Source organism: Doryrhamphus excisus, linkage group LG1 (genome assembly GCF_037039965.1).
Source record: "Doryrhamphus excisus strain RoL-2023G ecotype Guam linkage group LG1, RoL_Dexc_Guam_v1.1, whole genome shotgun sequence".
Taxonomy (NCBI): Eukaryota; Metazoa; Chordata; class Actinopteri; order Syngnathiformes; family Syngnathidae; genus Doryrhamphus; species Doryrhamphus excisus.
In genome coordinates, this window is record NC_136357.1 from 28,914,521 (window position 1) to 29,022,500 (window position 107,980).

The following is a 107,980-nucleotide window of genomic DNA, read 5'->3' on the forward strand; positions in this document are numbered from 1 at the left end:
AAACTCATAACAAATAATGCACAAAACATACATATTGATATATACAATGCAGCTTACAATCTAATAGCATAAAATTTTGATTTATACAAAAAGATAACTATTTCAGATAAAACATCAAGAGTGATATACTGTTCAGTAATTGCATGAAAAATTGCAATTTCCTCCCAATCTAAAATCAATACTTGAACATTTTCACAACTATGGTGATTATTAGGTGTTACTTGATGTAGAAATATTTTTTTTTTACCTGCAGGAGTCTCCTACTTTAGAAGGATTGAGCAGAAATCCCACAGGTGTTAGGCATGTTTTAATTCCTGGCAGCCATCTTCAATGTTGACATAATTATTCTGCAGTTACAATGGTTGACCACACAAAGCAGTGTTGGGTGGATTATAAGCAACACTGCCATCAAAACCTATTTTTATCATTGAAAATGACCTTTTAATTGCTGTCCACTGCAGTGACCGTCATGCGTGAAAGGGTTAAATGAGGGTGGGGTCAAGCACGTGTCTGTTTGTCTTTAGCTCCACCCACAGGCTATTCTGTTTTATTGCGATTGGCCGTCCTCGCTGTCACTCGCTGTCATTTGATACAAGTGTATATTACAGAGTGTCGTGCAATGGAGCCGGAAGTTGTCCATGATGGTAAAGCTAGCTAGCTAGCTAGCTAGGCACGTTTAGGCCACTGTCCTGTTTATTTACCACGACCGGTGTTATAAATCTACAGCGTTTTTTACTTTGTTTTTGGAAAACTTGAAACAATTGGCTATTAGAGCAATTAAAGGCTGAGCAATGTGCTGACGACATCTTTACAGTGGACTGGTCATGGATTCTGCTTACCATCATGGCGGCCAAATTCGCCATGATGGTAAGTAATGTGTGTTTTAACAGTAAAGTAATGCATGGAAATATCCGTTTTGAAGGTTATGGTCATCTATTGTCACTGACAATACAATTATTTGTGTTTCAATTGGCCTGGGAACGCAGGCTCCTCCTCGGCATTGGATAAGGTAAAGAAGATGGACAGCCTGAGTCTTAGTTGGAACGTCTGAGTCAGGAAAAAGCCGAGCTAAATAAAATAAGATTCTGCAGCATTTTATTGTTGTTTTGGAAAACGGGTATCGGCAATAAAACAATAAATATGGATGTGATGGAAACACATTTTCTAATAATGAAGCATTTTACAAAATGTACACAATACATGTTTTACCCCAAACGTCTTTCTTGAACATTCTATACACAATCCCAAACAATAAACTCCATGCAGAACACCCAAAGCGGGTTGTGGAGTAACGGGGGGGGGGGACAAACTAAAACCACACACGCTAAATGCACTTGTGAAGATTTTTGTGTCATTAAAAATAGTTTCCAAGCCACAATGAGAAAAATGTGCTGTTTGAAAATTGAAAATAAATGAAATTAAAATGTGACCCCGCTGCGGAGTTTCCTCCTGCAAGGGATGAATGTGCATTTTCTGGGTTGGTGAGGCGTTCAGGTAAAATCTGTGCATGCCTGCTCCTCCCAGGTGCGCATCAGTAGTCCGTGTCAGAGCCCTCGGCGTTGTCCACGTTGCGAGAGAGCATGTAGTTGTCCATGTCAATGGAGCGGCAGTTGTTGATGGCGTAGCGCAGCCGCTCAGCCATGACGGCCTGGCTGGAGTACGGCGGCAGACGCAGCTGGAAGAAGCACGTCTGGGAAGTGGGCAGGCTGTCGTATGGCTGCGGAGTAGGAAGACGGTTGGGTAAAACGTTCCCATCCCGATACTGTAAGGAATGCTCACGGGTGCTTACCCTGTCCACCTTCATGATCTGAAACCTCTGCGAGATGTCGGCGGTGTTGGCGGGCAGCCTGGAGCGTCCCGACACAAAGCGCATGAAGAGGACCCGCTCCTCGTTGGAGAACTCGTCCAGAGTCTGCCAGAACCACTGCACCAGCGAGTGCTGCTCGTCCACCTCCCGGTAGCGCACCACCTTCTTCAGCACGTCGCAGCAGATCTCCGGCATTCCGCACACCATCTGCTCCAGCTGCTTGGCCGTCAGCAGGGACAGCAGCGGCACCGGCACGATCCACGACATGCCCTCGCGCACGGCCGCCACCTGACCGGAAAGGGGCGGGGACTTTGTCAAGGCGTGGAGAGCTGCTACAAAAGCCTTTTTTTTCTCCCGTACCTTCTTTTCGAGTTTGCATCCATAAAAAGTGAAGGACCGGCCTTACCTGTCGATCGATTTCATGAAGCCGGTACTCGATGGCTCTTTCCACATATTCCTTCCTGTTGGAGAACGTCAGAGGGATGCTGTTTCCTCCTGGGATGATGGGCACCATCTTTCCATCTGCACTCTGCCCGACAAAAGAGTCCAGAGGAATCATCTGAAAGGAAAACAAAATGGATTTTTTATGCATGTAAAGCGTTGGGAGAGGTGGGAGAGTAAGGCGTCTTCCTTGCAGTGGACCCTTGGTTAGTGTAGGCTGCACCTCAGTTAGTGTATGTTTCAGTTTATGTTGAAAATGTACGCAAAAATGTGGGATTGCTCACATCATTGCCATTGTTGTCCGACATGGCCTGCATGGTGTTATTAACTAATTGTGGAACCTTGGTTAGTGTAGGCTACACCTCAGTTAGTGTATGTTTCAGTTGATGTTGAAAATGTACGCAAAAATGTGGGATTGCTCACATCATTGCCATTGTTGTCCGACATGTTGTGCATGGTGTTATTAACTAATTGCGGAACCTTGGTTAGTGTAGGCTACACCTCAGTTAGTGTATGTTTCAGTTTATGTTGAAAATGTATGCAAAAATGTGCGTCTTGTGTTATTAGCTAATTGTGGAACCTTGGTTAGTGTAGGCTACACCTCAGAGTAAATGTACGCAAAAATGTGGGTTTGTTCACATTATTTAAATTTTCGTCTGACATAATTGTGGAACCTTGGTTAGTGTAGGCTGCACCTCAGTTAGTGTATGTTTCAGTTTATGTTGAAAATGTACGCAAAAATGTGGGATTGCTCACACCATTGCCATTGTTGTCCGACATGTTGTGCATGGTGTTATTAACTAATTGTGGAACCTTGGTTAGTGTAGGCTACACCTCAGTTAGTGTATGTTTCAGTTTATGTTGAAAATGTACGCAAAAATGTGCGTCCTGTGTTATTAGCTAATTGTGGAACCTTGGTTAGTGTAGGCTGCACCTCAGTTAGTGTATGTTTCAGTTTATGTACGCATAAATGTGAGTGTGCTCACATTATTTCAGTGTCCAACATGGCGTGTGTCTTGTGTTATTAACTAATTGTGGAACCTTGGTTAGTGTAGGCTACACCTCGGTTAGTGTATGTTTCAGTTTATGTACGCAAAGATGTGGGTTTGCTCACATCATTTCAGTTGTCATCCGACATGGCGTGCGTCTCGTGTTATTAACTAATTGTGGAACCTTGGTTAGTGAAGGCTGCACCTCGGTTAGTGTGTGTTTCAGTTTATGTACGCAAAAATGTGGGTTTGCTCACATCATTTCAGTTGTCATCCGACATGGCGTGCGTCTCGTGTTATTAACTAATTGTGGAACCTTGGTTAGTGAAGGCTGCACCTCGGTTAGTGTGTGTTTCAGTTTATGTACGCAAAAATGTGGGTTTGCTCACATCATTTCAGTTGTCATCCGACATGGCGTGCGTCTCGTGTTATTAACTAATTGTGGAACCTTGGTTAGTGTAGGCTGCACCTCAGTTAGTGTAAATGTACGCAAAAATGTGGGTTTGCTCACATTATTTCAATTGTTGTCCGACATGGCCTGCGTCTTGTGTTATTAACTGATTGTGGAACCTTGGTTAGTGTAGGCTGCACCTCAGTTAGCGTATGTTTCATTTTATGTACGCAAAAATGTGGGTTTGCTCACATTATTTCAGTTGTCGTCCGAAATGCCGTGCGTCTTGTGTTATTAACTAATTGTGGAACCTTGGTTAGTGTAGGCTGTACCTCGGTTAGTGTATGTTTCAGTTTATTTACGCAAAAATGTGTTTGCTCACATTATTTCAGTTGTCGTCCGACATGGCGTGCGTCTTGCGTTATTAACTAATTGTGGAACCTTGGTTAGTGTAGGCTGCACCTCGGTTAGTGTATGTCTCAGTTTATGTACGCAAAAATGTGTTTGCTCACATTATTTCAGTTGTCGTCCGACATGGCGCGCGTCAAAACGGGTTGAATTTAAGAGGTGTTGTCTATTGAACAGGTTTTGGTTTCGCGTGGTCCCACCTCGTGGAAGTTCTCCTCGGTGATGCCGCTGTCTTCAATGTGAAGAATGCTTTTCAGCGTCTGCACGTAAAGGAGGTCCACTTCCTCCAGGTCTTCACGGAGCAGGGGGATGCAGCACAGCTGTTTCCACACCAAGGGTGCCAGGTGAAGGTCCAGCGGTTTCTTGGTGCGGATGGCCACGCCCATCAGGATGCCCAGAAACTTGAACTGCAGCATGTGCTCATCCAGGCAGGCGGACGGGTTGAGGATGAACCTTCACACCAGTATAATGTTGTGTTTACGTGCCGTCAGAAACGCGACGTCAGGTCAACTCCCCTCACCTGTCTCGGTTGTAGCCAACTTCTGCGGTGGCATTGGGGGAGGGGATGAGCAGGTCCACCACACCGGTCTCCAACTCCTACCAGGACATACGCGGACCAGTAATGAGTTTCTTAGCGTTTTTAAAAGCCTGCAAACGTGACGTGAACGGTAGCCGATTCATACCTGACACATCTCTGTGATGGTATCATCAAAGACGCCGCCCGCGTCATCGGCTCCCTCGCCCACCAGCTTGACCTTCCAGGCTCTCGAGGGAAGCCGAAGGTCTGAAGCGTTCAGCTTCACAACCTGGCGAGCGATCTGCACGAAAATGGGTTTACACTTCCTTCCCCTGCAAAGCGACAAACGGGGAGGAAAGATGTAACGCTGCAAGCGTCGGACGATATTTCACTCAAAGTGAAAGGTGCCGACCTCGTGGAGATCCGCTTGACTGTGATCTGGGGGCCGTAGTTCTTGCCCTGCACCATGGTTTTGCCGATGGAGCGCACCATGGGTAAAGTGTAGACCCTCGGGGCTAACAGGGGTCTTAACTGACCCTGGACAATACCCCATGTACCCGCATTGTAGTGGGAGGTGCAGCTCTGCCAAGAAAGTAGGAGAAAAGAAAAAAGATTTAATCCCAGACGTGTTTCAAAAACATTTTAGAGGACTTTGACTCATAGAATATTGTGCTCTGAGGCTAAATAAACATAGTACGTACATAAGAAAACAAAAATTAGACTTTCGTCTTCTACCTTGTTCTACTCTTTAGTAATCAGCAGTAGAACATAGGTAAGTTTTTAAAAAAAAAAAAGAAAATATCAGCTCCCAACTAAAACACACATGGATTTTGACACAAATTTAGCCATATATACAAGGTCAGGCTAAAGGATGTGACACATTTGTGGGTTAAATAAAAGGCAAATAAAGTAAAGTAAACACAAAAGTGTTTACTTTACATACACGCCATGTCGGATGACAACTGAAATGATGTGAGCAAACCCACATCTTTGCGTACATAAACTGAAACATACACTAACTGAGGTGTAGCCTACACTAACCAAGGTTCCACAATTAGTTAATAACACGAGACGCACGCCATGTTGGACGACACTGAAATAATGTGAGCAAACCCACATTTTTGCGTACATTTTCAACATAAACTGAAACATACACTAACTGAGGTGTCGCCTACACTAACCAAGGTTCCACAATTGGTTAATAACACAAGACGCACACCATGTCAGAAGACAACTGAAATAACGTGAGCAAACCCACAGTTTTGCGTACTTTTTCAACATTAGCTAACCGAACACTACACGAACCGAAGTGCAGCCTACACTAACCAAGGTTCCACAATCAGTTAATAACACAAGACACACGCCATGAAAATTGAAATAATGTGAGCAAACCCACATTTTTGCGTACATTTACTCTAACTGAGGTGTCGCCTACACTAACCAAGGTTCCACAATTAGTTAATAACACAAGACGCACATTTTTGCGCACATTTTCAACATAAACTGAAACATACACTAACTGAGGTGTAGCCTACACTAACCAAGGTTCCACAATTAGTTAATAACACCATGTAGGTTAAATAAAAGGCAAATAAAGTAAACACTTTTGTGTTTACTTTACTTTATTTGCCTTTTATTTATTTATTTATTGCCTGACCCTGTATATTTAGCCAAAATATCTTGTCACAACATAAACAGCACAAAAAAATGGTTGTTTTAAATCAAAATAACAAATTATTTACACACATTTTTTTTTAAGTGAGCAGGAGTGTATTTTTATTTATTTCCTGTCTTCTTTTCATACCTGATTGTTGGGACTGAGGTTGAGCAGCCTCCAAGATGAGTACATGAGATCAGAGAAGTGGTAAAGGAGACGCAGACGAGCCCTCACCGCCTCCATGCTCACCTCCTTGAGCACGGCGTACTGAGGGGGCACGGCCCCGGGGAGGCCCAGCTGGAGAGGGACTGAAGAGCCTGCAGGGACGGCAAGTGTCAGCCGAGAGAGTAAACTGTTTTGTACAGGTCGGTTTTCTACAGAAATAAAATTCTGCTTTACGGTCGAGTGTTTGGTGACCTGGTGCTCTGGGCGGCACTGATGGAGCTGTCCATGCTGCACTGTGGCAGCGCCCGGCCGTTATCTGGTTAATGTTCTTGCCCTGCAGCGCTGTCACCAGGGTAGGTTCTCTCACGTGGTTGGTGTGGCCCAGGCCCAGCTAAGGAGACAAGGCAACAATTTTGGTAAGTTGGGTCAAATTTCAGTTTTTCATTAACAATCTTTTAGTAGCACAAAGCAAGGGTTCTCATATGGTGTCAAACTGGGACCCCCAGTTTCCTACGGTAATTAACCAGTGACCTACTTTTATTTAAAGTCATTTCTCATTTTGGTTTATTTTCACTATTTTTATCTATTTTTTTTATCTAGGTCATTTTTTGGGGGGGGGGGGGGGTTTATTTATTTATTTTTTTACACTTTCAGGTTGTTTAGATTTTAGTTATTTTTTACACTTCTGTCATTTTGATTTTCATTTATTTTTATAATTTGTAGTTTTTAAGAATCTATAATTTTATAAAACTTTTGTGCAATTTAGCAATTTTGCTAAATATTTTTATTTTGTCACTTTTATTTAACAATTTTGTATTTAAAATATATTTATTCATTCATTTATTAGTATTTTTAATACTTTAATTATTTGTGTTACTTTTAATTCATTTTAATTAAAGTATTCCTTCATTTCTTTTATTTATTTTTATACTTTAATTTCACTCAAAACAAGCAAATGTATTTCTTTTTCCAAATGACCCATCATCTTTTGAAAAATTAATACACATAATTACATGTCCAAATTACATTTTAGAGGAAATTATTAAGATAGTTGCTAATGATAATTAATGATAATGCATTAATTAAAATTAAATATCAAAATGATGCCCAAAATCAGATATTTCAATTATAACCAAGAAGGTATATTGAAAGTATTGCTACATTTATTTAAAAATAAGTCAGACATCATGTGTATATTACACATTTTCATGTAATTTTTGACCTGCTGTCTGCGCATATATAACATATAAATGTTATATCTATCCCAAAACAACATATGCAATATAAAAATGAGCCCTCCTTATGTAGAAGTACTATACAAGTAATACTGACACCGTGGTTGGTTACCTGGCCCTCCAAATTGCTGCCCCACGTGTAAACGTCACCAGTGGACGACAGAACCAAAGTGTGCTCAGCTCCTGCAGCGACATCCTGGATGTGGACGCCCGACAGAGCCGGCACCTGCTGGGGACGGTTGTGGTTCCTTGCCCGAGCTTCTGGCAAACCGATGAGGCGGTCTGAAACCGGAGAGCCACAATAAAATTAAAACCTGCTAAAAACATTTGAAAAACAATAGTGTATATTATATTATCAGAAAAACTGTTTTTGTATTTAAAATATTGATCTATATAGAGAAATGACATGGATTGAAACATACCTTTGCCAAATGTAAACACTTTGCCGTCTTTGGTTAAGGCCACAGAAAACTGTGTTCCGCAAGCCACCTTTTTGATGCCAAGTCCACATAACATTTCCACTTTCTAGGGATTTAAAAAAAATTAAAATTGACTCCATCGCACTAAAATAGATAGAACATTCAGACTATCCATCAAACCAAACAATCCCTACCTGAGGTGAAGACTTTGCCGTCGAATTGCCAAGTCCCAGTTTGCCATAGTCCCCATCACCAAAAGCCCACACCATCATTCCATCAGCGGAAATGACCAGGGTATGGTTCAGACCGCATGCGACCTAAAGCGGAAACAAAAGAAAACTGTAAGCAGCCATTCCTCCCGACTACACTCCTGATGAAAATTTTACATCGGTTGAAAAAGCCATGAAAACGAATGAAAACGGCTTCACTCATAATTTTGTCCGACAACTCATCTAGTAGAGATCTTTTAAGGTCGCTTTTTCCTGCAGGAAGTTTTTCCTACCTGACCAACTTGGTATCCTTCCAGCGCGGTGACTTTCTCTGGCAGCTTTTTGTTGGACGTGTTCCCCAAGCCAAGTCTGCCGTAATCGCCATTGCCGAAAGTGAAAAGCTTCCCATCGGCTGTTACCACAGCTGAGTGTTTGAAACCGCAGGACATCTGGAAAGACAAAATGAAAATCTAAGCAAAACATTAAAAAACAAACAAACTTGGATGGTAGACTCATGAGCTATGAGTTACACAGCGGATCCCTGCACATTCGCAATTCGGCATTCATGGCCGTGGCAAATCTAGCAAATATTTGGTTTAAAAAAAAAAAAAAACAAGATTCCCCTTAAAATAGGCAATTTTTCCACAACAAACACATAAGGTGTGTTTAAGGTACGTCTTTATGCTTCAATGATAATGATTTTTTTTGTCAAGTCATTGAGATTTCGCACCTCAATGCACCATGCGCACCAAGCCGTGTGTCAAAAGTAGACATTTTTATATGAAGTTATATCAAGTACTCGCATAACCCCCACGGAAAATAGGGATCTACTGTATACTTCCTTGTATGAGTAAATGTTAATGTATGCTATGTTCAGGAAACCTTGTTATTTTAGGACTTTTAATATTGACCTCTATTCTCGGCCATCTTTGTGTGGAGTTTGCATGTTCTCCCCGTGCATGTGTGGGTTTTTGTCCGGGTACTGCGGTTTTCCTCCCACATTCCAAAAACATGCTAGGTTAATTAGCCACTCCAAATTGTCCATAGGTATGAATGTGAGTGTGAATGGTTGTTTGTCTATATGTGCCCTGTGATTGGCTGGCGGTAGAAAATGAATGAATGAATGAATAATACTGACCTGTACTACTTCTTCTCCTTGCAAAGCTTCAATCTGTCTGGGTCGGCGTTGACGGTCACTGTTCCCGTGGCCCAGCTTGCCGTAGTCGCCATCGCCCCAACTAAACACCTCGCCGCTCTCCGTCAGAGCCATGGAGTGGCCATCACTGCCACACGACGTCACCAGCTGAGTCACGACAAAGCCTGACCAACACCAAAACAATTTTTAAAAAGTCAGGGTGGAAGTTCATTACTTGAAAAGAGAGCTTTTTTTTGTGTATTTTGTGCTTTTATTGTTTTATTTTTAATTATTCATTTATTGTTTTACTGTTTTTCTTAGTGTCATTATTCTGTGCACTTTTATTTTTAGCTGTATGACTTATTATTATGCATGTGTGTTTTGTGTTATATTGGCTGCTGTACAGCACTGTGCAATACTTTTTTTTTATATTCAGTATAGTTATTCCAGACTCCATTCACTGTGCAATATCAAGCTTGAAGTGCAATATATTAAGTTCTAAGTGCAGTATTTATATAATGCCTCATATTTAATTCACTAGCAAGATCTCGTAATGTATATACTGGTCATATATTTCGTTTCATATTTCATGTTATCTTGCATATTTGTATATAACCCTGGGTAAAATTGTTAATACTTGGGTTGTTTATATTGTTTATTTTTATATTGTGTATTTTGTACTGCTTAACTGATTCTTGCTGCTGTGCAATGCAAATTAATGCAGTTAACTGTTGGAAATGTGCTGTATAAATAAATTTGACCTTGACCTTGAAAAAAAAAAAATTCAAAGAGCAGAGAGCAACATTTTGAACAGACGATGTCGACGCCACCTTGAAGAGCTGAGATGACAGTTAGGACATGGAGGTCGTCCGAATTGCCCTGCCCCAGACGACCGTAGCTGCCCTCTCCACATGCCAACACAGTCCCGTTAGGCTGAATGACGAAGGTGCAGTTCTGACCACACACCACCTGGGGGGGGGGGGGTAAAGCAATGGTGAAAAATGGATGACTTGTACGAATATGCTCAAATAACAAATTTTTATGCTTGAAAATGCTTATTTTGGGCAAAGAATACATACAATTTGCTTAAATATGCATTTTTTTGATTCATAACAGGCCGTAACAAAGACACGACGATGTTTAGCATGTTCATACGTGTACCTGTTGCGCCTGTGAAAAGGAGGGTGCGATGGTTGGTACCAAGATGTTTCTCCCTGCCTCCGCCAACTGGCCGTGTCGTCCTGCACCCCACAAATACACGTCACACTTCCCTCCCAGGTGCCAGTCCTGGAAAGACCCAACAACATGATGTACACAAAATGTACTTAGAATGTTGTATTCTTGTGTTAAATGATGCCAAAAGTTTCACATAATGAGGTTTTTGCGCATTTGGAAGTGAACCCTAAAAGAAGTTTGGCATGGCTATGAACGCTCGGTTACAGAGTTTTTTTCCCAACATTCCGTATAAGGAAGACTAACTGTGATGTCACGCTTCCTTATATGGGTAGTCCCGCTACAAACATGTAATGACTACATTTGTATGACTGATGTTGCAGACAACTGCCATTATCACTCTTTTGGGTCCATACACAGCAAGTCAGGATATCCAACCAGTACTTCATGAGCTACCAGTAGCTCCTAACCAGTGGAGGGCCCGGAGGCGGGCTGTGGGTGGAATAAATTAAAACAGAACGTTTTGAAAATCTAAGAAAATACAGCTGGGAGCCAGAATGTTTTCTATAGGGGTTATTGCGTGTAGCTGCTCTATCAGAGTCCACAACTCAATACAAAGGGACAAAAATTAGCATAAGAGGTCCCCTTTAATAGAGAAGTGCACTTTTTGGGGAATTTTGCCAATCATTCACAATAATTCACATATTTCTTTCCCTTTTCTGTGCCTGAAAACACAAGAAAACAAGTTAATTTGAGCTAGCTTACAATGCTGTCATTGGGATACACAAACTTTAAACTATAAAACCCTCTAAAAACATTGCATGGTTTGATATATATATGCTTTAAACACGTACGCTGATGATGACATGTAAGAGTTGCAGTATCTTGCCATATTTTGATGACTCAAAACACTACCGGTACTTTTTTTTGAGGCGCGTTAACACACATAGTTACGCTCGTTCCTTCAATAACAACAGTAGCGACAACTTATTATGTCCGCTCCCCTTGGGATGGCGTGTGTGTTCCAGTCCTCAGGTAAAAAATGCTTAAAAAAACTTAGAATCGTGAATGATGGGCAAAATTCCATTAAAAATGCAGTTCCCCTTTAAGGTCTTTTATGTAACCATTCTCACTCATTGGTTTAATTACCTCAGGTCTAGAGATGGCCCAGGACATGATTTGTTCATCCATGCCAGAGATCCATTTACTGTTGTCCTGCAGGAAACAAGAAAATATTGAAGCGGTTCAATATAGTATCCGACATATAAATTCAATTTTAAAATGCAGAACAAGCCTCCCTCACCATGAGCAAAGCCATTTCATCTTTGGGAACAGGCTCCAGGTCCGGGACGGTAAACGAGTCAGGGAAGGTAGCACCCCGAGCCAGGGCCTCTGCTGCCTTCACTGTTGTTGAGAAGCAGTCCAGCCACGCCCATTCGCTGGCGCTCCAAACGGCAGAGCCGGACTCAGGCGGGCAGTGTCGCAGTGAAGGCGGAACTGGTGGGCAGCACAGGAGCTGGTCCAGATGGAGTCCCACTGCCAGAGAGGCGAGGCATTGCATGTAGGGGCTGTGGATAAGCTGCTCCCCGCACACAACGTGAGGCTAGAAGGTCAGAAAACAATTGAGAATTAAGAAAAGAAAAAATATCCAGGTCATTGGATGAAAATGCAGACACTAAAAAATATATAATTGATAAAGAAAACAGATGACAGATTTTCTCATTAACATCATATTAAATGTGCCATACCTTCTCATATGCATACTGCTCCTGCAGCATAACAGGTAGTCTTTCCAGGAAGGCCCTCATGCAAGGCGCCATGTTGAGGCCAACCACACCCTGTTTTTTAAGAGCCGTGCGGCAAGTGGCGAGCACATGATTGGATGACATGAAGTCTTTGGAGCAGTTCACCACCAACACGTCCTAGGATACAAAAAAATATATATTTCGCTTTGTTAACTTGGCAACGTGTGATAAATGAGAAGACGGCTTTTACCTTTGACCTGTTGGAGCAGACAGCCACACCCACATCGGGAATCCACACAATATTCTGGATGGCACCTGAACCAGCAACCACCGTTTGAACTACCGACCCATCCTGTACACATGGACGCACAAAATGAGTATTTTCATCTGTATATAAAAATATATATATATATATCATTCATTCATTCATTTTCTACCGCTTTTCCTCACGAGGGTCGCGGGGGTGCTGGAGCCTATCCCAGCTATCTTAGGGCGAGAGGCGGGGTGCACCCTGGACTGGTTGTCGATCCATTTCTTTTTTTGTTCATTCGCCGGCCAATCACAGGGCACATATAGACAAACAACCATTCACACTCACATTCATACCTATGGACAATTTGGAGTCGCTAATTAACCTAGCATGTTTTTTGGAATGTGGGAGGAAACCGGAGTACCCGGAGAAAACCCACGCATGCACGGGGGGAGAACATGCAAACTCCACACAGAGATGGCCCAGGGTGGAATTGAACCCTGGTCTCCTAAGCTGTGAGGTCTGCGTGCTAACCACTCAACCGCCGTGCCGCCGTTATCTTTGATTATTATACAAAAATTAAATGAAGTTGCGGGTTGCACGGTGGATGAGTGGTTAGCGCGCAGGCCACACAGCTAGACGACCCGAGTTTGATTCCACCCTCGGGCATCTCTGTGTAGAGTTTGCATGTTCTGAGTGTGAGTGTGAATGGTTGTTTGTCTATATGTGCCCTGTGATTGGCTGGCGACTCGTCCAGGGTGTACCCCGCCTTTTGCCCGAAGACAGCTGGGATAGGCTCCAGCACACCCTGCCTGAGATGGGACAGTACACATTTTTAGTATTAATTAGAATTAGTTAGAAAAAGACATAAATGGTTTTATCTCAGTGGAATAACTTCCACAAATCAGTATGAACAAAATTGCATTTGTATTTTGCCACTTCCTTTTTTCAGCAACATCCCGCCTGATGTACTGTATAAGCTGTGCATCTTCATGACCGTATCATCCACACAGTATTTGATAAACCCAAGACGCGTGTATTCCTTACTCTCAGGGACCAGATGTTCATGAGGCCCCCAACTCCTCCCGAGGCCAAAGAAAGACCGTCAGGACTGAAGGCCACCATCTTAACTGGCGTGATGTGGCCCTTCAGCTGGAAAACGCACGTCGCTCCGTCTTGCGACCATTGCGAAGACTACAACACAAACACAGTAGGACAATGTAAGCGTAATGACCGTTAAGGTGCAGCATCTCAAAAAAAGGCGAGAACAACACGCAACTATTTTAACAGCTATTTAGACAATAATTACTGTGTGCATAAATTTGGTTGATTAAATAAATTATGAGTGTAATCACTATTTACCAAGTGCTATTTGTGTTACTTACGGGGGCATATCAATAAGACAATATTACATTAAATATAATCAAATACCATAAGTTTCGGATTTGCTTCTTTCTCCCACCACCCTTCTGAGTCGGAGGAAGAGGATTCTGGGAAATCTGAAACAGCCTGCGGGACAGTCCAGACTGACACCAGACCATTTTGGCAGCATCTGAAAAGCATGAAAATCATAAAAGTCCAACCTGTCAAAATGACGCAATAGTATTTCTGGTCAGAGGTTCACATGCATTTACCCCGACAATGACAGAAATGCTATGGCACTATGAGACTTATGAGCGATTTATTCGGATTGTTAGTCATAGGTAGAGAATTATTGGACAACCTAAAGGTGAAAAAGTGAAAAATTTCATTTAACGATTATTCTGGGTTCTGAAAGTGTCAATGTACACATTCCCATTTATCATACACGTTGATTTTATAGCTGAATGAACGCTGTGAGTGAACCCTATGGTCAGTCATTCAGTCTCTTTGTCCCCGACTTTATATGCAAATGATATGACGTTGATACAATACAAATGTAAAGGTGATTATATGGGTCATATTCCATGTCTAGAGGGCTTTAATGGTGTTAAAAATATATATTTAGATGATCGTAAACAGGTTTTCTATGCCATAACAGTGAAAATGTATGCATTTATTAATATTGAATATCCTACTATGAGGAACTTCTCTTACAAATTAACCGCAACATACAACTTTTATTAACATGCTAACATTTTTTACATTTAATGCTTTTAGGATTTTTTTTGTCAATTTTTCCTGATTGACTTGCAAATTATTTTTTCATTCATTCACTACCGCTTATCCTCACGAGGGTCACGGCCGTGCTGGAGCCTATCCCAGCTGTTTTTGGGGCGAGAGGCGAGGTGCAACCCGGACTGGTGGCCAGCCAATCACAGGGCACATATAGACAAACAACCATTCACACTCACATTCATACCTATGGACAAATTGGGGTCGCCAATTAACCTAGAATGCACGGGGAGAACATGCAAACTCCGCACAGAGATGTCCGAGGGTGGAATCGAACTCAGGTCTCCTAGCTGTGTGGCCTGCGCACTAACCACTCATCTGAAATTATTTCTCGTACAGTAAAAAAAAAAAAAAAAAAGAAAGAAAATAAAAAGACCTACATGGCAAGCATGCTGAGGGGCTTCGGGCCACGTCCGGGTAAGCTACACCAGGCAACGCTGTTCACCAGGGAGGGTTGTCTCAGACTCATTAAACACCGCCAGTCTGTCCCCAAATCAGAGTGTGTGTCTGGACTGGCCCAGAGCTTCACCGTTTCTTCTTTGGCGCAAGTCATCAAGATTTGACCAGTAGGACTCCACTTCATATTGGTAACTGACTCCTGAAAAAAAAATGCAAGAAGGAGATTCAGTTTCTTTCATTCTTTTTTGTAGAAAAATCCAATTCTATTCGAGGCTCGTCAAGCATTTTATACCTTGTGAGCATCAATGACCACAATGGCTCGTTGTTCTAAGGGCTCTTTGGAGCCAATCAGCAGCTTGCCGTCTGCGTAGCCCACGGCAAAAGGTTTGTCTTCACTGTACCAGGCGATGTTCATCACTGCCACTGAGAAATAAGAAATACACTTTGTCAGAAATGTATTTGTAAACCAAAGACAAAACACTTAATATAAATGATTCCGAACAACGTCCATACCATCTTTCCTGTAGCAGTGCTCCAGCTCTGTGCGGTGCAAACTGGAGCAATCCAGGACCTCGATGAGGCCCAGGGATCCATCCATTCGACCCACCAGCAGCATATCCGTGGGTTCTCCGGACCACAAAGATTGCGGTTCCTCTTCCGGCCAAGCCAGGGCTGAAACCCAGTGAGGCTGCACATCCAAAAGGCCTTTACCTCCTTTAAAGAGGACATTTGTTTCAGCTCAAACAACTACATCTCATTGTAAATAACAAATTGTGATGCAGGTGCCTTCTGTTTAAGATATTAAGATATTAATCCTCCAACTGAAGCATAACTTTGGCTTGTAAACACGAGACATGATTGACAACCGATTACAGCGTGCAGGGTGGAATAATACGGCAAGAATGCGCTCTTTGGTTCCAGCATGCGGCAAAAGGAAGAATAATATCACTATATATCACTATTAGTTTCGTTTTTACACTTCATTACATCTACCAAGCGGCAGTGCAGCAAAGAAAAGGAAAGTCATCACCATGAAGATAAAAGACTCGCCCACCAATATCAGCCTCTTTTCGTCCCAACCATCAGAGGTTATCCTTCATGACTATACCAGGACAGTATTTTTATGAATATTTTTCCATTTATTCATATTTTTTATAATTACAGCCTAGTCTAAAGAGGGTTACGTATTACTGTAAGTTCTGACTTCCTAGTTCTAGGACGTCTGTATGTACTGCATCACTATAAAAACAAAGGTTAGAAAAGGTAAGACTAGCGTCAGTGTTCACCATTGACTTGCCAGATGTTGACCATTTTCTCCATGGCAGAGGCGAGATATTTTCCAGTGACACTCCAAGCAAGAGGAGATAGGCAAAAATCACTCGGAGATCCAAAACCTGAACGGCCCTCCTCCAAAGAGCCATCACTGATAAAAGAACAAAGGAGAAAAAAACAGTCATTAGTCACATTATCATTATGTTTTATTACATTTCAACCCTTTTTTTTTTTAATTTGTCAGGAAATAAGAGAAAAAAAAAAAACAGTATGGTGAGGCCACGGACGGCTTTGAAGAGGTTCTGACGCCTAATAAGGGTGCAAGGAATACTTGGAGGTCTTTCTCAATCCCCCAGACATCCCTTCCGCAAACGCAAACGGAGTCTGGGGAAGTTAAACCGCTCATCAGCGGCAAAGCTCCAAGGTGGGGGGACGAGTTTCACCCTGAATTCCTCAAAGCTCGGGAAGTTGAGGGACTGTCTTGGCTGACACGAAGTCAGGAAGAGTACCTCTGGATTGGCAAAACTCTCATCTGTGCTATTTGCGGGTGTGGTCCTCATGGCCCGTGTGACCTTCAACGTGGTTTGCAGCCGAGTGTGAAGCTTCTGGGGTGAGACTCAGCACCTCCAAATCTGAGGCCATGGTCCTCAGTCGTGTTGCAAATGAGGCCCCGCCCCAGGTGGAGGAGTTCAAATACCTTGTCCGCCATGGTGCGGAGAGAGCTGAGGCAGAAGGAGGGGTCTCAAATTGGAGGGGCCATGTGTCAAAAATAGACAATTCTATGGGCATCTCAATTACTTTTGCTGGTTGTCCCGTATTGCAACCCCGACGACGATTTGGGGATCTACTGACATTTGTTGCTGAGCCACATTAAGATTATTATGCAGCCTAATGAGTAACATGCCCCACAAGAACCTGCTGAGTGATCACTTAAACCTTTCCAAAACCTTGTTTTCCTTACTCCTTGTTGAAGATACAGGTCTGCTGGAGGGTGTACTGGCTCTTGGTTACATTCCATACCCTGACTGTGCCATCATTGCCACTTGTCGCCAACAGACCTTTCTTTTTGCACCAGCCGCACGTGAGGACCTAAGAAAAGACAAACAACAGTCAGCGATGAAAACAAACAACAATCAACAGCAAACATGACGACTCACCCTGCTCTGATGAGCCTCCAACTTGATCAAAGAGCACTTCCGCAGGTCCCCCGCCATGTCGGCGAAGGTCTGCGGCCGGCTCTGATTGTCACGGTCATGGGCGGCGAGTGTGCGCACGAGCTGCTGTGCGGCCCACTGCCGATGTTGAGAGGAAAGCCTGGAGGACAGGCAGCAGGCGGCCAGAGCATTGGCCAGCTCCAGAGGGCCTACAGCGGAGGGATTATGGGAAGGATGGGCATACAAATGGGCAATTAAACCTGCTTGACATGGAACAAAAAAACGACAAGGTTTGCCAGTGAGTGAGAGAATGTAAAAAAATAAATCAAAAAGACAAAAGACACTGTAAATTCCGGACTACAAGCCCCCCCACACTTTCAATGCTTTTGGACGCTAAGTCTTACAGTGATTGTGTTTGATCTGACAAATCTTAAGTAAGTTTGATCAAGTGTAGAATTACTCTTGAACTCAAACAAACAAATGCGGTCTATATATTTTTTCCTCTTTAAATATGGTGGGTGAGGCTTATATTCAGGTGTCCGGAATTCACTGTACATGTAACAAAATCTCAAAAGGTGACCCAATATGGTGAAAGAAAATGTGGCAAGCTCACACAAATTAGCAATGTGAGCTATATAAAATGAACAAATGAAAATCATGAACACCTACAAATGCATTACAACTCATCCACCTCAAAACCTCACGTCATTTAGTACACGTTTACAAATGAGGCACCGCGTCCATTCACTTCATCTCATCAACCTTCTCCTTGCATCGACAAGGCAACACACCTCTTTTCTCCATATCAGCCTTATCATAAGAAGGTCTGAGTTTGGCCCCTTTATCTGCCAGCAGAGCCACCAGGGCCTGTGTCACTACAAAGTTGGGAGAAGTAATAAGCTTGTTCTCTTCCGCCATGCCCCGCAGGAAGCTGGGTAGGAATTTTCTCTGGACGGGGTCGTCCACGGTTGTCAGGTTCATTCCGGTTGCAGCCGAGATGAGATTCTGGAAATTGAATAAAAGAAATGATAGGTAATCTGTCAACAACAGGAATTAATTATAACACAAGTAAGGCACAACAGTGGGAACGCTACTAAAGTCACACAATCTAGATAAGACTGGAAAAACGTGCCACCAAATGTGCTATGATGACCGCGGAACCGGAAATTACAATACAATATGGAAAATAAAATGTTTAAATGTCACAAAGCTTTATTAATTACAGTATTATTTACAACACAACGAGGTGACCCTGCAGTTGCCAGGTGTCAACTGCACTACACTTGTCTTCCTGCACAGTTGTGCAGCGTTTTTCTGTCCTCGTTAGACCCAGTTTGTGCTGCTCTCTGAAGGGAGTAGTTAACAGCATGGTAAGAGATTTTAGTTTTAGTTTAGATTTTTAGATGGGTTTTCTAATCATCTATTAGCCTTATAAAATGATGAACTTGGATTAGCAGCCATACCAAGAGACTGATAGTCGGCCTCTATGCAAAAATGTTGATCGTTCTTTGAAAAATCATCTGGTTAATTTTCATTGTTTGTGAAATGGAAAAAAATGTTTGTGAAATGCATGAAAATGAGTTTTTCTTTGGAAAACAAAGAAATTTGCAAGTGATCCCAAACCTTTGAGCGGTAGTGCATATCATACCTGAGTGCAGAGCTGCACCAGCAATTTGGCAGCATTGGGGCTATTGGAGGCCAAGCAGCCCACTGCTGTGCTGAGATACGCAAGGCAGGAGATGGGTTTGCTGGCCTTGGCAGCTCCACGTGGCCTTTCAGCATGGCCGGAGCCTACTGTTGGACTGGTTGAAAGCCCGGCTCGGCCTGCTGCCGCCAGGCACATCAGCCTGACGAGAGTCCTGATGTCTGTTAAGCCGAGCGACTCCAGGCCAGCTGCGAGGCTGCAGCTTGAACCACTGGGCGGGACGGAAAGGACGAGGCAAAAGCATGTTATTAAAATAAATAAAAATGTTACATATACATGTTTATCATAGAGGGAACGGTTCCGGTGCATGCGAATGGCACCGCCACAGACGAACACGCTAGAATTGTGTGAATGACGGCTACCTCACAGACAGCAGAGACAGGGCTCTCATCACCATGGTCCTGGCAAGCAGCACCTGGGCGGCAGCAGTCACCCTTCTCAGTGCCATCACTCGGTCGTGGGGGTTCTGCAGGGCGGCTGCCTGCTCTCCGAGAGTTACCCTGCCCGAGGAGCTTTTATCCACCGATGTCTGACAACCTGAACATGAGCACATAGTCAATTAACTGGATTCGCTCCCAAGAAGCCAAAATGTTTGTTTCACTCAAACTATTGAACACTGTATCAAAACAGCTCAGTTGTGATGTCAAAAATATGTCGGCCGATTTGTGACTATGTCCTCTAAACATTTATATAACCGGTCAGGGCTGCACTGGAGGCAAGGTGGCTAAAGTGCCTTGCCCAAAGACACAAAAGCAGTAGTTCAGAAAGCGGGGCACAAAGTTAGGTAGTGCAAAGTAATATTTTTTATTATTTTTTAATATATTTTTATTATTTTTTAAATATTATATATTTATTTATTATATATTTTTTTATATATTTTCATATTTATATATTATATATTTTTTATAATTTTTAAAGACACACACACCACAAACCACCAACTCATGGTTTGTGGACCAAGGCAGTGCGAGGCAATATTTTTTATATTATATTTTTTTAATTATTTATTATTATTATTTTATTATATATTTATTTATGATATATTTTTATATTTCTATATTATATTTTTTATATTTTTATAATTTTTAAAGACACACCTAAATAGTTATATATGAGAGGACGGGCTCACCAATCTGCAGCAACGTCTCCTCCATACTGTTGGTGGCAGTTACCATAGCAACAGAGGCCCCCAGTGGGTCACTATCAGGGAACTGCACAGCCTCTGGGACAGTTCTGCGTTCATTCAGACCCAACGGACCAGCCAAAAGCTCAAATTCCTCCTCCCCTGTGAGCTTCTCGTCTTCATCAACGTCCATCATGTCCCAGTCTTCTGTGGTGTGATGGACAAAAACATAAATGGGAAATTAAAATCAAAGCAAAACATAAACCGCATATCGTTTTTTTATATTCTCATGCATTAAACGCTGTACCTTCATAAACGCTGTCCTGCTTTCCCAGAAGGTCAGGAGCCTGGCCCTTATATCTGAATACACAGCAGAGTGATAAAAGTAATATATCAGTTATATTTAGAGAAAATGATCATTCTCTACCAAAATGTTTATTATGAACAATAACCAGCAGGGTGTATGTACCTCTCCACAACCGGGACTTTGGCCTTGCTTTTGATGGCCAAATACTTCTCCCTGCAGGCACCACAAAGCAGGTAGTAGGGGTTCCCGCTGCCACATTCCCCTCCAAACCAGCCGTCTACGTAGGACCCGTTGCTGCGGTAGCCCTGCCGGTTGGCACTGCGTCCGCAACCAGGGTGGCTTTTCTTCATGTGCTGATTGAAGTTGGCGACGTTGGCTTCGCAGAGCTCGCACACCACCACTTCATCCCGATCGTCGCTCTCGCATACGTGCTGGGGTGTGGCAATACGGCAAGACAAAAAGACACATTCGCCAGTGTTAAAACAAGTCTTGCATAAAGCATACGTTTGACCAGCATTCGTGAAATGTTAGAAGTATTAATCAATGGCAGCTCTGTGTTAGTACATTAGCTGACAATATGTCAAAAGTTTAGTACAGTAGAACCCGTTTATGACATAACTGAAATAGAGGGCGAGAGGCGGGGTGCACCCTGGACTGGTTGTCGATCCATTTCTTTTTTTGTTCATTCATTCATTTTTTAACGCTTTTCCTCACAAGGGTCGCGGGGGTGCTGGAGCCTATCCCAGCTGACTCTGGGCGAGAGGCAGGGTGCACCCTGGACTGGTTGTCGATCCATTTCCTTTTTTGTTCATTCATTCATTTTTTACCGCTTTTCCTCACGAGGGTCGCGGGGGTGCTGGAGCCTATCCCAGCTGACTCTGGCCGACAGGCGGGGTGCACCCTGGACTGGTTGTCGATCCATTTCTTTTTTGTTCATTCATTCATTTTTACCACTTTTCCTCACGAGGGTCGTGGAGGTGCTGGAGCCTATGCGAGCTGACTCTGGCCAAGAGGCGGGGTGCACCCTGGACTGGTTGTCGATCCATTTCCTTTTTTGTTCATTCATTCATTTTTTACCGCTTTTCCTCACAAGGGTCGCGGGGGTGCTGGAGCCTATCCCAGCTGACTCTGGGCGAGAGGCAGGGTGCACCCGGGACTGGTTGTCGATCCATTTCTTTTTTGTTCATTCATTCATTTTTACCACTTTTCCTCACGAGGGTCGCGGGGGTGCTGGAGCCTATCCCAGCTGACTCTGGCCGACAGGCGGGGTGCACCCTGGACTGGTTGTCGATCCATTTCTTTTTTGTTCATTCATTCATTTTTACCACTTTTCCTCACGAGGGTCGTGGAGGTGCTGGAGCCTATGCGAGCTGACTCTGGCCAAGAGGCGGGGTGCACCCTGGACTGGTTGTCGATCCATTTCCTTTTTTGTTCATTCATTCATTTTTTACCGCTTTTCCTCACGAGGGTCGCGGAGGTGCTGGAGCCTATGCCAGTTGACTCTGGGCGAGAGGCGGGGTGCACCCTGGACTGGTTGTCAATCCATTTCTTTTTTGTTCATTCATTCATTATCTATCACTTTTCCTCATTAGGGTCGCGGAGGTGCTGGAGCCTATCCCGGCTGACTCTGGCCGAGAGGCGGGGTGCACCCTGGACTGGTTGTCGATCCATTTCCTTTTTTGTTCATTCATTCATTTTTTACCGCTTTTCCTCACAAGGGTCGCGAAGGTGCTGGAGCCTATCCCAGCTGACTCTGGCTGAGAGGCGGGGTGCACCCTGGACTGGTTGTCGATCCATTTCTTTTTTTGTTCATTCATTCATTTTTTAACGCTTTTCCTCACGAGGGTCGCGGGGGTGCTGGAGCCTATCCCAGCTGACTCTGGGCGAGAGGCGGGGTGCACCCTGGACTGGTTGTCGATCCATTTCTTTTTTTGTTCATTCATTCATTTTTTACCGCTTTTCCTCACGAGGGTCGCGGGGGTGCTGGAGCCTATCCCAGCTGACTCTGGGCGAGAGGCAGGGTGCACCCTGGACTGGTTGTCGATCCATTTCTTTTTGTTCATTCATTCATTTTTTACCGCTTTTCCTCACGAGGGTCGCGGGGGTGCTGGAGCCTATCCCAGCTGACTCTGGCCGACAGGCGGGGTGCACCCTGGACTGGTTGTCGATCCATTTCTTTTTGTTCATTCATTCATTTTTTACCGCTTTTCCTCACGAGGGTGGCGGGGATGCTGGAGCCTATCCCAGCTGACTCTGGGCGAGAGGCGGGGTGCACCCTGGACTGGTTGTCGATCCATTTCCTTTTTTGTTCATTCATTCATTTTTTACCGCTTTTCCTCACAAGGGTCGCGGGGGTGCTGGAGCCTATCCCAGCTGACTCTGGGCGAGAGGCGGGGTGCACCCGGGACTGGTTGTCAATCCATTTCTTTTTTGTTCATTCATTCATTTTTACCACTTTTCCTCACGAGGGTCGCGGGGGTGCTGGAGCCTATCCCAGCTGACTCTGGACGAGAGGCGGGGTGCACCCGGGACTGGTTGTCGATCTATTTCTTTTTTTGTTCATTCATTTTTTAACGCTTTTCCTCACGAGGGTCGCACAGGTGCTGGAGCCTAACCCAGCTGACTCTGGCCGACAGGCGGGGTGCACCCTGGACTGGTTGTCGATCCATTTCTTTTTTTGTTCATTCATTCATTTTTTACCGGTTTTCCTCACGAGGGTCGCGGAGGTGCTGGAGCCTATGCCAGTTGACTCTGGGCGAGAGGCGGGTGCACCCTGGACTGGTTGTCGATCCATTTCTTTTTTGTTCATTCATTCATTTTTACCACTTTTCCTCACGAGGGTCGCGGGGGTGCTGGAGCCTATCCCAGCTGACTCTGGGCGAGAGGCGGGGTGCACCCGGGACTGGTTGTCGATCTATTTCTTTTTTTGTTCATTCATTCATTTTTACCACTTTTCCTCACGAGGGTTGCGGAGGTGCTGGAGCCTATGCGAGCTGACTCTGGCCAAGAGGCGGGGTGCACCCTGGACTGGTTGTCGATCCATTTCCTTTTTTGTTCATTCATTCATTTTTTACCGCTTTTCCTCACGAGGGTCGCGGAGGTGCTGGAGCCTATGCCAGTTGACTCTGGGCGAGAGGCGGGGTGCACCCTGGACTGGTTGTCGATCCATTTCCTTTTTTGTTCATTCATTTTTTACCGCTTTTCCTCACGAGGGTGGCGGGGGTGCTGGAGCCTATCCCAGCTGACTCTGGCCGACAGGCGGGGTGCACCCTGGACTGGTTGTCGATCCATTTCTTTTTTGTTCATTCATTCATTTTTACCACTTTTCCTCACGAGGGTCGTGGAGGTGCTGGAGCCTATGCGAGCTGACTCTGGCCAAGAGGCGGGGTGCACCCTGGACTGGTTGTCGATCCATTTCCTTTTTTGTTCATTCATTCATTTTTTACCGCTTTTCCTCACAAGGGTCGCGGGGGTGCTGGAGCCTATCCCAGCTGACTCTGGGCGAGAGGCGGGTGCACCCGGGACTGGTTATCGATCTATTTCTTTTTTTGTTCATTCATTTTTTACCGCTTTTCCTCACGAGGGTCGCACAGGTGCTGGAGCCTAACCCAGCTGACTCTGGCCGACAGGCGGGGTGCACCCTGGACTGGTTGTCGATCCATTTCTTTTTTGTTCATTCATTCATTTTTACCACTTTTCCTCACGAGGGTTGCGGAGGTGCTGGAGCCTATGCGAGCTGACTCTGGCCAAGAGGCGGGGTGCACCCTGGACTGGTTGTCGATCCATTTCCTTTTTTGTTCATTCATTCATTTTTTACCGCTTTTCCTCACGAGGGTCGCGGAGGTGCTGGAGCCTATGCCAGTTGACTCTGGGCGAGAGGCGGGGTGCACCCTGGACTGGTTGTCGATCCATTTCCTTTTTTGTTCATTCATTTTTTACCGCTTTTCCTCACGAGGGTCGCGGGGGTGCTGGAGCCTATCCCAGCTGACTCTGGCCGACAGGCGGGGTGCACCCTGGACTGGTTGTCGATCCATTTCTTTTTTTGTTCATTCATTTTTTACCGCTTTTCCTCACGAGGGTCGCGGGGGTGCTGGAGCCTATCCCAGCTGACTCTGGGCGAGAGGCAGGGTGCACCCTGGACTGGTTGTCGATCCATTTCTTTTTTTGTTCATTCATTCATTTTTTAACGCTTTTCCTCACGAGGGTGGCGGGGATGCTGGAGCCTATCCCAGCTGACTCTGGGCGAGAGGCGGGGTGCACCCTGGACTGGTTGTCGATCCATTTCTTTTTTTGTTCATTCATTCATTTTTTACCGCTTTTCCTCACGAGGGTCGCGGGGGTGCTGGAGCCTATCCCAGCTGACTCTGGCCGACAGGCGGGGTGCACCCTGGACTGGTTGTCGATCCATTTCCTTTTTTGTTCATTCATTCATTTTTTACCACTTTTCCTCACGAGGGTCGCGGGGGTGCTGGAGCCTATCCCAGCTGACTCTGGCCGACAGGCGGGGTGCACCCTGGACTGGTTGTCGATCCATTTCTTTTTTTGTTCATTCATTCATTTTTTAACGCTTTTCCTCACGAGGGTCGCGGAGGTGCTGGAGCCTATGCCAGTTGACTCTGGGCGAGAGGCGGGTGCACCCTGGACTGGTTGTCGATCCATTTCTTTTTTGTTCATTCATTCATTTTTTACCGCTTTTCCTCACGAGGGTCGCGGGGGTGCTGGAGCCTATGCCAGCTGACTCTGGGCGAGAGGCGGGGTGCACCCTGGACTGGTTTTCGATCCATTTCTTTTTTTGTTCATTCATTCATTTTTTAACGCTTTTCCTCACGAGGGTCGCGGAGGTGCTGGAGCCTATGCCAGTTGACTCTGGGCGAGAGGCGGGTGCACCCTGGACTGGTTGTCGATCCATTTCCTTTTTTGTTCATTCATTCATTTTTTACCGCTTTTCCTCACGAGGGTCGCGGAGGTGCTGGAGCCTATGCCAGTTGACTCTGGGCGAGAGGCGGGGTGCACCCTGGACTGGTTGTCGATCCATTTCCTTTTTTGTTCATTCATTCATTTTTTACCGCTTTTCCTCACGAGGGTCGTGGGGGTGCTGGAGCCTATGCGAGCTGACTCTGGGCGAGAGGCGTGTGCACCCGGGACTGGTTATCGATCTATTTCTTTTTTTGTTCATTCATTTTTTACCGCTTTTCCTCACGAGGGTCGCACAGGTGCTGGAGCCTAACCCAGCTGACTCTGGCCGACAGGCGGGGTGCACCCTGGACTGGTTGTCGATCCATTTCTTTTTTGTTCATTCATTCATTTTTACCACTTTTCCTCACGAGGGTTGCGGAGGTGCTGGAGCCTATGCGAGCTGACTCTGGCCAAGAGGCGGGGTGCACCCTGGACTGGTTGTCGATCCATTTCCTTTTTTGTTCATTCATTCATTTTTTACCGCTTTTCCTCACGAGGGTCGCGGAGGTGCTGGAGCCTATGCCAGTTGACTCTGGGCGAGAGGCGGGGTGCACCCTGGACTGGTTGTCGATCCATTTCCTTTTTTGTTCATTCATTCATTTTTTACCGCTTTTCCTCACGAGGGTCGCGAGGGTGCTGGAGCCTATCCCAGCTGACTCTGGCTGAGAGGCGGGGTGCACCCTGGACTGGTTGTCGATCCATTTCTTTTTTGTTCATTATCTATAATTTTATCTTTTAGAAAACAGAACAGTGATGACTTTTTTCCATACTTGCGTTTCCAATTTCCATATTTTTCCAGACTTTCCAAAGTTGCGTAAAAACCCTTCAATATGAGGAAGTTTGTCAATACTACATAAGGTTAAAATATTAAAAATCGAATTTCATGACGACAAAAGCGTTCAACCGTTTATGTTAACATCAACTACAGCGCAGATTTTTTAGTCGTAAAAAGAACACGGTGGATCAGGACTTGATGGGTTTGTCAACACGGACGTGTTGTGGACTCAAGTGTGACCGACTTGAACGGGTTCCACTGCACTACCCAATATTTCATGCCAACTCGGTCGATGCAGTACATAAGTGACGTGAAATGAAAGTGTTCTTGTGAGTGACAAGTAACGCCGTGCTAAGACCCGCTGACGGCAGTCCGTCTGTCCATAGCATTAAGTCACACACACCCATGTTGGCCAATCCAGTACCTCCGGGATCCACATTCCCAGAATGTCAGATTCACTGGCAAGGTCCTGTCCAAACATGACCTCCATCGTCTCCTCATCAAGGTCCATCTCAAGCTCTTCGTCCAGAAGGTTGAAGTCATAAAGGGCACCTGGGTCTTGTTGTTGTTGTTGTTGCTGGTGGGATGGAACCTCCCTGCGAGACTGGCTGTGGTGGGCCTGCACGGAGCGGTACAATCCGGCTGATAGAAAACAGGAGGTGAATTAAGGAAATAGCAAGTAAATATTATATTTGCTCTGACTAATCGCAAAGATGTCAAATGCTCACCAGCACGGGCAAACAATCTGCGGGCAGCCAGGTCAAAGTGATGTTTCCGAGAAACAGCGGCTCGTCCTCTCAGGGCGACGCCACTGGAGGCTGCGCTATCTTGCTCTTGTCCCTCGGGGCTACAAAACGCGGAAGCAGTTCATTATTTCAAAGTGTATGATTGAAGCTTATTACTACATTAAAAGTTATGAAAAATCGTCACGTCACTTAATGGCCGGAGTTACTTTATTCTCTGCAAGCTTTTCATTCATTTTCTACCGCTTATCCTAACGAGGGTTGTGGGGGTGCTGGAGCCTATCCCAGCTGTCTTCGAGCGAGAGGCGGGGTACACCCTGGACTGATCGCCATGCACACTCGCAACGCTTATTATAAGGAAATAACTAAAGTGATTAATTCATTTGAGTGATGAGGATGGGTGCGATTAAAGGGTGCATATTCATCAAGAAACTTCCTAACTCAAGTAAATATGTCAGTGCAATCGTACCTCTCGCTGAAGCCCTCTTCCATTTCCGAAGCGTCTGCACTGACAATGTCTCCAGGTGAACAAACGTAGGAGCTCCTGTCGCGAGATTTGCTTCCGACGAACGCTGTCGCACCCGGGCACGCGGCGTCGGACACTTCGCCGCCGACACCGCTGCCCCTCGGCTCCTCGTGCTCGTCATCTGTGCCAGGATGTTCTATCATCCACATGGCCAGCACCGTGATGTTCTGAGCGTCTGCTTCGCCTCGTGCGCCTGCAAAGAGCAAGTGAGGTCTGACCACGCAAATGTACCACAACATGACAATGCATCTGTCAATATCGTGAGAGGGTCGGAATTATGACTTTGTAATTAATAGCATACATTTCTCCAATGACCCTGGATGGATGGTTGGATCATACACTTCAATGAAGAAGAAAGCATGGTTAATCTGTTGTTTAAAACTCATCATTCTTTACAACAGGAAATGCAAGTGTAACTAATGAAGTAGAACGGGTGGTGTGGGGGGGGCTTGACACACTGACCGGTTGCCTCCAAAGCTTTGGTTATTTGGCGCAAGGAGAAGCCCATCTCCAGCAAGGGTACAGCGATTGCAGGAGGGGGTGGAGATGTTGACAGCCTGCTGCTGGGGTCTGAAAGAGCTGAAGCAAATATGAGTCGCTGTTAGATTAGATTACATTAAATTCAACTTTATTGTTATTGCTCATGTCATGTCATGTGACTATGAACAGGCTGTGACTATGATACATATATAGTGATATAAATGACTATAATATGGCTATTGCAGATTATAAACAGTATGCACAGTATGAATGTGACAAGATATAATAACAGTAATATGTACAGTAGTGCAATGAAGTGATGGGGGGGGCAAAGTTCAACAAAAAAAGCTGGGAAAAAGCTCAACATATTTCTGTATATTACCGTATTTTCTGGACTATAAGTCTCTCCGCAAAAATGCATAATTAGGTAGAAAAAAACATACATAAGTTGCACTGGAGTATAAATTGCATTTTTTGATGCAACTACTTGACCAAAACCGACATTACGTCCTCTTTGAAGGCAAGTTCTACCAATAAAATAATATAGAACACGCTTAATAGCTTAATGCTTATTCAGCTACACAAAAAATAAACATGAACAGAAAAGGTGTCCGGTGTTTATGTAACATAAACAGTTTTTTTTCATTTATAAGTCGCAGGAACAGCCGACCTATGACAAAAAAAGTGCAACTTATAGTCCGGAAAATGAAACAGTCCACGTGAACTACTGCAGGGTCATCTAAAGGATGCGGGGGGGCTACTTTGACATTTTATTTGCATATATAGCCCCATGTAGATTAGCTAAAACTTTCTACTTTACTGTATGTGTTTAAAGAAAACATTGCCTCCATTTGAGCTTTGTGTTACGGCGACCAAGTGATCTCTTGGGCCCGATTAATCAAATGTGTACATTTGAACAAGCGCAACAGTGTCAAGTCATCTCAGTACGGTGTACTTACAGGTACCTGCTCTGTTTTGCGGCCTGGTTGGCTGCGAGTCAGGGGACGTGAGGCTCTGCCTGCGGCCAATGTCGTCAGACGGCGAGGTTGGCAGAGAGGACACCGGGGGTGTTTGGGCTCGGCGAGTTGGTCCCAAGGAAGTGGTTGGATAGCTGGAGAACATTTGCCTGCACCAGGACAGAAGGTCGTGTTTAGTTTAACAAAAACATTGGCTACATTTCCGAAAGAGTGTTTTGTTTGTTTGGCAACAGAAGAAAGGCTAATTTGTAGTTCTAAACATGTTTGGTTTTTTTTCACTCACTTTTTGCAAATGCCACACATAGATTGCAGTCCTTTTCAGCCTAATATCAGATACATGAAATACACTCAGTGATGGTTGAACTGCGGTTGTTGTAGCTTGACTAAATTGTGTTGCAATGTTTTGTAATGCACTCCCATGAATTATTAATACTAATAAAGAAAAGGAGAACTAGTTGCACTAGTTGTAATATACGTATATATAGTCATGCATGTTTGCCTTCATTAAAAAAAGTGAAATTAGACATGTGGAAAAATTGGAGAAATGCAGATTAACATTGGTCTGATTAGTGAAACTTTCTCCTGCCAATAAGCCTCTCTCTCCCTCCCTTGCAACACCCCCTTGCAGTGTGCACGACACAGGAAGTTATTCTCTTTGTATTACTGTTTCATTTTATTATTGCATTTAATCTTTTTAAACTGTATTTAAGTCCTTTGTGTCTTGTCTATTTATACAATGTGAGTGGCAATTCAGGTCAAATTTAAGTATAAGTTCCTACTTATATCAATTAGTCACACTACATAGTCAAACTAAGACCCAATTAGATCAATGAGATATCCCCTACTGGTATGGGACCAGGCTAAATAACTAAGAAGTACAATTTATGACCTGACCTGAGAAGGCTGAGAGGCATGACCCCGGGAGACTCGGATGCAGGGACGGTCTCCGTGTCAGTGACTGGTGTGGTTGCAGTGGTGGTATCCTCCAGAGAGGAGCTCATGAATGAGGTGGTGCTGGAGGCAGATGGGCTTGTGGTGACCGGGGTCTGGACCAGCTGCTCACCCTCTGGACCATCGCCTTCGACCTCTGACTCATTTCTCACACCTAAGAAGAGACCAAGAAAACATTCCTGTCATTAAAACCAAATTCTAAACAAAGATATGTTTGTAGTCAAGTTGGCATTGGTCATTCTCGGGGCACTGAACTGCTCAGGTTGTCTTGGAAGACACTTTGGCTCACATTTGAGCAACCTTCATCTGAAGTGATGTCTGCCGCTTTAAACATAGCAATACTGGAAATTGAGCTAACAATCCGCTAACAAAGTGAGGAAGGACAAAATAAGCCAGCAAAAATGTACCACTTCCACATGGAACAATAGGCACTTAGTCAACCACGAATAGCAATTTTTGAAAAATCGGTTTTATAAATACATTTATAATTTTTTTTTAAATGTATAGAAATAAAGCATAAATGCATAAAATGCTTATAAGCATAAATGGGAGTGAAGATGTGATACAAAATGTGGCAGCAAGATCAACAGACACCACCTTTGGGTGTTTCTCAGCCTAGTCTCCGCTTTTCTTTTGATCACGGCGGCAAAATAATCCAAAATAGAGGCCAGCATTTGGACAAATGAGGTGAGAAACACTGCTGAATTAAAGGAATAACTCATAAAAAAACTAAAAAAAAAAAAAGAATAACTCATAGCAAAACATAAAGATTGAGTCTGTGTCGATCGTGTTGCCACTCCATGTCTTTGTCAACATGTGAAGGTAAAATTAATTAAGGTAAAAGTACACTTCATTCATTCATTTATCGCTCTCATTTATCTGCATTTAGAATATTGTTTTTTTTGCAGTAAAACTATAGAAATGTGTTTCGTGTTCTCGTTTTTGAGACTTCGCTACTTAGCAAGAACCACAGATGAAGTGCGGATTCCTGTTTCCAATGTATTAACACCTAATAGGCTACTTAATGACATTGTATGGTAAAAGTATATTAAAAACACAGTTGGACTCATGCAGTGTATTAATAACACTACAAAACATGCCCTATTGTACACTAACAGCAAAAATCATACTTGAAATTTCGGCATACATTTTTGACATTAAATGAAAAAACACGGTAACCGTGGCATAGGCTGACCCGGGTCCACTGATATAACAACCCAATGCACACTTGCTCTCACCAGGTTTACCCTTTCCTCCACAGGGTTCTTCCAGAAGCCCGTTGACGACGAGCTTGTAGATCATGGCCTGCGCCCTCTCCAGGTCTGCCAACCCTAAAGCCCGCTTGATGGGTGAACGCAAGACCGCCCGCTTCACCATGTGGCGCATGAGGAACTGAAGAGCAGCCCGCATCTCCACCTCTTCTTGGCATATTGGGGAGGTGGCGGCGGTGCTCTGTGCGCTGGCGCTAGCGTTTAGGTCAGCATTGTGTCCACTGGATTCCGGTAACACCTTGACGAGAAGTCACAGGAGAAGAATTGGAAGTTGAAATGGAGGTATATTATGCATGATGTACTATATTACATAAATATAAATCTCGCCCACTGCGGTACCTTTGGTATGAGCAGCAGCTCTGCGTACTTGCTGCAGCTCAGCAGGACACTGAGGGTCTTCATGGCTCCCAGGTAGAGGTAGGAGAGCTGCACCGCGTGGATCTCAGATTGAGTGGCAATTAAAGAAGGGTAGGGCTCATGACTACGGGAAGCGTGCTCGTGGCCTCTCTTCTTGGTGCCTTCAAGTGGAGCGTGGGGCGCTACGGAAAAAAGGGTGTCATTCCCGCCGACTCCGCCGACAACAACCGAGGAGATCCCACCATCTGACTTTGAGTTGGGCGCCACGTGTGCCTTGACTTCGTCGAGACTGTGAGAAACACGCAAGTCGGAGGCGGTGGCGTTTGGGAGAGAACAAGACCCTTTGCCGACGTTGTCCCTCGGTTCTTTGTGGTTGGGCATTTCATTGTCTGCCTTGTCTTCGTTGTTGGTCGGCTCGTGTCCCGTCGAGTGCGCATTCCGATGCCTCTTGTCATGGCGCCGTGCGCTCAGCTTCGCCGCAGTTTCCTCGTGGATGCTTATAAGGTAGGTGAGATCCAACAGTAGCGAGGCCGTGAGGCCACGGAAACGAGCGACGTCAAACGGCAGAGGCTCACAGGGTTCCAGGTTGTACAGTGGAGTGTCACTAGGTGACCAGAAAGTTGGGAAGCTTTAATTGAATTGAGTCGAGAATTAAAGGAGACAAGGGAAAGGAAAAAAACAAAGTGAGGGAAAAGGGCAGGAGAGAAGAAATAGCAGAAGAGGCTTGACATGAGATGGGGGAAAAAATGTACATGTATGGCACAGAATGCCCTACTACATAGATTTGCTCATGCAAAACAAGATTAGTTTTTCTCATGATGCAGAAGGGTGCAAAGCGCATGTCATGTAGAGTGGAGAACATATGAAGCAAGCAGCAACGGAGCATTAAAAAGACAAACATACATTTCATTTGGTTTGTGGTCTAATTTTTTTCATAGCCATATCCTAAACCGAAAACTAAATACAAATTAATTATGAAATGATTGGTTACTTTATATTTCACAACATCTAAAACAATTCTTTAAAAGTAATCATGATCTTTATGGCATTTTGTGCAAGGGGTCGGGGGGTCATTACGCAAAAGGATCTGCAATGCTGCCGTGACCCCTTACTTTAAAAAGTTTTCCCATAATGCATTGTGTCTGAGCAACTGCGTTAATTGGCTGCCGGGGGGCTCTGCAATGACGTCAGCCTCCCTCTGATGGACATAGGCCAGCAATACAGTGGCATCAACTTGTACTCCAATGAAATGCTTTGCTTAAACGAAATGCATTATGGGAAAACTTTCAACTCATTATTACATGTTTGGGTGTTTGTGAGACGCCATGTTTTTTTTGGAAAATGAGGGTTGTTCATGATTGGCTCCTGTCAATCAAGGGGCTGCCTGGTCCTCATGGACTCGTGCACGCCACAATATTGCCATTTTATGACATATGCAAAAATCTTTTTTTTCCTCTAAATTTAGTGGGTGTGGCTTATACACCGGACTTTGCGGTTCTATCCCTGGGAACTAATTGCATTTATGAAGAAGTCATTCCGTTACTTTTTTAGGACTGTAACTCGTAAGTGTAATTAATTTCTTAATCATATGAATGTACCGCAGTTACTGTTATGCATGCCCCGTATCACTCTTTGTTCGCCCGCATGTGACGCAATATATTCAAAGTCAAAACACGGAAATTCATAATAGATGCACACCATGTCAGAGACGTACCTGATGGTGATCTCAGCCTCGTCCCATTGCACCTTGGCCGAGGTGCTGCCTTCTTTCACCACTCCAAGCAAAGTCGCATGTCGCCCTGTCTGCTTGTGAACACACCGCCCACCGACTCGGAGGCCGGCATCCGCCCCTCCGATCACGGCCAAGACAGGCCACACCTCAGTGCAGAGTGTTCTCAGGAGGTGCTCCGACAGCTCGCCTAAGCCGTGCTGTCGTCCGTGCCGGCCCCTTTCTTCCTCGGTTCTCATTGGGGTTTCCTGGCTTTCTCGCTGGGTCTCGTGCTCCTCGCGGCTCTGCACGGAGCGACTCTTTTTCAGCCGCTGACCCACGCCGCTCCCGGAGGCGCTCGCTGACTCTCTGAAGCAAGGCTTGATTTTATAAAGACGTTCGATCATGGTTTTGTTGATACGATGTGTCCAGTCATCGGTGCGGTGTAAGATTCGGATTAGCTGTGTGGTGGCCTCGGCGAGGACGGTGGCCATTGGGCTGCAAACTGGGTCTCCGGGCAGCAGGTCCCGGGGTGTGCCACGCATTTGCATGTCGCAGATCTTAACCTAAAAGGAGGCCATGTACAATTACACAACATATACTGTAGAAAAATCTATAAAGTTGTCCCTTGCTACATCGCGGTTTGAACATCGTGTTTTGTTGTTGAGTACGGCCTATTTTTCTTAACTGCATAACGAAGCAAACTGTACTTAATCTTGGCCTAAATTAAGCATTTTTAAAGCATAAAAATGGCTACACCGACTAAAGGAACGAATACAGAAATGCAAGGCAGAAAAAGCCTTCTAATTGTGAATGCAGCATTGCACTTTGACCACTAGGTGTCAGTAATTATTCAGTGACGATGAATCCTGCCCTGCACACATCTGTCCGCCCGCCACTAAGGTCCCCATTTACTGTGATACACATAATCAGGGCTTTTATTTACACCTCAATGAGTGTAATTACAAGCGGCCAGTACAATACATGAATGAGAGAATAGCCACTACAGGAAGTATGCTGCCCCCCCCCCCATACCAAGCTTTGTGACGTCAAATTAACTTAATGCTGTCGCTTGTACTTATTAGTATTGTTATTAAATTGATTTATTTGGCTATTTTTAATCTTTTTAATTTAATTTAATAAAAATAATTAAATTTTATTTTATTAAATTTAATAAAATTTAATTTAATAAAATTAAAATAAATTGAATTCTGTATTAATAACAATTTAACAATTAATAACAATTTAATAAAAAATAATAAATTTTATTTTATTAAATTTAATAAAATGTAATTTAATAAAATTAAATTAAATTGAATTAAATAAAATTAAAAATATTAAAATACCCAAATAAATCAATTTAATAACAAATTAATTTAATAAAATTAAGAAAATTAAATAAAATTTAATTAAATTTAATATTGCTTTTCCTTGCCTAGTGACATCATAGCTCGTGTGCAAAAAAAAAGTGAAGATGCCAACAGAAGGCATGACTGTAATATTTCTTTTACAGAATGTCATCAAGCACACCCCCCGCCCTTACCTTCTCCCCTGGGTTACTGCTATAGAACATCACACAGGGGTACAGTTCTGTGGCATCCACATCCTCAAAGGCCAACTTGGGTTCCTGTGAAGTCACAAAGAAATGATTCACCGAGTCCTTTGTCCATGTTTGCATTGGCTTTTGTGCTTATATCCTTTACAGCCAACATCTAGACCTCCTCTCACCTCTCCATTCTTTCCAAACGAGATGGTTCTAGCCTCCATGTCCAGCACGCAAGTGATGTAGTCTCCCTGGGTAAAACTGGTCAGTGTCAGAGTTTGTTCCCCATTGTGATAGAGGTTGCCGCTGTATGCTCGGTACAACCACATATCTGACGTGGTGCGGTGGTTGAAGTCATGTACGGGCCATCGTGAAACACCTACGCACGTACCCTCGTTGCCACGGTTCTCCTTTACAATGTAAAACTAAGGGGGGGGGGATTGTTACTGCGGTATTTTTTATGACGCGGGACAAAATTAAGAGATCGACTTTTTACCTTCCATTGATAGCACCCAGAGGAGATACCGGTGGAGGCCAGGCCGTAGCCTTTTCCACCGCTGCCATGCGTCAGACCTTGCCCGTTTTCCACGACACAACACTGAGCCTTCTCGGGGTCAAAGGACACTTCCTGTACGGGAAGGTTCTCCTCCTCCTCCTCAGAATCTCCCTAATAATTGAAAAGATTGTCGTCCAGCAAACGACTGAGATAAATATGCTTGGTTTCTCACCTGGAATTTGAGTTCATGTACTTTTTCTTTCATCTGGACCGAGTGCTTGGCTTGAGCAATGGGAGCTTCCCACATGCAGTCGGACAGCAAAGAGAAGAGCCGCTCAACAACCTGGAAGACAAAGAAATCACATCAAACTCCAGCCTGATTCTTCAGACTACCGGGGATATTTACTAGCAACCTTAGTTGTAAGAGTTGGGATATCATAGTAAGAAAAAAAATAGTATTTTTCGATGCATTTTTGAGTATTCATGCAACCAGGTTATTGCACGTGTTTGATTTCTTGGTTTTCCTATGAAAAGTTTCCATATTTTGACATGACACAAACCCACCATTTGAACAGGGGTGTGTTGACATTTTTTTATATCCACTGTAAATGTCCCAGCAGTTATATGATTAACATAAAAATATATCATAAATTAAAGGCTTACTTGTGTCATTTGGTCATCTTCCATATTGGCCTCGCAGGCGGGTAGGACGGCCTCCAAAACGTGTAGCGCAAGAAGCCGAGTTCTTAGATTCCCCACCAGAGGGACCCCTAGATTTGACAAAAGGAGAGAGACATCAATCATCCGAGTATGCGTCCATCGCTCATCCGAGGTCGGGTAGCCGGGGCAGGAGACTGAGCAGGGAAGCTCAGACACTCGGGTTTCTACCCGAGATCTTGTCCTTTCTGGATCAGCCGTTAAACACCGATCCGCCACGTCGACAACCCCGGTTGTCTTACCTGAGGAGCATTTCTGTGCGGCGATATTGAGTAACACTTCGGTCCATTTGGGGGAGGCCATCTTGGACTGGATGGCTTTGGATGACACCACTCTCCTTAAGAAGACGAGAAAGTCTCCCAGGTGTAGCTCAGCAGTGTGTTGTTTGCGTAGCAAAGCTAAAAAAACAAACAAACAAACAATACAATTACATTATAAAATGACAAGCCGAACCAATCTCAGTTAGCATTATTATGGTAGCATTTTTTGCCTGTGATAATTTAGGGAACGAGACCCAAGTCCCTATTTACCGTATTTTCCGGAACTATAAGTCGCACTTTTTTATAGGTTGGCTATTCCTGCGACTTATACTCCAGAGCGACTAATAAATGAAAAAACTGTTTATACGTGACAAAAAAACTAAAAACTATGTTAGGAAAGCAGGAAGTGAACAAATGTAACAGTTAGTGATTGTAAAAGTACCAGATGGAGGGGTAGGATTTAATAAGCTTTGCTTCTTCCTACTCCTTTTGGACGTGTGGAACTGGGAACTGATTATGTGATGCATTCAATTGTAATCTGATGCATGTTCAAATGAAATTAAACCATTACCATTACCTTTTGTGTTCATGTTTATTTTTTGTGTAGCTAAATAAGGATTGTGTTAGCATATCTTACACCTATTCTGCCTGTTCTCTATTCTTTCATTAGTGTTAGAACTTGCCTTCCAAGAGGACGTGATGTAATAAATCATCGACTTATGTATGTTTTTTTTCTACCAAATTATGCATTTTTGTCCTTGTGCGACTTATAGTCCAGAAAATATAGTCGTTACCTCTGAAATCTTTCTTCTCAGAGTCCGCCGAGTCCTCTTGTTTGCCGTCTTGGTGCTGTTCAGAAGACAGGATGCTAACTCCTGCCTGTGACAGAAGGTTCTTCAGCTGGCTACAGAGGAGGTCCAGCAATGACTGGACAACCTTTGGACTTAATTTGTCCGCATATGTCCTGTAATGACATATGACATTGCAGAGCCAATGTTTTATGATCATGCCTACTGTATTCTTGGTTGATAAGCTACCAGTTACCCAGTACTGATGGCCAGTATCTGCAGCAGCCGGGTGGAGGCCACTTTGAGAGCGGTGCTGAGCTGGGATACTCCCGGTTTGTGTAGAAGCTGAAGCGGCTGTCCCAGCATGGTCTCCGTGCCACACAGCTGGGACAGGACGCTGAGTAACCCACTGGAGATAGCCAGGGAAACGTCCACTGGCTGGTAACGCACACTCAGGGCAAACACGGTCACCAGCAGAAGGCGCTGCTGGGCTTCTGCGTGGAACAAAACACAAAGGAGCAAAATGTTAAGGCCGGACGACTTGCAGTGAAGTTCAAGTCACGAGAGTTTCATCAATTTAGCACGATAATATAAAAACATAACACTGTACAACAGGGGTGTCCAATGTGTGGTCCGGGGGCCCGTTGCAACTTGCGGATGTTTTGTTGTTAGCTCGTGGCTCATTGTAAAAAATTCATTTAAATGAGAAAACAACAACAAAAATGGAAAAATCTAAATACTTTTGCAAGAATAAAGATATAAATAAAAATATTATATATAATTTTTTTTTAAAAAAAGTGTAATCAAACAAAAAGCATTATATATTATATAATATATTACTATATATTATTAGCAGTATTATATTATATTATTAGCATTCTGAGGAAAAAGAACATCAAATGCACTACAAATCAAGTGTATTATTTATTATAATATTATATATTTATTATATTATTATTATATTATTATTATTATATATTATTATTTTATATATTATAATATTATTTAGTATTTAATTTGAGTAGCATGAAGTTAAAATATTAAATATTAAAAAATAGAAATTAAAAAAAATTATATTAAATAATATTATGTTTTTTATGTTGTGGTATTATGAGAAACAAACAAAACAGCAACACTTTATTCTCGTAAAATGACAACTTAAACAATAATGTTTCTTTTAAAATATATTGAAACTTTATGCTCACTCATAAAATTATGACATTATTCTCATAAAATTGCAGCCTTTTCTCATTACATTACAACTAGCGATGTCTGATATTGGCTTTTTTCCTCCCGATATTTCCCCGATATAGTGGCCTCATCTACCATCAGGCCATTTTGAGCTGCGTTTATTTCCAAGATTTGATTACCTATGTGGTGCTTGTTCGCCTGCAACGCTCTCTCCAGTGTGACTGATAGCTGCTGGTAGATTTTATGAACCGCTGTCTGGATTTCCAACTGGAGGCTCCTCTTAGCTGCTTTGACGCCATCCTGGAAAGAGAGAACCGGCATGAACCGTGGGTACACGACAATCAGCTTTCAACTATAAATGGGCCATGCCGTTTGATGGCGGTCATACGTGACGGGATTTCTTGTTTGTCTCGAGATAACAGGGCAGGCAGAGGCAATGTTTGTCATTGACTAATATTTCAACTTGTTTGATGATTTGAAAGATTTAAGTGCAACAAACGTGTAAAAAAAAAAAAAAAAAAAAGAAATCAGAAATGGGCAAACACTTTTTGGCAACTCAGTTTTTATGAGACGTTTGGGGCCCGAGGCAATTGATTGTGTTTGCTTAATGGCGAGTCCACCCCTGACACTAAACACATTACAGTGATTACAGTGAATCAATCTGCGGGACACGTTGCTTGATAAAAGAAATGGTTCAAATCCCGCTGAATAGAGTAGAATAGAATAAGGCGAACTGCAGCAACACTGTTCCATTACTTACCTGATAGTGGTGCAGCTGCACACTCTCCCTCTTTTGCCCACCGTTGCCGACAGTCCCCAGGCCGAAACAACCAGCCAGAAACTGCAGCCTGACCGAGGTGAGTAGGGAAGAGGACTGGAAGGCACTGCAAGGACGATCTGTATTCCCTGGCTGGCAGCCTTTCTCCTCCATGCCAGCGATTAACACCACAATTTGATGGAGAGCTTCTAACCTCAGCTGGAAGACACAAAGCATGACATTACACGTGTGGCAACATTAAGATTATACAGTCATCCCTCGCCATTTTGCAATTCATTTCCATAGGATTAAAAAAAAATACTGAAACACAGTATCCGAGTTTGTCACCTCTGCCCTGCTCTGTTGCTGTTCCATAGCCAGGATTGTGGCCTGTGGACTGGTGGACATGCTTTCCTCTGGTTCTTTGAATGCTGGAGTCAGGCCAACATCACCGCTGATGAAGCTGATCATATTCTCAATCAGAGCATGAATACCAAGAGAGCGGTTCAGGTCCAGGTCTGATTCTTCATAGGAGTATGCTGAGCTGTAGCTGCGCTGGCGGCTCAGCTTCGCACGAAACCAGGACTCTGCCAGGGAGTCTGGAGAGCTATAAAGAAGACCTGAGGAAATAAAGAGCGAGTGAGAACAACATCAAGCCGGAATCAAATTTCTTTGACGGTTGCAACATGTTGTCAGAAGCACATAGCACGCATTCAGTGCAAAGCGTTGCTGTCCCACTGGAAAATGTTTATCACATACCGATTTCGGGTTGTTCATGCCGGCACAAACCTTCATCAGCCAATATGACTTACAGTAAAGTCTCGTTATATCGATATCGGTTAAAACGAATTACTACTTATTACGATACTATTTTCATTTCCCGGCAAATTTCTAGTTTTTTATGATATAATTAGCTCCGTTAGTACGATACCCGGTTATTATGATAATCCGGTTACTACGATGCCCTTTTCATCTCCCGCCAGCCAATTTGGTCTGCTTATATCGATACAAAAGCAGCTTAAATCAATCTTTGCTTAAGGATTTCAATACCAAAAAAGAACACGGCGAACGGCTGCTTCCAGTCAACTTTATTTTTCACACTTCCACCACCAGAGTGCAGCACACACAGCGGAAAACACCCGTCCCTCGCGCCTACCCCTACGGGTGGCAACACCTTCCCTATCGATAGTTCCGGGGTGAATTATGTCCCGGTAACCGGTAATCACTACAGCGTAAGTTTATTTTTATTTACTGTAGTACAAAATGTATTGTAGTACAAAAGCATGCTAGATACGCAATCCATGAACTCAAGGAGAAAATTACATGCCATATCAAAGATACGCCCACTTTTAATGCAGTTCGGCGCAGGATCGGATATATGGATAGTCCGGTTATATCGGTATTTTTTCCGACTCCCGAGAATATCGATATAACGAGACTTTACTGTATTTAGAATGGGCGCAGAGATCCAACTAGGCCATGTTCACACAAATACAAACATTTTAAAAACGCACAATTTCCTATGTATTTTTGGCCTCTTGTCCACATGCCAACATAGGTTTTTGGCTTTTGGAAAACTCCGGCTTGAGCGTGTGTGCAATATTATCTCATGTGCTTCATTATAAATGTAAACACATTTAAAGATACATGAAGGGATATCAAAGCAACACATGCACCAACAGCCTCACACATTTTTTTTTTTTTCAAATGAAGGACTTTAGCATGAAACAAATGAGAAAAAAGCCCTTGTGCCAGTGTCAGTTACTGGTACACAAGTTAGCAGCAAGATGTTTCTGTTGGGCAATAAGTTTATTCAAAGCAAATTATTGGACTTCCTTTTCCTGTAATCCGGTCAAACCCGTTTAAGTCGACACCCCGCAGATTGGTTGTGGACATAACCAAAAACACGCTTGATTATGCTGGCCATGCTTTTCATATGCACTTCATTTTCAAAATGTTAAGACCAGTTGAAAAATTGCAAGAATTATGCGCTATTGGATTGTAAGGTTTTGAAACAAAAATGGCAGTTATGGAACAAAAACGTTAAGTTGGCAGACCGAGAAAAATGTCACTGGTCCTTTTTTCACTTTTGTTTGCAATAAATTGCTGACTCAAATGTGTTTTGTGTCTCCCATTTCTCCTTTATTGAAGCTCTACCGAGACCCGCCTTAAGATCCAACAGTGCATATTGTCAAGTCACATCATTTTTCAGCTAGTCTTAAAATTTTGACCTGGAGTGTATGAACAAATCGTTCTTCTCGTGTTCGACTGTACAACTATTGATCATTTTAAATAAATTCATAAAAAACATAAGTGATAAATACATAGGTATATCGTCTTAGGCATTGTACAAGGTCAGGCAAAAATGATGTGACATGTTTGTAGGTTAAATAAAAGGCAAATAAAGTAAAGAAACAAAAAAGTGTTTTTATTTTCGAAAAGTACATATGCAATTTTTTTTCATATAACGCCATTTTGTTTTCATTGTTGAAAACAATGCTTGATTCAATCTTGGTAGACATGATCCCGTACCAGCTCCAAACACCATCTTGTTATGGGTTACCGACTTTGGAGCAACTGGATCGGCATTGAAACCGAAATCAACCACTGATTTGCTCCGCCAAAACAGAATGGCATTATATGTACTTTTCAAAAATAATTTTTACTTTATTTGCCTTTTATTTAACATACAAATGTGTCGGATCATCTTGGCTAACCCTGTATTAAGCAGGCATTGTCTAATAGTTGTATGACACTGCAAAGTGATTGGTTGCGGGATGAAACTAGCTTTGAGTGCTTACCTTTTACATAATTGCCGTTTATGCGCTCGCAAAGTAAACAGTAACCTACAGTACGTCGGGACTGAAATCGGCATATGTCCCTAATTATGTGAAATGATTGCGAGATGCTTTTGACAGATGAAGAGTCAGGTTAACTGGAGGAGGAAACATGCCATTGTTTACGTGCTTGGAGCTCCTCTTGTGCTTGGGGCACAACTGCCCCAAGAGAAGCAAATAAACTAGCCATACGGAGATCAAAAGACAGAAAGGCAAGAGTAACTTTGATACATAAAGATTTTTAAAAATAGTATCAAACTGTGGGGTTGTAATGACTTGTCAGGGACGCTGACTAGTACACATTAAAGAGCAGCAGCAAACAGTGACAACTGCTGAATCTCAGGCAAAACAGATCATTCTGGATGCTGAGCAAGAAACAATGGTGGCATTATCAATATGACAGAAAAAAGGTTTACCTCTCTTTTTGTGGGAGAATGCCAAGTCCAGGTCAACATTTCTCCTTCCACTCTATAAAAAAAAAAAGACCACGATAAAGACCAGGTATACAGTCACCATCACCACTCTAAGCTTTGAATTTCATGGCTTCACTCTATCATGGTTTTTCAAACATATTAATGAATCAATACGGCCTATAATTAATCAAGACATATGCACACATAGGCAAACTGTACGTATTTTTGCCCAAATTCAGCACTTTCAAGCATAAAAATGGCTAAATGAAGTCAAATTGAGAATGTTACTGTAATGTTAGGTGAGACACACAAGCACCAGACTTGGTCACCAGAACATTGGGCTTTAATTGCAGTTTTTAAATGATCTCACAACAGGCACCATAATCCCCGGCAGGAGCTACCGTTGCGTTCGTAATCCACGCCAGGCTGAAACTCAACTCTGAACCCCCGACGTCACTTCCTGTATGAGCCTATGTCCTAAATGGTTTTATTCATTCATTTCCTACCGCTTGTCCTCACAAGGGTCGTGGGGGAATGCCGGAGCCTATCCCAGCTGGGGTACACACTGACGCTGGTGGCCAGCCGATCACAGGGCACATATAGACAAACAACCATTCACACTCACATTCATACCTATGGACAATTTGGAGTGGCTAATTAACCTAGCATGTTTTTGGAATGTGGGAGGAAAACCGGAGTACCCGGAGAAAACCCACGCATGCACTGGGAGAACATGCAAACTCCACAGAGAGAGGGCCGAGGGTGGAATTGAACTCGGGTCTCCTAGCTGTGAGGCCTGTGTGCTAACCACTCGTCCGCCGTGCAGCCCTCCTAAATGGTTTAATTTCTGTTATTATGTGTACTATATTGGCTAATACGAGTGTAAAGGTATTTAAAGGGGTGTTATCGCACGTCTAATAATCAGGGCTCTAATAATGTTTAAAAACCGCATTTAAAAGGTGGTAATCAGGCAATATAAACAAATAATATGAAACTAAATTAAGAGTGATAATCTACACAGACATATCAGTGTTGTGTACAGGTATGTATGTGTGTATGTAATGTGTGTGTGTGACAGCATATGACCTACCAGATTATATCCCTCTTCGTCAGACTCAGGCTGCGAGATGTCTGACTCGCTCCTGGATTTGATCAGCCTGTAGCTGGGACTGCTTTGCACGGAGCGGCTCTCTGCGCTCAGACTCTCACTCCTGTAAAAACAAAAACAAAAAAAAAAAGTGGCCCGCAGGACACTAGTTTGAGGCCCCCGCCTTGATATGAAAGTTTAATGTTAGTGCGGCCCGCGCAAGTTTGATACGGATGCTGTATGGTATCATGTACCCAGAAAAAATTATTATCATGTTAAAGGTTAAATAACTGTTAATAGTTATCCTCCCTATCCGTGTGGAAGTGGTAAGTTTTTGGCTATTTAAGTTGAAAGGAAATAACTTGAAGGCTACCGTTTAGGTCGCTAGCTCTCTAGTTTGCGATGTTAGCATGTGTCTCAAGACCCTGCAGTTGCGCAATATGTTGTAAATAAAAATAATAAATAAAATTTTTTATTATAATTTTTTTAAATTATTTAGTCCATCCACGCAAACTAACCTGGTCATGAAGCTCAAACAGTCCTGATTTCCAGCAGCGGATTGTCCCTCTTCCTGGTTTTGCTTCGTCAGCTCCCCCAAAACGGGGCTCACCCCCAGAATTAGCAGGGCACAGCGGTGGATCACAGAGTTACAAGCCGCCGTGTACAAGTCCTGGCCTTCCGGGAGAACCGCACTGTCCCTTCTGCCCTCTAGAGATAGAATGGCATCCTCCTCTCCTCCTGGACCGACTCCTGCAACTGCGGTCCTGGAAACCGAGCTCGAGGCGACGCCGGCGCTGGTGGCCCTCTCTCGTTCCCGACTGCGAGCTACCTCCCGTGCTGAGAGGAAACATTGAAAGATTTCTGTGTTGTGCGACACGCACACACATACACACACATACACACACATAATACTAGGTTAGAGGACAAGCAACATGAAGCATCAATCAAGTTTACTCGCAATCGAAATGAAGCATTTTACATATGCATGCACATTTTAGTGTGCTCAACAAGCAATGTGATTACGTAATCCCACGTGATGCTAACAACCACATGGCCACATAACATTGACAAATCCATCCTGTGGCAATTTGGCTTTGCAAGTATCTTTTTCCCTCCTATTGTGTTACTTTGCATCGCAACTCATGAGGCTCGACTATTTTGCCGTGTGTGTATGCTAGCAGCCCAGCCTCCTCCTCACAGAGACAACGCAACTATATGACTGACAAAAGGGCTCACTCTGTTCGTTGTTGTTCTATGACTCATCCATGTGCTGAACTAATGCTCAGGGTCAACCTCTAAAAATCTAACTAAAAATCTGAATGAAAAGCAGGTTTGCCCGCCTCTGCTGGGCCCCTCCAGCCACATCCGCCGCCTTCTGAAGCGCAGCTGACCCCCCCTTTTGTCCACTCTTGCAAGTACAGGGTGTTGGGATGGGAGCTTTATAGCCGCTGCCCGACGGATGATCACAACACGAGCCTCAAACTCACCACAGCCTGCCAAGTGCTCGCTCACCCAATCCTGGTGAGACATCTTTTTTGTGGCGGGTTTTGCAGGGTGCAAAACTTATATCACTCTCACAAAGTGCTTTTTCACTAATAACCGGCAGATACCGATCGGTGGCCGATTGATGGCAGCACAGAAATCTCGTCATATTTTAATATCGCAAAATCTAAAGAGACCCCTACTAATAAAAACATAAAATTTGTATCAAAATATGTTTAATGCTTTTTTTAAGCCTTTATAAAAAAAAATGTACGCTGTAGAATTTTTCCACCCAAATAAACCATTCTGGATATCAAATTAAAGTACATTCTTTTGATGGCAAATGAAAACCCAATGATTCCCACTAAAATATGTGATGCCAATAACTGTAAATCTATGATATTCAATGTAATGTTATGTAATGTCGTCAGTAGAATGTGGTTAACGCTTGCATGCTGAAAGCATGGCGACATTTAACTGCACAGGGCAAAGTGCTTACTTCCAGCCGTCATGACTTCGTGCTCTCGGTCTTCCTCTTCGTCGTCTTGTTCCTGATGACCCTCTTCTCTCTCACGGTCGGCTCTTTCTTCCAATTCTGCCTCCTCGTCAATGGTGCGAGTGAATGAATGCTCCTGGGGATCCATGTCTAGAGAGTCCTGATTGTCTGAAATCTTCCCAGATGAGCACAAATGATATATTACTTTCATTTACATCGTAAAAAAAGAATTAATTCAGATTAATTCAGTTTACCCTATAGAGGAGTGATCACAACAAGTAATAATGTGTACATAATGTGTGCGTATGCAATGGTAACTTACCCTTCTCTCACGGGATGAAGATCGCGTCTGAATGAAATCCATATTCTTACACGCCAGCAGGCGATTTCGTACCATATAAACACTACGATAGACCTCTGCCAGGGACTTGGACGGGTGGTCTCTAAAAGGACAAAATGTTTTGACCAATTAAAGTTAAGTTGGGGTTGGCGTTAAAAAAAAAAAAAACGTACAAAGCTACACATTACCTCCCCTCGCCGTGCGCTTGTTTGAGCAACCCCGTGTGCTTCAATAAAGCGGATAACACAAACCTGGACACAGTATCTAACAGGGACTCGTTGCTTAGCGAAGCGCTGTCCCAGTCTGCAAAATAATACGCAGCATAATGAGCCCATGTAGCAGCGACAGTCACTGTACCCTATAGCTGGTTGAAGGCAGACCTTTGCTGATGGCGTAGTCTTGCATGCTGATCCAGAGGCTGTTGGAAGGTTCTTTGGAGGAGCCTAAAGCCAAATCCACGAGGACACTCAAGTCAGGGCGAACTGTGCAGTCAAAAGGCTTCTGTTCTTCATTGTCCGACAGCGCAGCCTCCAGCAAGGAGCTGATGGATGCATCTTAACCACGAAAAGTCACAAAAAGAAAAAGTCATCATCTCCGACAAAACAAAACTAATATTGAACTCGTAAAGACAGTAAACAATAAGCTTTAAATTTGACATTGCTTCACCGAGCTGTGGGACGTCCATCTCCAAGCCATTGCTGAAAAGCGGGGTTTTGAGCCAGTAAGCGGTGTCGTGCTCCTCCAAAGAGGTAGGGGCGCCCTGCAGCATCCCACCGAGACAACGTCCCACCAGTAAGGCTACCGTCCTCTCCAAGTCAACGAGCCACACCCAGGACAGTGCTGGTTGCGGCAGAGACATTCCAGAACCCGGCTCGGCAAAGTCTGACGTGCCTAGAAGTTAAGACGGTAATGCAAGAAATGATATTCAATGGTTTCGTTACCGTTGATGGGGGTGAAGCGATTGATGGCTTCAAACCCAGCGTTACGTTTCGTACCATGAAGAGGCCACTGCAGCTCCTGGTCCTCCAGAGGGGAGGCGGCAGGCAAGAGCCTATTGAGTCGGTCTAGCGGAGGCAGCAGGTCAAGAAGGTGGCTTAGCAAAGGCCTCGCCACAGACACGGGTAGCAGAAGTAACGAGTTGATGATCTGACACAGCATGCTGCCTGCCGCTGACACAAAGATCACATCTGGGAAGGACAGAAACATTGGGGACATTTTCAGAAAACTTGAAAATCTGAGAGTTACAAAGGAAAACTATTAAGGCATGGAGGAGTTTAGTTGGTGAAGATACCAACGAGGCAGCAGTACTAAGGTATTTTAACAGTAGTAACTCATCCGCACCTTGTAGCTTCTCGCGTACGCTGCCATTCCAGGAACTTTCTTTGATCAAAGTAGCTGAACGGGAGAAGATATCTGTGGCGTGAGGCAGAAGGAGCTGCAAATGTTTATGGAGCAGAGCTACGCTGCTGGAGTTCTGTAAAAAAATAAATAAATAAAAACACAATGCAAACACACAACAAGGATGTACAAAACGCCTTCTTGGAATCAGAGAGGCAGGAAACTCCGTAAATGTGGAGTAATGTGGAACCCGCTTAAGTCAATGCCACTCTGACTCATGTCAACATAAGCGGTTGTCGACATGACCGAAACCAAAAATAGCCACTGCTTGCACATTTACTTCTATTGCTTCCAGAAACATAAAATTAAAATTAAAATTAAAATTAAAATTAAAATTAAAATTAAAATTAAAATTAAAATTAAAATTAAAATTAAAATTAAAATTAAAATTAAAATTAAAATTAAAATTAAAATTAAAATTAAAATTGTAGCATGATAGCAACAATATTGTCTATGTCACACTCAAGTTGACCAACCACTACCTCTGACTGCCAATGACCAGCTGGAAGGATACAAAAGGTTTACCCGTATTTGTGCAGGTGACCATGCAATGGAATTTAAACCACAAATTGAAAAAGAGGCTTCTTGTTTGTGTCGGCATTTATACTCACAACAGCACAAAGTCAGTAGCTTCCATTTAATAAAAATCAAGTGGGTGCTCCATGTATGACACAATCGCTATTGAAAATCGCATGCAACAATATGTCTCTGTGCTTTCTCGCGCCTGATTGGCTGGGTTCACAAAGCAGAAGGGCAGAAACAGTGCAGCAAAAGCCGATGGGTAGAGACAAATAATGCCTCTCTACCGGTCACGACCGCCAATGTGCTGTGGGGAAACTACTCAACTCTCGGCTATTAATAACAAATTTTGAAGCTGGGGTCAGAGAATAATTGTTACGTAACATTTCAAAGGGGCAAGCGAGCCGATTGTGAATCATCCTAATATCATTTTTGATATTGACATTTTCAACCTGGCTTCCTATAAATGAGCTATTGTGTCTGAACAGGCAGCACATCCCCAAAAGCAGTTAGGTGTCCCTACCTCAGTCACGTTGTTAGTGTGGCAGTAGGCTAATAGTTGCTTCTGCAGGGAGCAGAGGAGCTGGTGGAGGTGAGCTGGTTGGCTGCTGTCGGAAGAGGACGTGCCCTGCTGCAACTTGTCGCTGTTTTTCTCCAGCTCACCAAAAGCCTGATCCTGCATGGGAAACAATAACATATCAGAACGCAAGCATTTACGGGGTCGCTCCGGAGTGTAAGTCACACAAGGCCAAAAAAATGCATAATTAGGTAGGAAAAAAAACAAGTCACATTTTTTTTACAGGTAATTTATTTTACAAACTACTTGACCAAAACAGACATTATGTCCTCTTAGAAGGCAAGTTCTATATAGAACAGGCTGAATAGGTGTAAGATATGCTAACACAATGCTTATTCAGCTACACAAAAAATAAACATGAACAGAAAGGTGTCCAGTGTTTATGTAACATGAACACTTTTTTCATTGATAAGTCGCTCTGGACTATAAGTCACAGGAACAGCCAACCTATGAAAAAAAGTGTGGCTTATAGTCCGGAAAATACAGTAAATTGGCCAAATTAAACAGATTCCCATAGTAAAAACCCTTTCACATTTTAATTGTATTCTGTTACAGTCATTCAAAGCCCGTGTCCAGTACTTACAGTGTAAAAACCAAGATTCCTCAGTAGCGTCTTCATGAGGATTTCCGCTAGATGTGTGTCGGGGTGGCCTGCTGGGGCACTGTAATCGGGATCTGGGGAAGCTGTAAACCCCAGGCCGCAGGTAAGCACCTCCGGGCCATCGGCAGGAACGCTGTATCCCAGGAGGGAAGCTACATGGGTGTGGTCCTGGAGACTGGTCAGGATGATGTCCAGCTGCATTCTCTGTGGGGACAAACACACACTTTTAGACTTCTTAGCTTAAGACAGCTAGCTCTGTTCTAGCCCTAGTCAGATATTCTACAGACTACAGCTAGTCAGACTAGGACCAGATAGGACTCGACCAAACTGGAACTACCTAGTCTTTGAGCATGAATTCATGATAGTACTAGACTGGACTAGGACTTGATGAGGTGTCCTGTCTAGTCTTTGAGCATAAATTGATGAAGCCTGCTCAGCTCAGCTCTAGTCTGACTAGACCAGGGGTCTCAAACACGAGGCCCGCGGGCCAAATGTGGCCCGCAGGACACTAGTTTGATGCTCCCGCCTTGATATGGTATGGTATCATGTACCCAGAAAAAATTATTACGCTTGATTAATGTTCATGTTAAAGGTTAAATAACTAACTGTTAATAGTTATCCTCCCTATCCGTGTGGAAGTGGTAGGTTTTTGGCTATTTAAGTTTAAAGGAAATAACTTGAAGGCTACCGTTTAGGTCACTAGCTCTCTAGTTTGCGAGTTAGCATGTGTCTCAAGACCCTGCAGTTGCGCAATATGTTGTAAATAAAAAGAGTATAAATGTGACTATAGTCGTGTTTTGTCATGTCTACAGGGCTCTAATAATGCTTTGTTCATTTTAATATGAAAAAAATCATTTGTCTACCCACCAACTATATGTGGTTTCTTAAGTTTTTATTATTTGCCGTTTTATTATTATTATTAGTATATTTATTTATTTATGACTGATTGATTGATTTTCTTTATTCTTGATTTGTTTATTTATTTTTCATCTTATTTTGTTTAGAAAAATAAAAAGTAAGATATTTTGTTTTTAATAAATAAAAAACATTTTTTTTTTTTTTTTGGAAAACCTGATGCCCAGTCTCACCCAAACCTGAGCTCCAGTGGCCCCCAAGTAAATTGAGTTTGAGACCCCTGGACTAGACAGAACTAGACGAGAGTTGTCTATGGTGGTTGTAGTTTCCATTGGTATTGAAACGTATCATTGGACATGAGTTTTGAATATTTTTCAAATATACTCATTGATAATATAGACACTTTTATGCAACCTCTACACTTGGCATGCATAGGGTACCTGTCCTTTGGACAGACTCTCCCATCTGTCAGGGCCTTGGGGCAGCAAGGAATGAAGAAGCTCCATTCTCTCTCTCAGTGGGGGCAGAAGCATGGTTGCTCCTACGGATAGCGTCTCAATCACTGCCTGAAAAACACACACATACGCATTGTCACCAGATCTGGCAAAAGCTTCCAATTTTCAACCGATTGCTGCATATAATTCATTGCTCAGCTCTTTTTGTAAAATGTGACTCAGTGTGACTCAACAACTGCATTACTATGACAAAAAATCAGACGCTGTCCGCTGGGTGTGGTGTTGTGTTTCATTACCTCCTGAATCTCATCTGGTACGGAAGAGTCCATCAATCTGAAGAGAAGATTCCTCAGAGGCCTGGCTTGCCGACCTAAGATACTTGTGGCCACTCCCCCGGCAAGGGCCAGAGCCAGATGATTGGACAAAAGCCGAAGGCACAGCTTAAGGAAGTTATGATGTTCCCTAAAAATGAAGGCAATGTATGAGCTTTATTTTGGGCTGCACGGCGCTCGAGTTGTTAGCGTGCAGGCCTCACAGCTAGGAGACAATTTGGAGTCGCTAATTAACCTAGCATGTTTTTGGAATGTGGGAGGAAACCGGAGTACCCGGAGAAAATCGGGTATAAACATGCAAACTCCACACCGAGATGCCCGAGTGGGGAATCAAACCCGGGCCACCCAGCTGTGTGGCCTGTGCGCTAACCACGTCACACCATGCGATTTAGTATGATTCCTTATTTATAAATAGAATATTTTCATAGTTAAACCTAAACATTATTAGAGACCTGAAGGCATGAAATAACACCCCTATAGTCACATTGACTCTACAAATTATCCAAAAAAGTGGACATAATAGGAGTGGCCAATTAACCTGGCATGTTCTTGGAATGTGGGAGGAAACCGGAGTACCCGGAGAAAACCCACGCATGCTCGGGGAGAACATGCAAACTCCACCCACACAGTGATGGCCGAGGGTGGAATAGAACTCTCCTAGCTGTGAGGTCTACACGCTAACCACTCGACCGCCGTGTTGCAAGTGTCGCAAAGAGAAACACTCCAGACTTCACACATTTTCTCTTGCAGAAATCTCTAGACCTCGAAAATAACACAACTAGTCTCCGTTGAATTTATGAAATACAGTAGCATAATAATCTCAAATTGACATTCATATCCAAATTTGCATGTACTGATGATGCACCGAGACATGACAGAAACATACATTGGGCAGAATAAAAGACAGGAAAGTGCAGCCATCTTTAAAGAGAATCAAGTTAGGCATATTTACCTGGATGAAGGGAAGGGCAGAGGAGGAACTTCGCTGTTGATGCCATCACAATAGCGGTCGAGAAAAGAGCGTAAGTGGGAGAAAGTACTTTCCTCCAGGTCAACACAGTAAGGTCTGTGCCAGGCAACCACTTGCCTAAAAAGCAAAAAGAATGTTTTTCATATTGTAAACAAACCAATTCGGGATACTGTGGCAAAAGAACGAATCTGACCTGTCTCTGGGGAGGGCTGTCCACGCCAGACTGTGGGACGTCCCGGCTGAGATCTGCTGTACAGTGACTCCATCCAAGCCTACCACCTTTTTGGGCTTTGTGATTGGCCCTGTGGAATTGCCCTGCCCACACTGGCCCATGGAGTTATTCCCCCATGCGTATACTTCATTGTCTGTAGATATTAGTTGGGTTGAGAAAATGCAATTTCATGTACTGCACTGAGCTCATTTGTGCACATTAAACATGTAATATTATCTAATAATGCAGTTTGTGGAATTTTATATGATGACCACGCTAATGTTCATTTGTTTACAGTAACTCGTGCTAATACAAGACAGCCCATTGTGTGTCCTGCGTTGGTGAAATGCAAACATCAACACAGTGACTAACAACATTTAGCACACATCGGGGACCAAATAATGGCACCCTGTTGTCAGTCGGTGCTGTTTATTGTTACCATCAACATGGATTTTTAAAAGAAATCGAATGGAAAAAAAAAAAATACCATGAGACAGAGCCAGGCAGTGACTGTCCCCGATGGAGATGTCCACCACCCTGGTTGTGGCGAGCTCCTCGATGAGTTTAGGTCTGAGTGCTGTTGCTTCCGAAGAACCGCAACCTAGGCAAGCACCGCAACCCCAAGCATAAACCTATAAACGTAAACATGACATGAGAGAACATCACTAAAGCATTCCTGTTTTACATTGTTCAATACAGTTGCACCCGTGTAATTTGACCGGACTTTGTCATGTGCCAGTACCAGTGGCGTAATGGTACAGCTGCTGCCTAAAATAGCTTTTAATTGGTCAGTTTGGTCAAAGACGTAGTGACCACAGAACAGCACATTATTTTCATGGTTCCAAGAATTCCTGCTAGGGTCAAAATTAGTCATTTTGTAACACGTGGCCCGCAGGACACTAGTTTGAGGCCCCCGCCTTGATATGAAAGTTTAATGTTAGTATGGCCCGCGCAAGTTTGATATGGATGCTGTATGGTATCATGTACCCAGGAAAAAATTATTACCTTTGATTAATGTTCATGTTAAAGGTTAAATAACTGTTAATAGTTATCCTCCCTATCCGTGTGGAAGTGGTAAGTTTTTGGCTATTTAAGTTTAAAGGAACTAACTTGGAGGCTACCGTTTAGGTCGCTAGCTCTCTAGTTTGCGAGTATGCATGTGTCTCAAGACCCTGCAGTTGCGCAATATGTTGTAAATAAAAAGAGTATAAATGTGACTATAGTCGTGTTTTGTCATGTCTACAGGGCTCTAATAATGCTTTGTTCATTTTAATATGAAAAAAATCATTTGTCTACCCACCAACTATATGTGGTTTCTTAAGTTTTTATTATTTGCCGTTTTATTATTGTTATTATATTTATTTATTTATTACCGATTGATTGCCTTTCTTTATTTTTGATTGGTTTATTCATTTTTCATCTTATTTTGTGCAGAAAAATAAAAATGAAGATATTTGAGAACAGTGGAATGTTTTATCAGAGCTTTTATTGTAGAAAATCGGAACCAAAGCACTGAAAAAGTTTTTAATAAATGCCCAGCCTCGCCCAGACCCTAGCTCCAGTGGCCCCCAGGTAAATTGAGTTTGTGACCCCTGCTGTAGGCTATTTTTCACTCACATACACTGAGAAGCGAAATGATTGCTTTGTGACTTAGGTGTGACTTAGGTGTGACTTACCTGTCCAGTGGACGTTAAGGCAAGAGAAGACTGGCTTCCGGCACACACTTTTCTGATGAACATCCCTTGTAGGGCTTCCACTACTTTTGGCTTGTAAACACGATTAGTATCACCATGACCAAGTTTGCCTGTAGGACAACAAATTTAATCATACAAATATGACGACGGTGTTTAGTGTCTGTTAGCCAACAATTGTGTGAAGCGGTTACAAACCATTGTCTCCTCCTCCAAAGGACCAGACAGTGCGGCCATCTTTTGACAACGCGATAGAATGAGAGCTTCCACATGACACTTCTCCCACGTTGCTGATGTCTTTGACCAAAGTGGGAATGTTTCGGCTGTTGCTGTCACCATGACCTGCATTTCACAAACACGACTGTTACATGACGGACGGCTTATGCAAGGAAATTATGACTATAATCTATGCGTGGGCTGCATGGCGGTCGAGTGGTTAGTGTGCAGACTTCACAGCTAGGAGACCAGAGTTAAATCCCACCCTCGGGCATCTCTGTGTGGAGTTTGCATGTTCTCCCCGTGCATGCGTGGGTTTGCTCCGGGTACTCCGGTTTTCCTCCCACATTCCAAAAACATGCTAGGTTAATTAGCAACTCCAAATTGTCCATAGGTATGAATGTGAGTGTGAATGGTTGTTTGTCTATATGTGCCCTGGGATTGGCCGGCCAGGGTGTACACCGTCTCTCGCCCGAAGACAGCTGGGATAGGCTCCAGCACCAATCAGAAATCCTACTTTGGGGACATGAACTTATTATAACGGAGTCTGGAACCATATTAACCGCAATGAATGAGAGATTATGAAAAGTGTGAAATGCAGTATATGAAATGAGCGATGTCAATAATCTACCATAAATTAAAAAATCATTTTATTGTCGCCCATTTGTCTTATATCCATGCCGAATGTCACCAGTGAATGTGCAAGCTTTGGTTTGAGTTACAGCGTCGACATTAAACGGGTTCCACTGCACTTAAGGTGGACGACTTACCCAGTCTTCCGAAGTCACCTTCCCCCCATGTGTACAGCTCTCCTTCCTCGCTGACCGCAGCACTGTGTCGGTAGCCGGCTGCTACACACACAACCACCTGGTAGAAAAGGCCAAACAAAACACATGGTATTATACAAATACTGTACATTATCCGTTATGTCGTGGCACCTTTAATTTGCACACCCTACCTTTCCCTGCAACGGCCCTTGGATAAGTTTTGGGTATTTCTGTGTCGAGCTGTTCCCGTGACCGAGCTTGCCGTAGTCGCCATCGCCCCAGCTGAACACCTCACCCTCCGTCGTGAAGGCCAGCGTGTGGCCATCTGACCCCTTTGAGGATGACACCTTTTTGATGGCACGGTGAGGTTCAAAGGTCAGCTTCTTGAGTGTGGACTGATTGTTGGAGTCTCCGAGGCCGAGGCGACCGTAGCTTCCTTTCCCGCAGGCCCGCACGGAGCCGTCGGAAGAGATTACGAAGGTGCAGTACTGGCCTGCCTCAATCTGTTGAAGAGTGAAGAAATGCTAACTAGGTTTGGTTGTCATCATGTAACCATCGCGTCCTCCTATAAAAGGTAACGAGGCTACAACGCAAACAAGAAGGTCGTGGGGGGGGGCGGATATCAACTGTCGAAAATGCTCGTTTGCCTCCACAACGGCAGTTTAATGACTCCGAACCAACCCGCATATCAACCCCTCCCAACCTAACTAACTAACTAAACTTCCCACCCGCCAACATCGTGTCTTACTGTCTGGGCATCGGCAAAGCTGGGGGCCAACTTGGGCTGCAGGATCTTCTCCTGCGTCCCTTCCACGAGTTGGTGGCTGCTGTTACTTCCCCACACGTACACCTCACAGGTCTCAGAGACCACAGGGGTTTCGCCCGTCTGGATGCTGTCGGGACTGACGCAGGTGCGGGAGTAGTCTGACGCCATTCGACACACCTGGGGAAAAAAGGAGACTATTTATGGGCGTGCCCTCTGTATACATTCATTAATTCATTCATCTTCTACCAGGTTGTGGGGAGTGCTGGAGCCTATCCCAGCTGTCTTTGGGCGAGAGGCGGGGTGCACCCTGGACTGGTCGCCATGCAGCCAATCACAAGGCACATATAGACAAACAACCATTCACACTCACATTCATACCTATGGACAATTTGGAGTGGCTAATTAACCTAGCATGTTTTTGGAATGTGGGAGGAAACCGGAGTACCCGGAGAAAACCCACGCATGCACGGTGGAAAACATGCAAACTCCACACAGAGACGGCCGAGGGTGGGATTGAACCCTGGTCTCCGAGCTGTGAGGTCTGTGCGCTAACCACTCCACCTCCGTGCAGCCCCTCTGTACAGTTTTTTTAGGTTAAAAAAATGTATACAAAGAGGGTGCAATGTCAACATAAAACAACTTAAAACAAGTCTTACTTCTTCAAAAAGACAGAGTGCTGCCTCATACAAGGAGCACAGCCCATCGGGGTTCCGTGTAGGTTCCCTCCATTGGCTGCGATCTGCTGAGGAACCCTGAAATAAATCAGATTAATCAATGTTTTTCATTATATGAAGCGTTTTTTTGTTGCATGTTTGCCAAACTTATCACAACAAGTCTTCAAGATCCTGAAGCAGCAAAACAGCCCCAGACCATCACACTACCACCGCTTTATTTTACTGCTGGTATGATGTTCTTTTCACACAGGGCCATGTAGGCTTGGATTTTTTTGTTGTTGTGTTGTCACTTGACTAATATAAAAAAAAATATTATCTTAAATATTTAACATGCAGTAAATATGAAACCAGAAAGGGTGCAGTGCAAACAGTGAAGTTTCATTTTGAGCCGAAAGGGAAAATGCCACAAGTCCCTTGCGTCCGCATTCAAAGTGAAGTTGCAAGCGGCGTGAGAGCGATGGACGGATGACGGCGCCGGGCGAGTTACGCCGCCATATGTGAACGGATTGTGGATGCTCGGGCTAAGGTATGTGCTAGAACCGTTGCCTGAGCTCTGGCGAAAAAGCTGACATCATTGCTGAACAGCCGCCTGACGACGAGACTGAGTCTGACAATGATGAGAGGGAACCCGGCATGTTTGATGTCGGAATTGCCCGGCTGTTAGACTTTGAATCAATAGTGAATCAATTTCAAAATAAATAAAACAATTGACAGGAAGCCCAGTGGCACGTTGAAATGAAATGCCAAAGGAAAATTTGCGAACTGAGCAAAAACAAAGCTTGTTTACTTACCAGCGAGCGTCTCATCTGCATGAGGATGTTCATGAAACAATCATAGCCGATGAGCCCCTCCTGGCTCTGTAGTGCCTTGCTCTGCTCCATGGTGCTGACCACAGCCGATGCCACCAGCGCCATCTCAATCCATTCCAGCAAGTAGCGAAGGGAGCCCCTCTGGGAGGCGAGCCCGAGCAGCAACTCGGAGGCGAGTCTTCGCCCTAAGATATCCGCCCCGGAATTTGGCATGGTGACCCCCTTGAGGAAAGTGGTGACCTGCGCCAGACTGTCCAGGCCCATCGGTGGGATCTTGCTCTCGTTGGCCAGAGAGAGGGGCGGCAGGGAACTAACCACGTCAATGGCCGTGCGAATGACATCATTGCACAAGTTTAGGTTGGCGCCGGCTGACCCGCACGGGCCCGGTGGAGGCGGCATCATCCAGCTTTGCCGCAGCAGAGCAAAAAGAAGGCTGAGGCCTGTGCGGACGCCCATCTCAATGAGCGCGTCAGTGCTGGAGCGGGGTCGCTCGCTAACACAGTGCTGATCCGCCGAGCCCGAGGTGTTCTCTGGAGAGTGCTGCTGCTGCTTCACTTTCCCCTTGTCGTGGTACTTGTTGGAAAGTGCATAAAAGATTCGCTGGAGGACCAGCACCCGTTTGCGCAGGGCGGCGGCAAAGGGCGAGTCGGAGCACACCATCTTGGCCAAAGCTAGCTGGCTGCCAAGAAGAGCATCCAAGTAGTGCTCCTGCTCGTCGCTGGAGAGACACTCGCGCTCAAAGTCTGGCAGCTGGGGGCCCTTGAGACATAGCACCTGCTGGGGGAGCAGCACCACCTCTTTGTTAGCCAGGAGCTTGGAGTACAACACGGAAACACCTTCTCGTGTGGCTATGGACTCGCTGTCCTCTGTGATCCATGAGCTGTTGAGGTGCTCCAGCCATTTGAGCTTCACTGGGGGGATTGTTAGCGCCATGGTACGTCACTCTGGAGCCATCAGTCCTGACAAATGAGTGACAGATGAGTTAGACACGAGATACTCGGAGTTCAACAGCTGCCGCAGTCCAGGCAATCCAAGCAGAAGCTGTAATAATTCTACAATTGATTAAACTTACTTAAGATTTGTCAGATTAAAAACGCCATCGCTGCATTAGACTTCAAAACTTCATTAGACTTCAAAAGTGCAGCTGAGCAGGCACACACTAGCCACGTATACATGGACCCAAATATTCCAATTCCATTCAGGTTATTTGCTGAAAGGGAAAGAATGTAACCTTTGTATACACCTCATTCCCAACCCGAATGAATATATAATAGGATTCCCAGGGGTGGAATATTCCTTTTGCCAATCCGATTGAGGTATCTTGTACCCGCTCAAACGGAAAGTTGTCAGACTGCGTTCTTCTTCCTGGTGTTTTTCTTCTTCTGTTGTTTATTGGCGGTTGGCAAGCAGCTTTGGTGTGCATTAGCGCCATCTGTGGAACAGAATCTAAACCCTTCTATACGCCATTCACAAGTCCACTATTATTCAAAAAGAAAATACATATCTATATAAAACATGTGGCGAGCTTAATTATAAAATATTAGCAAGATTTAAGAACTTTATCTTTTCCTGTTCCCGAGTGCGTTCTTTCAGCCAATGCTGAGATATGACGTAACACGCAGCTCCAGACGTTCTTCCATTTTAAAAAATGGAGGCCAGCAATCGGCACTGGACTGCTAAGGAAAGTTTGTTTTTGATTCAGTCTAAATTTCAAGACTGGACGAAGGAAAATCTGGCAATACGGAGTTATTCCAACTAGAGAAAGATCGGTATCAAGTGATGTTGATGTTTACGTTTTACTGGGCATGCCCCATTGACTATTCTGGTTGATTATAGCGGCGCATGTAGACACGCCATTGGAATATTCCTTTTCCATGTATACCATTGCTTTCGGAAAGGTCATTCGGAAAGATTCCATTTGGAAAGAGGAAAAACTCCTCATGTAAACGTGGCTACTGTGTTCATCCGCCCAGCACGAGGCACACATGGCATTCTTGTGATGCGCGAAGCACGAATTTTACACGCTATGTACCCAGTTATCGAGCGAGTCTCATGTTTAAAGACCAAATTAAGTTTTTATTTCTCTTCTGGGAACGTGTCTGTCATAACACGGAACACCGTGCATCAAGGAGCACCTGTATTTTTAAGAATTATGCCAAAGATCCACAAAATGACAGGAGTACTTAGTCCAAAATTTTTTTTTTTAGCAATCAGCTGCTCAAATGTTATTTGTTGTGAACTGAATTTGTGGGGCGGTTTGATGTCATGCATTGGTCGCCAAAGTATAATTTTATCTCTTTGTAAACTAAGGAAACACGGACAGTGGAAAAACATTGCATTGTATTGTTTTACCTCTTTATAATACCTTTGTTATGTACTCCACATGATCTATAGGTGAGTGATTGGCTGTGTTGACACTCACACAAAAGGTTCCATCCTATGCCAGTTTTCTACAGTTTAGGCATTAGTTCAAAAAGTGTTATTCACGCAGCAAAACAAGTGGTCAGTAAACTCAGCAGCAATGGGACATGCTAGTGCTAACACTAGTTTGGCTTCTAAGGTTGTTAGCTCACGGCTGACGTTATTAAAGTACGTAATAGCTAGCTAAAATACGTAATAGCTAGCAGTGTTGCCGCTGTGCTTGGTTGTATGCTTAACATGTTTTATTACATTACAAACAGCTGTCTAAATCACGACGGGACACGTCAACAGTATTTATGCACTGGTGTCTACTTATTGTGACAAAAGTGACACGTTTTGTGTGAAGAATGCCAGGAAGCCGACTGTCAACTCATGCTACTGTTTACGTTTGCTAGCGTAAGCTAAGTGCCCTTACGTCACTAAGCTAGCAGATCAAAAAACGCCTCATCGAGCTGAGGTAGCCAACACCCTTATGTGCAGGTATGACGCAAAGACAAGTTGTCAGCAAAAAAAATTAAAAAAAAAAAATGCGCCGATAAAGTCCAACCACCATATATGAGTCGTGCTTTCTGCTGTATCATATCATGGTTAGCTGGCATGGCTACGCTTTGCAGACGTTAGCGTGGATAGAAGCTCACTTACCGCCAGCAACTGTCAAAGGCCTCCTCCTCCTCGTTTTTTTTTTTTGTTTTGTTTTGTTTTTTGTTTTTGTTTTTTTACACCAGAAAGTCACACTGCGTCATTGTGTCGATACGAAGAGTTCAGCCGAGATCCACATTTTTTTTTTTTAATAAGGCTTCTGTGAAAGGAGAGAGGGCCGTGCGTGGACGTCCATCCCTCCAACCGCGTCCCTTCCACTGCAGTGAGCGTGTGGAGCAGACCGTTCAGCCCTACTGAGCCCCAGCACTCGGCCCGGCCCTGGGTTGTGACGTAGACACATGCCCCCCCCCTCCCCTTTCACTCTTTATCAGCTTGGCCCATGTGTGTGTGATAACGTGTGTGTGTTACCCTTCTATCATTCATAAAAAGCCATATAAGGGTCTGGCGGAGAGATACAAACATCGATACAGTCGACACCAATTGTAATAAGTATCGGTATCGAATCGATACCATTGTGACGTATTGTGAAGTGGGATTTGAGGGGAAAACGGCCAAAAAATATTTATTGCTTATTACATTTCTATATATTTTTAATCTTTTATTTAACCACTTATAATTGGTGGGTAGACAAATGCTTTTTTTCATATTAAAATGAACAAAGCATTATTAGAGCCCTGTAGACATGACAAAACACGACTATAGTCACATTTATACTCTTTTTATTTACAACATATTGCGCAACTGCAGGGTCTTGAGACACATGCTAACTCGCAAACTAGAGAGCTAGCCACCTAAACGGTAGCCTTCAAGTTATTTCCTTTAAACTTTAAAAAAACCAAAAACTTACCACTTCCACACGGATAGGGAGGATAACTATTAACAGTTATTTAACCTTTAACATGAACATTAATCAAATGTAATATTTTTTTCTGGGTACATGATACCATACAGCATCCATATCAAACTTGCACGGGCCGCACTAACATTAAACTTTCATATCAAGTGTCCTGCGGGCCACATTTGGCCCGCGGGCCGCGTGTTTGAGACGCCTGCACTACAGCGTACTACATGATAACCCGCAATTGCATTGCGCTCCTACCCGAGCTGAAATCGACGGGCTGGAGCTGATTTCACTTTAGCTTTAAACCACGGGTCTCAAACTTGCGGCCCGCGAGCCAAATGCGGCCCACAGGATGCTAGTTTGAGGCCCCCTCCTTGATTTTTTTTAAATTTTAAACTTTAAAAAAAACTAACAAAAATTAAACTTTCATATCAAGGCGGGGGCCTCAAACTAGTGTCCTGCGGGCCACATGTTTGAGACGCCTGCACTACAGCGTACTACATGATAACCCGCAATTGCATTGCGCTCCTACCCGAGCCGAAATCGACGGGCTGGAGCTGATTTCACTTTAGCTTTAAACCACGGGTCTCAAACTTGCGGCCCGCGCGGGCTGCGTGTTTGAGACCCCTGCTTTTCATCCTTGTATTTAGCAAACATCTGCTTGTATTGTTTCTTGAATTGGCTCATTGTTGTGCATTGTTTAAGACTTGAACCTGGATCATGATCGTGAGTAGAGCTGAATCTAATTACTACTCATTTTATTGCAAATGCCGATCCGAAATCAGAGGAGGGATGTCAACATCGAGCCGGGAGAAGGGTTTGCGCAACAAAATACTGACACAACTCGACACAAGCGGACAGTGTAAAGAACAGGGCAAGCGTTAGCCATTTTTACCTGAAATTTGTCCGATCACTGCCGTAAAAAATGAATTATATTGTATGTTAGTTGATGATTCTGATTACAGACCTGATCAAAATTTTAAAACCGAATGAAAAATTGCCTTTTTTTTACCACACCCCCACCCCCCAAAATTCTACAAAAATGTGGAATGACTTATCTTGTCTTACCAAGTTCTACAAGAGAAAGCTTCTTAGCTTTAGCCATCAAGAGGCCAGATTGTTGCAGACTGTGTATGAAAATAATGTGTACCGACATGTGACGCATCTGTGTCGTACACCAAATTGCAAGAAATTCCTCGGAGTTGATCATACTTCCTTTATGATATTAGATAGATGACCGTGACTCGGAGCCATTAGCCATACATCACACTACTTTTCCTTCTTTTCAGTCCTCCATTTTTGCTGCTGTTTGAATTGATTTGTCGTATTTGTTCCATGAAATTGGATGAATGTATGTTCCATTTGCTTTGTCTAATCAGATTTCAGCCTTGATGTGTTGCCATGTTCATCTATTGTAATCTGGCCAGGGCCTGTAGAATCAGGAGTGCTGGTCCATGTCAAATACCAGACTTAAGATTCCAGCCAGACCACATTGCCATCGGAGCCAAACTTCATTCAAAATGGCTGACTGGGAATAAGACACACGCGACCGTGGTTTGAGACCGTTATTACACTTTTTATTATCATTTTCTTTGAAAATCAGTTTGACTATGGCCTACTTTTGGGTTTCTTACTTTGCCCTTCCTCCCCACTCCATTTGAAACACTTTGTTTAGAAGAAGGCTAACTAGTTAGCTTGGTAGCATGCTATGCTTAAAACAGTGGCTTATGTGTGTCTTATGTCCTTGCAGTGAACCTGCAGTTTGTGCTTAAGAGTTGCGCAATGTAGGAGGTAAGAATAGGAGTGTAAAGGTGACTATAGGGGTGTTATTTCATGTCTACAGGACTCTAATAATAGCACCAATACAAGTAAATGTATAACAATATAAAGAAAACATTACAATTGTTTTTATGGAAGTCCGTTTTCGCCACTGAAAAAAAAACTTATCACATTATTTCCACTTTTTATCTCATAATTTGGACTTTTTATCTCATAATTTCAACTTTTATCTTGTTATTTCGACTTTCTATCTCGTTATTTCGACTTTTTATCTCGTAATTTTGACTTATCACATTATTTCCAATTTTATCTCATTATTATAAATTTTTATGTTGTAAATTTGACTATTTATCTCGTTATTTCAACTTTTTAACCTTGTAATTTTGACTTTTTATCTCATAATTTTGACTTTTTATCACATAATTTTGACTTTTTATCTCGTATTTTGACTTTTTATCTTGTTATTTCCACTTTTTATCTCGTTATTTCCACTCATCGCATTATTTCCACTTTTTATCTCATTATTATGACTTTTTATGTCGTAAATGTTACTATTTATCTCATTATTTCGACTTTTTATCTCATAATTTGGACTTTTTATCTCATAATTTCAACTTTTATCTTGTTATTTCGACTTTTTATCTCGTAATTTTGACTTATCACATTATTTCCACTTTTTATCTCATTATTATAACTTTTTATATTGTAAATTTGACTATTTATCTCGTTATTTTGACTTTTTAACCTTGTAATTTTGACTTTTTATCTCATAATTTTGACTTTTTATCTCATATTTTGACTTTTTATCTTATTTCCACTTTTTATCTCATACTTTCGACTTTCTATCTCAGAATTTCAACTTTTTATCTCATTATTTCGACTTACCATTGGGATATTTGTTTTTTCAGTCGCGGAAACGGGCTTCCATTATGTTTTGGCCAAATTACTTTTTAAAAAAAACGACTACTTTCCCCCCAAAAGTAATAATTTGTAATGGAATTACTGCTTGATAAATGTTAACTAGTTCCAAGCTGTTATTTTAAATGCCGTTACTGTTTAGTGCATGCGTTTACTTGAGCAAAATAAAGTCAATAGTGCAAAATAAGTCAAAAAAAGCAAAAACTATTCTTGGCTGTCATTCCAAGAACTTATTCCATAACTTTGTTGACAATGTAACAACATGGGGAACACCGGAAATAAACAATGAAAACTGAAAAATATCCATCTCTCTGTGTTGGTATCGACACTATACCGATTCCAGCATTGATATCGACATTATTATTTGTATGGATCCGCCCACCTCCCGTCTCAACCAAGCTGATCTGGGATCCGATTATGAAGCGTGAAAACCATCTGAATGTTTTAATTGTTTTCATTTAATTATATCGAAGCTGAGCTAATTCTAATTAATATTTAGATCATTTTCTCTGCTTTTCAGTCATCTCCGCGGTCGTCACAACAACGCAGCCTTTTTTTTGGGGGGGGGGGCGTAGTCTCACGTACGGCTTGAAACGAGCGCGGCAACAATACGTCACAAAGACGTATGACGTCACAACACGTGTCCCATGTATACATGCTTCTCGGATGTATACAGAAAACGCCCAATTATAAATATCACATTTGATTATTTTGACTGCAAGATGTCCAAAAACGGAACTTACGTGTTCTCCAGTCGACCCAGACCCGTTGAGAGTCGATCCAAACATGGCGGGTCACCCACAGAGCAACCCCAGTACGGGAACATCATGTACGACCGGCGCGTCATCAGGGGCGGCAGCCGGGGCCAACACGTGCTGCCGCCCAAGGCAGCGGCCCAGGCTGCCGACATCCAGCAACAGCATGGATTCCGCCGGAGATCCATGGACGTCATGAGGTCCAGGGACCGCATGCGGTTCAAGACCGGCGACACCGTGTTTGGTAGGAAACACGTGGACGTGCAAACCGAGTCTTACCTGGAGGAGCTGAGTCTCATTCTGGTGACTAAAGACATCGACTCCCAAACCGACAGTTTTCTGGACAGACCCGCGAGTCCGCTCTTCATCCCGGCCAAATCCGGCGATGATGTCGCTACGCAAATCGAGGAGGGCGATTTGTTTGACTTTGACAGGGAAGTGCAGCCCGTCTTGGAGGTCCTAGTCGGGAAGACCATTGAGCAGTCTCTCCTGGAGGTCTTGGAGGAGGAGGAACTGGCCTGCTTGAGGGCCCAGCAGAGGGCCTTTGAGCAGCTGAGAAATGCCGAGCTGGCAGAGCTGCAGCGCCTCCAGGAGCAGGAACGCCGGCGCACCGAGGAGAAGGAATGCCGGATAGCCCAGCAGAGAGAAACTGTGAGGAAAGAAAAAGAGACGGCAGAGATGATCGCCGCCCGGGCTTGTGCCCAGCAGTTCTTGTCCAAACTTTTCCCTGCGGTTTTTGCCTCGCTGAGGAGACACGGGTACTTCTACGACCCCGTGGAGCGAGACATCGAGACCAACTTCTTCCAGTGGCTGATGGCCGAGGTTAACAACACTCTGGAGAAGAGGAACTCAGCCAGGCTGTTGCTGGACAACATCATCCACGATATCGCCGTGAAGAAGCGAGAGTTCTTTGGCGACCTGCATGGAGAGGCTCAAATTGGACAGATGGACCAGAGCGGACCCTTGAAAACTGCATAGATTCTATGAATCTGTTTTTTTAACACCAAATCTCAAATATAACAATAACATGAAATAATGCCTTGTTTATCAGCCAATCACAGGGCACATATAGACAAACAACCATTCACACTCACATTCATACCTATGGACAATTTGAATAGTCGCTAATTAACCTAGCATGTTTTTGGAATGTGGGAGGAAACCGGAGTACCCGGAGGAAACCGGGTATAAACATGCAAACTCCACACTGAGATGCCCAAGTGGGGAATCAAACCTGAGTCTCTTATCTGTGAAGCCTACATGGTGGAAGTATGGTTAGCGCGCAGACTTCACTGCTTTCCACTTTGTATGAAGTTAATATTTTGAAAATGGTGTATTGTGCGATTAATCAGTTCTCAAATGAATTAATCCTGATTAATCACCATTTGCAACTATGTCCAAAATATGCCCTTTTTAAAACTGTATTTTATTGAAAGAAAAATGGACAATTTAGAGTCGCTAATTAGCCTAGCATGTTTTTGGAATGTGGGAGGAAACCCGAGTACCCGGAGAAAACCCACGCATGCACTGGGAGAACACGCAAACTCCACACAAAGATGGCCGAGGGTGGAATTGAACCCGGGTCTCGTTGCTGTGTGGTCTGTGCATTGCAGCCCGACATGAAGTCTTATTTATAGTCATATTTTGTCTTACTATGTCTACTATATTGGGTAATATAAGCGTAAAGGTGACTATAGGGGTGTTATTTTATGTCAAGAGGGCTCTAATAATGTTTAAAGTAATAGTTTAGAAGGTTGAAAACATGCAAACTCCACACAGAGATGCCCGAGCGGGGAATCAAACCCGGGTCTCCTAGCTATGTGGCCTGCGCGCTAACCACGTTCCACCATTGCGAGTTAGTATGATTCCTTATTTATGAATAGAATATTTTCATAGTTAAACCTGAACATTATTAGAGACCTGAAGGCATGAAATAACACCCCTATAGTCACATTGATGCTACAAATTATCCAAAAAAAGTGGACATAACAGGAGTAGCTAATTAACCTAGCATGTTTTTGGAATGTGGGAGGAAACCATAGTACCCGGAGAAAACCCACGCATGCACGGGGAGAACATGCAAACTCCACACAGAGATGGCCGAGGGTGGAATTGAACTCGGGTCTCCTAGCTGTGAGCCCTGCGCACTAACCACTCGACATCCATGCAGCCCAGTAGTAGAAATATGAAGACGAAGTAAGACATATTTCCAGTGATGGAATCTGGTGCTTGTGTGTCTCTCCAAATAAAACAGTAACATTACTGACACCTTGTGAGCGGTGTGGAATACTACGTATCATCACGTCTTTGAATGCGTCTTCTGAATGCCTTATTTTATGTCATTTAGCCATTTTCATGCTTGCAAAATGCAAACTTTGTTGACAAATAATATGCCGGATTCAAATATGAAACCGCATGACTTATTAAATGTATTTTTTTTTAAACGTGATAGAAGGAAGCTGCAAATTTGAGGTGTGACGCGTAATTGTATTATATAAATACTGTAATTCTATCATCTACATTCTTGTTTATATATTTTTATGTAGAAACACTGCTTTCAGCCTATTTCACTTTTATTTTTACTTCTATTTTGCTCCCATTTCAACCTCACAGTACAACAATGTCAATTCTTGACATTTTTACAAATTCACATTTGTGACAAAATTATTAAATGCATGCCAAACTCTATTCTCCAGTCGTAAATAAACCTAAATGAAGAAAACGTACACACCTACATAACAGTATAAAAAGCACAAAGAAACACAATAAACGTCCCCACCACAAGAGGGCGCCAGTTTGCGACAAATAACTCGAGATTGGGGTGGGCAATACTGCAACCAAAGTGTCGATACGATGCTGATAATGAGTTTGGCTTTAATTAATGATTATACAACAAAATTGAACATGTAATATTACCAGAAATATATAAACAGAATAAAATAAACAGAAAAAGGACGAAAAAAACATCGATATCATCACTATAATATTGACTGATACTATATTTGAATCGATCCGCCCACCTGCCAAAAAAATGACTTATGTAGGAAATAAAGTTGTTATTACACTCTCTACTATACCTGGCAACCCTTCCATATCATATCCATATCGTTTTTTTTGTTTTTAACTTGAATAAATAAAAATATATTCACCGGTTCTGCCTGATCGTCAGAGCTTCCGGTGTGTCCGCCCCGCTCGGAAACACTCGGCCAACATCGGCGTCATAACAAAGACATTAAAGCGCTATACGGATTGGCAACTTCGCCACTGTACTGTTTATTTATAACTTCCGGTGTTATACGTCCAACAACGTATTTATGGCACATGTTTTGTTTTTAGAAAGTTTTAAAAACGAGAAAGTTTTTTTTAATGGTCAATTAGTGCAATTTATAGCTACATCATGTCAACATGTACTACGGAAGTATTACGTGTTTCTCCTTACGCGAACTGTAACGTCTTTGGTAATAACAAAGACATTAAAGTGTTATATGGTGTGTTTGTTCACAATTGGCATATTGCCCAATGTACTGTTTATTTATAACTTCCGTTGTTATACATCTAACAACGTATTTATGACACATATTTGTTTTTGGAAAGCTTTAAAAACGATAAAAGTTTTTTTTTTGAATGGTCAATTAGTACAATTTAGAGCTAAATCGTGTCAACATGTACTACGGAAGTATTATGTGTTTCTCCTTACGCGAACTGTAACGTCTTTGGTAAATAAGCATTGATTCGAACGTTTTGTTTTATTTACAATGCAAATGACGTCGGAAGGCTACAATCAAAAGTAATATTGCCGTTAAAATGCAGATTAAAAGTAGCATCAAAGCGTGTTATACATGTATGTAATGCATGTGATTATACACTCGTGTTGTCGAGACGTGACGCCAACGACAAACAACGGCAACGCATCACGAAGATGAAAGCCTGAACGCATCACACACCTAAAACACACCTGAACAAGGCAGGCATGCTTGTGTTTGAATGTACACCACACTGCACGTCCTCACAATGTCTTTCAGAGATTTGCAAAGTGAGTATAAGACATAAATATACATAAATATAACATAAATATGTTTTGTGTACTATTATGGAAAATTGCTCTTTGACAGATTTCACAGAGATGATGAGAGCTTTGGGATTTCCTCGCTTGATATCAGTGGAAAACTTCAGAACGCCAAACTTTACACTGGTGGCAGAGATCCTGATATGGCTAACTCAATGGTATGCGCAAAACAACTTCAAGCATAGAAAATGTCCAATAATTACTTTTGGAACATTTATTTTCAGAGCATAGCTTATTTCAAAACAAATACTACCAGAACATGAACAACTCATATTTTGTATTTCCTACTATACATATATATTACAAGTTACACGTCAGGGTTGCGCTTGTCGACCCCAGGATGCGGCGAGCAGAACCAAGATGCAAATAAAAAGTAGAGGCGGGGTACACCCTGGACTGGTGGCCAGCCAATCACAGGGCACATATAGACAAACAACCATTCACACTCACATTCATACCTATGCACAATTTGGAGTCGCCAATTAACCTAGCATGTTTTTGGAATGTGGAAGGAAACCGGAGTAAAACCTCGCATGCACGGGGAGAACGTGCAAACTCCACGCAGAGATGGAATTGAACACGGGTCTCCTAGCTGTGAGGCCTGCGTGCTAACCTCTCAGATATTGCCTTGTCACCTATAACGCAAGATGTTTTGTTTAGATAGCTTAAGAGTATATTGACCTAAATAAAATCCTGAAATTCAAGATTGTGTGAAATAATTTCCGCGTACTCTTTGCAGCTACGATCCTCAGATGGAAATTCCAACTGACATGAACACGGAGTCGGACAGAATATTCCTCATCAAGACCGTAGCCCAGTTCATGGTAACATCTCACACGTAAAAGCAAGCTAAATAAACGTCTGTGGGAGAACGGCTATTCATGCGTGTTTTCCCGTTCCACAGGCGACGAAAGCTCACATCAGGATGAACACCAAGCGTCTTTACCAGGCTGATGGCTATGCCGTCAAAGAGATGCTAAAGATTACGTCGGTGCTGTACAACGCCATGAAGACCAAGCAGATGGCGCTGGGGGACAGAGTGGACGAGGATAATAACACGTTCAAGTTTGACCTGGGCTCTCGAGTGAGAACATTTGTTGTTTGTACGAAAATATTGCAGTATCCCGCAACGCATGCATGGTAACTTCCTGTTGGGGATGTGTGCGTGGGCTTCCCAGCGTGCCTTGCAAGTTATTATTTTGCAAGTAGATTATGCAGTTTTTTTCACTTTTCTTACCTTTAAATGTTGTTAGAATGTCGTATTCTATATGGGCGTGCCCGGGTACAAGCTGTTCAAGATGAGTGGGACCAATCACAGTGGAGTGGGCGTGCCCAGAGGCGGGGCGTTGGGTGGAATAAATTAAAACAGACCGTTTTGAAAATCCGAGGAAATACAGCTGGAATAGGTGCAGATTCTGGAAGATCTAGGAAGTTCTCTGTGCGGGTTATTGTGTGTAGCTGCTCTATAGGAGTCCACAATTCAATACAAATGGCTGAAAATGAGCATAATAGGGCCCCTGTAACAAAAAACAGTAAAAATGGGAAATCCAGTAATTTTACAATAAAGTCAAAATAATAGAAAAAAAAGTTGTACTCTAATTCTAATAAATCTAACAAAATTGTAATTGAAAATTTAATTGGGGTAAAAGTAAAAAAAAATTAAGTCAAAATACTTTATTGTGGGAATAAAGTCATATTATTACGAGAAAGTAAATATTTTGAAAATAATAAAAAAAAAACAAAAATGTTTTGAGAATAAAGTCAAGCTATTATGACAAAAAATTGTACTCTAATGAGAACAAAATTGTAATTGAAAATTTAGTTGGGGTAAAAGTAAAAAAAAAATTAAGTCAAAATACTGTATTGTGGGAATAAAGTCATTATTACGAGAAAGTAAATATTTTGAAAATAATATAAAAAAACAGCAAAAATGTTGAGAATAAAGTCAAGCTATTATGACAAAAAAGTTGTATTGTAATAATTCTAACAATAAACTTGTACTATTATGAGGGAAATAAAACAGTATATTTTTTAAAGTTATTATATTAAGTTGGGGGACAAGTTAGAATATGATTTATTATTATGGGAATAAAGTCATAATATTACTACAAGAAAATGATCTAACATTTTAGCATATGTACATGCATTTTAAAAAAAATATCACAGTGGCCCGGGTTTTTGGTTGCACCGTGAGTGAGGTAGGCATTTGAAGTTTTTCACCAATAAACGCTTCAAAAATAAAAAACGTCATAAAAATCTGTCGACTCACACAAATAAGCGAGGATCGTCCGTATTCAGCGAGCCGCTCCAAACATTCCTGTGTCTTCCTTCCAGATTTCCGACCTGAAAGCAGCACGGCAGCTGGCATCAGAGGCCACTTCCAAGGGAGCGTCGCTGTATGATTTACTAGGAAAGGAAGTGGACCTGCGGGTGAGAGGAAACATTCAAACGTCACCCGACACACAGTCCAGTTTCTTTTAACGTGGGTTCTGTGTTTTTATTAATGAAGAAATTAAGAACTGCCGCCATTGCAAGACCTCTTGAGATCACCGAGACTGAAAAGGCCCTCAGACATGCCATCAAGGAAGTTTTGGTTTGTATTTTTATTTTTTTACCGTTTTAAGTCCAGTGGAGCCCGTTTATGTTGATGCAGTTGTCGGCATAAGCATTTCATAAGGAAAATAAGCATCTGTTTTCCCTCCATTGTGTGTATTTTTTATTTAGAGTCATAAGAAAAAAAAACAAAAGCAAAAAAGGAAAAAAAAAAACAGTAATTTTCCAAGAATACACTGAAAATACTAAGAGAAAAAATTGTACTCTAACAAAAAACGGGCAATAGAAGAGTAAACTCTTCATATTATGAGGAAAATGTATCATATTTTATCAATATAGGCTTGAAATATTCAAGAAAAAATATATTATTTAAAAAAAGTCATAAAATTATGAGAAACATACAAAAGAACGAATAGAGTAAGAAAATTAGGTTGCGGATTAAGTTACAATGTTAAAGTTAAAGTCAAAATATTATGCGAATAATGGCAGAAATGTGAAAAAATAGCAAAGCTAACACAAATGATAAGCGTTTTCAATAATATCACAAAGCTAATATGTGTAAAAAAAATACAAATAATTCAAAAATAAATAAATTTTAAAAATGTGACTATAGGGGTGTTATTTCATGCCTTCAGGTCTCTAATAATGTTTAGGTTTAACTATGAAAATATTTTATTTATAAATAAGGAATCATACTGAATCGCATGGTGCAAAGTGGTTAGCGCGCAGGCCACATAGCTAGGAGACCCGGGTTTGATTCCCCGCTCGGGCATCTCTGTGTGGAGTTTGCATGTTTATACCCGGTTTTCTCCTGGTATTCCGGTTTCGTCCCACATTCCAAAAACATGCTAGGTTAATTAGCGACTCCAAATTGTCCATAGGTATGAATGTGAGTGTGAATGGTTGTTTGTCTATATGTGCCCTATGATTGGCTGGCCACCAGTCCAGGGTGTTCCTCGCCTCTCGCTCGAAGACAGCTGGGATAGGCTCCAGCATACCCCCGCCACCCTAGTGAAGATAAGGTATAGAATAAAATGGATGGATGAATACTTTGCATTGAAGTGCACTGAGTTCATACTCAATCTCTGTTCCACATCAAGGAAAGCGTGGAGAAGACCAAAGCCATGCTGAGGAATGTTGTCTCGGATGTTAGCAGTCTGGATGCCAAGAAAGAAAAGAAGAACTGGCAGTTAGAGATGAATCAGAGGAGACTCCAGACACTGCAAAGCGTGAGGTCGGTTTACAACCTTTATTCAGTCTTGTCCCATCGATCAAAAAAAGGTAACAGCGTCAGTATTGCTGATCCTGCCCCCTGCCGTTGCCCCTCAGTAGTAGTAAACGAATGAATGTCTTTTGCTTTCAACCCGTTAGGCCGTTGTTCATGGACGAATATGAGAAGATCGAGGAGCAGCTGGAGGAGCAATATAAGGTCCAGGTGGAGAACTTTGCCAATTATTATTTCCTCGAATCTCAGCGGGAAAAACATCTCAAGCAAGAAAAAATGTTTGAGGTATGTGAAACTTATTGGGACCACTTGTCCACTTGTTTGAATATCCGCACAATACCTGCTTTCATAACCCGGTTATGATTTGGTTTTTGTAGGAGGAAAACGCTCGAAAAAGGATGATGCAGCAACTGAAGGAGGACGGTGATTGCATGAGTCCATGTGAGAAGAGCACAACTTATTGGCAAAAGCACACTTCATTATTATTATTATTATTATATTCAGTCATACATGAATTGCATTGCCGCTTTAAAAACAATTGCAGTACATACTGTACATACCGTACATGCTGTATGTGTATTGCAGTTAACGAGGACGACAATGGCGAGGACGAAAGCCAAGATGGAAAGATGGAAGGGTGTAAAACGACTGATCAGCTGATGAATCTCCCTCTTAATGAGATGATTGGAGGTAAAGGAAGACGGTAATTTCATGAATGCTAGTTTATAGTTTGGAGAAAAGCCTTTAACCTCCTATTTAGGATGTGTTTACATTGTAAAATACAGTAGGGCAGTACAGTAGAGTTGTGTCTCATAGCTGCTGTCTCAGCCACTGACTGGGGTGTCCACAGAGAGGCCAATTTATTTATTTTTTAATTCTAAAAATATAATATAATAGGAAAAAAATGAACAAAAATCTGTAAAATTTTGCAGTAATTTCGAAAGAAATATTAAATGGAAAAAGTTGTAATTTTGCTGGAATAATGATGATTATTATATATTATAGCATAAAGTAGATATATAAAAGAAAATATTTTTTTATCGTAATACTATGAGAAACTAAAGAATTTTTCAAAAAATAGGTTATGGAAAAATATGACAAAAATAATAATAAATTAAAATTAAATAAAAAAGAAACTAATATTTTTTTATTGTGTTTTTGCCTTCTTTTAATTAAGGAACAGCAATCGGGACCATGCTGGCTGGCGACTCTGATGAGGTAAACTCACGTTCAAACATTTTCTACCACTTATCCTCATGAGGGTTTGCGGTGGTGCTGGAGCCTATCCCAGCTGTCTTCGGGCGAGGGGCGGGGTACACCCCGGACTGGTCGCCATGCAGCCAATCACAGGGCACATATAGACAAACAACCATTCACACTCACATTCATACCTATGGACAATTTGGAGTGGCTAATTAACCTAGCATGTTTTTGGAATGTGGGAGGAAACCGGAGTACCCGGAGAAAACCCACGCATGCACGGGGAGAACATGCAAACTCCACACAGAGATAGCAGAGGTTGGAATCGAACTCAGGTTTCCTAGCTGTTTCCAATATGGCGCAACACGGCGCACCCACGCACCCATCCCTCCCACCGGTACAAGTGGCAAAGAGGGAGGAGAGAAGGCGTGAGAGGGTTTACCACAGCAGAGTGTAATCTTAACCAATCAAATGAAGGCCTGTAAATGCACAGGGCCCACTGGACTGCGCATCAGAAGCCACAATGCATGTCACCATGCAAGACCACCTCTGTTCCTTCAAGTCACCTTAAACACAGCAGCAGACTAATCCAGGCATCCTGCTTGTGCTCGGTCGTCGCCGGATAGGAGAACCTTTGATGGTATTTTCCCGGCTTTTTTTACCATTGCGCAGGGTGCGCTTCGCCTGCACAAAGAACAGACCAGGTCGGAGCTGGCAAACTTTCAGCGCACCTTTGTCACAAAATATTCACTGCACTGAAAACGTGGACACTTCCCTTGGTGCGCCACCACGCCCATGTCGGCTACCAAAATTGACTGCGCACAGTGGTGCGCTGGATGCAATTACCACTGAGGTGCGCCACGAAGACTAACTTAACCATGTTACTGAGTTATTGCTAACCTGTGGTAGCACTTAATGCGGGTTACGGCTAAATCGAGCGGTAAGATCAGGTTGTTTGTCTATGAAAAAGTATCCAGTCTTACATACAGTCTTACATAAGCTGGATAGTTGAGTTGACCACCGTGTCCGCATTATATTAATAAGTTTGCCACTTTAATGTTGGCATAAATTCGACGTAATTTGTTGTTTTACTTACCTGACAGCTTGGAAGAAGTCCACCGGTGTCAACTCTTAGTGATGCGGCCTTTGCCTGATATGATGGCGCTGTACCGATCGTTCATTTTCTTGTAGACGTTCAGGTAAAACTTGTCCATAGTTGAAATGGATGAACATAAACACTTCCTGTCGCATCTTGGCTTCCTCTTTGTTGGTGTTATGCCGCCATTTTTTCCCGCTGGGCGGGCTGGTTGATCACAGAACATAGGAATTGAATTTTTAATAAATGAACGATTCCGGGGTGGATAGTAATGTTAGTCCCGGTTCCCATCGATCCTCAACGCGTAACTCTAGTCGAATGTAAGTCTTTTTTTTTTCTCTTGACAAATAAACAATACACTTGTAATGGGGTCAATACAGTACATTATGAATAAATACATAATACTTTATGTATCTCTACCTCTACTTGTTCTTTCAGTCAGAAGACAGTGATAGAGATGACGACGAAGATGAGGAAGATGACAACACGGAAATGGAGGGCTTTTTGAAGGGCGCGGAAGCCAGGATGCCACGCGCTTCCAGGGGAGGCATCAAACACCCTCTACTGGAAAAAAGCGACGATGACTTTTGAATTAAGATCCGTATGATTGCTTAGTGGTTAGCATGTTGGTAACGGCATTTAATAGCATTGTTACTTTTTTAAGTAAAGTGTAATCTAACTAATTTTACTGTCAGCATAACGCCGTTACCATTTTCGACAGCCCGTTACTGCACGTTGTTGAAGTCGCCTAAAAATATATCACCGACTTCATAACCTTGGCAATGAGGATTGGCTATGGGTTTAGTAAAATTGCGTCTTCAGCCAATCAGAGAACTTAGTTGGGCGGGTGTTTAGAGCACATAAGTAATGAGGATTGGCTAAGGTTTAGTAAAATTGCGTCTACAGCCAATCAGAAAAGTTAAGTGGGCGGGTGTTTAGAGCACATTAGCAATGAGGATTGGCTAAAGTTTAGTAAGATTGCGTCTAAAGCCAGTCAGAAAACTTAAATGGGCGGGTGTTTAACGCACATACGCAATGAGGATTGGCTAAGGTTTAGTAAGATTGCGTTTTCAGCCAATTAGAGAACTTGGGTGGGCGGGTGTTCAAGAGCATTTCAAAAACAGCGTTTGCCATATGGAAGTGCAGACTCTACTTTAACCTCGTTGATGTCGATGGTAAAATGTACATTATGTCCCCGAAAAAAACTTTGTCCACGTCTTGTGTGAGCAACTCAAACCCACAGAAACACCTGTTGACTGCAATAAATGCAAACCTCTGTAATGGTACCCGTCTTTTCTAATAACTAATTACTTTTTTAAAGTAACACGCCCTTATTGCCCTTACTTTGAATACTAATTGAAAACCTTGAAAATCATTGACTACTTTGATATCTATGTGGGCCCAAAAACCAGGAAGAAAAGTCCAACAGCAGTAATAGTTTATTTTGAGAGAGTTACAACAAGTAAATGGCACCTATTCGGTGGTATGGTTCTTCCATGAAGAACATACATTCAAAGTCCTCACCGAAAACAAACCCCGACCGAGGAAACACCCTCTGGAAAGGACACAATGGTTGTGTTCAAAACCGCATACTTACCTACTACTCATACTAACTCTTTGAGTATGCAGTGTGTCTACACACTGCAAGAAGTTCTTGCATACTGCATTGGCCAGAAATGTTGAGTATGTATCATTACGGCGTCAGTTGTGCTGTCATTTCTGGGTACATGATACCATACGGCATCCATATCAAACTCGCGTGGGACGCATTGACATAAAAATAAAAAAAAATCAAAGCGGGGGCCTCAAACTAGCATCCTGTGGGCCGCATTTGGCTCGCGGGCCGCAAGTTTTTTTTTGTTTTTTTTTGAAAACCTGATGCGGCCCAGTCTCACCCAGACCCGAGCTCCAGTGGCCCCTAAGTAAATTGAGTTTGAGACCCCTGCTGTGGTGTAAACGCTTTGCATACTGTCTGATGGATTGGGTATGCAGTATGGAGTGTGGATAGTATAGGCATGGAAGTATCTAGTAGTAAGTACGCGGTTTCGAACACAGCCAATGAGCGCATTTAAAGACCGGTTAAAGACGGTTAAAGACCTAACCTCTATCTTTGCTGTCCGGCCTCAGTCAAGTCTAGGTTGATCCCAGACAGCAGCTCTCCTCCACAGGAATGGTTCAGCAACTCTTTCAGGGCTTCATTGACTTCATTATTGAAAACGGTGCTGAAGCCGCCATTGGGGAACCCGCCACCTCCACCATCCGTGGGAGATGAACCCATCACCTCCTGCACCCATTTCAACTCATTGCTGAGCTCCAGGTGGAGAGCATCCAAGTGGTTCTGCCGTTCCTGGTAGCGACTCCTGATGCCGCTGAGGTTGGCGCTGAAAGCCTGCATGTCGTCCTGGAGGCTCCTCTTCAGGGACTCCACCTTACGGAACTCGTAGCGGATTTGTGAAAGCTCATGGCGCACTCCCTCACTCTCCTCCTTGTACCAAGCCTCTTTTTCGTTGTATATGGAGACCATGGCATCAATGTCTCCCTGCAGGGAATCATGGGATGCGGCCAAGCTGATAAAAGAGCGTTCCATTTGATCGATGTCCTCCACCACTTGGGCAAAGCGCTCAAAGTTGACATAGGTGTTGTTAGGCGGCATGCTGGAGTGGGACTTGATCGTGTACTCCCGCAAGCGCTTGGTCTTAAGCTGGCGCCTCTCTCGTTTGTGAAGCTCTTGACCTTTACTTTCCTCCTTGTGCTCGTTGGACTGCAGGGTTCAAACAATACATTTTTTCAATTGGTGCTCAAACTTTGTCTATAAAATGAGAGATGTTCTCTAGTTTTATTATTTATAGTTTATTTATAGTTTTTTTTCCTGCCATGCCCGTACTGGGAGACAGAAATTTTGAAGCATAGCATGTTACTTTGTAGTTCTGTGAGACACACAAGCACCAGACTTGATCACCGAAAAAAAGCCACGTCAGGCTACAACTCAACTCCCCCCAACATCACTAACCACGTTTACATGAGTTTTTCCGAAAGACTTTTCCGAAAACAATAGTATCCATGGAAAGGAATATTCCAATCTCTGGTCTACATGCGGCGCTAATGCACACCAAAGCTGCTTGCCAACCGCCAATAAACAACAGAAGAAGAAAAACACCAGGAAGAAGAACGCACCCTGACAACTTTTTCCGATTGAGCGGGTACAAGATACCTCAATCGGATTGGGGAAAGGAATATTCCACCCTTTGGGAATCCCATTATATGTTCATTCGGATTGGCACTTTTCTTTGGGAATGAGGTGTGTACAAAGGTTACATTCTTAAATAAATAAACCGAATGCAATTGGAATATTTGGGTCCATGTAAATGTGGATAATGATGCCTGTCCGCCACCCACTCAGATCCCCTAGCATCGAAACATATTTACAGCAACACATGCAAGTCTTATTTTTGTCATATCTTATATTATGTCTACTATATTGTGTACAAATGTAAAGGTGATTATAGAAAACATATACGTTTAGAGGGCTCTGATAATTTTTTAAAAAGTTTTTCGAAGGTTATAAAAAATATTAATTTTATAAATATTCACTTATCACTTATCGTAAACAAGTTCCACTGTTTTCGGAGTCAAAAACCTAGTCCGTATCCTACACACGCTGCGACGTTGAGAACCTGACATTACCTTGATCCACGGGTGATTAAGAGCATCTCGAATGGTGAGTCTTTTCCTGCAATGAAAAGAGTCCAAACATCACATTGGATTATCGGACACGAGTCTTAAGAACGTCACGAAGCAAACTCGTACTTTTTATCTCGCTCCAGCAACTGACTGATGAAATGTTTGGCCAGGTCACTGGTGTTGCAGAAGAACTCCTCATCAAACTCGTAATTTATGGCAGAAATGTTCTTCAGTGTGTCCTGTTTAGTCTCGCCAAGAAAAGGAGACGCACCGCTTAATCTGAAATGAAGTCATTTTAGTCACATTTATACTCTTTTTTTATTTACAACATATTGCGCAACTGCAGGGTCTTGAGACACATGCTAACTCGCAAACTAGAGAGCTAGCCACCTAAACGGTAGCCTTCAAGTTATTTCCTTTCAACTTAAATAGCCAAAAACTTACCACTTCCACACGGATAGGGAGGATAACTATTAACAGTTATTTAACCTTTAACATGAACATGAATCAAACGTAATAATTTTTTCTGGGTACATGATACCATACAGCATCCGTATCAAACTTGCGCGGGCCGCACTAACATTAAACTTTCATATCGAGGCGGGGGCCTCAAACTAGTGTCCTGCGGGCCACATTTGGCCCACGGGCCGCGTGTTTGAGACCCCTGCCGTAAAAGCTCCAAACACCATCTTGTTATGGGTTACCAACTTCAGAGCTACTGGATCTGCATTGAAACCAGACCATTGAGATCAACCGGCCGACCTCGGACTGCCAGAACTGATTGACCGTATTTTCTGGACTTTGCTTTATTTGCCTTTTATTTAACCTACAAATATGTCAGATGATTTTGTCTGACCCTGTGCAACCCTGGTTCGGGCGTTCTCTTACAAGATGTAGGTGATGACCCCGATGCTCCACATGTCTGCTTCCAAACCCAACGGTTCATAGTTGACAATCTCAGGTGCTTGTAAGAAGGAAAACAACTGTTAAACGAAACCATACACGGAGCACGGCAAGTCGCGAATGAAACGGTTTTACCAACAAACTCGGGCGTTCCGAAGATGTTTTTAAACTCGACTCCAGCTTCAATTTTGTGGGCGAGACCGAAGTCAATGAGTTTAATCCTGGGCAGTGGTACGTTCTTATCCAGCAGCATTATGTTTTCAGGCTGTAGGAAAAACAAATGACATATTCAAGATACATTCAAGGGGATTGGGTAATTCTAGATGACTCAACAAAAATATAAAGATGGGCCAGAAAGCAGTATACATCAAATACCGTATATAGTAGATTTAATCATAGAAAATAAGCCATTTAACACAGGGGAGCAGAATCAATGGTGGACAGGAAGTGACATCCGGAGTTCAGAGTTGAGTTTCAGCTTGTTGTGGACTATGGCTACAACAACAGTAAACTCGTGTTATTATTATTCATTTATTCATTTTCTGTACCGCTTATAGGCTGCACGGTGGACTGAGTGGTTGGAGACCCAAGTTCAATTCCACCCTTGGCCATCTGTGTGTGGAGTTTACATGTTCTCCCCGTGGACAGGAAGTGACATCGGGAGTTCAGAGTTGAGTTTTAGCTTGTTGTGGACTATGGCTACAACAACAGTAACTCGTGTTATTAGTCATTTATTCATTTTCTGTACCGCTTATAGGCTGCACGGTGGACTGAGTGGTTGGAGACCCAAGTTCAATTCCACCCTTGGCCATCTGTGTGTGGAGTTTACATGTTCTCCCCGTGGACAGGAAGTGACATCGGGAGTTCAGAGTTGAGTTTTAGCTTGTTGTGGACTATGGCTACAACAACAGTAAACTCGTGTTATTATTATTCATTTATTCATTTTCTGTACCGCTTATAGGCTGCACGGTGGATTGAGTGGTTGGCACGCTGGCCTCACAGGTAGGAGACCCAAGTTCGATTCCACCCTCGGCCATCTGTTCTCCCCGTGGACAGGAAGTGACATCCGGAGTTCAGAGTTGAGTTTTAGCTTGTTGTGGACTATGGCTACAACAACAGTAACCTGTGTTTATTTATATTATGATTCATTTTTTTGTACCGCTTGTAGGCTGCATCGCAGTCGAGTGGTTAGCATGCGGGCCTCACAGCGAGGAGACCCAAGTTCAATTCCACCGTGTGGAGTTGATGAAGGTATGAATGTGAGTGTGAATGGTTGTTTGTCTATATGTGCCCTGTGATTGGCTGGCCACCAGTCCAGGGTGTACCCCGCCTCTCGCCCAAAGACGGCTGGGATAGGCTCCAGCACCCGCCGCGACCCTGAATTTCACTGATGACATTTTGAAGATTGCGACGTTTGGGGTGCGCGGATCTGGTGCGAAGACCAGATACAGACCACCAGGCTTTCAGACCACTTCCCCGATTACTGTACATTTTAGCGTGGCCTTTTATTGTGGCCAACCCTAAACCACACCTGTCAGAATCAGAATGAAAGATTTTGCATGCAGTCGTACCAACCTTCAAATCAAAGTGGGCTATTTTCCGAGAGTGTAGGTAGTTGACCCCCTCCAGGATTTGTTTGATGAACTGCGTTGCTTCTTCCTCGCTAAGAGACTCTTTCTGGGCCAAGAAGTCGAAAAGCTCCCCCCCAGAGACCCTGCAATACAAACATTTAGCACATATTGCTAATGATAATTGCTGCAAATATGACACTCACAGCTCCAGGATGAGAACCACATCGGTGCGGTTCTCGTAGACATCGTGCAGGGTGACTATGTTGGGATGCCGAATCTGCTGCAGGATCTGCACCTCCCGCTCGATCTCCTCCAGTCGAACGCCGCGAGAGCTGGCGATGCTCTGGCGCTTCTTGATGAACTTGGCCGCAAATTCCCGTCCCGTGCTTTTCTCTCTGCATTGCTTGACAATCGCAAACTGGCCACTGTAAAACACAACAAGTACACAAATAATACACCTCAACTTGTACAGTACAGCAGTATTAATTGACCCTGTACCCTAGAAACCGCCCATGAATGATACGGGAAAAAGGCCAAAATGATACTGTGTCAAAGTAACCCAGGGCAGTGATACTTATAGGTTATCACATGGTTTGTCTGGTATCGGGCCAGGTATCATGCCCCCAAGTGTCAGTATCAGGCTGATACTGGCACGCGGGGGGCATGATACTGGGGCTGATACCAGACAAACCATGTGATGATCTTATTATCGCATACTATTTAATCATGAGCTTATTATCACGTACTATTTAATCAAAAGACCATTTTGTTTCCAGAAAATTTACAGTTTATTACATGTATCATATCTAAACAGTGTAAACACAATAATTGCACAAATATTTCAACAATAATATTTTATCAACAGTGACTGGAGAAGCACTAGGCACTAGGCACTCGTGCGCTGTTCTCTGATTGGTTGTTTCACGGGCACGATACCAGGGTGGACAGCTACGGGGGCTGATACTGGACATGGTTAAACTCTATATTTTATCAGTATCACTGCCCTGGGCTTTGACACAATATCATTTCGGCCTTTTTCCCGTATCATTCATGGGTGGTTTCTAGGGTACAGGGCCAATTAATACTGTAGTATGTGATAAATATATTTATCTATATATTAGTAGTAGTAGTAGAAAATGAATGAATGAGTATATTTTATATTTACCCTATTTTCTAGGGTACAGGGCCAATTAATACTGTAGTATGTGATAAATATATTTATCTATATATTAGTAGTAGTAGTAGAAAATGAATGAATGAGTATATTATATATTTACCCTATTTTCTAGGGTACAGGTCCAATTAATACTGTAGTATGTGATAAATATATTTATCTATATACTAGTAGTAGTAGTAGAAAATGAATGAATGAGTATATTATATATTTACCCTATTTTCTAGGGTACAGGGCCAATTAATACTGTAGTATGTGATAAATATATTTATCACATACTGACAGCGTGAACACACACTATAAATATTCCTAGTACTTCTCCAGTCACCAAAAAAACCCAAACTTGATTTAATGGAACTTTAATTGTCAGACATTGATAAGATAAGACTGTTGATAAATTAATATTATTATTATTATTATTGTGTTTACACTGTTTAGATATAATACATGTAATAAACTGAACATTTTCTGGAAACAAAATGGTCTTTTGATTAAATAGTATGTGATAATTATAGGTCTAATTATAGGTCTCGGGCTGATACTGCCACTTGGGGGCATGATACCTGGCCTGATACCAGACAAACCATGTGATAACCTATAAATATAGAGTTTGTTCTATCATTGTTCAATGTACCGTACATGTGTTCAGTTCTTAGGGTCAACTAGAGGTCGTGTAAGCTAACACCCCAACTACTCCATCTGCAGCTCAGATAGCACGCCGCTAAAGATAGAACTCATTTAAATAGAAGCCTGACATGTCAGACAAGTTGTCTGAACCCGACCAACCACGTCTGTGATCTGCGCCGGCAAGACAACTAGCAACTTTTTTTATCCCCAAGTGATACGATTCAGAAGAACCTTGCGAGCAAACGTCTTTGTACAGTACCTTCCCAACTCTTCGCCAATTTCATAGAAATCTTCAACTTTTTTTTGCTTGAAAATATCCATACTTGGAAGTCCTCGCCGGTGTTTGAAAGTCCACTTGAACTCTGTCTGCTAAGAAACCAAAATAAAAGACAAATTGCAACAGATTGGTGCTCAATCAATCAATATGTTTGAATGAGGCTAATAGGCTGGCGACTAAAGGGAGCCTTTGGAGGACATGTCTGACTGAGTTATAAATAAGCGTCGGTCATGGACACTGGCTCCTCTGTGGGCTGGGGGGGCCGCCACGTATGGGCAGGGGGGGCAGAAATTATAAGTCTAAAAAACCTGATGTTTTGGATTGATTCATTCCAAATATATATGAACAATTAAAATGAGATTTGTGTAACTTTTGAGGCATATTTTTAAATAAATTATTATTTGAGGGCGGCACGGTGGACGAGTGGTTAGCGCGCAGACCTCACTACTCTTGGCATATTGTAAAAATAGAAATAATTATTATATAGAAATATATAATATATATAGAAAATAGAAATAATAATTACACTATTAATAAGAGATTTGACACTCAGTTGCTTTGTTGCACGGCGGTCGAGTGGTTAGCGCGTAGACCTCACAACTAGGAGACCCAAGTTCAATGCCACCCTCGGTTATCTCTGTGTGGAGCTTGCATGTTCTCCCCGTTCTCCCTCTCCAATTTCCTCCCACATTCCAAAAAACATGCTAGGTTAATTAGCGACTCCAAATTGTCCATAGGTATGAATGTGAGTGTGAATGGTTGTTTGTCTATATGTGCCCTGTGATTGGCTGGCCACCAGTCCAGGGTGTACCCCGCCTGAAGACAGCTGGGATAGGCTCCAGCACCCCTGCGACCCTTGTGAGGATTAGTAGTAGAAAATGAATGAATGTATACTTCGAGTGGTTAGTACAAAGGCCTCACAGCTAGGAGACCCAAGTTCAATTCCACCCTCGGCCATCTCTGTGTGGAGTTTGCATGTTCTCCCCGTGCATGCGTGGGTTTTCTCCGGGTACTCCGGTTTCCTCCCACATTCCAAAAACATGCTAGGTTAATTAGCGACTCCAAATTGTCCATAGGTATGAATGTGAGTGTGAATGGTTGTTTGTCTATATGGGCCCTGTGATTGGCTGGCCACCAGTCCAGGGTGTACCCCGCCTCTCGCCCGAAGACGGCTGGGATAGGCTCCAACACCCCTGCGACCCTCGTGAGGAAAAGCGATAGAAAATGAATGAATGAATGACACTCAATTGCTTTGTTGCACGGCTTTTGAGTGGTTAGCGCGTAGACCTCACAGCTAGGAGACCCACGTTCAATGCCACCCTCGGTTATCTCTGTGTGGAGCTTGCATGTTCTCCCCGTTCTCCCTCTCCGGTTTCCTCCCACATTCCAAAAACATGCTAGGTTAATTAGCCACTCCAAATTGTCCATAGGTATGAATGTGAGTGTGAATGGTTGTTTGTCTATATGTGCCTTGTGATTGGCTGATTATTTGAACTTTGACGTGGGTTCCAAGCATCGGACTTGGGATCTAGTTGACCTTCCATCGGTCCTTTTCCTTTGTGGTCTTTGTGCTGTACACAGACAGCCAATGAAAGGCATCAGTGATGACGGAAAGATAAAGTGAATCATCGCCATTGTTCAAACGAGAGATGTTTTATAGTCAAATGAGCACCTGTGCATCCTGTTAGCATTATCCCTCATTCACGACTTGTGCTAACCGTGTTGCGGTCCGACAAATGCGGGAAAATGGAGACAAAGTCGTGCGTCGATCTGCAGATGGACCCGTCTGAAGGAGGTCTGAAGGATCTGGTTGCGAGGTGGTTCATTGGTACTCAGGCACCGCTCATTCTGCAAAATGGAAACTTCCCTGACTGGTTCCAAGGCTTCACAGCAAGAAAGTAAGAAACAGGAATTCATGTTAGTGACATGAAATCATACACTTTTTCAGGAAAAAAAACAGGAGAAATTATAACCATAAGTAACTTGTACATTTATATCACAAATGTAACATACTTGTTGTCATTATTGCTCTTATTAATTCATACTTCCGGACTATAAGTGGCACTTTTTTTCATAGGTTGGCTGTTCCTGCGACTTATACTCCAGAGCGACTTATAAATGAAAAAACTGTTTACGTTACATAAATACCGGACACCTTTTCAGTTCATGTTTATTTTTTGTGTAGCTGAATAAGCATTGCGTTAGCATATCTTAGCCTGATCTATATTATTTTTATTATTATAGAACTTGCCTTCCAAGATGATGTAATGTCTGTTTTGGTCAAGTAGTTTGTAAAATAAGTTACCCGACATATATATGTTTTTTTCTACCTGATTATGCATTTTTGGCCTTGTGCGACTTATATTCCGGAACGACTTATAGTCCAGAAAATGCGGTAATTGAGACAAGAAAATTCACTGAACCTCAAGTCTTCATTCAGCACCTGTGAGTCAGTGAAACTCTAGTCTTTTGTAGCCAGTGGAACTTGAGTTTTTGTTGAGCACCAGTAAGTCAATGAAACTCTTGTCCTTGTCTAGCACCCGTGAGTCAGTGAAACTGGAGTCTTTGTCGACCACTCGTGAGTCAAAAAAACCTCAAGTCTTTGTTGAGCACCCGTGAATCAGTGAACCTTGTGTCTTTGTCGAGCACCCGTGAGTCAGTGAAACTTAAAGTTCGTGAAACTCGAGTCTTTTGTAGTCAGTGGATCCGTAAGTCAGCGAAACTGGAGTCTTTGTCAAGCACCCGTGAGTCAGTGAAGCTCTTGTCCTTGTCTAGCACCCATGAGTCAGTGAAACTGGAGTCTTTGTCGACCACTCGTGAGTCAAAAAACCTCAAGTCTTTGTTGAGCACCCGTGAATCAGTGAACCTTGTGTCTTTGTCGAGCACCCGTGAGTCAGTGAAACTTAAAGTTCATGAAACTTGAGTCTTTTGTAGTCAATGGATACGTTAGTCAGTGAAACTGGAGTCTTTGTCGACCACGCATGAGTCAAAAAAACATCAAGTCTTTGTTGAGCACCCTTGAATCAATGTACCTTGTGTCTTTGTCAAGCACCCGTGAGTCAGTGAAACTTAAAGTTCGTGAAACTCGAGTCTTTTGTAGTCAGTGGATCCGTAAGTCAGCGAAACTGGAGTCTTTGTCGACCACTCATGAGTCAAAAAACCTCAAGTCTTTGTTGAGCACCCGTGAATCAGTGAACCTTGTGTCTTTGTCGAGCACCCGTGAGTCAGTGAAACTTAAAGTTCGTGAAACTCGAGTCTTTTGTAGTCAATGGATACGTTAGTCAGCGAAACTGGAGTCTTTGTCAAGCACCCGTGAGTCAGTGAAACTGGAGTCTTTGTCGACCACTCGTGAGTCAAAAAACCTCAAGTCTTTGTTGAGTACCCGTGAATCAGTGAACCTCGTGTCTTTGTCAACCCTCCGGGAGTCTGTGAAACCCAAGTCTTTGTTGAACACCCTTAAGCCTGTGAAACTCGAGTCTACGTGGCGCACCCGTGAGTCAGTGAAACCCGAGTCTTAGTCTAGCACAAATGAGTCAGTGAAGTTCAAGTCTTCGTCGAGCACTATAGTTAGGGAAACTCTAGTCTTCATCGAGCACTCCTAAGTCAACTTCAAACTCTAGTCTTTGTCAAACACCCGCGTGGCCATGAAACATGAGTCTTTGTGGAGCGCCAGTGAGTCAGTGAAACCCGTGCCTTCATCGAGCACCCACGAGTCTGTGACCCTCGAGTCTTTGTTGAGCACGCGTGACTCGGTGAAACTCGAGTCTTTGTCAATCGACCAATTGATCTGCTGCTTTTGCTGTTTGTCTGCCGCAGGCATGCGGAGGATCTCCTCCAAGATAAAGCACTCGGCTCGTTCCTCATTCGCCTCAGCGATAAAGCCATCGGCTACATCCTGTCCTACAAGTAAGACGCCAGGGATATTCTGATGGATGGACCACAAAGCTGACTCACGACCTTGAAAATGAATCAATAAAAATGACTACATGAACTAATGTCGGTATTTTCCCACTCATCTTGCTGTGTATTTTGTCCACAGGGGCCTTGGCAGGTGCCGTCATTTTGTTATAACCCAGAATCAAGATGGACGTTTTGTTCTAGCAGGTGATTGCCACACCTACGACAGCATCACCAAGCTGATAAATTATTACAAAGTCAGCCCCATTCAGCCTTTTGGAGAATACCTGACAAGCAGTTGTCATGAGGTGAGACGTTTAAGGACAATACAATCTGATGGGAACTTCTAGTCCTACTCTGGTAGGACAAGTATATATGTAGTATATGGTAATAAATTAACACGATTCCCAACTAATTGCAGTCTGTTAGGCACAATCTACCGAGTATTTTTACTTTTGAGACATTTCAATTGAAGTAAATTTGGCAGTAATGCTACTGTAATGTTGGGTGGGACACACAAGCACCAGACTTGATCCACGGAACAACAAACAATTGTTGTGGGTTTTAATGACCTCGCAGCATGCGCAATAATCCCAAACACAAGCTAAACCCACTCCCAAGTTAAAACTCAACTCTGAACACCTGATCTCACTTCCTGTTGTCACTTCCTGTAAACAACACATTTACAGCAACACACATGAGCACAAGAACATAAACACAATAATAATGCCTGTTAGGGGCCTTACATCACAGCGATGAGACAATAACCACAACAGGAAGTACCGTACAGAACAGGAAGTAAAAAAAAACATCAACAAGGAACTGTAAGTCCATGTCATGTCTTATTTATGTCTTCAATTGACTATTTTTTTCTTGGTATGTCTACTATATTGGGTGTAAAGGTGACTATAGGGATGCTATTTCATGTCTAGAGAGCTCTAATAATGTTAAAAAGTACATGTTTTAGAAGTCATAAATAGTTTTCCCCATGCTGGAACTACAAAAATACAAAAACAAGGAATCCTGCTTCACTTGTCATGGTGGGTCTGTAAACTTTGGACCAAGATAAATGAGGGAGGAAGGCATATTTCTATGAAATATTGATCACAAAACCAAGATAGCCAAGATAGTCCATCCATATTACATTAGGTGTGGCATAATCAAGATGCTGATGACCATGATAGTGTTTGAGGCTGGTCACAATAAAAGGCCAATTATGGAGAGGCATATTTATTTGTAAATAATATTGTAGTCTTGAGCAACCATAAAAAGATAATAACACGACGTCTGTTTTCAGGCAAACACCAGTGAGCTGTACGATGTGGTGAACTACAGCAGCAAAGGAAAATCAGGAGTGAGCGTCCAAGCTCTGAGGAGTCGGTGGGACCGGAATAATAATAATAATGCAGACAGGGCTGGAAACAATGAAAGGATCCAGCAACACACTGGCGGCGTACACGGCATAGTTCAGCCCCCTGCCCTGCCCCCAAAATCCCAAAACAGGAAGCTGACTGGAACAGTGTCTGTAGATGCCATCTCTCAGGTACAGTAAAGCGGACTATCTGTAAACAATCGTAGAGAAGGGGCGTCTAAGGCTTTTTTCCAAATAAGGAATTCATTAATTATTAAATCCTACCCCTCCATCTGGTACTTTTACAATCAGTAACTGTTACATTTGTTCACTTCCTGCTTTCCTAATATAGTTTAAGTTTTTTTTTTTAAATTTTTTGTCATGTACCGAAGTACGAGGTGATATGACAGTGATGTTATTGTTTTCTATTTCTTCCAGCCTCCCGCTGTTCCAAAAAGAGGGGCTCCATTTGCCTTCTCCCTGAGTGCATCACAAGAGAGCGATGCCTCTCACATTCACTCTCAGCTGACACCCGTAGGGGGCAGAAGCAAATCTGTACCAACCATCTACCAAAACAGCATAGATCACAGGGAGGTGACTTATTTAAACCAACAAACCAACAGTCCGTCCTTCACCATCTCTTCATCTGATTCCCACACTGCTTCCAAGAGCGTCACATGCCAAACTTATTCGCTTCACAACTCCAGAGAGCCTTCGAGGTTCATACGCCCGAGCCAAATGGAGCAGAGAGATGATCTGGAGACGTCCAGGTCCGACCTGTGGCGCCAGACTTCTGAAGGGCCTGCACGGAGTTCAGCTCCTACGGGAACCATCATGTACGCCGAGCTTCAGCGGAAGCCAGCAAGTGTCATTTTACCAGATGCCACCTACGAACAGGTCCCCGACAAGAGCAGTGATTACGAGGGGAACACGTATGAGTCGCTGGAGGACATAAAGACAAAATTGTCCAAATCCTCCTGGGGCAAAAATGTGAGTCTGCCATCAAGCTGAACTGTTCATGGTGAAATATTAAAATATTAAAAACCACTAAGCATGTTTTTCTTCTTTTCAGAACATGAAGTGGAAGAAATTCATTCCAGATTATAAGAAGAAATAAATAACCCTAAACCCTGTCAACAGTATTCATGTATTCATTCTCAATTAGATACATTACAATGGACATTTGTGATTCAGTGTCTATGATTTTTTGGTCATAATGTTTTTATTAAAAAAATTTTCTCATACAATAAAGGCCAGAAATATATCACCATAAAGAACAAGATGCAGTGACACTGACTGGAGACAAAACAACGCCCAAAGCCGATCGCCCAAATCAGTGACACAAACCATGTCAATTATGGGCTTTCTAACAGGCACAATCATAATAACATAACATTTGCATATATGTAAATATATATGCACCACCTGATGACTTTGATTGATGGCTTTTCCATGTTTTGTTGACACAAATTAACAGCACTATTATCATCACACCCTACATCACCCAACTAGCAGCCAAGGCTAAACCAACTCATATTCACTTACAATATAATTAATATGATGTAATATCATATTTGACCACATTTGGGGGCGTGAGTATCATACGCACCCATCAACAACAGCTCATGTCACTGGTTAACCCCCTTAGCACATAATATATAACAACCAATCAGAATTACACAGATATTTCTTTAAACACTAACAATATGGTATATTACAATGTAGTGTTTTTTGCTTTGTTTGTGTGCTGGAGTAGCAGTTCCATTTATTGACCGCTAGATGTCGCAACTTTCCGTGTTCGACTATGTAACCCCAGGTAGAAGAAGAAATTGCGGAAGTGGGGCTTCCAAACAGATTGGCTTTTGGAAGAGTAAAACAAAGCAGATCGATTTCTGGTCAAAAAGGCGAGATCGAACTTGGAATAACAATTATTAATTAAAACAATGGGCACCAGAGACGACGAATATGATTATTTGTTCAAAGGTAAAAAAAAAATTTCCCCCCGTTATGCTGTCCGCTATTTGTTAGCTGTCAGGCTAAACTTAGCCACCACAACCTTTGTGCTCTGATTGTTTTCCTCCGAAGCTTTGCGGGAAAATGTCAGCGGGTTTAATTATTTCATACGATAGGAAAGAATTGTCGCTTTGGTGTAGATATTTTACAATATATGTCCGAACCACGTTTGTGAGCTTTTAAATAGCAGGGCCTTTTGCTGGTGTTGGGTGCGGACACGCCTAACCGTTATCACATTATCTTCATGGGATCCAGAAGCGGATCCGGACGGTTTATTTATCGGTACCAAATTAAGTAACTAAAATGTGTTTTTTAAAATGTAAATTATTCACGTACGTCTTAGTTACATTTCAATTGGGTCAACAAAACGCATTTTCTTTTACGAGGAGTCACGCGAATCATTACACAATAAAAAAAAAGACTATTTATAAACAGTACAAAATATCTACATTCAGTATATGTATATGCCGCGTGTATTATATTAAAGTAGACATTATTACGCGTTTAAATGTGGAATAAATCATCACCAGGCGACATGATTTCCGAACATTGTCGTAAATGTTTACTACAGTTTCGATCACATGTCCATTAAACATTTATTTCTAGGCAGCATTTGGTTTGTACATTAAAATACACACACTACTGTAGCAACAAAGGTCAATTTACAGTTGTACCAGGTTATAAAATGATTAAATAAATATGTGACTTTTATTCAAAATTGAGAAATGAATATAATTGCAGGTTATGTGGTAGATAAGTGTATGATCCATGACAGGAAGTCCTCGGTTTACGTTCCTATGACGCGTTTTTACCTCATAAACCGAGGACCTCCTAACTAACTAACTACAGTTTCCCCGTTTCTGATTGGTAGTGGTCCTCATTGGCGACTCGGGTGTCGGGAAAAGTAACCTGCTATCACGCTTCACTCGCAATGAGTTCAACTTGGAGAGCAAGAGCACCATCGGAGTTGAATTTGCCACACGGAGCATCCAGGTGGATGGAAAAACGGTGAAGGCCCAGATCTGGGATACGGCCGGCCAGGAACGCTACCGTGCTATCACTTCAGCGTGAGTATTTCATCTTGTCTCAAGTATTCGCTCTGCGATGCTCAAATGTCAACACATCAAATCTTAACCTGAAACGCCGGTGTTGCTACGACACCCGGGGCTTGTTCCTATCACTTCGGCATTTAGTGATAAAGTGATCTGTGAATTCATCATGGAAATGATGGCGTCGGCTGACCAGTCCGTGGCTGGTTGCCACTCGACTCCCGCCATATTGGATGTTGACTATTCAACATCCTTATTTTTTATTATTATTATTATTACATTTTTTATTATTTCCTTTTTGTCTTTGGCTGAAATCACACTTAATGTGCAAGCGTACAATGATTGCACCACAAAAAAATAAATGTATGGGAAACACTATGATGTCACAAACTGCCTCATGTTGAAAAATCCTTTATTATTATTATTTATTATTTATTATTTAATTTATTTATTGATCCCAGTGACCCAGAACATCTTTTTACATCAGGGGTCTCAAACTCAATTTACTTGGGGGCCACTGGAGCAAGGGTCTGGGCGAAACTGGGCCGCATCAGGTTTTCCAAAAAAAAACCGCATTTATTAAAAACAGAAAAATGAATAAACTTTGCTTTGGTTCCGATTTTCTACAATAAAAGCTCTGATAAAACATTCCGCTGATCTCAAATATATTAATTTTTATTTTTCTGCACAAAATAAGATGAAAAATAAATAAACAAATCAAGAATAAAGAAAATCAATCAATCAGTAATAAATAAATAAATATAATAATAATAATAAAACGGCAAATAATAAAAACTTAAGAAAGCACATATAGTTGGTGGGTAGACAAATGATTTTTTTCATATTAAAACGAACAAAGCATTATTAGAGCCCTGTAGACATGACAAAACACGACTATAGTCACATTTATACTCTTTTTATTTACAACATATTGCGCAACTGCAGGGTCTTGAGACACATGCTAACTCGCTAACTAGAGAGCTAGCGACCTAAATGGTAGCCTTCAAGTTATTTCCTTTCAACTTAAAAAGCCAAAAACATACCACTTCCACACGGATAGGGAGGATAACTATTAACAGTTATTTAACCTTTAACATGAACATGAATCAAACGTAATATTTTTTTCTGGGTACATGATACCATACAGCGTCCGTATCAAACATTAAACTTTCATATCAAGGCGGGGCCGCATGTTTGAGACCCCTGATTTAGCGCTAGAGGAAAACCAAAGAGGAGGATTAAGGATGTAGTGAAGGAGGACACAAGGGTAGACAGATGGAGGCGACCCCCGAAGGAGAAACATATTGCGCAACTGCAGGGTCTTGAGACTCATGCTAACTCATGCTAAGAGCTAGCGACCTAAACGGTAGCCTTCAAGTTATTTCCTTTCAACTTAAATAGCCAAAAACTTACCACTTCCACACGGATAGGGAGGATAACTATTAACAGTTATTTAACCTTTAACATGAACATGAATCAAACGTAATAATTTTTTCTGGGTACATGATACCATACAGCATCCATATCAAACTTTCATTAAACTTTCAAACCTCAAACTAGTGTCCTGTGGGCCACGTTTGGCCCGCGGGCCGCGTGTTTGAGACCCCTGTTTTACATCATGTTAAGAGTCCATTTTGTACAAATGATACCCAATGGGAGTGAGAGAGAAGGCGGACTTTGAAGTTTCTCTGGTGAAAAGTGACATAATGAAAGGGACTCTACCGCAGGTACTACCGCGGCGCAGTGGGCGCTCTCCTGGTTTATGACATAGCCAAGCATCTAACCTACGAGAACGTGGAGCGCTGGCTCAAGGAGCTGAGAGATCACGCCGACAGCAACATCGTCATCATGCTGGTTGGCAACAAGAGCGACCTGCGTCACCTCCGGGCCGTCCCCACCGACGAGGCCCGGGCTTTTGCTGGTAATTATCAACTTCCACCTTTAAGTGGCGTGTCTTCAATTGGTGCACACATGAGGCAATGACACAGGATTTGCATTGTAGCATCCAATGTTAGCGTTTAGCACATTTGCCGTCGAGTAACATGTCTCACTTTGTCTTGCAGAGAAAAACGGTTTATCTTTTCTGGAGACATCGGCTCTGGATTCCACCAATGTTGAAACCGCCTTTCAGACCATTCTCACAGGTGGGTGTGCTATTTAGACAATATTTAGATAATACAAATTTAATAATAAAAACTTAAGAAAGCACATATAGTTGGTGGGTAGACAAAGGATTTTTTCTTTTTTTATTTACAACATATTGCGCAACTGCAGGGTCTTGAGACACATGCTAACTCGCAAACTAGAGAGCTAGCCACCTAAACGGTAGCCTTCAAGTTATTTCCTTTAAATTTAAAAAAAGCCAAAAACTTACCACTTCCACACGGATAGGGAGGATAACTATTAACAGTTATTTAACCTTTAACATGAACATGAATCAAACGTAATCATTTTTTCTGGGTACATGATACCATACAGCATCCATATCAAACATTAAACTTTCATATCAAGGCGGGGCCACATGTTTGAGACCCCTGATTTAGAGGTAGAGGAAAACCAAAGAGGAGGTTTATGGATGTAGTGAAGGAGGACACGAGGGTAGACAGATGGAGGCGACCCCCAAAGAGAAAAAAGAAACTAGGAAGCTGCGGGTTATTGTGTGTATCTCCTCTATAGGAGCCCACAATGCAATACAAAGGGCCCGAAATTAGCATCGTAGGTCTCCTTTACTTGTACTGGATGGGCAGCCCTACTAGGATATTTGCGAGCGTCATCACCGATTGTGACTTTTCCGTCTTCCCTCTTTCTAGAAATCTACCGCATCGTGTCCCAGAAGCAGATGTCGGAACGCCAGGAGAGCGACATGTCTCCCAGCAACAACGTGGTCAACATCCAAGTGCAGCCCACTGAGAACAAACCAAAGATGCAGTGCTGCCAGAACATCTAGCTCCACCCCCGCCCCCCCCTGCCACCCTCCAGTTATCCTCGACGGTCCCTTCAGGGCTCCGGGGCTGCGACCTGAACTCCGCCCCTACTTTTAACGGCACCCGCCCCCCCCCCGTTCCCCCGTTCCCCCCAGGTAAATATGTCCCAGTGTAAAACATCTCCAGAAGGCAGCAGGCATTTCATATCACTTTAGATTTCATTCCAGTTGATGCGCTGACATGTCACAAATATGTCTTAATATATGAATGTCATTTTCCTTTTCATATTTTTGTGTGTTGATTCTTCCACGTTTTCCTTTTTTTTAATGATATTTCTCCGTATTGTATGAAATATCCACTACTAGGTATACTACGACTATAAAGCACACGCTAGTGTATTCCTATAGACGAGCTCCCGCCCTCCCGAGTGCAACGTACTCTTTTAGGACGCCACGCGCCGGGAGTGTCATGACCTTTGATCGCATTGCTGTGAACACGACACGAGTGAAATGTAGAGCCAATCGTGTGCCGCCACCCCCCCCCCCCACCACCACCGCCACCGCCACCATCATGTCTTTACCATCGTGTGCATGGTTTAACTATCCAAAGATGGCTACACGTTTTATGCGGTAAAGGGGTCCATCCGGGCCAGGTGTAACCGTGAAAGTTCGCATTTGTTGAGGAACGGCGCTTATATCCCGACGACAACTATGCAGGAATTAGCTGATTTGTTGTTATTATTATTATTATTTTTCCACTATGTAATGGTTGTAAATGTCAAGTATTGCTTTGCATGTGACCACAAAGCGATAGAAAGAACACAGTAAGCATACACAGGCTTCGATTCGGATTGGTTAATTTTTTTTTCTTCTGATTAATCAAGATTAAAAAAAACAAACAAACAATGTTGGCGTTGTTTTGAGAGTAATAGATTCCTCCCCACAAGATCTGCGCTTATTTCTGCTCCCAGTGCCTCCTTCATCGCTCACCTATTGACCCCCCCCCGCCCACCGACCCCCCCACTCCGTCACATAAAGCCTACTTTACACCAAGCGGCCTCTGACTTCCAACACAATGCATGGCTCCACTTTACCGCCTTACGTTGCTAACATTGCTGTCCATCAAATCTGCCGAGGGCTGGGACGAGCTACATCGTGAGTCTGGTCATTCAGCTTCTGGTGTCAGCAGACACATGCCCGGAACTGGTGTGTGTGTGTGTGTGTGTGTGTGTGTGTGTGTGTGTGTGTAGTGGCAAAGCATAGCTTGGTTGTTCTGGAGTGCGTGAGCCTGGCTGGCGGCGCCAATGGCGTTTTCTCAAAACAGACGGCGCCGCCAACCAAGCTTCTCCAGACAAAACGATTCCTTCCTTCAAAAGATGACTCCGGATCATACTCCTTTTTTTTTTTTGTCTTATTTTTATTTTATTTTTTTAATGTGTGTTATTTTGTCATGTTTTCCAATTTTAAAAACTGACTGTAATTCCAGTTGTAAAAGTGAAATGATGTCATTTCAACGATTTTTGAAGGGGACTCAATGAATGGTTTTGTTTTGTACAGATTGATAAATTGTACAATTGTGTCTATATCTTAAGTTATCAGTTCATCTTAATAAAGCGCACCGGTCATGAACCTTTACATGATGTCGTATTGTCACTTCCAGCAGCACCGCAATCGATTCCAGATCCACAATTTCCACCAAGTAGGATTCCTTATTTATAAATGGGCTATTTTTATAGTTAGAGCAAAGAAAACTTGTTTACGACCCCAATGCAGTTATTAACATTGTTAGAGCCCTTCAGATATGAAATAACACCCCTATAGTCACATTTACGCTCATATTACCCAATATAGTAGATACAATAAGAGAAGATATCCTAGCTATAAATGATAAACTAGTGTGTCGCTGTAAATGTGTTCCAGTGCTTGGGGGGCGGGGGGGGCAGACAGGAAGTGACGTCAGGGGTTACGAGTCGCATTTTGGCTTGGCAACAAGTAGCCCGTGTTGGGGATTATTGTGTCTGTTGTGAGATCATTCAAATCTGCAATAAAGGCTTGTTGTCTGGTGCTTGTGTGTCTCACCGATCATTACAGTGACAGTACTGACACCTAGTGACCAGTGTAGAATACTACATTTTTTAAATGTGTCTTATTAGCAATTTATATATATTATATATTATAGCAATTATATATATATATATTTAAAAATATTTATTAAAAAATTATATATAAATAAATAAAATTATGTAGATATATATATACACAATTATAATTTATTTATTTTAAAATTATATAAAAAATAAATAAACAATTATATATATACAATTATATTTATTTATTATTTATTTATATATATATTTTTATAAATATTTTACAATAAAAATAAAAAATTTTTGCAAAAATGAATCATATTTTTAACAACCTCTCATGGCCCACATTTTGGGAATCATTGAACTAACCTATTCATTTGAATTAACATTTATTTATATATGTCATTTATTTCTTTTAAACCGTGGCGTATATTGAGGTAGCGGCGGTAGCCAAGCCAACAACAACAGCAGAAAAAACGTCAAAATCAAAAAAGAAAAAATAGTGATATAAAACTGTCGTTCAAGTCAATGATGAATGATTAAGAACTCTAAGAATGAACATTTTATTCACAATTCACACATGGCTGCGTTTTCCAATCAGTCATCCTTTCAGGTCCTTTTCAACGACTAAAGTATCAAAAGTATCAATATTTTCAAGTGAGAAATCGACCAGCATCAGAAGTGTCGCTATTTCGGTATCGATCCACACATCCCGAGTCAGTAATAGTTGACACATAAAAGAAAAAGCATCTATTTTGGACATTTTTGAACATTTTGGAGAAATTAAAAAGATGACATCCACAAGTCAAATTTTTTTTTTAAATATATAACATAAAATCATTCCACTCTGCTACATCGGTGTCTGTGATGTGATAAGAATATTGCTGGCTAACTACCGTAATTAATGTTTGACATGCATTCGCATTCATCCCGACGTGACTAAAAAGAAAGAACCGTTCCAAGTAAACGAATCGTACGTACGTCTAACACAGCACTTTTTCTACTCGACATACAAAAAGACTTTCAGAGAGAAAATACGGATCCTGTCAGAAGAAACGGTGTAAAAATATAAGACTTATCTTCTGTCTTGCTTGTTTTTTGTGCAATTGTTTGTCCTTTTCACTTTTTGAGGATAAAATAGGATATTGTGATTTTTTTTGTGTCACAAAACAGCTAAAATCTGATATTTTACAGTGATGACATATCAAGTCCTTTTTTTTCACCCAAAGTCACAGAAAAAAGTCTTTCTTCACTTATGTGTGTGTGTGTGTGTGGGGGGGGGTGGTTGTATTTCTAGAGCAGGGAGCCAGTGGGGCTGCCGGGAAGAGGGGGGGCGTGGCTGTGGGAGGGGCTGGGCCGCACGGGCAGCAGGTCGTAATGGCTGGGGATGTGGCTGTTCCTGGGGAGGTCATAAGGGTTCTGGGGGTAACTGGGCACCGCCGGGTCTAGGGCCTCTGGGATGATGCTGATGGTCGGCTCTGGGAGAGACACACATGTTGGAAGGGTCACAAATAGACTGGAGTTACAATGCTCATCCAGTCATTTTATGACAATAAAGTTGAAATATTAGGGGAATAAAATCCCAATATTAAAGAGAAAAAATTGTGCAAAAAATATACAACACGGGAAAAAAAGTAATAGTTTAATTATCAAAACAAAAATGTCTAAACAAAACAAAGAATAAAGTCGCACATTTGGAAAAAGTCCTAATATTACGAAAATAAAGTCCAAAAATTAGGAATAAAGTCCAAATATTACATGAAAAAAACAGTAAAAACAATAAAGTCTTAATTTTATAAGGGGAAAAATAAAAAATCTTATAGTTCAAATATAAACAAAAAACATTATTTAAAAAAATGTTGTATTGTTATGAGGAAAAAAAATAACTTTTACTAGAATATTGTCAAAATATTAGGGGAATAAAAACATATCACAAAACAAAAACTTGTCATTGTACAAGAATGACATCATTAATGTCACTTTAGAAGTATAAAGTGGAAATATTTAAGAAAAAAAATATCAATCAATTTTATTTGAATGCCTAAATTTACATCATAAATTTGATGATGATGAGAAACGAACAAAAATTAAGTTGCAAGTTTTGAAAAATGAGATTGAGAAAAAGTTCTAATATTACGAGAATAAAGTCAAAATATTATAGGAATGATGTCATAATATTATAGGTAATATTAATATTATATTATTATGTAATATTATTATATAATATTATTATTAGTATTAATATTATATCCTCCAGAAAGTTGACGCATTTACAAAAAAATAAAACAAAAGACAAAGAAAGTAAAAATAAAAAGTAAAGCAAAAATAATTGTGAAAGTAATGTTATAATATTTCTTAGGGGAATAAAAAAGTCATAATTTTATAAGAATAAAGTGGTAATATTATGGATTTTGGAAGCCTATTGCTCAAATATGAAAGGTTTGAAGTTGTAATATTGTGACTTATGAATTTAAAAAAATGTATATTATTACAAGATTAATGTCCAAAGTTCTGAAAGCGGAATCATACCCATGTCGTAGACGTTCTTGGCAGGCACGGCGGCACCGGCGGCGGCGGCGGCGCCGATGACGGCGGCCGAGCAGCAGCGCGTCATGTGCTGGTGATGAGCGGGTGATTTCATCTCCACGTAGCTGCTCTCGGAGTGTTTGCATGCCAGAGCGGGCGGGTCGTTGATGGTGGCGTACGGGTTTTCGCTGTTGAGGGAGCAGGTGCTGGACAAGGAGCCCTTCATGTAGTCTGCAGGAGGGAACAAGGACACGGGAAGGACGGATTTACTGAGGAGTCATCAAACACATCTGCAGCAGGACCGACGCCGGCTGAGGATTTTCCGTTGGTACCCGGTTCAGTTCCACACACAGACCCATGAGGCTAGCTGGTCCGTGGACCACCTCCTCCAGCTCCAAGACCTTCCCAGGCCGGACTAGACCAGGGGTGCCCAAACATTTCCCAGCGAGGGCCACATGGAGACAAATGAAAATTCAAAGGCCATATTTTGTGAAGCAACATATTTTCTTCAGCTTTTTTTCACTAAACTTTATTCTCGTCAAATTTTCATCTTCTAATTAATTATGATTATGATTATGCCAAAATATTTTGACTTTAATCTCGTAACATTCTAACATTTTTTGCAACTTTTTCCAACCGTGTTTGGGTTGTTTCTCGTCTTATTGTGACTTAAAAAAATATGTTTTTCCTTAGTAGTTGAACTTTATGCAACATTTTTTGTTGCTCGTAATATTACAACATAATTCTTGTAAATTACTACAAATTCTTCATTTTCTGCTCGTGTCTTTTTAATTTTTCCCTAACGTAGTTCCCCAAAAACACCAAATTGTTTCTAATAAAAATTCCGACAATGGTGTTGTTTTTCTTTAATATGACATAATATTACAATACCTGTAAAATCTATTCTCATTACATTACTTGTTGTTTTAAAATAATATTTTTAGAATATATTATAGCTGATTTATTATTATTATTTTTCCACTATGTAATGCCGCCGACTAATAAAAAAAATAGACGCAGGCCCAAAATGTCTCCCGGGTCACAGTTTGGACACCCCCCTGAAACCAGTGCCGTCCTATCTAGTCTCGCCGTCCTCTCCAGTAGCGATGGAGAGGATCTCCAGATGCACTGAGAATAAAATAACCTGAGAGAACGAGAATCCTCATAAGTCGTGAGACAAATGCTCTGTGACAAAGTGACTGTGACAAAGCTGCGACACGTCCGACGGCAGCATGAACAAGCAGGTTTGGGGAATGACGTTGCGGTTAAAGGAAGCACGGCACACAGCAAGCACACACTCGTAACTCGGACTGGAGGAGAAATTCCCAGAGTGAGTTTGGGGAATGACGGGATTGACACAAACAGGAAGGAGGTGCGACCTGCAGAGACACAAAGACATTTGTAAAGGACAAGATCATACGCAATCAATTTGCCCCATTTACCATATCATCTTCGAACAAGCTTGCCAACCCGCTGGGTAGTATAAACCTTATAACTCATCACACAGCAACTTAACACTCAAAAGGTATACTTAATAAAATACAAACATGTAAACCAATATACATTAAAAAAGCATTTTGAAGTAATAATGAATTGTGTCTCAGCAACATGAATTGGGGCGCTGCCATGACGTCAGCCTCCGTCTGGGCTATTGTGGCTCCCTCTGGTGGACAGAGGCAGCAATGCAGCGTCCAGTGAAACGCTTTGCTCAAACGAAATTTAGTTTTGTGTACTTTATACTTGTATTTGTGCATGTTTGTGTATGTATTATGTATACCCTGCGTCTGTTAAGTTGCTGTGTGATGAATTTAGCGTTTGTAAGATGACACAGTAGCATGACGGCTACACAATCAGGAGATCGGGAAGACGTGGGATGGAATCTCCACTTTGGCCATCTCCGTGTGGAGTTTGCATGTTCTCCCCGTGCGTGCGTGGGTTTTCTCCGGGTACTCCGGTTTCCTCCCACATTCCAAAAACATGCTAGGTTAATTGTCCATAGGTATGAATGTGAGTGTGAATGGTTGTTTGTCTATATGTGCCCTGCAATTGGCTGGCGACCATGCCTCTCACCCAAAAGCAGCTGGGATAGGCTCCATCATCGAGATGGATGGATGTATCATTGTACTGTACAGCTGACCGACATCCAGTCCTCTACTCTCCACTCTACTTTGATGGAGGACATGAAGCCGAGGAGGTTGAACAGGCGGGAGAAGCACGATTGACGAGGGAAGGTGTTTGAGCAAGCGGACTGACGGAGGAAGTACAACACAAATGTACCTCTGTAGTGCGGCTCCACATTGTAACTGTACCGCCGGTCGATGCAGTACACGCCTGCACGGTAGCCACAAACAACAGTCCGACAGGTCAATCTTGGGGAGGCTTCAAGTTGACGTTGAAGCAAAACTAGAAAGGTGAAGACGGCAGATACCGACCCAACTCACTCAGGTTGCAATACGCTCCCCACTCTGGGGCGCTGTTCCGGTGTCGGCGTTTGGTCTTTATCTGGCACAGACGAGGACACGACCATTAGAAGCACACACAAAGTTTTCATGCATTTTATAGCCATAACTGAATATAAGATCATTGTGTCATGTCACATTTGAGCCACTAGATGGTAGTCAAGTGTAGTCTACCTGTGTGAGGATTTCATTGATGTTTGTGCATCGTCTTCTTTAGATTCTTGTAATAGTTTAATTTCATTTGAACATGCATCAGATTACAATTGAATGCATCACATAATCAGTTCACAGTTCCACATGTCCAAAAGGAGTAGGAAGAAGCAACGTTTATTAAATCCTACCCCTCTATCTGGTACTTTTACTATTCACTTCCTGCTTTCCTAATATAGTTTAAGTTTTTATTATTTTTTAAATTTTTATTTTTAGACTTTATACTCTAATCTAACAAAGCTGCTGCGTTTAGGAGGAAAATTAAAATCCAACAACACTTTGGTTACCGGATTTTACATAAACAAAGGGGTTACCATGCATGCCAAGCACTTTCTAGTACAGTCCCTTGTCACTTGCGCTAACAATTTCATATCTAAATCTTTCAAAAATATATAAATGAATAAATTCTACTAGTAGGACCAGAGCAGAGCTGTCCTATCCAGTCTTTGAGCATGAACTGATGAAGCCTGGTAAAACAATCTGAGCAGTCCAGTAGCGTAGTTCAAATATAAACAAAAAACATTATTAAAAAAAAAAGTTGTATTGTTATGAGAAAAAAACTAGGAAAAAAAAAAAAACATAAACAGAAAAATAACTGGATTTTACTAGAATATTGTCAAAATATTAGGGGAATAAAAACATATTACAAGACAAAAAAACTTGTCATTTTAGAAGTATAAAGTGTATATATATATATATATATATATATATATATATATAAGAAAAAAATAAATCAATTTTATTTAAATTTAGAAATTTACATCATAAATTTGATGATGATGAGAAACAAACAAAACCAAAAATAAAGTTGCAAGTTTTGGAAAATGAGGTTGAGAAAAAGTTCTAATATTACGAGAATAAAGTCAAAATATTATAGGAATTAAGTCATAATATTATAAGAAAAAAAGTATCCCTCAGAAAGTTGAAGCATTTACAAAAAAAAAGACAAAGAGAGTAAAAATAATCGGAAAAGTAAAGTTATAATATTTCTTAAGGGAATAAAAAAGTCATAATTTTATAAGAATGCAGTGATAATATTATGGATTTTGGAAGCCTATTGCTCAAATATTAAAGGTTTGAAGTTACAATATTATGAGAAAAAAATGTACATTATTACAAGAATAATGATTCAACGCCCTGAGAGTCTGATGTCCCGTTCGCAGGTATGACTCAATATTCTGAGTCTGTGATGATGATGTTGAAGATGTACGAGAGAAAAGCCAGGCCTACCTTGGCGCTGCGCCTCTTGCCAGGCTTGGCGTAGTGAGCGGCGTAGGTGCAGGGGCCCAGCGTGTGGTAGCTTGGGTTCGAGAAGCAGTGGCCTACGGAGCTGTTATTAGGCGAGGACTCGGCAGAGGAGAGCAGGCCCGTGCACTGAAGCCCTGCTGTTGCCACATGACATCATATGTTCTTGCCTTCCCGCACGTTACATGACATCACGGTATACGTATAAACCCATAGAATATAACCCCCTATTTTTGGGGGGGTGAACCGCTTCCCTGTCCAAGTGATGTTGGATAAACACCACTGAGCTTTCCAACAACAAAAGTAGGAAATAAACATGGAAAAAAGAGCCTGAGTACCATGGACAGCGACACACACCTGAGAGGGAGTAGTCAGTGGAGTTGAGGTGCAGGGCGGGTGTGTAGGTGACGTTGGGAACACGGTGGCCTTTCTCCCTCTGCCTGTAGCGTAGCCACACCACCAGGCCCAGCATGGCCATGATGAGCAGCAGCAGGAAGATGATGCCCAGGATGGTGCCCGCCGACTGACGCTCTGATGCCAGAGCTGGGCTGATTTTGGTGTAGGGGTTCAGTTCCTCCATCATCATTGCGGCTGAGGAGCAAAAGAAAAACTTTAAATGCAAAATTGGAAACATCTGCAGACGCTTTCTTCACCAACTGGCACAATCCTTTTCCATGACCAAATGGCGTCAGGTACTCAGCTCACATTTGAAATATAAATCAATACAGTGGATGCCCATAAATTCATGATTCAGCATTCAAAAGCCTTCAATTTCATGGATTTTTGATCAAAACCAACAGCAGTTCCTCAAACCACTCACATGTAATAACACAAAGTGTAACTGCACCGCTTCAAATAAATGCTTACACAGCTATATACATGCAAAATAATACTATTTTATGATAATGTACAGGTAATGCAAGGTATTCTGGGAAGCCTACACACGTAAACATCCTTGTGTTGACAGCTATTTAGAAAACAATGTTGATCTGTTTAATGGGAATCGCTTTCATTCTTTTTCTACCGCTTATCCTCACAAGGGTCACGGCGGGTGCTGGAGCCTATCCCAGCTGTCTTCGGGCGAGAGGCGGGGTACACTCTGGACTGGTCGCCATGCAGCCAAACAACCATTCACACTCACATTCATACCTATGGACAATCTGGAGTGGCCAATTAACCTAGCATGTTTTTGGAATGTGGGAGGAAACCGGAGTACCCGGAGAAAACCCACGCATGCACGGCAACATCAAAAGGGGGAAAATATGGATGTAGTCGCTCATTCATGTTAACATGCATGAAAAATTCAGCAAAGTCTCACCTTGGTCGCAGCGGATGCCTTTGAATCCGATGCTGCAATAGCAGGTTCCTGTCACATAGTCGCAGGTGGCGTTGTTCATACACTCACACAGCTGCTGGCAGCCGTAGCCAAACGTTCCCGCAGGACACTCTGCACATGGGAGGACAGCTTTTACACAACCTCTTTCGGCTTTAAGCAGCTTAGGTAAAATGAAACAATGAAGTTAGTGCCGGGATTCGCATACATTAATTTATCAGTGGCGGCCCGCCATTATTTATTTTAGATTTACTGCTATTTGAAATCACATTATAATACAGTGGCATCCAAAGTGTGGTCGTGGTGACGTTTGTGGAACATGGCATGGTTTTACCATTTCTTGGCACATTTGGAATATATAATTAAACAAACGAAAATAATAAAAACAGGACTAATGATGAAAAATTCTGTGACAAAAGAAAAAATATTATAATAAAGTCATTCTATACATGGCCAGACACAGTCCCTCTCAAAAGCTGTCCCTCTCTGTACTGGACATTTTTGATGATATTGACAAATTGTTCAGGGCTCTATAGACAGGTAGAAAGATTAGATAATTTTTCATCAGAAAAAAAAGTTAGTTTCTACTAAGTTACCTACTTAGTAGGTAAGTTTCAGCAAAACATCGGTTCTCAAAAAAGGATAACTTTCACTTTTAGACACAAATTTAGATATATATTTAACCAAAATGTCTAAACACAGATACGACAACATCAACGCCACAAAAATATTGTTTTACATGAAAATAACAAATAAACTATTATGACGTTTGTCACTGAAGTGAGTGCGCATGCGTTACAATTTCCCTCCCTCCCTACGACGAGATGACTTTTCACTTCCTGGTTGCTGCTAGCATGGATTTTAATAGGGAAGATAAAATGCACTTCTGCCACCTTTTGGACAGTTTTTCGGCTTAAAACTACACCAACCCCCCCCAAACTAAGCTCTTTTTCCCCACCCATTTGTGAATCTCGCACAAAAACCTAAAAGAAGTCTTTGGAAGCGAGCCGTCGGGTTGAAAATACATCTTACTAGCAATACTAGCAACGACTAAGTTGCAAATGTAGCTAACCCAAAAATTAAGTTGGGGTGGTAATTTATTCCGATATACAATGAGAATAAATAGAAAATATAATGGGAATAAAGTCACAGTGTTATGAAAAAAATGACAAGAAGTCAACTGTATAACTCTATAAACGTGAAAAACGAGCCGTGGCGAGAAAGTAATAATACACTTCTGTCACCTGTAAAAGAAATATTACAAATATACAACTACTATATATCTACATTGGTTAGTTTACAACCAATCCGTATCCTTTCATTTTATTTTACCTTAATCGGCCGTCGAAGAGAAGCAGTTTGGACACTTATCTTCGAAAATGGCTTGTCATTACAACTCCGTCCAGTAGATGGCACCGTAACTCTTTAAAATGGAGGCACTCAATTATTTTCTGTCATGCCCCCACTGGGGGACTGACATGTGTTTGTTATTTATTGTTATTTTATACGTATCAAAATTTCAGCTTTTTGTCTTCACATTGTGTATCTTTCCTTTTTTGCCGAGGGCCAATAAGAAATGAGCCGCAAATGGCCGCCGGTGTGTAAATACAATGCAAACACTCACTGAGTTCACAGCTCTTTCCGATGAAACCCGTCCTGCACGAACACTGGCCACTGATGTGGTCACAGTCGGCCCCGTTCTGACAGCGACACACTTCGGCACACTGAGCGCCATAGAAACCTGTCGGGCAGCCTGAGGCAGGACACAAAATAAGATTGACAGTATTTGAAACCACATACTGTAAGGAAAGGTTCCTGGTGTCAAAATAGGGTGGAATATGTCAAAGGTCAAACACAATCTGCTCCAGGATGTTCCTTGTCCTCCTGTTAGTTGGTATTCCAAAGCATGACCATGGAAAAAGCTTTTGTGTAAAATACCGTCAACCACAGTAAACATGACAACAATGAGGGAGGTTTAACCAAATATTAATGAAGTAGGAGTAGAAATCAGAATAAATGTGTTTAAAATCCAATGAAGGTCTACATTGGAGTCATTCCATTTCTGACGGTATTAAAAATGTACACTAGATGGCGCCAAACTCACATTTTAATACAGTGACTAATAGTGATTCTTTAATCCTTCAGAGCATAGTAGAGATTCATTCATTCATTCATTTTCTACCGCTTTTCCTCACGAGGGTCGCGGGGGGTGCTGGAGCCTATCCCAGCTGTCTTTGGTCGCCATGCAGCCAATCACAAGGCACATATAGACAAACAACCATTCACACTCACATTCATACCTATGGACAATTTGGAGTGGCCAATTAACCTAGCATGTTTTTGGAATGTGGGAGGAATCTGGACTAAAGCCACGCATGCACGGGGAGAACATGCAAACTCCACACAGAGATGGCCGAGAGTGGAATTGAACCCCTGGTCTCCTAGCTGTGAGGTCTGCGCGCTAAGCACTCGACCACCGTGCAGCCTAGTCGTAGAAATATTAAGACAAAGTAAGACATTTCCAGTGATGGAATCTGGTGCTTGTGTGTCTCTCCAAATAAAACAGTAACATTACTGACACCTTGTGACCGATGTGGAATACTACATATAATCACTTCTTTGAATGAGTCTTCTGAATGCCTTATTTTACGTCATTTACATCTGCGTGCTTCGTAATTCCAAAAACATGCTAGGTTAATTGGCCACTCCAAATTCCATAGGTATGAATGTGAGTGTGAATGGTTGTTTGTCTATACATGCCCTGTGATTGGCTGGTGATTTTTTAGTCATATATAAAGGTGATTTAGTGAAGGGGAAGGTGGTTGTCTTATATGCGTGTGGTACATACGCTGAGTACAGAAGAGTCCTGTCCATCCAGGGCTGCACTGGCACTCTCCATCAGCGGGGCTACACCGGGCGCCATTGTGACAGTTGCATGTGTGAATGCAATCAGGACCCCATGAGCCCTGAGAACATGCTGCCAATGAGACACACAAACATGTGGAATTGAATGTGGCACAAGAGGCAAAAAAAAAAAAAAAAAAAAGCGTTGTTGTTGTTGTCTTACATTTGGAACAATCCTCGCCGATCCAACCAGGGTAGCACTGACATGATCCATCTATGGGATTACAGGTGCTGTTGTTGGTGCACAAACACGTCCCTGCGCACTGTTTGCCATATTGTCCACTTGGACACACTGTTGAAACACCACAGAGAATATTGCTTTTATTAATACGTTTGTATTGTTTGCCAATTGTCAATTTGTTACTTCAAATATGTGATGAAGACACCTCCCTGTCTGACGCTGTGACCGCTGCACTCTCCACCCCCCCACACACTCGGTCCAGCCAATAAAAAAAAAAAGCTTTTGCAACTGAACGGACTGAACGGGTACTTTAAGGAGCGGTGGTGACCTTGTTCATTCCGTTCACAAAAAAGAACTAGTTCTTTTGACCCGTTCGTTCATGACTCAAAGATGACTCTGGGGTTTAATTTCATGTCCAAAGGCATCTAACAATATTAAAAACTGTATTTAAAAGATCATAAACAGGTTTTCTAAGCTCTAACTACAAAATACTCATAAGAATCAATTTAATAAACAAGGGATTACAGTACTCCAAGAACGGTCACGGTCCCTAATTCTAGTCCGGATTAGGCTGCTCAAAACCCCCAACATTAGTGTCCTGCTTTAGCGAGGGTGCCGGTCTTACTAGGCCAGTGTGTCGCTGTCCAGTCTCTGGGCTGACACTTCAACAACGGACTTATTAAGGTTGCCAAGATATCACCGGACCTGCTTAAAGATGCGCCGGCCAGCGGAATAACTAATGTAGGACAGGCTGTCTTCATGATTAATGCCGCTGAATATTTCACAGCACACTTCTCCCGTGGCTCCGTTTGGAATTCAACTTGGCAACCGACCGTGGGCTGCCTGCATAGCGAGGGGGTGGGGGGGTGGGGGTCACGAGACAACCGGACTCATGAGGACGAGGTGGATGGATGTGATGCATTTTGCATGGGTCACTATGTCATAAGAAATGGTAATGGTAATGGTTTGATTTCATTTCAACATGCATCAGATTACAATTGAATGCATCACATGATGTCGAAGAGGAGTAGGAAGAAGCAAAGCTTATTAAATCCTACCCCTCCATCTGGTACTTTTACAATCACTAACTGTTACATTTGTTCACTTCCAAATATAATTTAAGTGTTTTATTTTATTTTATAAATTTTTTTAATTTTTTTTTAATTTTTTTAATTTATATATTTTTTCTTTATATATTTAAAATTATTACTTATTTTTAATTATTATTTTTTTTAATTTTTTGATACGAGCATCTGTTTGAAAATGAACTATATCAGTTTAGTTTAAGTTTGTGATTTTAGAAATAAGGAGTTAGTATGTTCTCTGTAGGCGGCATTATGAATTATCCTTACTGACCTTTTTTTTGCAGTACATTTAGCGAGTGAAGATTGCTTTTATAGTTATTAGCCCATATTTCCAAACACAATAAGTAAGATATGGTAGAACCAGAGAGCAATAAAGAGTGTGG

The 107,980-nt window shown here is 42.4% G+C and overlaps 6 protein-coding genes and 1 pseudogene across 18 annotated transcripts in view; 4 read left to right on the plus strand and 3 right to left on the minus strand.

Annotated features, from left to right (window-relative positions):
* Positions 1-1,078: 1,078 nt before the first annotated feature.
* herc1 (HECT and RLD domain containing E3 ubiquitin protein ligase family member 1) lies at positions 1,079-60,004 on the minus strand. 11 transcript variants are annotated; one of them, XM_078793384.1, is made up of 80 exons: positions 59,711-60,004; positions 56,630-57,606; positions 55,821-55,916; positions 55,147-55,341; positions 54,590-54,901; positions 54,402-54,498; positions 53,614-53,757; positions 53,401-53,528; positions 52,212-52,356; positions 51,707-51,878; positions 51,496-51,630; positions 50,508-50,673; positions 50,197-50,322; positions 48,884-49,105; positions 48,247-48,399; positions 47,148-47,280; positions 46,802-46,993; positions 46,473-46,697; positions 46,187-46,360; positions 45,995-46,109; positions 45,789-45,909; positions 45,470-45,641; positions 44,007-44,325; positions 43,492-43,612; positions 42,405-42,456; positions 39,500-39,771; positions 39,155-39,370; positions 38,574-38,694; positions 37,460-37,697; positions 37,210-37,379; positions 36,398-36,553; positions 36,102-36,208; positions 35,671-35,781; positions 35,439-35,609; positions 35,128-35,367; positions 34,943-35,026; positions 33,406-33,965; positions 31,674-32,319; positions 31,302-31,572; positions 30,007-30,217; positions 29,095-29,261; positions 28,118-28,234; positions 27,957-27,971; positions 27,599-27,848; positions 27,115-27,233; positions 26,790-27,028; positions 20,818-21,086; positions 20,656-20,708; positions 20,355-20,555; positions 19,588-19,762; positions 19,169-19,436; positions 18,312-18,525; positions 17,524-17,780; positions 17,328-17,455; positions 16,381-16,517; positions 15,608-15,808; positions 15,387-15,517; positions 15,076-15,293; positions 13,973-14,093; positions 13,589-13,735; positions 12,542-12,643; positions 12,295-12,468; positions 11,850-12,149; positions 11,696-11,761; positions 10,535-10,660; positions 10,204-10,342; positions 9,377-9,558; positions 8,532-8,687; positions 8,224-8,346; positions 8,033-8,135; positions 7,723-7,892; positions 6,628-6,766; positions 6,358-6,527; positions 4,966-5,135; positions 4,720-4,885; positions 4,557-4,633; positions 4,237-4,489; positions 2,214-2,366; positions 1,790-2,095; positions 1,079-1,717 (listed from the first exon to the last, which is right to left on the minus strand). In XM_078793384.1, the coding sequence occupies exons 2-80, from the start codon at positions 57,578-57,580 to the stop codon at positions 1,532-1,534; spliced, it is 14,928 nt and encodes a 4,975-aa protein (XP_078649510.1). In that variant the 5' UTR covers positions 57,581-57,606; positions 59,711-60,004; the 3' UTR covers positions 1,079-1,531. The 11 variants fall into 11 exon arrangements, with proteins under 11 accessions (XP_078649510.1, XP_078649509.1, XP_078649498.1 ...); XM_078793383.1 differs by having other exon boundaries at positions 31,674-32,295; positions 44,007-44,349; XM_078793372.1 differs by having other exon boundaries at positions 29,101-29,261; positions 44,007-44,349.
* Positions 60,005-63,928: 3,924 nt separating this feature from the next.
* On the plus strand, positions 63,929-64,939 carry LOC131132336 (radial spoke head protein 3 homolog pseudogene; annotated as a pseudogene).
* A 2,760-nt stretch (positions 64,940-67,699) lies between these two features.
* On the plus strand, positions 67,700-74,770 carry LOC131132598 (clusterin-associated protein 1-like). The gene is made up of 12 exons (XM_078793979.1): positions 67,700-67,994; positions 68,074-68,185; positions 68,767-68,851; positions 68,932-69,111; positions 70,362-70,457; positions 70,537-70,620; positions 71,681-71,814; positions 71,952-72,090; positions 72,183-72,246; positions 72,391-72,495; positions 72,983-73,023; positions 74,540-74,770. Exons 1-12 carry the CDS (start codon positions 67,946-67,948, stop codon positions 74,690-74,692), a joined length of 1,242 nt encoding a protein of 413 aa, XP_078650105.1. The 5' UTR covers positions 67,700-67,945; the 3' UTR covers positions 74,693-74,770.
* A 1,186-nt stretch (positions 74,771-75,956) lies between these two features.
* dapk2a (death-associated protein kinase 2a) lies at positions 75,957-82,451 on the minus strand. Its single transcript, XM_058078369.2, has 8 exons — positions 82,317-82,451; positions 80,460-80,681; positions 80,261-80,399; positions 78,821-78,950; positions 78,671-78,746; positions 77,909-78,061; positions 77,786-77,831; positions 75,957-76,862 (listed from the first exon to the last, which is right to left on the minus strand). Exons 1-8 carry the CDS (start codon positions 82,376-82,378, stop codon positions 76,206-76,208), a joined length of 1,485 nt encoding a protein of 494 aa, XP_057934352.2. The 5' UTR covers positions 82,379-82,451; the 3' UTR covers positions 75,957-76,205.
* A 1,629-nt stretch (positions 82,452-84,080) lies between these two features.
* On the plus strand, positions 84,081-88,699 carry sh2d7 (SH2 domain containing 7). The gene is made up of 6 exons (XM_058078028.2): positions 84,081-84,232; positions 86,151-86,240; positions 86,374-86,539; positions 87,529-87,774; positions 88,021-88,572; positions 88,655-88,699. Exons 1-6 carry the CDS (start codon positions 84,081-84,083, stop codon positions 88,697-88,699), a joined length of 1,251 nt encoding a protein of 416 aa, XP_057934011.2.
* A 698-nt stretch (positions 88,700-89,397) lies between these two features.
* On the plus strand, positions 89,398-95,196 carry rab11a (RAB11a, member RAS oncogene family). The gene is made up of 5 exons (XM_058078029.2): positions 89,398-89,565; positions 90,467-90,662; positions 92,372-92,565; positions 92,708-92,788; positions 93,455-95,196. The coding sequence occupies exons 1-5, from the start codon at positions 89,526-89,528 to the stop codon at positions 93,589-93,591; spliced, it is 648 nt and encodes a 215-aa protein (XP_057934012.1). The 5' UTR covers positions 89,398-89,525; the 3' UTR covers positions 93,592-95,196.
* A 942-nt stretch (positions 95,197-96,138) lies between these two features.
* The window catches only part of LOC131132286 (multiple epidermal growth factor-like domains protein 11), a 74,818-nt gene continuing 62,976 nt past the window's right edge, over positions 96,139-107,980 (minus strand). The window contains exons 16-25 of one of the 3 annotated variants that reach the window (XM_078793401.1): positions 106,495-106,623; positions 106,276-106,404; positions 105,052-105,180; positions 103,413-103,541; positions 102,452-102,685; positions 102,080-102,231; positions 100,613-100,682; positions 100,458-100,511; positions 98,184-98,411; positions 96,139-97,132 (exon numbers count right to left, since the gene is read on the minus strand). In XM_078793401.1, the coding sequence (XP_078649527.1) occupies positions 96,948-97,132; positions 98,184-98,411; positions 100,458-100,511; positions 100,613-100,682; positions 102,080-102,231; positions 102,452-102,685; positions 103,413-103,541; positions 105,052-105,180; positions 106,276-106,404; positions 106,495-106,623 (1,439 nt within the window). In that variant the 3' untranslated portion in view covers positions 96,139-96,947. Of the gene's footprint in view, positions 97,133-98,183; positions 98,412-100,457; positions 100,512-100,612; positions 100,683-102,079; positions 102,235-102,451; positions 102,686-103,412; positions 103,542-105,051; positions 105,181-106,275; positions 106,405-106,494; positions 106,624-107,980 lie in introns of all 3 variants that reach the window. The other 2 variants (XM_078793396.1, XM_078793406.1) reach the window with 2 other exon arrangements.

Excerpts from the sequence above, each read along its gene's own strand:
- herc1 (XM_078793368.1), bottom strand. The coding sequence starts at position 57,580 with ATGGCGCTAACAATCCCCCCAGTGAAGCTCAAATGGCTGGAGCACCTC. Across the intron at positions 35,368-35,438 it reads CTGGGTGCTATCAATGGAAG|TTTTACATTGTAAAGGAGAA; the intron begins GTAAAAAGTCGA and ends CCCCCCCCTTAG. Across the intron at positions 33,966-34,942 it reads GCAGTAACCCAGGGGAGAAG|GTTAAGATCTGCGACATGCA; the intron begins GTAAGGGCGGGG and ends GCCTCCTTTTAG.
- LOC131132598 (XM_078793979.1), top strand. The coding sequence starts at position 67,946 with ATGTACACCACACTGCACGTCCTCACAATGTCTTTCAGAGATTTGCAA. Across the intron at positions 68,186-68,766 it reads CTGATATGGCTAACTCAATG|CTACGATCCTCAGATGGAAA; the intron begins GTATGCGCAAAA and ends TACTCTTTGCAG. Across the intron at positions 73,024-74,539 it reads TGGCTGGCGACTCTGATGAG|TCAGAAGACAGTGATAGAGA; the intron begins GTAAACTCACGT and ends TTGTTCTTTCAG.
- dapk2a (XM_058078369.2), bottom strand. The coding sequence starts at position 82,378 with ATGGATATTTTCAAGCAAAAAAAAGTTGAAGATTTCTATGAAATTGGC. Across the intron at positions 80,682-82,316 it reads ATTGGCGAAGAGTTGGGAAG|TGGCCAGTTTGCGATTGTCA; the intron begins GTACTGTACAAA and ends TGTGTTTTACAG. Across the intron at positions 78,747-78,820 it reads CGGAACGCCCGAGTTTGTTG|CACCTGAGATTGTCAACTAT; the intron begins GTAAAACCGTTT and ends CCTTCTTACAAG.
- sh2d7 (XM_058078028.2), top strand. The coding sequence starts at position 84,081 with ATGGAGACAAAGTCGTGCGTCGATCTGCAGATGGACCCGTCTGAAGGA. Across the intron at positions 86,540-87,528 it reads TGACAAGCAGTTGTCATGAG|GCAAACACCAGTGAGCTGTA; the intron begins GTGAGACGTTTA and ends GTCTGTTTTCAG. Across the intron at positions 88,573-88,654 it reads AATCCTCCTGGGGCAAAAAT|AACATGAAGTGGAAGAAATT; the intron begins GTGAGTCTGCCA and ends TCTTCTTTTCAG.
- rab11a (XM_058078029.2), top strand. The coding sequence starts at position 89,526 with ATGGGCACCAGAGACGACGAATATGATTATTTGTTCAAAG. Across the intron at positions 89,566-90,466 it reads ATATGATTATTTGTTCAAAG|TGGTCCTCATTGGCGACTCG; the intron begins GTAAAAAAAAAA and ends TCTGATTGGTAG. Across the intron at positions 90,663-92,371 it reads TACCGTGCTATCACTTCAGC|GTACTACCGCGGCGCAGTGG; the intron begins GTGAGTATTTCA and ends ACTCTACCGCAG.